Source organism: Chlorocebus sabaeus, chromosome 16 (genome assembly GCF_047675955.1).
Source record: "Chlorocebus sabaeus isolate Y175 chromosome 16, mChlSab1.0.hap1, whole genome shotgun sequence".
Lineage (NCBI taxonomy): Eukaryota > Metazoa > Chordata > Mammalia > Primates > Cercopithecidae > Chlorocebus > Chlorocebus sabaeus.
The window spans coordinates 34,923,995-35,048,605 of NC_132919.1; the positions used below are offsets into that span (position 1 = coordinate 34,923,995).

Genomic DNA, 124,611 nt, shown 5'->3' on the forward strand with positions numbered 1-124,611 from the left:
CCACCCCCCATCCTTCCTCCCTGATGTTGGAGTCCCCAGTGTCTATTGTTTCCATCACTACGTTCGTGCATACCCATTGTTTAACTCCCACTTACAAGTAAGAACATGCAGGATTTGGTTTTCTGTTTCTACATTAATTCATCTAGGATTATGGCATCTAGCTGCATCCATGTCTCTGCAAAGGATATGATTTCATAGGAAAGAAAGTATTTGAAAGAGTTTTGTTCAGGTAGTTAATTTTTTATTGGATTCGTGATGTTTATGCTATTTGTTGACTTTTCAAATGTATAATTTTTGTCAATTCTAATTATAAATAAATGCCTATTTTTTTACCTAATTTAGTGTAATTTCCCATCCTGTTTCCTTAAAGAAAGTCTCATCAAATTGTGAAAGCCTCAGGTTCTTAGGTAAAAGCCTCAGGTTGGATCCAACCCTGTAAGGTCATCTCATTTAGATATTATTAGCATAATAACTCTATGAAAGAATTACTGTTATTATCTTCATTTTACAGATGAAGAAACTAAGGTTTGGAGATGCTCATTTTGTCCAGATCCCACAAACTAGTAAGGAGCAAGTCTTGGTTTCAAACTCAGATGTGACCCACAGTCCAAGCTTTTCCTACTATGTGATTACTACAACCAACCTTTGAGGAAATTCATTTATGGTCCAGCCACTTAATGTTTTGGGAAACTGTAGTTTTAAAATATGTCCACAAATTATTTGGTACTCTTTCTTCCAAGAGGTCATCCCTAACTCCACTCCCATCATGTGCAGGCTGGACTTAATAACTTGCTTTGAACAAATAGAATATGGAGGATGATGGCAAGAGATTGGATCTTGAAAGATGCTGGGGCTTCCTTCTAGTTCTCTCTTTCTTGGACTACTCTTTCCAGGTCATGTTAGCTGTCATGTCATGAGGACACTCAGGCAGCCTATGGAGAGGTCCACATGGTGAGGAATTGAGACCTCTGGCCAACAGCTTTGTGAGTGCACCATCTTGAATCTCCAACCCTGATCCAGCCTTCAGATGATTGTAGCCCAACCAACATCATGATTGCAATCTCATGAGAGATCACCCATTGCAAACCTGCTCCTGGATTCCTGACCCTCAGATACTATGAAATAATAAATGTTTTTAGCTGCTAAGTTTGGGGGTAATTTGTTATCAGCAATAGATAATTAATACGGTAACTGCTTAATGTTGTTGTAATGGAGATACTGGCTGGGTGTTTCTGAAATGTTTACGTGGGAGATTGATTGGGAGGGTGCGATTGGCTCCCTGCAAATCCATCACTACTGGAAAACAATTTCATACACATATTTTACCAAGGGCGGACCAATATTGTATTTTATTCTGCATTTGCAAACATCCTCTCAATTAATCAGATTAGCTGTGGTGGTGCAGATATTCCAGCTGCCCACCCATCACCAAAATGATCTCTTTACATTGAGGACCCAAGCGAAGGTTAAGAGGGAAAATATCTCATTTTTTATTACGTCTCTCACTTGACAAAGGATTTGAAACTTTTTATAATATTACATCCTTTTAGTACATAAATAAGACAATGAGAAATGAAAGTCAAAAGCAGCAGAATGTTGAGCAATCTGAAGATCAAGACTAAAGCAAAGTTGGAATGTGCTATGCAAGCTCCAGGTCCTCCACAGTTATTCAAAACGAGCCATTCATTTAGGCTCTGACCTTCCCAGAGGAAACATAGGAGGCAAATTCCCACTGTCAGGGCCAGCTTCATGTGTCTGCAGCCAGTGCAGTTGCACAAGGCCCTGTACTCCAAAGGGCCCCATAGTTGGGGGTAATGCTTTGAGGTTGCCATTTTGAAATTCTTCAGTATTTTATCCTTGAATTTGTGTTTTGTAAGTGAAATCTGACATCCCAATAGAGCATATAACGGGGATTTGGAGCCTCTGCTCACAGTCTGTTCCTACTACTTGCTGCCTCTCACCTCCCTGTCCCCCAGTGGGCTATGCTTGCCCCGCCTCCTCTTCCCCTTCCTGCTCTACAACAGCCACCACCCTCCACCCAGGGAGGTATCAGCAGAGGGAGGCCAGCACCCTGCCATCACTCTCCGCCCTGCCGCAGGGACCTGGGCATAGATGTGGGTAGGGTAAGAGTCAGGTGTGTGCCCCAAGGTGTCTTGGTGCAGGACAAGAAGGAAGCTGTCCCCACCTCTGGCTGGCGGTGCCCCACGTGTCTAAAAGGAATCCTCCCTACAGCTCTCAGGAAGGGAGAGGCTGAGGGATATTCTTTGCTGCTGTGGCCAGGCAGAGGCACTGGCAACGGGGTGAGGAGTGTGGCTGAGAGGCTGCATCCTAGCCATGCAGAGTGGCAGGTCATCTTTGGCTGCAAACTTGGCAGAGGCCTCGTGTCCACCCCAGATCCTGGTACCAAGCATGCCCCAGCACAGAGCTTGCAGTCCCCGGGGGTCACCTGTCCACTGTGGGTGGGGCAGCAAGTGCATGGAAAGGGGACATTGACTTCCCAGGGCCCCACATTTTCATTTTGCACTGAGCCCACCAATTATTTGGCCAGCCTTGTCTGTTGTGCCGTAGGGAAAGAAGAAATCCATTTCTGAGAGTTAAGGAAGTTTTTCCAGCCCACGTGTCTGAAAGGAATCCTCCCTACAGCTCTCAAGAAAGGAGAGACTGAGGGATATTCTTTGCTGCTGTGGCCAGGCAGAGGCACTGGCACCGGGGTGAGGAGTGTGACTGAGAGGCTCCATTCCAGCCACTCAGAGTGGCCGGCTGCCCAGGAACCCACCCATGCAAGGAACTCTGCAACATCCAAATCCAACCCTGAAGCACCAAGCGTCTGCAGCCCCATTGAGCTCCCGCAGCAGCCCACAAGGTGCAGAACAGGCTGTGTTGCATTCTCTGTGACTGTAGACTCACTAGGCATTCAGTGAGCCAACTCCATGTGGTTTGAAAACGCCACCAAAATGTCGTATAGGCTTGGCAGCTGGTCCATATGTCCTGGGGGGAGTCTCTATGCCAGGGGCTGCTCCTTTGCCTGGGAGCAAATCACAGTGTCCCACACAGGTAGGCTGACTTGGTGAAGGAGGGGACACAGGCCCACCCTGTGCAGGCAGCAGGGGTTTGTCATGGGGGTCTAGAGTCTGACCAAAATCAAGGGACTCTATGGGAAAGATGTGAAGGCAGAGTTTACAGACTTGCCACGTGGACCTATTTGCAGCAGGCCCCTCCTCTCTGCCCTCCCATTGCCTCCTTGTCAAATGAGGCATTTCCAGGCAGGTGCATCTCACTCTGCAGGGTCTTCAGGGCCAGGCTTGCCAATCCTGAGCAGAGTACCGAATGCACTGGGAGGAATTCATGTCGTATTTTGTTCCTAGATAGTGAGCTCTTCTGATTCCAAAGGAGTACATTTCCTTTTCCATCCAAAAAAAAAAAAAAATCTCCAAACGCTCCCTTGGGCCAAAACGTCTACCGAGATGTGACCGGCATTTAGGGTTTGTCCGTGACATTTAGAGTATCTTTGTTTGTCAAGAACTGAGGGGTTTCAGTGCTAAAATGAGGCCACTCTCAGGCAAATAGGAGGGTTGGTCACCCAACTGCTCTTTAGATAAGTGAGAAGCCAGGTAAATCCAGATTATGTTTTTCAATAAAAAATTAATGATCACATTTATCACTCACCTTCAGGAGGACATATCTTAATATGAAATAAAACTCTCTGTGCTGAATTTCCTCGGGAGAGCCCAGAGGTCTTTCACGATGATACAGTAAGGGAAAGGAAGGACAGAGCTCTGTTTCCTAGGCTTGGCCTCTTTGCCTTAAAGTTGAGTTTTATCTAGTAGCACCTGCAAATGATAACTCCTCGGAGAATTGTGCTTTTCTAGAAAGGCGAGTAAGGTGAGAGGTCAGTTGTTCTCTGTGTACACACGCCTACGTGCGAGAAAACTGTTCAACTTAAAATGCTAGCAAGGGCCGCCTAGGGATACCCACTTTTCAAAGTTTTGCCCTATTCTTGAATATGAAAACTGCAAAATCAGCTGTGCAAAAAAATAACTTTTTTTTTTAAAGCTCTTAGCTTACGTTCTACCAGGAGTCTCCATTGTATTGTGGTGGTAGAAGTTTGATCTTAGCCTATTCTTAGTCCCCATCTTTTCTTCAAGGTTAATATCGAAGTTAGGAGGGGTCAGGAGAGGGAGTACTTCGTGTAATGGCAAGGTGCAAGGCAAGAAGGCGGGGGCGGTGGCGTCTCATGAGACCAGAAGCAAATATTTAGTGAGCACTTCCACGGTGCCAGACACTAAGAGCTTCATCTGTGTTCCATCTTTTGTTATCTTAGATCAGTAGTGATCTGTATGATTTTTACCCACATTTTATAGATGAGGCACAGAGAAGGTAAGGGGCTTACAAAAGGATTACGTGGCTAGGAAGAGGCAGAGCTGAGGTTGCAAACCAAAGGCCTGATCCCAGAGGTAGCCCACCTAAGGTCATTCATTTAACAGATATTGACGGATCACCTATTATCTGACCTAGGCTCACAGGATGGAGCCTAAAGAGAAAGGAATCCCTGCCTCAAGGAGCTTCCATTCCGGCCTCTTCACTGCACTGTTTCTTGCAGCAGCCGTGAGGCATCCACTCCCCATCCTGGTTCTGGGGCATTATTTCCTCCAGGCTGCTTTTTTCCTTGCTCTCATTCTAGGGGACTCTTCAAGCCCTGTGACTCTCCTTTTACTTCCACTCTTCTCCTAGGAAGGTGGACATGCATTCTGTCTGCACCGTTCTGGCTCAGACCTCTTCTACTTCCACCTGCTCACAAACTCAAAGCACTTCGAAACCCCGGGCACGTCCGCTCACTCATCATGCCCAGGGCCATTTCAGGCGGGCACATCGACCATGCACACAGGCCATTCCTGCTGTGGGGCCTGATCCCCAGAACTCTGAACGTCTAGCTTGAATGGGGAACAGGGTGGCATAACTGCATTTGTCAGGAAGATCTACGCATGCTTCATTTCTTACTCTCCTCCTTCCCTGGGGGCGAGAAAACTGGTTCTAACTCACCCAGTTTTTTCTAGGTCCTGGGTCATCTCACAGCCATGGATTTTAAGTTTCCAAACCCTGAAGCATTCTCCGCTTGCTACAGAAAATCCCTTCCCGCCCACTCGGTGTGTGTGACTGATCCTAAGTAGCAGAAGGGTCAAGCAGGGAATAAGAGAGAAGACAGGGGAACGAACGCACCAGTTAACACTGTGTAAGATCCCTTCACTTCAAACAGCTGCCTGTTATTATTTCTGCATTTCGGGCCCCACAGATAAACACGGTTCGTGCACTATTAACGTTCGCCATACCCTTTTGACAAATCCCCCTTTGTGCCTCAATTCACTCATTTGTAAAGTAGGAATAATGACAGTGCCCACCTCGTACAATGTTTGGGAAGATTAAAATCAGTTAAAGAGGCCGGGCGTGGTGGCTCAAGCCTCTAATCCCAGCACTTTGGGAGGCCGAGACGGGCAGATCACAAGGTCAGGAGATCGAGACCATCCTGGCTAACATGGTGAAACCCCGTCTCTACTAAAAAATACAAAAAACTAGCTGGGCGTGGTGGCGGGCGCCTGTAGTCCCAGCTACTCGGGAGGCTGAGGTAGAAGAATGGCGTAAATCCGGGAGGTGGAGCTTGCAGTGAGCCAAGACGGCGCCACTGCACTCCAGCCTGGGCGACAGAGTGAGACTCCGTCTCAAAAAAAAAAAAAAAAAAAAAAAAATCAGCTAAAGAGTGTGAGGTGCTCAAAACAGTTTCTGGCAAAGAGGGAGTGCCCTGTACACTGTTAGCTGTCATTATTATGATTAGTATCATTTGTTGTTGGTGTCATATTTGTCTTTCTCATTACCCATGTTTCAGGGTGAAGACAATGTTTTAAAAATTTATCTCTGTATCCGATTCAGCACATGACAGGGTCCAGCACACAGTAGGTATTCAGTACATGTTGATTTATTGTTTTTATTTTTTTTAGAGAAAGGGCCTCACTCTGTCACCCAGACTGGAGTGCAGTGATGCTATCATAGCTCACTGCAGCCTCGGACTCCTTGACTCAAGCGATCTCCCACCTCAGCCTCCTGAGTAGCTAGGAAAACAGGCACACACCACCACACCTGGCTAATTTTAAAAAGTTTTCTGTAGAGATGGGATCTCACTATGTTGCCCAGGCTTTGAATTTTAACTGAAGAAATAAACTGTTGTGTTTTGTTCTCTCTTACTAAAAATTCAGATTCAGACCTATGATGTAATGAAATCACTTGACTCCTCCCCCACCCGCCCCTACTGCTTACAAAAGATGAGCTGGAAGAGACCTGGCGGATCATCTGGTCTAACCTTAGTTTACAGAGAAGAATTACAAAACCCAGGAAGAGAAAAATGAACTGCTCATGGTTACTCAGTGGGTAAAAGAAGGATTTATAAACCAGCTGGTGGGAGTTTAATCACTTCCTTTGCAGGACTGTTCTCTGAGAAACAGAGCTCATCCCTCCTTGTGCTCATGACTCATTGACAACATTTAATGAACACTCACCCCATGCCATGCTTAGGAGTGGGAAGACTGCAGGCCATAAGGCTAGAGCAGGGTTCAAATCTCAGTTCCACCCCTCGGCAGCTAACACCCTTGAATAAACCGAGCCTCATTATCTTCACTTATAAAACAGGGACAAATAATAAAGAGATGGAAGGAGTTTTGCCGGGAGTCAATGAACTGATGTGTTCGTGTTTGTAGCAAATAGTAGCAATGTTTGTTTCCTTCCTCTCCACTCTGGTAGCAAGCCAAAGAAGTAGGAGATAGGCCCTTGTCCTTAAGGAGATTATGATGCTGTCTCTTTGCAAGATGAAGAAGTTCGAGCATGAGCTGAGCGGAAAGTCAAAGGACAGAGAGAGTTAACTGGGAATGTTTAATGGGAGAGGCAATTCTAGTTTTAAAAGAGACAAAGAAGATCGATTGGCAGGGAGCATTAGAAAGATTTCCTAATGTGCTCTTCAGAGAGGCTTCCCCTGACCACCTGTGCAAAGTAGCCCCCATCACTCTTTGTCCCCTTGCCCAACATTCTATATCACAGCATTTACAACTCTGCCACCCTTGCTTGTCTTTCTGTTTATCATCTGTACCCCCAACTAGAATGCATGCTCCAAAGAGCAGGGAATTCTTCATCTGCCATCTGCTTGGTGCTGTCACTCCTGTTCTAAACAATGTCTGGCATATCATAATTGCTTGAAAATGTTTGTCAAGTGAATATAGAGTGACAAATTACAACAGTAGCTGAGTGACCTTGGGAAGAAAGGAATGATTTGCCCGGGAAGAGTGTTTAAAATATCAAGGAATTAGTGAATGGTGCTCCAGTACTGAGGACTGGGATTTGACCATTTCCGATGGCAGAAAGGAGGCCTCTTCTGTTGAGCTGGTGGAATAGCTTCCCTCCCTGGAAGGCCCACGTTCCCAACCTTTGGTCAGCTCTTTTCACTCCCATACCAACGTGAGCCGAGAGAGATAACCACACCTCCTCAAGACCTGGGGTGCCTTTAGGTTAGCGCTTTACACGGGATCATCTGAAGTCATAAGTAATTCTCGAGTGTGTCTGACTTTGTCGAGTGTTAGTCCAGCTAAGTGTTAGAGAGATGGATGCTCACAGCCCACAAACAGCATGGTTGAATCACCAAGCATCTTGTTTGTGTTAGAGAGTGAGATAAACTCTAGGAGCCTTCACCCATAAAACTGTCTGCAGTATTGAAAACATGCTTCATAAAAACTCCCTGATGACCAGGAATGTATTCTTCTAACGTGGGATTGGCTGAAAACACTTTTGAAAACAAATTACTATGGGTGGTCCAGTTTTGCTCTTATGCAGTAGGGGGCGCTGTTGATACAAATTCCATCCGTACTACATGGACTCCATTACACTAACCACAGGTGTTCCGTGTTCGCAGCTTTACCCAGACACTATAGCCCTGGTTGTTAACACTGAAGAGTTAACAGGTGTGCCAGGAGAAGAACGTGGCTTACTCAAACTGTTTGAAGGATAGCATTTTCTTGGTTGGCATCCTATCAACTCTTAACTAGTTCTCTTCATACAGAAACGTTTTCACCTTTTTCAATTCTTACCATATAACATTGACTTTTCTCCTAAAGAGATTATTTGTTGTTCATCCTAAGGATTAATGTTTGGTGTCCTGAGAATCAGTGTATTGGAGGAATGTCAAGATGTCTGAAATGAGGAAGCCCAAGTCCTACCCACCAACTAGAAGAAAATTTAGACAAAGTCAAGTTGAACCCAACTCTCTCAAGAGATGAACTTACTAGGGCTGCAAAGGTACTTGTCTGGAAAACCACTCTTGGGTTTCCCCATAAGCAATATAGTCATTTAGGGAGGAAAGCTGCCCCTATAGAAATCCCAAAGGGGGGTGCATGAGAGTTTCCGAATGCCAAATATTGTAGGGATATTCACCCACTTAGAAACTGGGCAATAGATTTGCATTTCTGGAAGCTCTGACCTTACAGAATAAGGGATGAATAAAGGGTACCCTGGACCATGAAGAAAAGATGCCTCCAATCCTTCACCCTGTCTTAAGCAACAAGCTTCCAAGGCTGACTGACCTTCGCCAGATCCTACTTTGGCCATCTTGGGATGGCCAAATTACCACGTGGGTGAAGAAATTATGGAGAATTGGGGGGCTATGAAGATACTTTGACCTTTTCTGGAGTCTAGGACCTTCACCGTCCTTGACGGTGCTTCTATTCTAGTTCTTCTAGCAGAGGAGGGCAGTGTTCCTATGAAGTTCCTATGCTCCCTGTGGATCAAGGCCTTTGAAACTGGGGATCCCGGCTGAAGGCTGACTCAGTGTCTCAGGACCCAGCAAGCTCCTCAGCCCCTCAGCTCCTTCAGCCTCCCTCCACGTAATGCCGTGGATGGAGGTGCCAGAGAGAGGCTGCAAAACAAAGGTGGCTTTCACCCAGAGCCAGCTGAGAGGTGATGACTGTGGTGGTGGGGTCTGCAGCCCTGAAGCAGGGTGCTGTCCTGTGACTCTGAGCTCAAAAATGTGTGAAATTTCTTTTTGCTGGGTATTCTACATCAAGCGGAACCTGTTCTCAGAGAAACATTCCATTTCACAGACCCTAATGGCTTTCCTCTGTGCTGATGCATTAATGAGGCTCCGGCTCATTCTAATCAGAAGGAAGCCATGCAGATAATTGCCTGAATTTTTAATTCAGGGTTATGATAGGGGAATCAAAGTCACACTGCAGTTGCTGAGGCTGCCTCTAGTTCCAGGCCATTGACTTTTGCAATTTTCTTTGATTTCCCCCTCCCTGTCTCTTTCTCCCCACTCCCACTCTCTCTCTCTCTCTCTCTCTCTCTCTCTCTCTCTCTTTTTCTCTCTGTGTCTCTCAGACTTGGTAGAGACTGACAGTCAGTTTCAGGTTGGGGTGGAGTAGAGAAATAGGGGCAGCCCTTGGGGTCTCCCACAGACTTTCTTCCTCCTCCTCTTTTGCAATCCTTCCCCTCCCCCATGAAAGCGTGGATCCTGCCCGCACCTGTCACCCCAGGGCTGGTTCTGGGAGAGTGCCCTGCAACTGGCCTTCCCACTCAGGGTCTCCGTGCCCATAAGCAAGGACAGGAAATTTGCCCCAGGAGAGGATCTCCCTTGGCAATTTACTTCTCATTCCATCTCAGTTTTTAGGGCAGAGGAGAGAAATGATAAAGGGAAGGGAAAAAGAGATCAGGTGACCAGAGCAGCTCAGCATCTTCCAATTCCTTGCAAAGGCAATCTGTTCTCCTTTGGTGCTGAGACCAAGGGCAGGTGGAAAGTTGGAGGAACCTAAGCCTGAGGTCCTTCCTGAATTAACTTCTCCCCCGACATAATCATCACTGAGTGCTAGAACTTTAAAGAACTTACAGAACCCTGACAACTACGGGTGGTAGACAGAGGTAAATGCAAACTGGTTGTACGATAGGCCACTAACCCACAAATGAAAAAAAGGACCCAGAGGCTGGTACAGAAAGAGGCTCCCTGACATTGGCCAGTTTGCCCAGAATGTCCAGAACTTTGGGGTGACACAGAATTTGCTAGGGTGAGAGTCGGCGGCCTTTATGGCTCAATTTCAACCAATAGTCACTTTCCAGGAGAGTGACTATTCTTGCAAGGGAAGTTTTCTTCTCCCAGTATGCTCCAGTGCTGGCTATAGCAACACCATCAGCACACGTTTACACTTTAAGCCGGCATTCAGCAGAGTGATTCTTTCCCTTCCAGATTGGTCTCTGAATCACTGGGCACCACACACTTGGCATCTAAGAGCAAAATGTATCTCCACATCTCTGACTCTGTATATCGGTTCAGGATTCTTACTTTCAAGAGAGAGAAGATAATTTTCACTGGGACCGAGCATCTCCTGGGTGCCAAGGACGTTATATACCATCCTTCCATTTAACCATTACCAGTACCTTGTGAAGAAGTGATGACTGTCTCTACTTTACACTTCAGGAAACTTGGGTTCACCAAAAAGGAACAGAAATTTTATTGCCACCTGCACCTCACCTTCCAGGGAAAATTTTGTTTTGTGGAACCCAGAAATCCCTTTCAAGGTGTGTTTCCAGGGCTTAGCAATGCTACTGATAATGCAGTCTTTCCAATTGCAGGCTACAACTTTCAGAAATCAAAAGAGGCAGTTACCTTTATTATGCTGGTGGAATTTGACCTCCGCCGGGCTTTTGTTTCCTCAATAAAACACGGCCTCATATCTGAATAGCACCCCTCTCCCAAGAATGCCAAAGCAACCTCACAAACTCCAGAGTCATCCACACGCTGACTCCTCGAGAACATCCCCAACAGAACTATCATTTGACTCAGCAATTCCATCACTGGGTATCTACCCAAAGGAAAATAAATCGTTCTACCAAAAAGGCACAGGCACTTGCATGTTCATTGACATGTTATTCACAATAGCAAAGACATGGAGTCAACTAGATGCCCATCCACGCTGGATTAGATGAAGCAAATGTGGTACATATACACCATAGACTACTATGCAGCAATAAAAAAGACTGAAATCACGTCCTTTGCAGCAACATGGATGCAGCTGGAGGCCATTATCCCAAAGGAATTAATGCAGGAACAGAAAACCAAATACTACATGTTCTCACTTATAAGTGGGAGCTGACCACTGGGTACATACAGACACAAAGGTGGGAAAAATAGACACTGGGGACTCCAAAAGGAGAGAGGGAGGGAGGAAGGCAAGGGTTGAAAAACTACCCATTGGGTACTATGCTCACTACCTGGGTGATAGGACCATTCATACCCCAAACCTCAGTGTCATACAATATACCCAGATAACAAACCTGCACATGTACCCCTGAATCTAAAATAAAAGTTGAAATTATTTAAAAAAAAAAAAAAAGCAGTCCATCTCTTCTAGAACAGTGGACCTCATCATGGTGCTAGACTATTTTATGATAGCACAGAGTATCTCCGGGGATGTTTGCAAACCTCTGTTGAACTTTTAAAGCAAAATCAGTTACTATTTTTTTTTTTTCATTTTTATTTTCATAGAGACGGAGTCTCACTTTGTTGTCCAGGTTGGTCTTGAACTCCTGGGCTCAAGTGATTCTCTTGTCTCAGCTTCCAAAACTGCTGGGATTACAGGCGTGAGCCACTGTACCCAGCCAGGTATCTATGTCTTTTAATTTTTTTTTTAAAGGCATGTGCTTTGGGACGCCTTTAGGCAGAGTTAGGGTCTCATTTATTCAATCAGTGTATATTTAATGAGCACCAACTATGCACCAGATTGTTCCAGGCACTGAGTCCTGCCCTCTGAGGGAACATCACAGTTTAGTGGGATAGATGAATGCAGGCTGAGGGATACGGCAGAGGTGGAATGTTGAAAGGAAATCCCGAAATCAAGCTAACAACATGCTGTGTGAACTCCAACAAAATTGAGAGTAACAGCGAGCGCCCTTGTTCCTGAGCCCAGAGCATAGATCTATTCAGGGATGAAAAACCCCATTCTAAACTTTGGTCCCCTCCCATCTCAAAAGCCAACTTTCTCTTAGCTCTCTGGAGACCCAGTCTGCTCCCAGGTCCTGTGCATTCCAGCTCCAGCCCTGTGAACTGGGAGTTAATGATTAAACCATGCGGTAGTGCCGTGGCTGGAGGCCGAGGCTTCCTTGGGGTGAGCTGGGTGGCTCAGCCCTGGAAACTGCCAAGTTCCTGGCTCAGCTCCAGCCAGGGATAGGCCGGAGACAGAGCCAGCCCCCACACCCACATACAGCTCATTTTCAAAGTTGGCTGCAGTCTCAACAACCTCTAGTCACAGAACCTCCTGCTACAAACCTAAGGCACTGTGGTATAGTGGAAAATCGAATGTAAAAGGAAACGCAAGTCTTACGTGTAAATTCTGACCCTGCTACTAATTCACTGGGTGACCTTGGGGTAGTCTCCTCGCCTTTTCTGGGTTTCAAGTTCCTCATCCGTAACGGAAGAATGTTGGACCAGAACGTGCCATGTTCTCTTACAGTTCTGTGCATTTGCACATGCTGTTACATTTGCCTGGTACACCCTTCCTATCCCTTTTGTCTTCTTACTCATCCTCCAAAGTGCAGCTGAGGGGCCACCGTCTTCAGAAAGCTTTCCCTGACCCTCTCCCAACAGGCTAAGCTAGATGCCCCTTCTTTTAGTCCCATAGCACTCTGTATTTCCTTTATCAAAACACTTAGCCTACTGTTTTTACAGGCGTATTTTGGAGATATTGTGGGTTCAGTCCCAGACCACTGCAATAAAGCAAATATGGCAATACAGTGAGTCACACAAATGTTTTGGTTTCCCAGTGCATCTAAGAGTTATGGTCACACTGTACTATCGTCTATTAAGTGTACCATAGCATCACATCTTTTAACAAGTACATACCTTAATATTAAGATACTTTGTTGCTTAAAAAAAAAAAAAATGCTGGCAATCATCTGAGCCTTCAGTGAGTAGTAATCTTTTTGCTGGTGGAGGGTCTTGCTTCACTGTTGATGGCTGCTGACTGATTAGGGTGGTGGTTGCTGAAGATTGAGGTTGCTGCGGCAATTTAAAAAAATAATAAGACAATGAAATTTGTGACACAGATGGACTTTTCCTTTTACAAAAGATTTCTCTGTAGCATGCAGCGCTTTTTGGTAGCATTTTTTCCACAATAGAAGTTCTTTCAAAACTGGAGTCAATTCTGTCAAATCCTGCCACCACTTTATCCACTAAGTTTATGTGATATTCTCAGTCCTTTTTGTCATTTCAACAATGTTCACGGCATCTTCACCAGGAGTAGATTCCATCTTAAAAAACTACTTTCTTTGCTCATCTATAAGAACCAACTCCTCATCTGTCAAAGTTATATTATGAGCATTCGGGAGTATGACACAAAGGTGGAATAGACATTAATTTTGTGCATTCTTTGGTAATTTTTTTTTTGTAACGACAAAGCTTGGCTACAATTTTACGCATTTCATTCAAATCAGTGATCTGTGTTTGTACAATTTCTGAAACGTAATTGTGGATTATAAAAGTGTAACATCATAATTACATTTCTAACTAGAATTAGTATGTCTAGTTTTGTATCTTTGTGCCGTATTATTTTAAGTTCTGTAATATATGTGCAGGATGTGCATATTTGTTACATACATAAATGTGTGCCATGGTTGTTTGCTACACCTATCAACCCATCACCTAAGTATTAAGCCCTACGTGCATTAGCTATTTTTCCTGATACTCTCCCTCCCCCACCCCCAACAGGCCCCAGTGTGTGTTGTTCCCCTCCCTGTGTCCATGTGTTCTCATTGCTCAGCTCCCACTCATAAGTGAAAATATGCAGTGTTTGGTTTTTTGTTCCTGTGTTAGTTTGTTGAGGACAATGGCTTCCAGCCCCATCCAAGTCACTGCAAAGGGCGTGATCTCATTCCTTCTTATGGCTGCATAATATTCCATGGTGTATATGTACCACATTTTCTTTATCCAGTCTACCATTGGGTTGGTTACATGTCTTTGCTATTGTGAGTAGTGCTGCAATGGACATATGTGTGCATGTATCTTTGTCATAGAATGATTTATATTCCTTTGGGTACATACCAAGTAATGGGATTGCTGGGTCAAACGGCATTTCTGGTTCTAGGTCTTTGAGGAATTGCCATACTGTCTTCCACAATGGTTGAACTAATTTACATTTCCACCAACAGTGTAAAAGTGTTCCTACTCCTCCACAGCCTCGCCAGCATCTGCTGTTTCTTGACTTTTTAATAATCGCCATTCTGGCTGGTGTGAGATGGTATCTCATTGTGGTTTTGATTTACATTTCTCTAATGATCACTGATGTTGACCCTTTATTTTTATGTTTACAGTGTCTGTTCATGTCCTTTGCTCACTTGTTAATGGGGTTGTTTGTTTTTTTCTTGTAAACTTAAGCTCCTTGTAGATTCTGAATATTAGACCTTTGTCAGATGGATAGATTGCAAAAATTTTCTCCCATTCTACAGGTTGTCTATTCACTCTGATGATAGTTTCTTTTGCTGTGCAGAAGCTCTTTAGTTTAATTAGATTTCATTTGTCCATTTTTGCTTAGACTCCCACACAATAATAGTGGGAGACTTTAACACTCCACTACCAATATTAGACAGATCATCAAGACAGAAAATTAACAAAAACATTCAGGACTCGAACTCAGCTCTGGATCAAGTGGACCTGACAGATATCTACAGAACTCTTCACCCAAAAACAACAGAATATATATTCTTCTTGGCACCACATGGCACTTACTATAAAATCGATCACATAATTGGAAGTAAAACACTCCTCAGCAAATTCAAGAGAGCTGAAATCATAATAAACAGTCTCTCAGACCACAACACAATCTAATTAGAACTCAAGATTAAGAAGCTCCCTCAAAACCACACAACTGCATGGAAATTGAATAGCCTGCTCCTGAATGATTCCCGGGTAAATAATGAAATTAAGGCAGAAATGAAGAAGTTCTTTGAAACCAATGAGAACAAAGAGACAACATGCCAGAATCTCTGTTCAGCTAAAGCAATGTTAACAGAGAAATGTATAACACTAAACACTATAACACAAAAAGCTAGAAAGATCTCAAATTGACAATCTAACATCACAACTAAAAGAACTAGAGAGCCAAGAGCAAACAAACCCCAAAGCTGGCAGAAGACAAGAAATAACCAAGATTAGAGCAGAACTGAAGGAGACAGAGATCCAAAAACCCTTCAAAAAATCAACAAATCCAGGAACTGATTTTTTGAAGAGAAAAAAAAAAAAGACTGCTAGCTAGCCTAATAAAGAAGAAAAGAGAGAAGAATCGAATAGACACAACAACAACAACAAAAAGATAAAGAGGATAACACCACTGACCCCACAGAAATACAACCATCAGATATATTAAAAACACCGCTATGCAAATAAACTAGAAAATCTATAAGAAATGGATACGTTCCTGGACACATACACTCTCCCAAGACTGAATCAGGAAGAAGTTGAATCCCTGAATAGACCAATAACAAGTTCTGAAATTGAGGCACTAATTAATGGCCTACCAACCAAAAAAAGCCCAGGACCAGACAGATTTACACCTGAATTCTACCAGAGGTACAAAGAGGAGCTGGTATCATTTCTTCTGAAACTATTCCAAATGATTGAAAAGGAGGGACTCCTCCCTAACTTATTTTATGAGGCCAGTGTCATTCTGATACCAAAACCTGGCAGAGATATGACAAAAAAAGAAAACTTCAGGCCAATATCCCTCATAAACATTGATGCAAAACTCTTCAATAAAATACTGGCAAGCCTAATCCAGCAGCACATCAAAAAGTTTATCCACCACGATCAAGTCAGCTTCATCCCTAGGATGCAAGGCTGGTTCAACATATGCAAATCAATAAACATAATTCATCATATAAACAAAACTAAAGGCAAAAACCACATGATTATCTCAATAGGCACAGAAAAGGCCTTCCATAAAATTTAACATCTCTTCATATTAAAAACTCTCAATAAACTACGTATTGATGGAACATACATCAAGACAATAAGAGCCATTTATAACAAACCCACGCCAATATCATACTGAATGGGCAACAGTTAGAAGCATTCTCCTCGAAAACCAGTGCAAGACAAGGATGCCCTCTCTCACCACTCCTATTCGACATAGTATTGGGAGTTCTAGCCAGTGCAATCAGGCAAAAGAAAGAAAGAAAGCATACTCAAATAGGAAGAGAGGAAGTCAAACTGTCTCTGTTTGCAGACGACATGATCCTATATCTAGAAAACCCCATCATCTCAGCCCAAAAGCTCTTAAGATGATAAGCAACTTCAGCAAAGTCTTAGGATAAAAACTCAATGTGCAAAAGTCACAATCACTAGCATTCCTATACACCAACAATAAACAAGCAGACAGCCAAATCATGAATGAACTCTCATTCACAATTGCTACAAAGATAATAAAATACCTAAGAATACAGCTAACAAGGGAAGTGAAGGACCTCTTCAAGGAGAACTATAAACCACTGCTCAAGGAAATCAGAGAAGACACAAAGAAATGGAAAAACATTCCATGTTCATGGATAGGAAGAATCAATATTGTGAAAATGGCCATACTGCCCAAAGTAATTTACAGATTCAATGCTATTCCCATTAAATGACCATTGACATTCTTCACAGAATTAGAAAAAACTACTTTTTATGCTGCATTTTAACACTTGGTATTACTTAGGTTATTTTGTTTTGGTTAAAATGGCTCAGGTAGAAAAAACAATCCAATTCATATTAAGACAATGTACAAAACTGTAAATAAAATGTGTACAGAGAATTGTCTTTTAGACAACTAGATTCGTCCTTTTATTTCTCCATCTCTATGAAAGAATGTGTACTTCTTATTGCAAGGCAGTCTCTACTGTGTCTTCTTTTGTGGAGTCTTCCATGTGAACAGCATAAGCTTGGAGCACTAGTTTGATTATTATGTTTATTATAATTTGTAATAAATTGAGAAGATAGTATCATATATATGGGGAAAAAAGCTATATCATGAGATTGCAGCAATTCAATCGCATCTTCAGGCTCCACTGTTTTTTCAGAAGCAGGGAGGAGGGAACAGGCTCCGTTTCTAATTCTGGTTCTCTTGCTATTTTTACCACATCTGCAGTGACTTCCCCCCACTGAAGTCATGCGTAAGGGTTGGAATCAACTTCTTCCAAATTCTTGTTAACGTCGACATCTTGACCCTGACCCATGAATCATGAATGTTCCTAATGACATCTAGAACGATGAATCCTTTCCAGAAGGTTTTCAATTTACTTTGCCCAGATCCATCAGAGAAATCACTATCTATGGCAGCTATAGCCTTATGAAATGTATTTCTTAAATAATAAGATTTGAGAGTCAAAATTACTCCTTGATCCATGGACTACAGAACGGATGTTGTATTAGCAGGTATGAAAACAGCATTCATCTCCTCATACATCTGCATTAGAGTTACTGGGCGACAAGGTGCATTGTCAATGAGCAGTAATATTTTGAAAGGAATCTTTTTTTCTGAGCAGTAGTTTTCAACAGTGGGCTTAAAATATTCACTAAACCGTGCTGTAAATAGATGTCCTGTCATCAGGCTTTGTTATTCCATTTCTAGGGCACACACAGAGTAGGTTTAATATATTTCTTTAAAGTCCTAGGAGTTTTGAAATAGTCAATGAGTTCGAATGCTCACGCCTGTAATCTCAGCACTTTGGGAGGCTGAGGCGGGTGGATCACGAGGTCAGGAGATCGAGACCATCCTGGCTAACACGGTGAAACCCCATCTCTACTAAAAATACAAAAAAATTAGCCGGGCGTGGTGGCAGGCGCCTGTAGTCCCAGCTACTCGGGAGGCTGAGGCAGGAGAATGGCGTGAACCCAGGAGGCGGAGCTTGCAGTGAGCCGAGATAGTGCCACTGCACTCCAGCCTGGGTGACAGAGCAAGACTCCGCCTCAAAAAAAAAAAAAAAAAAAAAAAAAGGCCGGGCGCGGAGGCTCACGCCTGTAATCTCAGCACTTTGGGAGGCCGAGGCAGGCGGATCACAAGGTCAGGAGATTGAGACCATCTTGACTAACGCGGTGAAACCCCGTCTCTACTAAAAATACGAAAAATTAGCCAGGCACGGTGGCAGGCGCCTGTAGTCCCAGCTACTCGGGTGGCTGAGGCAGGAGAATGGCGTGAATCCTGGGAGGTGGAGCTTGCAGTGAGCGGAGATCGTGCCCCTGCACTCCAGCCTGGGCGAGGGTGCGAGACTCCATCGAAAGAAAGAAAGAAAAAGAAAAGAAAAGAAAGAAAAGAAAAGAAAAGAAAAGAAAAGAAAAGAAAAGAAAAGAAAAGAAAAGAAAAGAAAAGAAAAGAAAAGAAGAAAAGAAAGAGTCAATGAGCATTGGCTTCAGCTCAAAGTCACCAACTCCATTAGCCCCTAACAAGAGAGTCAACCTGTCCTTTGAAGCTTTGAGGCCAGATATTGACTTCTTTCTAGCTATGAAAGTCCTAGATAGCATCTTCTTCTAATAGAAGGCTGTTTGGTCTACACGGAAAATCTGTTGCTTAGTGTAGCTGCCTTCATCAGCGATCTTAGATAAATATCCTGGAGAACTTGCTGCAGCTTCTACATCAGCACTTGCTGCTTCTCTTTCACTTTTATGTTATAGAGATTATTTCTTTTCTTAAATCACATCAACCAATCTCTGCTAGCTTAAAAAATATATATTTTGGCCGGGCGCGGTGGCTCAAGCCTGTAATCCCAGCACTTTGGGAGGCCGAGATGGGCGGATCACGAGGTCAGGAGATCGAGACCATCCTGGCTAACACGGTGAAACCCCGTCTCTACTAAAAAAAACACAAAAAACTAGCCGGGCGAAGTGGCGGGTGCCTGTAGTCCCAGCTACTCGGGAGGCTGAGGCAGGAGAATGGCGTAAACCCGGGAGGCGGAGCTTGCAGTGAGCTGAGATCCGGCCACTGCACTCCAGCCCGGGCGACAGAGCAAGACTCCGTCTCAAAAAAAAAAAAAAAAAAAAAAAAAAAAATATATATATATATATATATATTTTGAAGCCTCCTTACGTCTCTCTGCCTTCACAAAATTGAAGAGAATAAGGGCCTTTCTCTGGCCCTGGCTAAGGCTTTGGCTTAAGGGAATATAGTGGCTGGTTTGATCTTCTATTCCCACCACTCAAGCTTTCTGCATATGAGCAATAAAGCTGTTTCCCTTTCTCATCATGCCTGTGTCCACTGGAGTAGCGCTTTCCATTTGCTTCAGGAACTTTTCTTTGCCTTCACAACTCAGCTAACTGGTGCAAGAGGCCTAGTTTTCAGTCTAGCTCAGCTTTCACATGCCTTCCTCACTAAGCTTAAGCGTTTCTAGCTTTTGATTTAAAAAGAGATGTGCGACTCTTCCTTTCACTTGAACACTTTGAGGCCACTGCAGGGATTATTAGTTGGCCTGATTTCAATATATTGTGTCCCAGGGAATAGGGAGGCCCAAGGAGTGGGAGAGAGATGGGGGGACACCTGGTCGGTGGAAAAATCAGAACACACATATTTATCGATTAAATTTGCTATCGTATATGGTGCGGTTTGTGGTACCCCAAAACAATGACAATAGTAACATCAAAGATCACTGATCACAGATCAACATGATATATATATAATAATATGAAAAAGTTAGAAATATTGCAAGCATTACCCAAATGTGACTCCGAGACAAAAAATGAGTATATGCTGTTGGAATATTGGCACCAATAGCGTTGCTCAATGCAGGGGCGCCAGAAATCATGCATTTGTAAAAAACCAAAACAAAAAAAAACTCAGTATATGAGAAGCACCATAGAATGAGGTATGCTTTGCTTAGCCTCATTCTCAGTCCTGCCCCACCCACTATTGGACTATAAGCTTTTGAAGACAGAAGCTTTTGTTTATCTATTTTTGCATCCCCAGGGCACAGCATAGTACCTGGCATTAAGTGTGTGTTCAGAAATATTAAGTTTCCTCCAATTAGAATCATTATGGTTAATGATATTTGTGAATTTACTTCTACCATTTTATTTTATGTTTTCTTTTTATTTTTACTTCTTTTCTCCTTTCTCTTATTTTTTATTTTTGCATTCTACCAATTGATCATATTATTTTTATTCGTTGGCTTAAAAGTTTTACATTCCATTTCTACTCTTTTAGTGGGAACTCTTAAATTTTTAATATAAATACTTATCCTAATTAGTCTAAAGGGAATCAATATCTCTAATGACTTTTCCTAAAATATAAAACCATAGGACACTTTAATTTGCCCTTGTCAAATACCTACTATGTCCTGGTAATTTAGTTTCATCTTATTTTTAAACCCACCAAAATTACTCTTTTAACAAAATTTTATTGGCCAGGTACAGTGGTGCATGCCTATAATCCCAGCACTTAGAGAGGCCGAGGTGGGAGGACTGCTTGAGCCCAGGATTTTGAGACCAGCCTGGGCAACATAGGGAGACCTCATCTCTACAAAAAATTTTTTAAAATTAGCTAGCCTTGATGGCCCATGCCTCTTGTCCCAGCTACTCAGGAGGCTGAAGTAGGAGCACATCTCTATATATACATCTTGGGTGCCTGGGGTTCTGTTGCCCAGGCTGGAGTGCAGTGGTGAGATCTCGGCTCACTGCAACCTCCGCCTCCTGTATTCAAGCGATTCTCCTGCCTCAACCTCCTGAGTAGCTGGGATTACAGGCACCTGCCACTACACCCAGCTAATTTTTGTATTTTTAGTAGAGATGGGATTTTGCCATGTTGGCCAGGCTGGTCTTGAACTCCTGACCTCAGGTGATCCGCCTGCTTCGGCCTCCCAAAGTGCTGGGATTATAGGCATGAGCCACCGTGCCCGGCATGTGCCCATTCTGCATTTGTAACAAGCTCCCAGATGATGCCAGTGCTGCTGGTCCATGGACCACGTTTGACCAGCAAGGGTCCAATACAACCAGACACTGTGTTATGAACATACGCGATGTGGGGGTTGGAGACAGCGAGTTTAAAAAGAACAACAGAGTTTTAGAAAGGAATACCCAGACTCTCAAAGCTCAGCTTTAGTGGCTGCAGGAAAATATGCTACAGTTATAGTGAAGGTTTGCCTGTTCACACATATTATTCCAGGTGCACAGGAAAAGGAAGAACAAATTATTTCCCTGTGCGAACCACAGAAAAGGAGTCTCGATGTATTTCTTTACATGCCAGTCACTTCCTTCTTTAGTGACTAATGCCAGCATTTTTTTTTTCCTGAGGTCTGAAGCAAAACTATGCCAAGCCCACCTCCTTAAGTCATGCCTCCTTATGGGCAGGGGGAACCCCATCTTCTTATGTACCCACTGCAGCATAACTACATCAGGTCATTTCATCAGATGACGTTGCACAGATGTCAGCCTCTCTGGTCCCTCTGAGCCCACCTGCTTTGGAGAAACCATCCCAGAAAGGTTGCGAATTCCTGAATTGTTGGTATGGTGTTGAAAGAGGGAGAAACTGCAATGATGGGGGCTGGCCATCTGCCTATAAATTTTCACACCTGTAGCTTGTGTTGTTCTAGAGAGTGCCTACACTACACTTCTCTGATGCCACCAACCTGCTGCTTTTATTTTTAAAGAGGAAAAAAAAAAACCTATTCCAGTAATAATCTCATCTACATTTAATTATATTGCCCTGAGCACTTTTCTTTCACTGGCAATGAATGTGGCCTATAAAGAGTGTCTAGGGCCCTCAGGCCATAGTCACTTCCTACAAGAGAAACTGAGATGGGATCCCCTGAGCCTTCTTAGAGCTGACTGGTGCCCAGGGTCTGCACTGCTCGCCAGTGGCATGGGCACACCAAAACTGACCCTGAACTCCCCAAAGAGTCCTTTGAAATAGACTAGGAAAGAGAGCAAAAATGAAGAAGGACATTTTCTGAAGGAGCCACTCAAATTCTGTTGACACAAAGGGCCCACCTCTCTAATTCTGTATATTCAAACTTTTCTCTTTTTTTTTTGAGACAGAGTCTTGCTCTGTCGCCCAGGCTGGAGTGCAGTGGTGCGATCTCAGCTCACTGCAACCTCTGCCTCCCAGGTTCACGCCATTCTCCTGCCTCAGCCTCCCAAGTAGCTGGAACTACAGGCACCCACCACCACACCTGGCTAATTTTGTTTTTGTATTTTTAATAGGGACGGGGTTTCACCGTGTTAGCCAGGATGGTCTCGATCTCCTGACCTCATGATCTGCCCGCCTCAGCCTCCCAAAGTGCTGGGATTACAGGCATGAGCCACCACGCCCAGCCCAATCCTTTCTTTCTTGAAGACTGAGGAGGAGAAAGCAGCTAAACTGAGTGGAGTTTTACAAAATCCACAGGCCCTAAGTGCACAGTCAGAGGCAGAACAGAGGCCTGCACAGCAGAGCTACAGCAACCCTCAACCTTAGCATGGGGTGGATGTACTTTCAGAGAAGGAGGGACCTCAAGGGTTGCCTAAATCAGCCCCTTGGTTTCCAGGGAAACCAAGATCCAGCAAGGAGAAGAAGAGAGGACTGGCCTGCAAATACCCATAGGGTATTTTTTAATGCATTTAAAATACAGCAATGGGCCAGGCATGGTGGCTCAGGCCTGTAATCCCAGCACTTTGGGTGGCCAAGGTGGGCAAATCACCTGAGGTCAGAAGTTCAAGACCAGCCTGACCAATATGGTGAAACCCTGTCTCTACTAAAAAGTACAAAAATTTGCCAGGCATGGTGGCAGGTACCTGTAATCCCAGTCACTCAGGAGGGTAAGGCAGGAGAATCTCTTGAACCAGGGAGGCAGAGGTTGCAGTGAGCCAAGATTGTGCCACGGCACCCTGGCCTGGGCAATAGAGCAAGACTCCTTATCAAAAACTAATAATTTAATTAAATACAGAAATTTTTTTAAAATTAAATCCCCTTGGCATATTGTCACAGAGAACTTCAGAACCCATGTTTGAAAGCTCAAAAGCTGTAAACCATCAGGCACCAGGAACATGGCCGCCACAGCAGTGAGTCTCCACTGTGGAAGGCATCGGAATTTGGGGAATGAGCAGCGATTTGACTCCAAATCACACTGTGAGGTAATGAGAGAATCAGTACTCAAATCCAGATCAAGCAATTCTCAACTCAGTGCTCTCTCTACCCCACTCAAGAGATGTGCTAGAAAACGTAAAATATAAATGAAAAGATCATAGCACTGAACTTCAACCCCACACAAATAGGAAAATAGGATTTGTGCACTGAGGTTTACTGTTTGACCAAGTGAGCCAGTAGTTTCAATGTATTACAAAAGTCAAGGTTAGAAAAGCTTGTTTTTAATAGTTTAATGAATTCTATTAAACTATAGATAGTGATCTATAGAGAGAGGCAGTCATCAGAGGGAGAGGGTTAACCCTAAATACCAGACTTAGGCAGAAATTCCATTTTAGGTTTTAAACCAGAAATACATTTGGGAAGATTCGTGTTTTAATATCAAATACTTGAGCCCTGCAGGAGTATATGCGCTAACAAACTCACAGATGGTAAATAGCTGTGGAAAAAAACCTCATAGATGGTAACTATGCCCAGCCTAATTTCCATTACTTCCATACTGTCTTCAAATTTCTGGCTTCCAACATCAAAATTCCACAAACTGCAGCCTCCTGGTTCCCAAAAGAACCTACTTATTACTGACCTGAGTTATTAACATCACTAGTTGCACATCTTCTTTTGCTACTAGCTTTGGATCAAATACTGACATAGCCAATGATTGTGTGAATTCGTATCAGCTTTCTAGAAGGCAAATTGGCAATACATGTCAAAAGCCACAAAAATATCTATAACTTTGGGCTAAAAAATCCCACTCCTGGAACTTTTCCTCAGAAGAAAAGTCAAAAAAAGAAGAGACATTATAAAAGATGCCCATCATGGCGTTGTCGAGAACTACCCAACAATAAGGTCAACGACAGCACATCTGTAAGAACAGCTACCATTGGCTGAAGAAATTCTCTGCCAGGCCTCTACATGTTTTACTTCTTTTTTTTTTTTTTTTTTTTTTGAGATGGAGTCTTGCTCTGTCCCCCAGGCTGGTGTTCGGTGGCGCGATCTCCGCTCACTGCAAGCTCCGCCTCCCGGGTTCACGCCATTCTCCTGCCTCAGCCTCCCGAGTAGCTGGGACTATAGGCGCCCGCCACCATGCCCGGCTAATTTTTTGTATTTTTAGTAGAGACGGGGTTTCACCGTGTTAGCCAAGATGGCCTCCATCTCCTGACCTCGTGATCCGCCCGTCTCCGCCTCCCAAAGTGCTGGGATTACAGGCGTGAGCCACGGTGCCCGGCCTCCATGTTTTACTTCTAAACCTCACAGTAACCCTGCCACGTCTGTGTGACCTCCCACTTCACAGAGGAGAAAATAGACTCAAAGCACAAGGCAGTAACTGAGCCAAGGTCATATGAGTAGTAAGTGTCAGAAGCAAGGCTTGAACCCAAGGCTTTGTGACTCTGATACCTCTGCCTGTTCCATTCACCCCTGGGATTGCTTGCAACCAAGATGCTGGAGCAGTGAGTCCCAGGAACAAGCCACGATGCAGTAGCTTCCATGATAAGCAGGAAGAAGCAGCAGTGGTGAAAAAGCCTTCCTGGGCTGGGCATGATGGCTCAGGCCTGTAATCCCAGCACTTTGGGAGGCTGAGGCAGGAGGATCACTTGAGGCCAGGAGTTTGAGACCAGACTGGTCAACATGGTGAAACTCTGTCTCTACTAAAAATACAAAAATTAGCTGAGCATGGTGGCACACACCTGTAATCCCAGCTACTCGGGAGGCTGAGGCAGGAGAATTGCTTGAAACTGGGAGGCAGAGGTTGCAGTGAGCCAAGATGGCACCACTGCACTCCAGCCTGGGCAATGGAGCAAGACTCCATCTCCAGAAACAACAACAACAACAACAACAACAACAACAAAAACCTTCCTGAAATAACATTCAGGGAAAGAGAAGGAGATTAAATTAAATTAAATTAAACCTATAGCATGATTATAATTTTTATTAAAATATGTATAACATTTAAAAGTGATCACTTTTAAAAGGAAATAATTGGGCTAGCATTTGGTGGTCGGGAATGAGTGGGTACTTTCTTCTATTTATAGTTCCTTAAATGGTGTTATGCTAATGTCTTAACAGCAAGCCTTAAAAAAATAATAATAAAGACTGACTTGACCACTGTCTTAAGCTTAACAAAAGCATGTGAATGTTTTCCTCTCTCTCCTACCTTTGGGTGACTTCTCCACCCTGCCAGTTCTCTCTCGGTTTCATGATGCTTGCACCTTGCCGAAACCACAACTTCCCCCCAGAGTGTTCCTGAGTACCCAGGAGAGAGTCACTGGTAGGTCTTTTTCAGTAGAGGTGAGAGGACACTGGAATAATGACATCACTATTCAAATGGTGAAGGAGAGAGGGAGAGCACCAAACAAACTCACACACCAAGGAGAAAACCAGTGGGCTTTTATGGCTCTGTTTATGGGAAGTGCCTCACCAACTGAAAGGTCAGGAGCTGACGTGTCCAACGGCACTGGAGCATTACATGAAATTGCAAAAGTAGAACCTTATAAAAATTCATAAGCTCGGCCGGGCGCGGTGGCTCACGCCTGTAATCCCAGCACTTTGGGAGGCCGAGGCGGGCGGATCACGAGGTCAAGAGATCGAGACCATCCTACCTAACACGGTGAAACCCCGTCTCTACTAAAAATACACAAAAATTAGCTGGGTGTGGTGGCAGGTGCCTGTAGTCCCAGCTACTTGGAAGGCTGAGGCAGGAGAATGGCATGAACCCAGGAGGCAGAGCTTGCAGTGAGCCGAGATTGCGCCACTGCACTCCAGCCTGGGAGACAGAGCAAGGCTCTGCCTCAAAAAAAAAAAAAAAAAAAAAAAAAAAAAAAAAAAAAAATTCATAAGCTCATGAAACACCCTCTTGACTATATCAGTTAGCAGTACAGTGCCTAGGATTCTGTCAGGCTCCAGAAGAAATGAAGCATTAGCAACCACATCCTGAGCACCCCAGCATTGTCCTAGAACCATGTCCTCAGCATTGTTCTAGGTCCGTCTCCTCGTAAAAAAAAAACATGCATTGGGTGCTTACTGTATGCCTGTGCTTTGTGGAGCTCCTCCCATGTTAACTGTCTTCATCCCCATGTCCAATCCTATAATAGATATTATTGACTTACAGGTGAGAAAACCAAGGCTTATTAAACCTGCAGTATAATTTTCGTTAAAAAGTGTGTAACAGCTAAAACATGATTACAGAGGGAAATAGTTGGGCTGGCATTTTTAAATGGGGTTTAAAAACAAAACTTGCCCCGCTGAGATTCAAGTCCAGGTCTGCCTGACACCAATCGCTGCACTCTGCAACCTCTCACAACACCACACCACCCAAAGTCTGTTTCAGCCACTCCTTTCAACACCCTGCGTGATTCTAAGCACTGTCTCCTTTCTATGGAGAACACGGTCCTCTACCTGCGTGATCAGAACTGAGTGAGAGTTCACCAGGCTTCCTGCCTTCTCAGTAAAAAGAAAAGTGTTCCACGATGGAAAGAACGTGGCCTTTGGCATGAGATGAATCCAGGTTTGCATCCTGACTTCCTCATTCAGTAACTTCAGTAAGTCACCAAGTGACTCTGAGTCTCCATTTTCTCATCTGCAGAATGGGAGCCCCCTTCTCAGTGAAGAGGACTGGAGTCCAGCACAGAGCCTGGTGAGAGTGGGAGTATTTTCACGTGGTTTTCCATTGATTGTGGAGGAACCGCTGAGGTCCAGCTCTCCCCATTCCGGTGAAGCTGCTGTGAGACAATCATTGGTTGTTAGAAGCGCTCTCTAAATAGTGAAGGATGAGCAAGAGGTTCAGTGGCCCCTCAGTGAAAAACCTAATTATCAGGATGTTCCTCCAGCTGCTACCTTTGCCATTTCCTTGCTCTCCTTCCAACTGATGTCACCAGACTTTGCCCAATTCATCCACCAGTGGGATGTCTCTTTCCTTTGATGAGACTATCCATTCCCCAATCTCCTAAGATGTTTATCTTTATCCTCATTGTGCCTAGTCATTGATTTTCCTGTTTTACCCCCCTTTCCAAGCTCACCAGATGCCCTGTGCCTCAACTGTTCCACACTGCTCTTTGCAATTTTCTAGTTGGCACACAGAAAATTCTAGTAGGGTGCGTGACACAAGGGCAGTGACCACATCCCCAGGCCCAAGTACCATGCCTACCATATGGGAGGTGTTCAATAAATGTGTGATATGTGGGTAAATGAATGAATGAATGAATCATTAACAAGTAGTTTGTATGGCCTGAGTGGAGAGTGAGTTATCCAACAGAAGGTTCTCGCAGAGGACCTATTGCTGGCTGTGAGCAGAGACTCACAAGACAGGTCTGCCAGGCTCCCTGGGAGGCAGGGCGGATTATGTGCAGCCTTTCTGTTACCTGTTTCATATATATCAAGCCTGTCCAACCCATGGCCCATGCGTCACATGTGGCCTGGGACAGGTTTGAATGAGGCCCAACAGAAATTTGTAAATTTTCTTAGAACAGTATGAGATTTGCTATTTTTTTTTTTTTTTTTTTTTTTTAGCTCATCAGCTATCGTTAGTGTATTTTATATGTGGCCCAAAACAATTTTTATTCCAATGTGGCCCAGGCAAGCCAAAAGATTGGACATCCCGATATATATCATCTCATTTAATTCTCAAAAGAACCCTATCCATGCAAGTGGAAACCCCATCTTACAAAGAAGACTCACTCGCCCGGTTACCAGCAAGGTGGGGATTCTAACCCAGGTCTCTCTGACTCCAAATCCAATGTCGCTTCCTCATGCTGGGGGTTAAATGCATGGGCTCTGATGCCAGACAATTTGGGTTCATATCCTAATTTGCCTCTTACTAGCAGAGGGAACTATGACAATTCGAAGGACTCCCAAGTCCTGATTATCTTTTTTTTTTCTTTTTCTTTTTTTGAGACGGAGTCTCGCTCTGTCGCCCAGGCTGGAGTGCAGTGGCATGATCTCGGCTCACTGCAACCTCCGCCTCCCAGGTTCACACCATTCTCCTGCCTCAGCCTCCTGAGAAGCTGGGACTACAGACGCCTGCCACCGCACCCGGCTAATTTTTTTGTATTTTTAGTAGAGACAGAGTTTCACCGTGCTAGCCGGGATGGTCTCGATCTCCTGACCTCGTGATCTGCCCGCCTTGGCCTTCCAAAGTGCTGGGATTACAGACGTGAGCCACTGTGCCCTGACCCAAGTCCTGATTATCTTATCTGTAAAATGAGGATAATTGTATTTCTTACTTCAAGAGTTGCTGTGAGAGTTACATGCGATAATATAAGAAAAATATCACCAGCCAAGGGCACAGTAAGTCTTCAGTAGCAGCAGCAACAGCAGCAACAATAGCAATAGTAGTAGTGATGGTAGCGGTACTAGGAATGTATGAACAGCGGTAGGAGTGATAGTGGTAGGGGTGGTATTCATAATGGCAAGAGTGTAATTAATAGTAATAGTAGTGGCCAGATGCTGTGGTTCACACCTGTAATCCCAGCACTTTGGAAGGCCAAGGCAGGAGGATTGCTTGAGGGCAGGAGTTCAAGACCCCATTTCTGGAAAAATTTTTAAAAAATCGGTCAGGTGTGGTGGCATGCACCTGTAGTCCCAGCTATTTGGGGGCTGAGACAGGAGGATTACTTGAGCCCAGGAGTTCAAGGCTGCAGTGAGCTATGATTGTACCACTGCATTCCAGCCTGGGCAACAGAGCGAGACACCAACTCTTTAAAAAAAAAAATAGTGGTATATTGGTGGTGGTGGTGGTATTAACAGTGGTAGTGGTAGTAGTAGTAGCAGCGGTATTAATAGTGGGAATAATGGTAATAGTAGTGGCATTCATGGTGGTTGTAGTGATAACACTAGTGGTGGTAGTGGCAGTAGCAGTGGTGTTAATGGTGGTAGTCGTGACAGTAGCACTAGTCATGTAGTGGTAGTAATTGTGATATTAATAGAGGTTGTAATGGTTGTGGTGGTAGTGATATTAATGGTGACAGAAGTGGTGGTAGTAGTAGTAAGAGTGGTGGTTGCAGAGTAGGGTATTAGTCGTGCTGGCAGGAATTGAGTGGTGGTAGTAAGTGGTAGTAGTACAGGGTGATTTTAATGTTGATGTACCCTGAAGGCATGGTGGTAACTTGAGGATGTCAAGTTGGCTTGTTAAGTTACTTCCACTCTGGGAGACTGGGAGAGTATAGCAGTGGGAGAGCGATGCAAAGGAAACCTATATTCTGGGGTCCCAGTTGTCCTTACGAGCAGGAGAGCTGCAATTCCCAGGCACAGCCACAAGGCGGGAGCAATGATTTGGCACTCATGACATCGGAACATGCCCAGGAAAAAATAACTGGCTCAGGAGCTGGGAGCACCCTGAGGACCCAAGGAGACTCCCGGGAAATGAAGGAGAGTCGGCTGGTGGAGCTTCAGAGACAATTCGATCCTTGGGGTTTAAGACAGACATCAGCAGAGCAGGGTCCGCCACAGGAAAGCAGGAAGGGAAAGTGCAAAATGGGATGAGAGCAACAGGGGTGACCCCAAAACTGTGGTTCTCAATTTGTTTCCACCTGAGTGACAACGTTGGAACAAGGTGTGTGTGTGGCCCTCACTTCCAGGGGTGGGTGGACGCAAATGAGCCACAGATGACGAGCAGTTCCCCTTTCTCTCTCACTCATCAGGATCCTCTATTATGTGGTGGGTATCCGAGAGTTTGAGGACCACTGATTTGGACTGGAACGTGGTGGCCAGAGGACGCAGAGAGAAAGTTTAAAAGGTACAGACATCTTTCAAGGAGCCACCTACACACAGAGGACTAGAGTGGCTGAGGATGGGCTGTGGGTGTCAATGCTAAAAACATGGCTTCATGGTTAGGGTTTGTAAAAGGGGCCCAGATTCCAATTCTGGCTCTACACTTTCAGCTACGTGACCCTGGACAAGGAGATAAGAATGGTACTGGTAGGTTTGTTGTCCAGAGTAAATAAGATGATATATTTAAAGTGCTTAGCATGTGCCTGGTAGTAACTACAGTTAACTGCAAAAAAAAGGGCAGCTATGATTATTACTATCATTATTGTTACATGGGCTTGATGATGGAGAGAGATTACTTTTAAATCCTCTCTCTATAATCCCATCAATGTTACAGTGTCTTATACAGGAACTATCTTGTATTTTGCTCAAGGTGTGTTATGTGTAATAGAACTGGCTTCCCAATGAGATTTCAAGGCCCCTAAGGGTAAAGCTATATGTCTCTTGACTTTTGGACAATTCCAATTATAACTCTGGACATAGAGTAGTTGGGTGATCAACACACTTGTCCATTGGTCTGTTGTAAAACTGGTAGCCTGTAAATTTTCCAGCATGACACCTAACAAAGCAATGCAGTAATCATTTGCTAAGCACCAGCTGTATGCTGAGAACACTGGGATAGTCTAATTTGGGGAGATTGTCCTATGCATCCCTGTCTTCTCATTGCTAGGCTATGACTCTGTGGGAGCCCATTGAATCTCTCCTCTTCCCTCCACTCTGACCAAACTGACCCCACTTCTGGGCAGAAACACTGGCATGGAACAGAAGAGACAGTACTAGAAACTAACTTGGTTCGGTGAATGTAGGCATTTGTTTCTCAAGTTCACAAGACCATTTCCTGATGGACTAGACAAAATTGATATAAAGTTGCCGTGACACTGAAGGAAAGGAAGAGAGAAAAACTGAAAGTCCTGCTTAAATAAACTCAAAGGAAGCCAACGGGGTAAAGGTCCACATTAAATATCTTCTCTGACTTCCTTGGCCTCATTGCTCTTCTGCCTTATGGGTCTGTTTCCTCATCTGGAACATAAGGGTACAAAAGTAGTGGGTTGCCAAGGTCGTTTAAGGACCCTGGACATAGCTCTATGTGGAGACTCACGGTGACAGAATTCTGGCTGCTTTTTAGTCACTAATTCCCTGTGGGGCCAGGGCCCCGGAGTCACTCATCCTCCACACCTTAGCTTCCCCAAGTGCAGGTGACCTCCAAGTTTACCCTGGCTGACCTTTAAAGGCCATCCCAGCCGGCACACCGATGCTACTTCTAACGTTCTGCCCAGTTCTGCCTGCCCTGCTCTCACCCCCGACCACTGTTTGGAGTTTCAGTGGTGGGTGAGTTTCACTTCTTTTTCTTTCTCTCGATAGCAGGTAACTTTCGTGATGACATACTCCTCCAGAGACTGTCTGGGACACAATTCTGATGGATGGAGGTGAACATGACTGTCCCTTGATACAAGGGGTAGAATTGATTTTGTTGCTGTTGTCCTTTGAGAATCATCACATGACTCTGTGTGGCTATTTCTTCAACTGCAAAATGAGAGAGCATGTTTCCTTTTTAGTCAGCAATATCACCCTGAAGGGAACCTTGAAGGGCAGTTCTATTATTAAGTATCTCAAGCACAACTTTAATAAATGGCTTCTTTTTTTGCAAATTACAAATTGAATAGCCTTCTCTTCTCCTGTACTCCTGCACTTTCTTCAACCCGGAACCACAGGGGCTCTTTCAAGGGCATTTACCCCTTTGAGATGGGGAAAGAGGTGCCATTAATATGAACTTTCTCCTCCATCCTGATTCACCCTCCATTTCATTGCTGGCTGAAGGTCTCCTGTACAACCAGATGCATTTGAATAATTAATACTCAGCAAGTTGAATGGTTGACCTTCAACAGCTGTATGGCTCCTGAAACCGAGAGTGTGGTCTGTGAAGGCAGGGTCTCATGAAGCGGTCCAGGATGGCGCCTGAGGGAGGCTTCCTCATTAAACTCAAAGAATGTGGGATGAGAGCAGAAGCTGGCATGACTGCAGCCTCACCCAAGCCTCTGTGGAGAGCATCTTAGGTAGGAACTGGGCTTAAGTGAGAGTCAGTGATAAATGAGTGGCCATACCACACCTCAGAAGAGTGAACATGTGACTGAGATAAAAATGATCCGGTCTGCAGATTAGGAAGAGATGAGGCCCTAATACCTGTCAAGGGACAGGGAATGAATGTCCTTCATTGATCCATTCAAGAAACATGTATTGGGGCCGGGCGCAGTGGCTCACGCCTGTAATCCCAGCACTTTGGGAGGCCGAGGTGGGTGAATCACCTGAGGTCAGGAGTTCAAGATCATTCTGGCCAACATGGTGAAATGCTGTCTCTACTAAAATACCAAAAAATTAGCCAGGCATGCTGGCGCACACCTGTAGTCCCAGCTACCCGGGAGGCTGAGGCAGGAGAGTCACTTGAACCTAGGAGGCAGGGGTTCCAATGAGGTGAGATGGCACCACTGCACTTCAGCCTGGGTGACAGAGTGAGACTCTGTAAAAAAAAAAATATATATATATAGAGAGAGAGAGACCTACCAAGTACCAGGCATTGTTTTAGACACTAGGGTTATATTAGCGAACGAACCAGAACTTCCCCTCCCAAAAAAGAAACCCTGCCTTTGTGGAGCTTACATCCTAGCTGGGGAGAGAGATGACGAATAAAATGCATCATTTGCCAGATGGTGATAAGTGCTTAGAAGGAGAAAGGAGGCAGAGCGTGGGGCTGGAGAACATCGGGTAGGAGATGAGCTGCAGTTTTAATAAAGATGGGCAAAGGAAGCCTCCCTGAGGAGATGGCAGATTAGCACACATTTGTGGGAGCTGAGGAGTGGGCTCTGCAGCCATCTGGGGAAGAGGGTCCCAGGGCAGGAAAACTACAAGTGCAAAGGCCCTGGGGCAGAAATGTGTCCTGATGTGTTCCAGGAAAAGCCAGGAGGCCCCATGGGGGGATTCAAGTCCATCTCATAGGGCTTTTCCTCCCAGTGAGACCGGAAACCATTTGAGCATTTATCAGCAGAGAAAGGCATGATGTGGCTCCTGACTTAACAGGATTCCTCTGGCTACTGTGTGGAGAAGAGACTGTAGAGGGCAAGGGAAGATGCAAAGGGACCAAATGAGATGACAGGAAAGATGCCTGGCATGACTGAAAGGAGCCTGATGGAGGAACCAAGAAGTGGTCAGATCCTGGGTTCATGTTGAAGGAAGGTTGGCGGATTTGCTGAAGGAGTAGATACAGGTGTAAGGGAAAAGGACTAGTCCTTGGTTCTTGTTTTGGGGCCTGAGCAGCTAGAAAGATGAAATTGCCGTGTATGGAACCGAGACAGATTGTAAGAGAGTTGAGCAGGAAAATAAGCAGCAGCGTATGAACAATGTAGGGAGGGGATGTGTGGCATGCCTGCCCCACCCAGGAGAGTTCAAGGAATCTTACCAAACCGTGTCAGCCGGGGCACCCTGCACAAGTGGTACTGCAGGGTGAGGGAACGTTTTCTTGCGTCAGAGCACCTGGCCTCATTCAGGTCCCTCGTCTGCTACTCTCTAGTGAAGGGATTTGGGACACATCATTTAAGCAAGTTGTGCTTCAGTCTACCCATCTTCAAAATCCCGGAGAGGGTGTGTGCGTGTGTGTGTGTGTGTGTGAGAGAGAGAGAGAGAGAGAGAGAGAGAGAGAATATATATATAGCTTCGTAAAATGCAAAACATTACACCCAGAGGCAGAGGTACAGTGAAATACTAGACTTTGGAACCAAAAGAGGGGCAGCCCCTTCCTAGCTACATGATGCTGGGCAAGTTTCTTTTTTTTGGAGACAGAGTCTCACTCTGTCACCCAGGCTAGAGCACAGAGGCGTGATCTCGGCTCACTGCAACCTCTGCCTCCTAGGTTCAAGCGATTCTCCTGCCTCAGCCTCCTGAGTAGCTGGGATTACAGGCATATGCCACTGTGCCCATCTTATTTTTGTTGGTGGTGGTTTTTCTTTTTTTTTTTTTTTCTTTTTTTTTAGTAGAGACAGGGTTTTGCCATGTTGCCCAGGCTGGTCTCGAACTTCTGACCTCAGGTGATCCCCCTGCTTCAGCCTCCCAAAGTGCTAGGATTGTAAGCATGAGCCACCGTGCCCAGCCAATGTTGAGCAAGTTTCTTAATCTCTCAAAGTCTTGGTTTCCTCATGTGTAAAATGGAGGTAGCACTGCCTACTTTACAAGATTGTCACGAGGTTTTCAGAGATAAGGCTTTTAAAGCATCTAGCAGAGAGCTAGGTACATAGTAGGAGCCCAATATAGCTGTTATTACACATGAAATAATGGTTATTATAGGTGTATTTATTTTTGTGTTGGCCACCTGGGTGATCCCAAAGCCCGGCAACATAGATGATATTATTTTATCTTGTGATGTATCATCAATAAATGATTTATTATGTATTTGCCTGTGGCCACATATACTCTGTGAGATTATGAACTTCCAAGAAACTCCTAGGAGCTGAGAAATAATAATAGAGACTTAAATATCCAAAATCAAACTTTCTTGAGACAAGAGATCTCATTTTATATTTTTTTCTTTGTATCTTTTACTGTAGACCTGGTTCAATGACTACACTTGAAAGTTATTTAATAGATAGATAGGATCAAAGAAAGGGAGCTTAGACATTCTTTTACTTAACCACTTTCATTTAAACCTAAGAAAACTAGAGCCCCGAGAGGGCCAGCGACTTGCCAGAGTGAACCAGCAAGTAAGAAGCTGATCTAGGGCTGGTATGAAGCTCGCCTGCCTCTTAGATCGATGGCTTTCCACTCTACTTCTCATCGCTGTGGAATGAATGAAACCAACCATGGTGAAATCAAGATCCTTTATTGACTTAGACCCTCTTTGATGGGCTCATCCAGTCTGACAAAGATTCAGAAGATTTGCTTGTAATTCCTTGTAATGACAATAGGATAAAGCAAAGGTTCTTGAATGGTTCCTTGAGCTTCTTGGATTTCTCTGGGGCCTGCAGTGTTTGCACTGGTCTAGACATTTTCCACCAAATCCCCCAGCAAATATTTGAAGGCCTTGATACAATGCCATACAAATAACCATATCTAAAGCTCTCCTTCGTAAATAGCCTGAGGTCCTTAGTCAGTCAGCGGTGATCGCAGAAAAAAACAAAACAAAACAAAACAAAACCAAAACTTGGCTCCTAGAAACAGTTTTTAAAAGGAAAACCTCAAAGACAACCTAAGAAGTAACACATTTTTGTTGTGGTTAAAGTCACAATTGTTATTTAGACCATTCACTGACAGCTGGGAGAGGGGTGTGTGTGTGTATTTTAACAGCTTTTCAAAGATACAGAAGAAATTTCCTTAGCAAATGTTAGTTTTTAAAAGTAACCTTTAAACTTTAAAAAAACCTGTGCCTCTTGTTCTGTTCCAAGTGTTGCATGTATAGCATTTAAATTTTAATAAGGGTTAGGGAAAAGACTTTGGAGTTAGATCAAATGGAGAAAAAAAAATGCTGTGGAATTTTGATGTGGTTCCTATAATAAGTTTCTTGTCATTGTCAGAGAAAAAAAGCAAGCACTCTCTCCTCACATGTTAGCAATCTGGCAATAGCACTAAAGATTTGTACAGGGAAATGCACACGAAATCTCAATAACAGTAGTTAGAGTTTATGACCAAAGCAGCCACAGCCAGACACCACAGATTAGAAAGTCCCAGGCCATCACCCAGCTGGACTACCTACTTGTCCCCACCCACTGCTTCCAACCTCCACCGTCTTCATAATTACTTCTGCACTACCTCCCAACCTTGCAAATTAACAATCTTCTACTTTATTTATCCCCAGTAATCACAGGTTAATCAGATAAACTACCCTGTGGTCATCAATCAGCAAGTCCTTTAACAAAAGCAAGTAACAAAATAACCTAAATGTATTATTATTGATAATCATAGCAACTAACATTTCTACTGCTTTATGATAATACTGTGCATTATCTAATTTAATCTTCATTCAAACTATGAATTTGCAATTACATTATCTCCATTTTTACCAAAGTAGAACCTAAATTCTAACTAGTACTCTATTCTAGTTTAAATACATAAAGGATCTTTAGCTATAATTGATAGAATTTGAGAATTATAAAAGTCTCTAAGAGATCTTTTTTTTTTGAGACAGAGTCTCACTCTGTCACCCAGGCTGGAGTGCAGTGGCACAATCTCGGCTCACTGCAAGCTCCGCCTCCTGGGTTCACACCATTCTCCTGCCTAAGCCTCCTGAGTAGCTGGGACTACAGGTGCCCGCCACCATGCCCAGTTAATTTTTTTTTTTTTTTTTTTTTTTTGTATTTTTAGCAGAAACAGGGTTTCACTGTGTTAGCCAGAATGGTCTCGATCTTCTGACCTTGTGATCCGCCCGTCTCAGCCTCCCAAAGTGCTGGGATTACAGGCGTGAGCCACGACACTCAGCCAAGATCATATAATCTTAATGGAGTGTATTGCATGTTTCTTCTTGCCACTAATATTTGATTGGCAGTAATTCCTCAGCCGTAAACAGGACCATATTACAAAAATGTTTGAAACTTTTTTCAGTTAATATATTGAGATATCATTAAATAAATAAGAATTAGAAAGTGTCAGCAACAATTGAGATTAAAGAAACTTGCACTTTCTCATTTTGCTTTAATTTTTTACAATGGCTGTACATTACCAAGAACTAAAAGAAAAAGTTATCTCCATTTTTAAAAGTTAAAAAGGATTACAGTACTTTATAGCAGAACATTGACACAAACCCATTGACATAAAAGTTCAGTCATTCACAGGGAGGGGAACATCCCACACCAGGGCCTGTCGGTGGGTGGGGGGCAAGGGGAGGGAGAGAATTAGGACAAATACCTAATGCATGCAGGGCTTAAAACCTGGAGGGCAGGCTGATGGGTGCAGCAAACCACCATGGCACATGTATACCTATGTAACAAACCTGCACGTTCTGCACGTTATATCACAGAACTTAAAGTAAATTGTTTTAAAAAGTTCAGTTATTTATACCAACCTAGAGCTTTATGGTTTGCAAAGTACTTTTAATCTTCACAATAACCCTGTAAGACATTTAATTTTCTGGGGAAGGAAACTGAGGCTGGGCATGGTGGCTGATGCCTATAATCCCAACACTTTTGGAGGCTGAAGCAAGTGGATTGCTTGACCTCAAGAGTCTGAGCCCAGTATGGGCAACATGGTGAAACCCTGACTATACAAAGAAAACACAAAAATTAGCCAGGCATGGTGGCTCCACGCCTGTAGTCCCAGCTACTTGGGGGGCTGAAGGGAGAGGATCGCTTGAGCCCAGGAGATGGAGGTTGCAGTGAGCCGAGATTGTACTACTGCACTCCAGTCTGGGTGACAGAGTAAGACTCTATCTCAAAAAAAAAAAAAAGCGTGTATAGTGTGTGTGACTCAAGGTTATATCTATCCATAAGGTAGAATTTGAACTCAGACCTCTGGACCCTGTGTGCTGCACATATTCCATGACCCTAAGACCTTCCTATAGTCACTTATCCATGTGTCCCAGGTCCTAAATGCTTTCTGGATTCTGCTCTGTCACCTGTACCTAGAAGTTTATATTATGAGTTTTCACTTCCAGGATCTACTATTTTGAAGAGGATATCCACCGTGTAACAGCAGTTTCTTATCACTGGAAAGAAGAGAATGCTGCTGCTGCTGCTGCTGCTTCTGCTGCTTTTTTCAAAGGTTCTCACTCTGTTGCCCAGGATGGAGTGAAGTGGCACTATCTCAGCTCACTGCGGCCTCAACCTCCCAGGCTCAAGCGATCCTCCTACTATAGCCTCCTGAGTAGCTGGTACTGTAAGTGAGCACCACTACAACAGGCTAATTTTTTTTTTTATTTTTTGTGGAGAAGGGGCTCTCAATTGCTGCCCAGGCTGGTCTTGAAGTCCTTGGCTCAAGTGATCCACCTGCCTTGGCCTCCCAAAGTGCTGGGATTATAGGCGTGAGCCACCTCACCTGGCCAATAACTCTTCTTAACTAGACCCTTGGGGGAAAATGATATGTGCATCCTAGGCATGAGCATAGTGCCTGCTAAGAGGTTCTCCCTTTCCCTCTCCTCTTCTTGCTACAGACTTCCTTGAGCCCTGACTGCACACAGAGCCCACGTTATGGAAGAAACTTCCAGAGGCGCATAACTAGTCAGCCCTGACTACATGTTTCCTATGTGCCAACATCTTCCATTGTTTTCCTCATTAAGTCCCAGCAATAATATTATCCCACCTTTCAGATGAGGAAACTGAGGTTTAGAGAAATTAAATCGCTAGTGAATGGTCACAGTGAGTAAGAGGAGGAATGGAAATTCCAATCAGCCATCTGTTCCCACCACCCACATTCTTAAGTGCTCCTTTTGGCTCCCTTTGAAGAGTGTACAAGGGAGAAGAAGGAATCAGGGATCTGTTTTGGCTTTTAATAGCATATATGCATGTGTGCATGCATGTGTGTGTGTGTGTGCGGGCAAGCAGGCAAAACAGTACAAAGGAAACAAATAAACTGAATAGCAATTACCTAGACAAAGAGAGGAGATTGGGAAGCAGGTGATAAACAGGGGAGAAAGCAGACTTTCTCTTTTTGCTTTAGTAAGTTTTGATTATTTGAATTTATCATAATGTCTATTCAATCTTTTTGAATTATGATAAATCCACACAGCATAACACCTGCTGTCTTGACCATTTTAAGTGTACAGTTCAATAGTATTTTAAGTACATTGTTATTATTGGGCAGCCATCAGCACCATCGGCTCCATAACCTTCATCTTGCAAAACTGAAACTCTGTATCCGTTAAATAATAACTCCCCATCCCTCGCCTCCCAGCCCATGAAAACCACCATTCTACTTTCAGTGTCTATTAATTTGGCTACTCTAGGTATCTCATATAAGTGGAATCATACAGTTTTCGTCTTTGTGTGTCTGACTTATTTCAGTAGCATAACGTTCTCAAGGTTCATCCCTGTTGAGATATGTGTCAGAATTTCCTTCCTGCTTTTTTTTTTTTTTTTTTGAGATGGAGGTGTGAGCCACCACACCTGACTAGAATTTCCTTCCTCCTCAAGGTTGAATAATTTCCCATTGTATGTATATGTATATACATGTACATACACAATGTATATATGTATGTATATATAGTATACATTGTATAGATGTATGTATATATAGTATACATTGTATAGATGTATGTATATATAGTATACATTGTATAGATGTATGTATATATAGTATACATACTATATATGTATGTGTATATATTGTATACATACTATATATGTATATATACAATGGAAAATTATTTTGTCTATTGAGAGATGAATGAACACATATATATATATATATATATAATCTCTTAATAGACACTTGAGGCTGGGAGCAGTGGCTCACGCTTGTAATCCTCACACTTTGGGAGGCAGAGGTGGGCGGATCACTTGAGGTTAGGAGTTCAAGACCAGCCTGAACAACACAGTGAAACTTTGTCTCTACTAAAAATACAAAAATTAGCCAGGCATGGTGGTGGGTGCCTGTAATTCCAGCTACTTGGGAGGCTGAAGCAGGAGAATCACTTGAACCTGGGAGGCGGAGGTTGCAGTGAGCCAAGATTGCACCATTGCACCCCAGCCTGGGCTACAAGAGTGAAACTCCGTCTCAAAAAAAAAAAAAAAAAAAAAATAGACACTTGAGTTGCTTCCACCTTTTGGCTAGTGTGAATAATTGTGCTATGAACATGGGTACACAAATATCTCTTCAAGTCCCTGCTTTCAGTTCCTTGGGGCCTATACCCAGAAATAAAATTGCTAGATTATATGGTGATATTGATTTGTTTTGTAATTCAAAAACTAAAAGCCTTTTTTAAAAAGTGAATGCTCACATAGATTACAATATTCAATAACAAGACAAGGAAGACAGTAGTGAAAATGATGGCTTAAGGGTCACTGCAGTTGTCAAGGGCTGTGAGCTTCCTGGGGGCAGGGGTCAGTTTTGCAGCTTTATACCCCACCCCACCACCCCATGCCCAACACATGCCTGTCTTCTTTAGGTGCCCAGTATGCTTACACTCAATCCCATTGCCCTAAAGCAATGACTTCACCAGAGTAGCTAGGCAAGTGACAAATCTTCCCAAAGGACACAAAAGGCCTGCGTGGAGACAGTGCCCTGGTGACAGTGGAGGACAGGTCTTGATCACCTACTCACTCACTGTATGACCTTGGGCCCTTAACTTCTGGGGCCTCAGTCTCCTTGGTTCCATGAAGATCCTGTCCAGCTTGCATTGTGACAGAATTACCATGAAAATTCACCATTTATTCCTTCACCTAAATATTGCGTGCCTCCTGGTGCAGGGCTACATCAAATTTGAAAGTAAAAAATTTCATTCAAAAAACACCGCTTGTGTTTTTATGTTTGTGTTATTTGCATAGCATTTTTTCATTATTTTATTTTGTATTCCTTGATTCGTTCTACACTGAAGCACCTTGTCTCATGCCTTTGTTTTTAACACAAGGGTCTAAGAAGAAAAAAGTGCTCGGAGTTCTTTAAGAGCTTGGAACATGACTTTCTTCTGATGGCCCCATAAACCAGATTATCTCCCATGCCCTACAGGCGAGAACTCCCGGGTCAGGAACTTCTGGGAAACGGTGCATTCTTCTGCTCTCTGAAAAACCTGTCAGCTCTTCTACTCCATAATGGTCATCTCCAGCTGCAAGGAGAAGTTAATGAGGTGTGCGGGGACAGTGATGGGAAAAGGTCAGCCTCCACATCACTCCTGACACCACTGCCAAGTGAGGGCCACGAAGGGGAACGGGCCATCGGGTAAGAGAGCTGGACCAGAAAGCAATCTCTATTGCATTAGCTGCTGGTTCTGAACGTGTGGAAAGAGGCCAAGGTCCAGCCCATGGACTGTGACGGAACATTCTTACAACACTGAGAGGTCTGAGCAAAGGCCGGCCAGACAGCAGAGGCACTGCCTCTGTCCAGTGGCCTCTTGGGGGTATTTCTTCCTTTTTGCCTTTCTCTCTCCATCTCTCCCTCCGTCTCACCCTCTCTCCTTGTCTCTCCCTCTCTCTTTGTCTCTCCCTCTCTCCCTCCCTTTTTCCCTCTCTCCTTCTCTCTCTCTCTCCCTCTCTCCTCTCTCTCCCTCCCTTTCTCCCTCTCTCTCTCCGTTTCACTCTCTCCCCCCCTTCTTACCTTCCTTCATTTCTTTTCTTTCTTCATTTCTTTCTTTTGCTTTCCTTCTCTCCTTCCCTTTTATCCTGCTTTCCCTTTTTTAAAAAAAGCTTATTTCTTTTATTTCTTTTCTTCATTATCCCCCTTTTCTTTTCTTTCTTTCTGCCTTTCTCTCTCCTCCTATACCTCCAATCAATCTCCCCTTATTATTTTCCAAATTGTAAAAAATTCCTGAGAGGTGTCTGTCTTGTGACCTCTAGGCAAGTTTATCCAAAAATAAAATAGAAATTAGTACTTTTCTATTTTATGCACAAGCCGATATATTGAGGGTACGGGATGAAAATCTTGGATCTTATTTTTTTTATTTTTGAGTCGGAGTTTCGTTCTTGTTGTCCAGGCTGGAGTGCAATGGTGCAGTCTCAGCTCACTGCAACCTCCGCCTCCTGGGTTCAAGTGATTCTCCTGCCTCAGCCACCCAAGTGGCTGGGATTACAGGCACCCGCCACCACATCCAGCTATTATTTATTTATTTATTTATTTGGTATTGTTAGCAGAGACGTGGTTTCACCATTTTGGCCAGGCTGGTCTCGAACTCCTGACCTCAGATGATCCAACCACCTCAGCCTCCCAAAGTAATGAGATTACAGGTGTGAACCACCATGCCTGGCCTTATTTTTATATGTATGTTAACTCCATACTTTTATTCTTGTGTTAGTCTTACAATGAGCATAAAATATTAGTATGGTAGCACATGTAGTAAGTTAATTCATTCATTCATACAAATAGTGGAAACGAGGTGTTCAAACTTTTTTTTTAATTGAGAGGAGTAACTTGGGAAAAATATTTTCACACAAATGCTTTAAAGAAAAGCCCTTTAAAAACTTAGCAACACTTCATTCAACTCATTCCTGTGTATAGTCAGTGTCTTTGCAACTCAGAGGGGATTTCTGGGCATGCACTGGTCCTGTATGGTCGGGTGGGTGGAGCGCACCAACATCCCAAGAAGTCCGAGTTGATTTCCAGCCACGTCACTTTTGAACCTCCTTCCCCAGGAAGATCCCTCACTTACAACAGTGTCCCGCACACTTCTTTTTCACTGTCCCCTGCCCTTTCATTTTTCTCGTTCATACATCCTCTTGTTCATACATCCTCTTGACTTGCTGTCTGCCCCTGGCTCTTGCTGGCAGGTGAGCTCTGGGAGGACAAGGGCTTTGTCTGTTTCATTCACGGCTGCATCACCAGTACCCGGAATAGGGCCTGACATAGACACAAACTTGTTGAACAAACAAACCAACTTCTGCAAAGGTCCAAGTTACAAACCCAAACAAGGCTTGAGAACTCTGTTACAAACAGAATTTTCTAATTCTGGTGGAATTAGAATTCTACTGTATTTTCTCTCTTCTTAATTATTAGTTTTCTGAAGGCTAATTTCATAGCAATTATGATGCTTAATTACATGGAGTTAAACACTTTCTGGCCAGGCGTAGTGGCTCACGCCTGTAATCCCAACACTTTGGGAGGCCAAGGTGGGCGGATCACGAGGTCAGGAGTTCGAGATCAGCCTGGCCAATGTGATAAAACCCTGTCTCTACTAAAAATACAAATATTAGCTAGGTGTGGTGGCGCTCACGTGTAGTCCAGGCTACTTGGGAGGCTGAAGCAGAAGAATCACTTGAACCCAGGAGGCAGAGGTTGCAGTGAACCGAGATCGTGCCACAGCATTCCAGCCTGGGTGACAGAGGGAGACTCTGTCTCAAAAAAACAAAACAAAACAAAACAGAAACAAAAAAACACTTTCTAACTCCCTGGCCAGATTGGACTCCTTGAGAATAGAAATTGTATTTTTAGGCCAGGCTCAGTGGCTCACACCGATAATCCCAACACTTTGGGAGGCTGAGGTGGGTGTATCACCTGAGATCAGGAGTTTGAGACCAGTCTGTCTAACATGGAGAAACCCTGTCTCTACTAAAAATACAAAATTAGCCAGGCATGAAGGCACCTGCCTGTAATCCCAGCTATTCAGGAGGCTGAGGCAGGAGAATCGCTTGAACCTGGGAGTTGGAGGTTGCGGTGAGCCGAGACCGCGCCATAGCACTCCAGTCTGGGCAACAAGAGCAAAACTCCTTCTCAAAAAAAAAAAAAAAAAAAAGAGAGAGAGAGAGAGAAATTGTGTCTTTAACATCTTTAAATCTCCAGTATTTTGCATATAGTAAATTCTGAATGGATGTTTGTTGAATGAATAAATGAATGTAACCTGGACCTTGGACATGCAGAAAGGTAGACACAGAACACAGCACAAGATGTAGTCGCTTACAGAGCACCTGCGGCATACAGTGCACTGTTCTAAGAACAACTGAGCAACACAGAAGACTTAGAAAGTTTATTTCCTGGCCAGGCATGGTGGCTCATGCCTGTAATTCCAGCACTTTGGGAGGCTGAGGCAGGTGGATCACTTGAGGTCAGGAGTGCAACACCTGCCTGGCCAATATGGTGAAACGCTGTCTCTACTAAAAATACAAAAATTAGCCGGGCATGGTGGCAGGCGCCTGTAATCCCAGCTACTCAGGAGGTTGAAGCAGAAGAATCACTTGAACCCGGGAGGCGGAGGTTGCTGTGAGCCGAGATCGTGCCACTGCACTCCTGCCTGGGCAACAAGAGCAAGACCCCGTCTCAGAAAAAAAAAAAAAAAAGCGTATTTCCTGTGCTTTAGGAATTTACAATCCACTTAGGAAAGATACAACAATCATGTAATGCCTCAAGAACAGCTGTAAATGGTTTTAGACTTCCGACACACACAAAACAATAGGTTAAAATATGGTAAAGTAAGGTAAAGTAAGTTCATCAGCTTGTCTGCCAGTACAGTCAGTGAATTACTGTGCCCTATCACCACCTTAAGTCCTGGTGCTAAGGATCTGAGATTGATAAAAATTCAAGCCTGTCCTTGCGCAACTTCTGGTCTAGACACGTGATGAGGTCATTTCCACAACCTGAGCAAAGAGCCAGGACAGAAATCAGCACAGAGGGCACTGGGAACAGAAAGGAAGAATACAAAACCACGTGTTTCTCAACCTCAGCCCCACGGACAATTTTTTTTTTTTTTTTTTTAATTTTTAAAAATAGAGAAGGCCGGGCTCGGTGGCTCAAGCCTGTAATCCCAGCAATTTGGGAGGCCGAGACGGGCGGATCACGAGGTCAAGAGATCGAGACCATCCTGGATAATACGGTGAAACCCCATCTCTACTAAAAAATACAAAAAAAAAACCTAGCCGGGCAAGGTGGCGGGCGCCTGTAGTCCCAGCTACTTGGGAGGCTGAGGCTGGAGAATGGCGTAAGCCCGGGAGGCGGAGCTTGCAGTGAGCTGAGATCCGGCCACTGCACTCCAGCCTGGGCGACAGAGCGAGACTCCGTCTCAAAAAAAAAAAAAAAAAAAAAAAAAAAATAGAGAAGGGGTCTCACTATGTTGCTCAGGCTGGTCTCGAACTCCTGGGCTCAAGAGATCTTCCTGCCTCAGCCTCTCAAAGTACTAGGATTATAGGCATGAGCCACCTCACTCTGCCCCATGGACATTTTAGACCAGATAATTATTTGTTGTGGGAGGCTGTCCCATGCACTGTGGTATGTTTAGCCATATCCCTGGCTTCTACCCACTAGATGCCAGTAGCACTGCCCCTCTCAGCCATGACAACCAAAAACGTCTCTAGACATTAGGACCAACTACCTAATTTGCAAGGCCCAGTGCAAAAAGAAAGTGTGGGACTCTTCATTCATAAAGCAGAGGGAAAGTGCCCCTGAAGATACTCAGATATAAAGCGTTTTCATTCCCTTGGGATAGGCACACTAGCAGGGTGAGTGCAAACCCTTGTAGGTGTCTGGTGACCCCCACTCCATGACTCAGCACACACACGGAACCCACCAGCTGCCATGTCCCCGCTCTGACCAGCCACTGGGCCATGCATTTGCCCTTCCAAGGGCATGGAAGTCAAACCAGGGCTCCCTTCCCACAACTTGCTGCTCCAACCCATGGCAGATGGACAACCCCCAAGGGCATTACAACCATGGCACAAGGACACCCTTGGTTCAGAGGTGGGTAAAAAGCATGCCCCCCACGTAGCCTATTGCCTAATGCTCCATGGCACTGCCAGCCTGGGTCAGGGATGGCCACTGCCAAGCTCCACCCTGAGATACCGTGCAGCAAAAACACTCTATCTCAACCTCTCTCTGCCCACATGAAGACCCTAAGGACATAGAGGGCAGCAGTGGTTGCTGAGTGGGAGTGGGAAGAGAGAGGCCTGGCCAAGCCAGAGGCATCTGTGGATGGAGAGCTGGGGCCTGAAACCCATGCCAGAAAGGTAAGGAGGCAGTGGGAAGGGGGGTCCACATGAACTGAGACTCTAAGCTCCCGGCATATGCCCTATTGTCCCATCACCTTCACCTACAAAACAGAAAGTCAAAGATAAAACTATTAAGAATTGCAAGATGGCAGCCGGGCACGGTGGCTCACGCCTGTAATCCCAGCACTTTGGGAGGCCGAGGCGGGCAGATCATGAGGTCAGGAGATCGAAACCATCCTGGCCAACACGGTGAAACCCCGTCTCTACTAAAAATACCAAAAAAATTAGCCGGGCGTGGTCGTGGGCGCCTGTAGTCCCACCTACTCGGGAGGCTGAGGCAGGAGAATGGTGTGAACCTGGGAGGCGGAGCTTGCAGTGAGTCAAGATCGCGCCACTGCACTCCAGCCTGGGTTACAGGGCTACAGAGCGAGACTCCGTCTCAAAAAAAAAAGAAAGAATTTCAAGATGGCAACTACAGGGCGTTAAACCCCAAGCACACTCATGAAGCTGGCCCTACCAGACATTACCAGAGCCCCCTAGGAGTTAAAACCATGCCCAAGTGAGAACCACTGATTGATAATTCAACCTAGGGTCAGGTGGGGCTTCTCAAAGGACTTGAGCTCTCAGCTGATCCCAGAAGGTTACAGGGTGGGGCGGGGGGGATGATTAGAAGGAACAGAGCTAGTCAGGAAAGCTTCCAGCCACTCGTGAATTTTAAACAACATTTTCAGGGAAGTTGCAAAGTCTGGTTTGGCTGGAAGGAGCTCTTCCAGGTGGAGGGAGTGGCAGGTGAACAGGTATAGGAATGGAAATTAGCAAGTCATTATAGGTTTGGCAGGGGAAGGGTGGGGAGAGGATAAATAAGAGAGGGGTCTTTCCACCTTACATAGATTGTATCTGAACTTTCCTGTTGCCGCACTGTGGCTTCTGGTGAGTTGCTGAACTTCTAGGCCTCCTCCTGCATGTGGTGTGGGCTGTGACTCACTCTTCCTAAGGCCCTGGTGCGTGAAAGCTGAGGGGCACCCATCAGTAACCTTGAAGAGGCTCCTTCCACGGAGACCCTCATCTCTGCTCTGGTTTCTTTCCCTCTGTGCTGCCCCGCAACACCTTCACTCACCTCCTGTGGGCAAAGGCTCACTGGAGGGTCTCCATCAATGAGATCAATGAGCCCACTGGGACCACTTCTCTCTAAGTGTGTCACCTTGGGCAATCATCATTGAAAGCTTATTGACAGCCTCTCTTCTAATTGCTTTATATATGCATTGACCATTTACTCTTTACAACCTCCCTGTTAGGTAAATGCTATCTCTATCCCCATTGTAAAGGTGGGAATTGTGAGCCCCACAGAGGTTTAGTGAATTGCCCATATACAGTAAGTGAGCTGTGAGTCCAAAATCCGAATCCTGGCAATTTGGCTACAGAGTCTTCATATCAAACCATTTCACTCAGTTTTGTAAAATGGAGATAATAAGAGTAACCTCAGGCCAGGCACCGTGGCTCACATCTGTAATCCCAGCAGTTTGGGAGGCAGAGGCAGGAAGATCTCTTGAGGTCAGGAGTTCAAGACCAGCCTGGCTAACATGGTGAAACCTTGTCTCTACTAAAAACACAAAAGTTAGCCAGGTATGGTGGCACGCACCTGTAATCCCAGCTACTCAGGAGGCTGAGGCATGAGAATCGCTTGAACCTGGAAGCTGGAGTTTGCAGTGCACCAAGATCATGCCACTGTACTCCAGCCTGAGCGACAGAGTGAGGTTCCATCTCAAAACAAAACAAAACAAAAAACAAACAAAAACCCCCCAGCAACCTCAGATAATTTTAAGGATCAGATGTTATTAGTGTAAATCTTCACACAGTGATACAAGTACATAATAAGTAGTCACTACTATTGTTATTGTCGTTACAAGCATTCTTTAAAAAGAATTAAATAATGGCTCATACGCCATTGCAAACTTTGAGATGCCTCATTGCCTTAGGAGAGAGGATGAGACGCCCCCAGGCCTGGCATTCAGTGTCTGCTCTTGACCAGCCCTGTCCTTACTTTTCAGTGTCATCATTAGCAAGATTCCTCCGTGGTCCAGGCAGCCCAACTTGCTCTCCTCCCCCATCGCCTTATTACCTGCTTTCATGCTTGGCTCAGCTCTTCTTTCTGCTTGAAATGTTCTCTGGCTTCTCCTTGGTGTCAACATTCTATGTGCTCTTTAAGGACCCTGAGCCACCACAGAATTTTGTTGGTTCCCCTATTATTATTGACATTTACTTCTATTTATTAATTGTGCCAAGGGGGTTTACATGTACTATCTGGCCTGCCAATTTCTACACTGTCCTCCTTTATACAGATAAGGAAACTGAAGTTCAGAGTGTCATCTTACCCAAGGTCACATCTGAAAAGCAGCAGAGACCGAGTTCAACCCAGATCAGGCTGACTCCAAGCCCCATGCTGATTCCCTATGGCACCTGCCTCTTGACTGGTACAGAAAGCCAGGGAGAGCTGCATTTGAATCTCAACCCAATCTGAGCAAGAACAAGCTCTGTGCAACTCCAACAGATTAAGCATCAGTTAGAAACACTAAAAATAATAATACTGTCTCATGGGCAGTTATGAAGAGCAAATGAGATGCTTTGTGTAAAGCAATCAGCACAGTGCTATCATGAAGCCTGCTCCACTCTGTCTAGCAATAGAGGTGTGTGTCCATGTCTGTCCCTGCCTCTGGATGACCAACTCCTTTACAGCAGGAAGTGAATCTGGTTGCTCCAGCAGTGCCAGACACTGACTGCATGCCCAGCACATAGCGGATGCTCCATAAATGTTTGCTGCATTGACTCAGCAGCCCTGCATGGCTCTTCACCCCCAGGCCTAGAAACAGGGCATAGTCATCAGAGCACAAAAGGATACCTCGGTCATCCCTTAGTGTGAGGCTGAGTGGTAACTCTCATGCCCAAGGCACAGGTCATGGACAGCACTCCCGACCAGACACAGTAGGGCAAGTGGAGGCAGAGTCCACCTCGCTCCTGCTCTGCAACCAGGACCTCTAGAATCAGAGAAGACTCGTCGGTGGGGAGAAACAGGATAACGTCAAGTGGGCAGAGGTTCTTGACTCACAGATCGAACTCTTTCCTGGAACCTTTACCAGAGAGGAAGGAAAAAGCCTTTGCCTCACTCAAGCTTGGCATCGGGGGTAGAAACTGGATGTCTTACTGTGTCTTCCTCTTAGGCCTGGTCCCTGTTCCTTGGCTGTGCTTTGTGCTGATCTTGTCATTATACAAACCCAATGTCATGGCGAAAACACTGGGTTCTAGATGCAGAAGTCTCAGGTGGTTATTCTGGCACCTTTTGGGGGTCGTTTTTCCTCTGAGCCTCAGTTTCCTCATCTGTGAAATGTGGGTAGTAATGCTTGCCTTGTCTTCTTTGCAGGACTCTTTTGAAGATCAAATAAAAGAGGAAAGCTCTTTGCACACCATAAAATACTGTACAAATAGCATAGTTCTTTACGTGCCAGGTCTCTCCTTTGACAGGAAAGACTTTGATCTCTCTCATCCTCTCCCCTCTCTGTCTCCTTTCTCCCTCCCTCTCTCCCTCTCTAAAGCAATCACAAGATTTTTCTGTGTGCTGAGACTTTTCAGGGTGCTTCTGTGTGTGCCCCCATCTGTTTTGGGGCCCAGAAGGTGTCAAAGTGCCACAAATGAGGCACATAACATGGGATCTAGAGGTCCTCTGTCCAAGTCCGGGGTTCTGCTCCTTAACCATTTGTGGGTCCTTGGGCCAATTCTTACCCTCTTGGAACCTCCATTTCCTCGTCATTAAAGCAAGGATGGAGGATATTGCCTACTTCATAGGCCTGTGAGGGAGGAAAAAGGGAAGAGTGGAGCTGGGGCACCTCAATAACACTTATTTAAATATCAATCTGAAAACAGTTTCCAGAAAATTCTAGGGAAGATTATTGCCTTTTTTCTGAAACACTGCAGCCTAGCCACGATCATTTATTCAGTAAACATTTATGGAACACCTGCTGTGTGCTGGGCCCACCATTTACTCCATAAACACTTATGGGGTACCTTCTTTGTGCTAGGCCCACTGCCAATCTCATTTTTCATGGATGTTGTGGTAAAAGAAAGAGGAGTAGATGGTTGCTCTGGAGCGAAGGCTATGGTAGGTGTAGTAGTTATTAGTTTAATATCATACTAGGTAGCCAGTTTTTAATTTAATCTTTTACAAGCTACTGGGAATACCCTGTTTCTAAAAAAATGACCCAGCAGAAGGATGTGGGTTGTTGAATCAAAATGAGAGAGAAATCTTCTTTACCTTTAGGAGTTTCCCTGGCAACGATCATCTAATAGCAGCCTGTCTGGGAAATAAAAGCTCAGAGCTGAAAGGGATTTCTAGAAAGGAAGCTGATGGTGGGGACTGGTGGGATCTGGGATCTTCCTGTATCCATTTGTTATTTCCTCAGAGTGCTCCATGCAGAGTAGACACTCGGTAGTGTGTGTTACTGAACTCACACCTGAAACTCTGTATTTCAAAGGAGGGGAGGGAGGACACGAGGGAGCCTCTGAGCTGTGTGCTGCGCTCAAGCAAGTACTCCATGTGTTCCCAGCTCGTGCCAACCCCACACAAGATGTTTTTCTGTGTTACTTCATTTAATTCTTCCAGTAACTTTATAAGGTATGAATTCCATTATTATCACTGTTTACCTTTGGTGATAATATAAGGCTGAAAGAAATTTAGTAACTTGCCCAAAGGTATGGCCACACACTCCCAGAAAGCAGGTGGCCCATCTGACTCCAGAACTGATTCGCCCAGGGTCCTGTGCTGTATCTCTTGGGAAAGTCATTTATCCTCCCTGAATTTGCCTCCTTATCCCAAAGAGGAAGACATAAAAGGGGATGATTTTAATGTCCCTTTTGGACATGTGGACTTCTAGTGGCATAAGTGCTTTATCCAGGGGTTGACAAACTGTGACACATGGGCCAAATGCAGCCAGCTAATTGTTTTTGTAAATAAGCTTTATTGGAACACAGCCACACATATTCATTTATGTATTGTCGATAAGAGCAGAGTTGAGTAGTTATAACAGAGACTGTCTGGCCCATAAAACCTAAAATATTCACTATTTTGCCCTTTATAGAAAAAGTTTGCTGACTCCTGGACTATACTAAGCTATAGACCTTAATGATGATTAACTATAATGATGAATAGGAAAAAATCTGGAGGACTGAACATCAACTGTAAACCGTTGAGGGGGATAAGAAGATTATTTACACTGTTTACCTTTTTTTTTTTTTTTTTTTTTTTTTAGATGGAGTCTTGCTCTGTGGCCCAGGCTGGAGTGCAGTGGCACGATCTCAGCTCACTGCAACTTCTGCCTCCCGAGTTCATACCAGTCTCCTGCCTCAGCCTCCCGAGTAGCTGGGACTACAGGCACCTGCCACCACACCTGGCTAATTTTGTATTTTTAGTAGAGTTGGGGGTTCACCATGTTAGCCAGGTGGTCTCAATCTCCTGACCTCGTGATCCTCCCACCTTGGCCTCCCAAAGTGCTGGGATTACAGGTGTGAGCCACCGCGCCCGGCCCTACACTGTTTACATTTTATACTTGGAGTTATTTATTTAATTTACTTTATACTAATTTATAACTTACATATGGCAACATGCACAAATCCCACACGTGTAGCCTGGTGATGGATCCACCATCCCAACCAAAATACATAACCTTTTCTAGCACCCCAGAAACCTCTAGCACCATGGATTCGTTTTTCCACTGTTTAACTTTATATAAATGGAATCACACAGTATAGATTCTTTTGTGTCTGGTAAAAGTAGTTATTTATTTATTTAGAGAATGGGGTCTCACTCTGTCACTCAGGCTGAAGTGCAGTGATACAATCATAGTTCAATGGAACCAACCTCAGACTCCTGGGTTCAAGCGTCCTCCCACCTCAGCCTCCCGAGTAGCCAGGACTATGAGCATGCACTACCATGCCTGGCTAATTTTTTTATTTTTTATTGTTTTGTAGGCACTATTTTGCCCCAGCTGATCTTGAACTCCTGGGCTCAAGCTATCTTCCCACCTTGGCCTCCCAAAGCACTGGGATCACAGGTGTGTGCCACCACACCTGGCAAGTATTTAGTTTTAATAGTATCGTCCAGAGGCAATCACATGTTCGTTTACTCAGTAAGCATCTTCTTGAGCATCTACCATGCATCGGCATCTCTCCAGGCACTGAGGAGTAAGACATGAGAAGATGCCTGCCCCTCATGGGGTTTGCTCTCTGTGGTGTATTTTTTCATGGCTAGTCAAGGCTTCATGTCCACTACTACATAGAGGTCTGGCCTGAGCTCTTGGCCCATCTGCCCAAAGGCCTGCAAGTAGACACTCTAATAATTTAAGACCTTTTAGGAATTTCAAATTATAAAAAAAAAGTCGGAGGACCTAAATGGTTATCCAAACCAACCGGCCATTTTTCAAAGGTAGAATCAGAGACCCAGAGAAGGTGCTCACCAAAACTCCTGGGGAGATGAATCTCCCAGAAAGGGGTACTGTAGCCAGAAGAAGAACCTCAGGCTCTTTCCAGACCCTGAAGTCTAGAATGTTCTCCAGGTTGCAACACTGCTCTCTAACAAGAAGGCCCCTGACCTCCTGCAGAACAGGTTAGGATGGTATTTATGTTTTACTCTAGAGATGATTTTATTTTGAGGCCTTCTAGATACTCTGTGAACCAATGAGAAAGCCTGGAAGAGTGGAGTGGCAGGGGGCGGAAATGACCAGAATCTCTTCTGTAAACAAAGAAGTGCAACCGTGAAAAGTAGGGGAAAGACTGCATGTACAAATCAGAAAAATATCACTTGCGCTGCTAAGTTCCAGGGGAGATGAGTTCACAGAAACCACACGTGCCAATCTGTGGAATGACCAGCATGGTGCCCCAGAACACCTTCATAGAGTGATGAATCAACTAGATTTCAACTTATTTTATACCAGGGATTGCACCTCCCATAAAAAAAAGAAAAAACCTTGGGATATGAACTGCAAATTCATCTAGTTTGAGTAGACGAAACTGATATGGTCTCTTCAAATTTAGTAGCTCTTAAAAACATGCTGGGACTATAAGAGCCTAAAGACATCAGTTGCCTCAGTTCTCAGCATGTTTTCAAGATGTGCCTCTTCTTTCTAAATACGTGAGAGCCCACCATATTCTAGGAACCTGTAGTTGCTAACTCACCTAATCTTCACACAGGCGCGGTAGAGTGTCATTATCATTTTGCACATAAGGAAACTAAAGATCAGAAAGATAATGTAACATGCCCGAAGTCACACAGCAGGTGTAGCAGATCTTGGATTCAAGTTTAGTTCTGTTTGACTACTCCAAAGCCTGCCCTCTATTCTCTGCTGGGTATCCTCCACCTCTTCCCGCTTAGAATCCTCCTTTCAACTTCTCATCTCTCAAAACAATGACAGCTAGAGACCTTCCCCTTTCATCCTAAAGCCCTGCTCAAAAGTTCTGAGCCCCAATCTCAACCCTTCCTTTAATTTGCTGAGGTGGCTACAAGCAACCTGAGACTCTCCCATATCTTATTTTTCCATCTTTAGAATAGGGTTATTGTATCAGTCCATCATCACTTTATTCTGTGTGAAGCATAAACAGATGTTATTTCAATCCTAGTCCATCTTCCTCTATTTGGGGGAAGTTTAACTGAAGAGTTTTATAGGATAGCTCACTTGGCATTTGTGACCTGCATTCTGAAAGACTATCTGCTGGTCTACTTTACACATCTCTTTCTAAATTTCCATATGAAGGGATTGGTGAAACTGTTTGAAGATCTACAGTACAGAACAATTACTTGATGAGCACTTATATCGCACAAAGTGGTGTATTACAAGGTAGGTCTAGGAAGGAGCATTACAGGAAGTTGCTGGATGTGAATAGCCAGATTACCTGGAAAACATACCTGACACTCATAGGAAATGTGTCCTATCCTCTGTGTGAAATTTCCTGCACTTTCACGTAGTTAGCTGGGGTATGGGGAAGAATAGGTTTGCTGACACTTGAATTCTGAGAGAGAATGAGACTTGGGAATCAGATGGGGCACACAGCAGCTGGAACTGCCAATCAAAGTTTTGTTGTTACAACAGAAATGATTGCTGTTTTTTAAATGGGTTTTTCCAGCTTAATACAGAAACTGATCTTCATTACACTTGATGCTTCTATCTTGATAGCGAGTGAGAGACAGAAAAAGAAATTGTTCTCCAGGGACATTTACTCTGAACACTTCATTATCCTTCTTGAGGCAAGCTGGACAGGTAGAGAATGTTCTTCCAGTGGGCAGAATTATGAGAGGCAAAGATTTGCCACCTATTACAACAAACTAGAGGGGAAAAAAGGTGAAATGAAAAGGCAACATTTTTATGAAGTTATTACTCCCTCTGGCAACCTGAGGAGTAACGGGTGTCTGAAGGCTGAAGGATGGAGATGTTCCTGAATTTGGGGTTTGCTTGTCTCAGGCAAAGAGGGACTGAGATCAGTGTAAACCTTCCCCAGGCTCCATGTACTTAACCATCCCTTCTTTCTGGCTCTCAGCACAAGTGGCCCAGGCACCTGTAGCAGACCCTGTATTTAAGAGGCATCCTAGCTCCTTAACAGCCTGACTTGATAAATTACACCATCAGCCCTCGCACACCTAAGAGATTAGATCCTGCCCCTAGGCAGATGAGAGCTGCTAGACTCTTCCTCCTCCTGCTGAAATTCCTCTCTATCCCTAACCTAACCTTACTTCCTCCTAGTTATCTTTCAAGGGTGGGAGAGGAAGGAAAATGTGCTTAGAAACTCTTTTGCAATGTTTTTGCTGATTCTGAAACCCTAGTCCTCCAATCCCTCCAACCCCAGCACTGTATCACCAATTCTGAAAACCCTAAGTTTCCAGAGAAACTCAATTTTACTACTGGGAACTGGCTTCCCATCTTCCCAGACCAGAAAGTGTTGAACTTTATTATTAGACCAAGAGGTTGCACAAGTGGTCTCACTCAATATACACCCCCCCAAAAAAAAGGTATCAGTGGTATCCCCTTTTTGCAGATGAGGAAACTGAGGCTCCCAGAAGGGAAGCGTTATGCTCCTCCCCAGAAGCCTTAGGTCTGTGTATGGTGGAAGCAAAGAATTCCCTTCCCCTGTTCTTCTACAGGTCAGGTCCTAGCTTGCAGGTTTGGGCGCGCCTCACGCAGCCCTCCCCTCCTGCCGGTCTCCAGGGGAGAAGCAGGTGAAACTCCAATAGTGCTGCCAGGCCTATGGCTTCCTACCTGGCCCGGGCCAGACTGGAAAAAAAAAACCTTCTTTCCCTCAATGCCTCTGTCGACACCTTCTCTACTAGGAGTGCAAGATTCCTGCCACCGCTGCAGTGACCTCGTCTGCAGAGCTCCTCCCCGGCCCAGGGAACCACAGATGTTCTGGAACTGAGAATAAACTAGAAATGAGTGAGCCGGGGGGACACTCGGCTGCCAGTGTCCATCCAGCTGCAGGTCAAGCTTTGCTTTCACTGCCTCACCATCCTAGTGCCTCACCATTCTGCCTCACCATCTTCCCCCAAGGCGAAGGCGCCTTGACATCGGGTTTAAACAGGAGAGTGAGGAGCCCCAGGGGTCCAGCTCCCCAGTGGCGTTGTCAGGCTGGGCGTCGGTGCAGCCGGGCTGCTGGGGGAGCTTCACTTTGGCTACTCCCTCTGCCCATAAAGTAGTCTCTTTCCAAGAGTCCTCCCGGACTCCTTCACCCTCGTCTACGCTCTCTGGCGGGCAGTTCTGCAAACCCAAACCGCCAGACCGGGCCAGGGAGGTTCTGGGGCCTGGAGAGCAGTAACCGAAGTGGAAATAAATGGAGTTCCTCCAGGGCGCGCTCACCCCACCTAAGGCGGCCTCACCTCCCCGCTGGCCTCGGCGCCCCTTCCTAAGTGGTCAGTTTCTCTTCCGCCCTGCGGGCTCTCCTGGCCCACCACCTGCGTCGGCTGGGACGCATCCAGGGTCTCTACTCTTCGTTTCCTCCTGCGTCCCCTTCTTCCACGAGCACCCCAGCTTCCTCCGGCTCTCACCTGAACGCCGAAGCGTAGTGTCTTCTCTCTGGACTAAAGCGGAACTGAGAAGCGGTGGAAAAGCCCCGCGCCTAGGCTGCAAGGCACTGGCTTAACAAGTCCAGAGGTTAGCTGAAGTTTGGCTGATAAGCAGAACCAGTAAAAGAAGGTCTCCAGCCCCCCAGCGTGAGTAGAATGGACCCTGGCAAAGCCCCGCTCCCGGCCCGGGTCTTCTGTTCTCCAGGTCTGCCCCTCCGGCTCTCCCTCTCTCCGGGTTTCCCCCTCCCCACCATCATTTGCATCCAGCCGAAAGCTGGGCCCTTCCCACTAATTTGCATATCTTATATGGCCTAATGGTGGCGATCATGGCAAGTTAGAAGTTTTCTGACTCCTCTCGGAGGAGACTCCGGGACCCCGGGGAGTAACAGGTGTCTGGAGGCTGAAGGGTGGAGGGGTTCCTGGATTTGGAGTTTGCTTGTGAAAATCCCCTCCACCCTCCTCTCTCGCACCCACCCACGCCCTCACCCCCTTCTTTTTCTGTCCTTGGAAAATGGTGTCCAAGCTCACGTCGCTCCAGCAAGAACTCCTGAGCGCCCTGCTGAGCTCCGGGGTCACCAAGGAGGTGCTGGTTCAGGCCTTGGAGGAGTTGCTGCCATCGCCGAACTTCGGGGTGAAGCTGGAGACGCTGCCCTTGTCCCCTGGCAGCGGGGCCGAGCCCGACACCAAGCCGGTCTTCCATACTCTCACCAACGGCCACGCCAAGGGCCGCTTGTCCGGCGACGAGGGCTCCGAGGACGGCGACGACTATGACACACCTCCCATCCTCAAGGAGCTGCAGGCGCTCAACACCGAGGAGGCGGCGGAGCAGCGGGCGGAGGTAGACCGGATGCTCAGGTAGGCGCAGAGCGAGTTCGAGAGGACCCACCCGAACCCCTGGAGCCCCTGTCCCGGGCCTGAGTGACACTGCGCCCGACCACACTCGCCAAGCCCGTTTCCCACCAGAGAAGTCCCCCGGGGGGCGCTCTGCTTCTCTCCCAACACCTGGACCCTTCCCAATCCCTTAGCCGAAAGACACTGCGGCCCATCGGGCTTCTTCTCCCCAGGCCCAGGCCAGCGTCGTGGACCCAGGGGCTTTTCCCCACGGGGCTGGAGCTCGGCCGGGGAGAACTGGAGCTGCGGAGCCCTTTGCCGGGAGGTTTGCCCACGCGACTGAAGGTGCGAGTGGGGGCAGTGAAACCGCTGCGACTTCCCAGGAGCAGAGGCTCGCGCCGCTACAAGCCCCAGGCCGCGCATTTTTCCTGTGCGCTGCCTGGGTCTGGTAAGCCGCGTGTCGGCCTCGGACACATTGACCTGCATGATGACCTGCAGTTCTTTGCCGAAGGACAGGCGGCGTCCGGGGCCGGGATCTGGGAGGCGAGTTCCCTGGTGGGCACTCTTGTTAGCCGCCCCCATGCAAGGCCCAGAATTATCCGGGATCCCCAACGCCGGTTTAGATTTGCAAAGGGCATGTTGCATGTAGGGTCGGGGTGGACCCGCGCGGGGCCCAAGAAACCAAGCGGGGTGGTGTGGGGGCGAACATGTCTCAGACCTCAGTTCGCAGAGGATCTGGTCTCAGTCTGAGAAAGAGTCTGGTCTCAGTCTGAGAAAGGAGGGCGTTTCCAGACCTCGCTGCCCACCCCCGGCCTCTCCCCAGGAGGTCAGGCCGGCTGGCAGTGTATCCCCAGGGCCGGGATCGTTTGTGGGTCCTCCCCGACCGCCCTAGGCTTTGACAGCTGGTTACTAATTATCTAAAGAGCCGAGCGGTTCCCTGGGACCGCACGTCGCTCCCGGGCCACTCCGCTTTAGGACGGAGCCCATCGCGTGGCTTCGGACACTGAAGCGCCGCGATTTCGGGGCTGAGCCTCGGCCTCACGTCCGCAGCGGCGGTTTGGGGTGGGATATGACCTTGCATTTGAATTTGCGCTCCGAGGGCCTGGCGGTTTGCCCTCTAGCCAAAACAATCAGGGATCTTGTAGATATTTTTTCCCTAAACACACTTTGGTATAATTCATAGGTTTGCGGTTCTTCCCTCGCCGCTCTTCCGCCCGGAGGTGATTTCTCCCTTATCGGGAGAGAACTCCTGCAAGAGAGTTCCGCGATGCGGCAGGTGTGAGTCATAGAGGCTTAGAGGGGTCGAGAGAGTGGCCCCTAGGGGCGGCTGGGGCGCCAGGGCTGCCGGGAGGTCGCTCAGAACCAGGCGGATGAACCAGGCTCCCACTGCCGGCCACCGGGGGCCACAGGGCCTAGGCCCTCAGGCCCGGCCGCAGGCGGCCGCTTTCTAGCGCGGCGCTGGAAAGACCCGGGGCGCCCCTCCGCACCCAGCCCCGCGCCGGGCTGGACGCAGCTGAGACGTAACATAAACTGCAGCACGTGGAGTTGGGGTGTTATTAATTTATTTCTATAAATCATCAACAGAAAGATACACAAAGAGCCGTGATTAGGTTGAAAAGAGAGGCGGGTTATTCATTGGTGAAGTTGTAAACGCGGCTTAGAAGGGAAAGGAAATCAAAACGCGGGCACGGGGCTGCTCGCCGCTCCCAGCCAGGCGCACCCAGCCAGGCGCCCCGTGCGGCCCCGTGGCCCCGCCGCCCCGGCGCCGGACGCGGGCTCTCTGAGCGCCGGAGCCGCCCGCGGAGCCCCCGGGTCGCCGACACCCGCAGGCCCGGCCAGTGGAAAGCCAGGCCCGGCCCAGGGTCCTCAGACCCCAGCACCCCTCTTCCCTCCCCAAAACCCCAGGCCCCAGTAGGGCAGGGAGAGGGACTGGGGAGCCGGAGACCCTCGCCGAGTTGGAGACGCGGGACAGACCTGGAGGCTTTTTTCTCCCGTCCCGAGCGGGTGCTGCCTTTCCTCCCCCGCTCCCGGGAGAGTAGGACTTGATTAAAGTAATTTTTCAAGAAATCGCTAGCGGTCCTTAGGTCATTGCACAGGGGGCTCCCTAGCCCCCGGGCAAACGCACTCCCTTCTTTTGCCCACTGTGTTCCCTTAAGACGAAAAGCAAAGAGAAAGAGAAGTCGCATTTTGAAGTTCCTGGAATTCTAGTAAACCTGGAAGAGAAAGGCGGGGAAGGAAGGTCCGGACTGCGCGCTTCCCGGTCCCCGGCTCCCGGCCGGAGCTGGCCTTACTCGCGGCCTCAAGGCGGGCGCGCCGGGGGCATCTAGAAAGTGGGTTGCGTTGTAAGAAGCCAAAGTTGGGCTCCTTAACGTACGCGCCGCGGATTGCGCTGGGATCCAGGCTTCTCTGTTCGTGGGCAGCAAAGTCATTGTTTGAGAAGGAGCGTGCGGGACGGACCCTGCGGGCGCCACGGCCGGCGTTTGACACCTGCGCTTGGGACACAATGGCCGCTGGCGCTCTTCGGGACCCGTGCCTTTCTTCGTGTTAGGAACCCCTGAACCTGAGCTGTGTTTTCAAATAAAAAAATAATAAACAACTCTCCCGGCTCTTGCCGGTGAACACAGGTGAATTTTGGGGTCAGAGAGCTGTAAAGGTGTAACTGCGCCATCTTACTCCTCACTCTCTTTTTAAGTCGGACTTAGAAGGTTTTGCCATCATTTATAAGGTTTTTGGGGGCTTTTTTTTTTTTTTTACCTTCCCCAGTTGGTGAACTAATTCACTATTTCCACAGAACCATTCCCACTTACAACAGTACCCTATTTTTCTAGGTTTCTTAGGCATACAAAATGAACCCAGGTAAAGGCAATTAAACTAAAGAAAAATAGCTGAAGAATTTGCTAAAGCAATATTAACTTTTAAAATGCAGTTTTCCCCCTAAGGTTCGAAGCTTCTTGTTCGTAACCATTGAAAGTGTTTTTCCACCCTAAAAATATCTGTGGAAATATTCACCGGAAATAAGCTTTTAAATGATCTGTGATGTTTACAAGGATATGTCTAAAATATTTATTACATTATTTTCCTCTTAATGTGAATTCTCCACGTTTGAAACTGTAACTCATTTTCTCATTTTTTTGTTCTTGTTGTTACTTCCTTATATTGTGTACTTGGAAAGTACCTTTGTAAATACTTGAGAAATTCGTTTTTATATATAATTAATATAAAAGTTTGCATTTCTCAAAAACATCTCTATCAAAGCCTGTGTTCTCACGAGTTTAATACCAAAATCTTGATAAAACAATCACAACTACCCAAATGCTTGCAAAATATGTTCAATTACTGGATTTTTATTCATTAAACAAAATTAATTTTATTTGACATATTAAAGGCACCATTTAGAAATAAAATTGCTTATTATATTGCAATGCTATATCTATTTCAGCCTCTACACCGGTTTTTTTTTTTGTTTGTTTCACCTGAAACTAGTTTGTTTGTTTCACCTGAAACTAGTTTTCCCTTTCGTTTTTTTTTTTTTCCATGTTCTATTGAGCTAATACATACATCAACATACAGTAATGGGGTGCTGGTTTTTGTAAGTTAAATATGTACCTGCATTAAATAAATAGTAAATGTGTATATATTGCTTCTTTAGTATTTTTGTTCTGTGCTGCACAGTATTTTCTTAATTTCTAGTTTTAAATTATGTCTCTCTTTTCAAAGCATCTGTTCAATAAGCAAGAAAAGATATTGGCAAAGTTGAAACCATTCTGGATAAATAAAATTCAAAGGTGCTAAAATTAGCAATTTATACACCCGTGTTTATGAGAAATGAAAAGTATAATCATGTTCTTACCCAGTGCTTAAAATTTATGAGAAACACGATAATACAGGAAAATGAGGCATCTAAAATTGTTAATGTCCGAAATTGAAATTATTTGTCCCCATTAGCCCAGTAGATTTTGTCTAGAAGGTGGGGCTGTGGAATTTTTTATTTTTTTAACTACTTGCCTCACCTCAGTGGTGTGATCCTCCAGTCCCAAGGAGGTACAACATTGTATTCTGGAAAACTTTTCTAAAACTCTGAAAATTATTTACTATTTGGCTAAGACACCCTCCTTGCTCCTCAGAAGGTGAACACGTACATTTCACCCCTGTTTTATAAGAAATGGAGATCCCCATTCAAAAGGAAAATAATGTAGGAGAGGTTGAAGCTAAAATTGGGCAGATTCAGAAACTGGTGCTATCCCCACTTCACTGTAGGATCAGTGAGTCCAGCCCCAAGCTAACAGCATCCCCACTTTCCAGTTGGCCTCCTGCCTTTTAAATCTCCCACATTCCAGGAAAATGAAGGAAAGCAAAATAAAACGGACAGGCGCGGTGGCTCAGCACTCTGGGGGGCCGAGGCAGATGGATCACCTAAGGTCAGGAGTGTGAGACCAGCCTGGCCAACATGGCAAAACCCTGTCTTTACTAAAAATACAAAAATTAGTTGGGTGTGGTGCCAGGCGTCTATAATCCCAGCTACTTGGGAGGCTGAGGCAGGAAAATCGCTTGAACCCAGGAGGCAGAAGTTGCAGTGAGCCAAGATGCCGTTTCACTCCAGCCTGGGTGATGAGAAAAACTCCACCTCAAAATAAATAAATAAATAAATAAATATAAATAAATAAATAAAACAAGAGCTTTTCTTTTTGCTTAGTAAGAGAGAGTGGTGGTGGTGCTTTTTTATTCCTGAAGATGGGAAGTCCTCTTTTGCCCGCTAACCTCGGAAGAAAGGGATGAGGTGTGCCATACCGACGCCGCCACCTTCTCTTCTGTTTAGCTTCCATTTTGGCCTCATGTCTATCCCAAAGTTGTAGCTTAGATGGGTGGAAAATTCAGAATTTTGCATAGAGTATAGGTAGCACCCCCTAGAAAGAGAATATTTCTCCCCAGATGTCTCCTGCTAGTACCCTAACCATCTGCTTGTCTGTCTAGCGAGGACCCTTGGAGGGCTGCTAAAATGATCAAGGGCTACATGCAGCAACACAACATCCCCCAGAGGGAGGTGGTCGATGTCACTGGCCTGAACCAATCACACCTCTCCCAGCATCTCAACAAGGGCACCCCTATGAAGACCCAGAAGCGTGCTGCCCTGTACACTTGGTACGTCAGAAAGCAACGAGAGATCCTCCGACGTAAGTGTTTTCATCCTGCCTCTGCCTCAGCCTGAAGTGACCTTTGCCCTCTCACCCCATGGGCTGCCTCAGTTTCCCTTTCATCAACAAGGCCCTGTGAGCATTTAGCAGATATAAGGAAGCTGGCAAGTAGATTTAGCCTTGGTGGTTGCTGTACAATGGATTGGCTTCTATCATGTTCTTCGGTCACAGCCCCTTGCTACCCAGCCAGTTGCTCTGAGGAGCCTGTCAGTGTATGCAGCCTAGCTTAAACTTTTTGGCCCCTCCTTCCAACGTCCTCCTCTTTGAAACCAAGTAGGTGGCAGAGTGAAATATCTTCCCCCAGAGAAAGCAAAGTATCTCCCCTTGATACATGACCAACAGTCAATTTCCAAAGAAGACATTTCTTTGCGGTCAATAATATTAATTACTATTACAATTTCCTCCTCTCTGGAAAAAGTATCAACAATAGAAGTCATTCGTATAGAGAGATATATTCAGAACTTCACCCTGTTCTTGGAGGAGGGGTTTGAATCCTGAGGCAGTTTAAGGTGTTTGCTCACATTTACCAAAATTGGTCGAGTGTGGGGACCTCGGCTGGTGGCCCTGCTCGTGAAGAAGCTACTTCTGGCTAAGGCAGGGCACAGGAAAAGTGTCTGCATTTGGAACTCTGACTCCTCAATTCTTGTCATTCCCATTCCCATCCCAAAGTTTTTTTCTGTCTCAAGATTTCTACCACCCAATTATTCTGAAAGGTTTTTGTTTTGAAGTAAGTCTAGGGAAGTTTGAACTGCATATGAATAACAAGAGTAGAATGACATACTGCCTGTATTTTAGGAAAGTATTCTTTGACATTAGACTTTCATTGCTTTGATCCCATCCTTTCCCTGGAAAATTTTGTATTGGTTTTCACTCTCCCCACACACTATCCTCTGGGTTTATCTGAGCTTCTCTGTCTTTATCAAGATGTTAGTTTCCACCACTTTCTGGGTTGGGCTTTTTCCCTCTTGCTTTTTAAAATGACTCTTGTTTTCTGTTACACACTGCTCTGAAGTGATTGTTTCAGTATTTATTGTCTCAATGTCCCTGGGCTGGTGAAAGGAAGGGTTTTAGGTGTTCATTTCATATTGTGGTGTTTGTGCTTTTGTTGGGAGCATTACATGAATACACTGGAAGAAGTAACGTGAGAGCTATTTGCTGCTTAGAGCGGGAGACCTTTCCAAGAATGGGTTGGCCCCCCATACTTGGTGACTAGCTCTTTAAGAATTTGTGTTCCTGACATGAAGCAACTCTCTGTATAGTTCCTGGAAAGCCTAAAAAAATTCTCAGGAGCCATTGTCTCCGAAGACCCAACAACCCTTGAGCCCTGCCCAATTATTTAAGCTTTATGCAGCATCTCCAGTCTGTGCTGCCTCTCTGTATTCAGTGAGAATTTCTTCAGAAATGAGAAGGAGGCAGGAAAGGCAGACGGGAAACTTCTCAAAAGACAGCGGTCCAGAAAGTTTCTCAAAAAGTTGAGGAAGGGACATTTTACAAATACAACAGTCTCTTCAAGAGAATTGTTGTTATTGTTATTTTTGTTTTATTTATTTATTTATTTATTTATTTATTTATTGAGATGGAGTATCATTCTGTCCCCCAGGCTGGAGTGCAGTGGCCGGATCTCAGCTCACTGCAAGCTCCGCCTCCCGGGTTCACGCCATTCTCCTGCCTCAGCCTCCCGAGTAGCTGGGACTACAGGCGCCCGCCACCTCGCCCGGCTAGTTTTTTTTGTATTTTTTAGTAGAGACGGGGTTTCACCGTGTTAGCCAGGATGGTCTTGATCTCCTGACCTCGTGATCCGCCCGCCTTGGCCTCCCAAAGTGCTGGGATTACAGGCGTGAGCTACCACGCCCAGCTGTTATTTTTGTTTTAAAGTCACATGAGACATAAAAGCTTAAGAAACAGTCCTTCCTTCCGTAACTATTATATAGGCACCTACTATGTGCCAAACACTATGCTAAGCTGTGGAATACATAGGTTCTTTTCTCCAGGGACTTACCTGCTATCCAGTGAAGAAGTGGAGATGTTTGAGTAAATAACGACATTCACTTTTTAAGAGCTGTTATAAAGATATACACAAGGGGCAGCAGAGGAACTGCTAAATTGCCTGGCGATATCATGGAAGGCTTCCTAGAGGAGGTGACATTCAAATCATGTCTTGAAGGATGAATATAAGACATGCAAGTATAATATAAGAATCAGGAAGTAAGAGAAATAAAAGAGGGACACAAGTGAATGGGGTGAGGAGAAGGAGGAAGAGAGGAGAGAGAATACAAAATGATACATGATTACAAATTTCCTTGAAAAACTAAAAATAACAAATGGTAATATTCATGGGCCTCTCTACACACATAGAATCTCCTTGTCCAAGCTGGCCCCCAAGCCTATAAAGAGACTACTGAAGCCAACTTCTCCAAGATAATTTTCATGGGCAATGGACATTTTGTTCCCCAAACACAATTAATCTGAAGGGAAGTGGAGAAGAGTTGGTGGTGGCTAGAGGGAGCAAATGTGGGAGTCTAGTTCTTCAAAAATTGAGAGAGGCTAGAGCCAAGCCCCTGAGGTCAGTGGAACCTGAATGGTTCTGAGCACCTACAGGCAAAGCCACCTGGCTGATTTGAGGACACACTGAGTTCTGAACACTGTTCAGGCTGCTGCCTCCTCAAAGGGCAGGTGAGAGACTGAGGCAGCCCCCACAATAGGGAGCAGAGCAGCTGCGAGAGTGTCTCACACCCACCAGACACAAAGCTCCAGGAGTCGGTTTTGTCACCTCCACACAAGTCAGATCTGAAGGGTTTGCGGGTACATTGCTTGGGTTTTGTTTTTAGTGAGAGGCGATGCACAGGGTGGTGGTTAGGAGTCTGCAAGCCTGCAGGCTGGGCTCGTGTCCGGGCTCCTGCCCCAAGTCCACATGACTTTGGACAAGTCACTTAACCAGTCTGAACCTCAGTTTCTTAATCTGTAAAATAGAGATGGCTGTACTTCTCACATGGAGAGGTTGTAAGAATTAGATGAAGGAATATATTCAGAGGATTTGGCACAATACCTCACCGTAGAAATGGTTCGATAAATGTTAACCGTTATTGTGTCTGTTCACATTAAATGAAAAAATCTCGCATTGCTCCCTTGGGATGATCCACCTTGGGATGATCCACACTGGCTTTGGCCATCGGTGACTCCACTGGTGCCACACAGGGCCTACAGGGAGGAGGGAAGGCACCGTGACAGACCTCACTGAGCAGGGGACGTCTCCTTCTCTCCCTTTGATTTCCCCTCAAGTAACTGCATTTAGAGGAGCTGCTGTGAAGCCAAATACTATACAGGGGCGAAAGCACTTTGAAAAGTATAATCAGGTGGGGCACTGTGGCTCACGCCTGTAACCCCAATGCTTTGGGAGGCTGAGGTGGCGGGAAGACTGCTTGAGGCCAGGAGTCTGAGACCAGCCTGGGCAACATAGTGAGACTCCATCTCTACAAAAATAATTTTTTTAATTAGTCTGGTGTGGTGTCTTGCACACCTGTAGTCCCAGCTACTTGGGAGGCTAAGGCGAGATGATGGCTTGAGCCCAGGAGGTCAAGGCTGCAGTGAGCTATGATCGTACTACTGCATTCCAGCCTGGGTGACAGAGCAAGACCTTGTCTGAAAAAAAGAAAAAGTCTTTTTCTTTTTTTTCTTTTCCAAAGAAAAAAATTTCTTTCTTTTCCAAAGGAATTTGGGCCAACATCATCATCATCCTGACTAGGGGTAGATATTCTGAAAGGCTAGTTAGTATCCCTAAGTTTTCAGTCTGTCTCATCCCACAGCTGGGGGGACTAAGTGATGAGGGAATTAAGCTGGGGTCCCACATGATCCCACTAGCAGTGACTTCCCACTAGCCGTTTGGCAGGGACTCTCTCAGGTCTATAGTAGCATTGTTGGGCACCACTGAAAACAGAGCCCTAAGGTGGCCTAAAAATCCTCCAGGGTTCTAAATGGGCCAAATCAAAGGCCACAGTGTCACGATCAGTCCACAGTTAAACAAAGCCCAACACCACCTCCAGTTGGGATCCCAAGTCCTGGCTGGCTAGGGGCCCTAACCATTCCTCCTGATGGACCAAAATGGACATGAGCCTTAGATAGGCGGTAAGTTCCCTGCTGCTGGAGGCATATAGACTGGAGGGCCACTCGGTGGGGGGTTGTAGAGGGGATTCAAATGTTAGGTAGTAGCCTGACTTGAACCTTGAGGACTTTTGATCCAGTTATCCAAAAGAACGAGAAGGATAGCATGTAAATGATGGCACATTCAGAGCTTATCACAAAGGGAAGTGGTAGCCTTCCACTCTCTGTGACCTGTGAGAGTAATTACAGGAACTGAGAAAGAAAGACATTAAGGCTGGGTGCAGTGGCTCACACCTGTAATCCCTGCATTTTGGGAGGCTGAGGCAGGTGGATCACCTGAGGTCAGGAGTTCGAGACCAGCCTGCCCAACACGATGAAACCCCATCTCTACTAAAAAATACAAAAAATTAGCTGGGCATGGTGCCGCACACCTATAATCCCAGCTACTCAGGAGGCTGAGGCAGGAGAATCGTTTGAACCTGGGAGGCAGAGATTGCAGTGAGCCGAGATCACACCACTGCACTCCAGCCTGGGCAACAAGAGCAAAACTCTGTCTCAAAAAAAAAGAAAGAAAAAAAAAAGACATTAAGATCTAGAACATAGGGACCCAGAGGTAGGAAATGAATGTGTTATGTGTCTTTGCTCAGCAGAGTGCTTAGTCTCTTTGTTTATTCATCTGTAAAATGGAATTAATCACCCCAGTGAGCCCTGCTGCATGCAGAAATGAAGACGAGGACAGCAAAGCTTTCTTCTTCAGTAATGTAAATATCAAATCTCATTAAACCATGTAGGCTAAGGCATCACCACTGGGCTGAGCTGCTGGCTCTCATTCATTCTAGAAAAATCTCCTGAGGGTCACAGTATTCCTGGACCCAAGGAATTGGACAGACAGGGAGCATCATTTCCAGCTAATTAAACACCACTCCCAGACGGGTCCTATGTTTGTAGTCTTTGAAATTATTTAAGATCTAAAGCACATCTTCTCTTTCCAATACAAAGCTCCAGTTATATTTATTTCAAAGCATGTTTCAAAAGGTTTGGGGTTTTTCTAAAAACCTGACTTTATAATGCAGATACCTAGGATATAGGAAGAGGGAGGAGAGGTGGGGAGTGCTATCTACAGCCTCTGAATATTTGTGCAAGTATAAATTGTACCTTTGAGCAGTTCTCCCCTGGATCTGAGACTCGATTGAGCTCACCCACTTGACATCAAATACAAGAGTTCAGGATGCAGAGTGTTGCTTCATGTCTGAGGGCCAGTGAGCCAAAGGGAAAAAAAAAATAATTTTCTTAAAACAATGGCTGGCTATGTTTGAGCTCCTTCAAAGAAAGGAAAAGGGTGGCTTTGCTGGAGCAACTGAGGTGGGAAGTAAAGGCCTGTGCTGAAGCCTCCCCGTCTCCAGCTCCACATGCAGTGAGAGCAGGTTGCAGAGCTTAGTTAGATGAGGGGAATAAATGTGTCTTCGTCCGTTGTCTGTCTGTCTGTCTGCTGAGTGAAGGCTACAGACCCTATCAAATCTACTCCTTTCTCTTTTCAGAATTCAACCAGACAGTCCAGAGTTCTGGAAATATGACAGACAAAAGCAGTCAGGATCAGCTGCTGTTTCTCTTTCCAGAGTTCAGTCAACAGAGCCAGGGGCCTGGGCAGTCCGATGATGCCTGCTCTGAGCCCACCAACAAGAAGATGCGCCGCAACCGGTTCAAATGGGGGCCCGCGTCCCAGCAAATCTTGTACCAGGCCTACGACCGGCAAAAGAACCCCAGCAAGGAAGAGAGAGAGGCCTTAGTGGAGGAATGCAACAGGTAATACCACCAGAAGCTCACCTGGGCAGGTGGGCAAGCACAGGGACCCAGGATCCCTCCCCTCGGTCCTGGGCTATTGAGACACTAGTTATACAGATAAGTGTGGCTAAATCAGGGCTTCTCAAAGTATGTTCCACAGAACCCCAATATCAATTCATTAGTCAGTAAGTCTGAGAACCAGCCTATGGATACTTCCCCTTAGAGAGTCACAACATATATTAAAGGCTCTGAGAAGCCCTGCAGTCAAGAAAACCACTTAGCTTTGTTGAATGTGGTGTTAACTCTGGAATCTTTGGTAGAGTACAAACAATCCCATGAATTATTGTTCTAGGGAAGATACTCTGGAGAATGCTGGTATAAATATGATACCTGTGAAATGAAAATTTTGTGTTCGACCTCTATACAGGCCAGGATAAAACTCTCCCTTAGCCACAGACTCTAGATCTGGCCTCTACCACTTGTCAGACATGCAGTGGTCCAAAAGGAAGCTTGGCAGGAGAGTAAGAATTGGTCAGATCTGTTCAGCCTACTCTGCCCCCACTGACTCAACAGAGTTCTTTTTACATGTTAACTACCAACCAGGCACGGTGGCTCACACTTATAATCCCAGCACTTTGGGAGGCCAAGGCGGAGGACTACTCGAGCCCAGGAGTTTGAGACCAGCCTGAGCAACATGGCGAGACCTTATCTCTATTTTAAAACAAACAAACAAACAAAGAAACAAAAACTATGTGTTATTTTATTTATTTATTTTTCATATGTGGTCTTGCTTTGTTGCCCAGCAGATCTTGAACTGGGCTTAAGCAATCCTCCTGCCTTGGCCTCCCAAATAGCTGGAATTACAGGCTGTAGCCACAGGGCTCAGCTATTTTTTTTTTTTTTAACTATTGGAAAACCTTGGGAAATCTTTTTACTTCATTCCTGCCCTGTTCTCCCTGACTCCAGTATTGACTTTTTAAAAATTCAGCTCTTTGGTCTAGCCAAGGCCTGTGTGCGCTTTCTCTGTCTCTGGGCTGGGCTGGCCTTGGCAGTGGAAAGAATGCAGCCAGGGAAGTCAGGCTGGGAAGCAGGGAGGCCTGGACTTCCACTGAGTCCTCAGGCTGTGCTCCGCACCCTAACTAATGAGATGCCTTGCAGCACCCAGTAGTGTCTAAGAATCTCTCACACCTGGGTTTGAGGTTTCACCAGCCCTGATAAAGCTAGAGACTGGCCATCTCAATGCACCCTGCTTTGGACCCCACCCTGTCTGCCTTTTGGAGGGTATAAGGCTTTTTGCTTCCTGGCACTCTTTCAGGGAGTTCAAACCCCAAAAGACCAGAAATCCTCTTGAAGTGCTTTGAAGGCACTCAAGACAGAGTCAGCGAAGGGCTTTGCCTTTGTGTGGTGGGAAGAATGGCTAAATAAGGAGGTGTCAGGAAGCCCCATCTGGACCTTCCCCTGGACTGCCTGTCCCCAGCTTGCTCTCTTCTCCCCGGGAGCCACACCAGAGCCTAAGTCCCTGACTCCCAGGGCAGCATAGCCTGCTCTGTCCCTGCGTTCAGACCCACTTCAGCCATTTTCATCATATCACTCCATGGACTGGCCTTTTCTCTGCATAGGCCTCTCCTCCTCAGCCTTCCATTCTGCCCACGGCCCATTCACACTCCCAACCAAGACTGCTGTGATTGTGTGTTTTTGGCCAAACACCAACGAGTTCCCCCGCCACCCTCACTCACCATCTCCCCTCCATCCATCCCCAGGGCAGAATGTTTGCAGCGAGGGGTGTCCCCCTCCAAAGCCCACGGCCTGGGCTCCAACTTGGTCACTGAGGTCCGTGTCTACAACTGGTTTGCAAACCGCAGGAAGGAGGAGGCATTCCGGCAGAAGCTGGCCATGGACGCCTATAGCTCCAACCAGACTCACAGCCTGAACCCTCTGCTCTCCCACGGCTCCCCCCACCACCAGCCCAGCTCCTCTCCTCCAAACAAGCTGTCAGGTAAACAAAGGTTGGGCCTCACTGCCTCAGCAACCCATCCTGGTTCTCGCCACGGATCTTATCTGGTTTAAGGGTTTTCAGAGGAGCAAATCCTTTGAGGTGATCCTAGGGCTGCTCTCTCATTGCCAGAATATTCCCCTGGAAATAATGTGTGGCTCTGATCAGTTTCCTCCAACTCCTGGCTCAGCCACTGCCCTGTGAGGCTCACTTAGCCTCCAGGGAACCCTTTACCCTATTTGTCTCCTTCCCTCTTCTTCTCCCTGTGTGGCTGCTGACTCAGCGGTCATTCTACACTGAGGAGGTTGCCTTATGGGTGGACCGGGTCCAAATCTCAGGCAGAGGGGTCGTGATGGCGTGGCATCCCATCCTCACAGTGTTGGAGGATGGCACTCTGGCCACCTCCTCCATCCCTGGCCATATCTTGCCCCTTGCTCGGTCTGGCTGCCTCAGGAGAAGCCCAGTGGCCTTTGGGGATAGTCACTCTGTTGGTGGCCTCTGCTTGTTGGCTTCCATGTGTCATCAGGATTAGTGGGGGTCAGTCACTTGAAATCTTTGCAGTGATGAGTTGGGCCAAACTGACTGAGTACCTGCTCCATCGTGCTTGATTGAGTGCTCCTTTGTGTGGGCCCTGGCCTGGATTAGAATGCCTCTGCTGTGGGCTTTGGGTTTGTCAGGATGGAATCCTACAGCCTCCTTGGGGAAAAGCACACCTATATGCTGAGCTCTGTGTTAGGCACAGGCTGGGATGGAGCACTTCTTCTGGCCCTTCATTCTTACGGCAAAACTGGCTTCCTAGAATTGACGTGTTCACTGGGGTCTGTGCGGTGCCCATAAGGACAAAGTGTAGCAGCCTCCTGGCTGCTCCAAGAAAAGGGCTTGCGAAAGGAAAGCCAAACACTGTTTCTAACTCGGGGGTGATTCTGAAACCTGTTGCTCCCCTCATCTGTTGGTTGCCCTTCTAATGAGAAAGGCCTGAGGGCTGGGAGCTAACCCAAGTGTTCAGGGGACCAAAGCCACCAAGACAGGCTCAGAGCCATCAGCTGGGTGGTACACAAGCATTTGTTCCATGCCTGCTGTGCCCTCCCATAGCACAGCCTCTTCCAGGGCCTCTGAGAGCCTGACAGTGCCCAGCATGAAGCTGGGGCCAGTGCCGGGGGTTTCTCTAGGTCCCTCTCCCACAGAGGAGAGAGGCTTAGCCATATAGGAAGATAGTCTTAGTTACTTAAGAGGCAGAGAAGCCCCCAGGCAAAGACTGGCCTGATTGCAGAGTAACTTCACCCCTTTAGGGAAATTCAAAGCAGGGTTCTGAGGGTTGTGGCAAATGGCACTTGGCTGGCACTGAGCAGGACCAGAGGGCTTGGCCGCCACAGCGATCGACGATCCACGATCCACAGAGTTGAAGCTGGGAGCTGCAGGGGGTGTGGTTGGGGCAAGGGGCATTATTGAGAAGACAATGGCCATTGTGCTGGGACCTGTGATCTCCACACCAAAGTCAGGGAGCCTGGAAGCCAAACAAAGGCCCAGCAGCCTTCTGACAAGCTGGGGCTGTGCTGAGGTCACCACGGGGTCGTTGGTTTAGGCATCCTGTGTGCTGACAGGAGACCCAGAGAGCTGGGGCTGGATGGACGGGGAGCAGGTGCTGGAAACCCAGCAGGGTGGGCAGAAAACACCGCCAGTGTACTCCTCTGACTGGAGTCTAGGAAGGGCATGTCCCACGGGAAGTGGATTCTCTGGGGTAGCCCAGAAGTCTGGATCTTTCTAAAAATCATGTAATATTAGAATTTGGAGGGAATTGGAAGAAAGGAACTGAGGCCCAGAAAGAGGCAGTGATTTGCCAAAGTGACACAGAGCAATGGTAGCAAAACAAGGACTAGGGCTCAGGCCTGCTGGTTCCCACTCCGTGCTTTCCCACAGCACAACGATGTGTTGAGTGCTTACCAAGTCCTGGGAATACGCTAGTGATGTGCGAGCTGCGCGTCCTGCCCTCTGGGAGCTTCCTGTCTGGTAGGAAAGATATCATCGGGTCATCGGGTCAGTGTCAAGTCCCCAGAACCAGCTGCGGATTGAGGTTTCGTTTGGGGGCTTTGTGGATCTTTCTGCGGTGTGATAGATCCTATTACTGTTTCTGGAGCAACAGTTATGGGACACTGAATATTCTCGGTGACTGCTTTTCTTCTGTCTTTTTTTTTTTTTTTTTTTTTTTTTTTTTTGAGAGACAGGGTCTCCCTCTGTCACCCAAACTAGAGTGCAGTGGTGCAGTCTTGCCTCACTACAGCCTCAAACTCCTGGTCTCAAGCAGTCCTCCTGCCTTAGCCTCCCAAAGTGCTGGGATTACAGTTGTGAGATTGTACCCAGCCCTTCTGCCTTAATTTTCACTCTGGGTTCCTCAACATGGTCCTTGTCCCAAGCCCAGGGACTGGCTTCTCTTTCTCTGAGTGTAGTTATGTACCTGGGTTCTAACCAGTGAGGTTATAACTGTGGCTGATTCACATAAACTTCTCTGAGTCTGAGTTTCCTGCCTACAAAATGGAGAAATAGGACCTTCCAGACAGGGTGCGTGTGAGGATGAAGGGAGTGAATGTAAAAAGACACCTTTCTCAGTAACCCATACTACCCTCATTATGACTCTTAACATTAGAGAGGGCTAAACAAGGGCAGTGGGAAGACTGACAGGCAGCAGAAATCATTTTCTTTTTGATCTCACACACCAGGGCATTCCCCCTGAGAGGCAGTGAGATGTGTCCTGGCCCTGGGACTAGAAACAGAGGTGGCTGCTGTGCTGGTGCCTGGGATGCAGGATGCTGGGGTCAAAGACTAGTGTCCCCATCTCAGGCTGCCAGGATGGCATGTGTGCCATGACAGGGCCCCTGAGTAATGCAAGCAGGCAGACAGCAGGCTGGAGCCCAGCACTCAGGGGTGGCTTCTGTCTGTAGAGCCACATGGCACTCTTCCCACCTCAGTGCCCACAGCCAAGGTATGGTCACTAACCAAGCCAGAAACATAACTGCATGCAGAATACAAAAACAAACAAACAAACAAACAAAAACCACTCTGAAAAACACTCTGTGGGCTGGGGGTGGTGGCTCACGCCTAAAATCCCAGAACTTTGGGAGGCCAAGGCGGGCAGATCACTTGAGGTCAGCAGTTTGAGACCAGTCTGACCAACATGGTGAAACCCATCTCTATTAAAAACACAAAAATCAGCCGGGTGTGGTGGCAGGCACCAGTGACTCCGGAGGCTGAGACAGGAGAATCGCTTGAACCCTTGAACCCAGGAGGCGGGAGGCGGAGGTTGCAGTGAGCCGAGATGGGCCACTCCACTCCATTCCAACCTGGGCGACAGAGCAAGACTCTGTCTGGAAAAAAAAAAAGATCTCCATGTTGCTGAGGAGACCTCAACATCCACGGTCAGCACTAGCAACCCCAAAGGCTGAGCTGGGGGAAACGAGGCCCCAGTTCCCCCACACCCACTCTCCACACTTTCCCCTCTCCAAACACCGCACCTGAGCCAGGAGGCCTGGCAGCACCTTGGAGATGAGGCTTCCCCAGAACCCTCTTCCTAGAGAGGAAGAGCACCCTTTCTCTAACAGCACCTTCCCTCCCAGCCATGCTTACCATGCTGTGGCCCACTTGCCCACGATGACCATGGTATGACCCTAGTCCTGGAATGTCCGGCACAATAGGGGTGGCAGGAGGAGCACTCTGCCTCTGTCAGCGGCTGATTGGTTACAAGATGCCCTACAAACACATTGTCAGCAGAATCAGCTGTTTCCAGCGTTGCCCCTCCTCGGCTTTACAATCACACACCAGCATGCAGCCAAGGGTTGTCATGGCTTTGTCTCCCTTATGCATGCTTAATTGACAATTAAGCTGGGGCTTTGAACCAGCCTGGCTGCCGCTGCTGGGCCTTCATCTTTCCAGGGAGTGTCACAGGGGCACCCTTTGTTTGCTCTTCTTGGGGGCCTGAAGTTACTGTAGCAGGCTGCAGGCAGCCATTTATCTTCAGCCTGGAAGGCCTTTATCTGCCCCCACCCCCTATTCCAGCTCTCGGCCAGCAGGAGCTGTCCCTGGTTATAGGCCCCATGACAGCCCATTCTGAGGCCATTGAGCAGGTCCGGAGTGATGGCCTCTACCTCTCTTCTGGAGATGAATCAAGAGAAAGGCCCCCAAAAGGTCAGAGGGCAGGGCGGCAGCAAGGAGAAGGACTGGTTGGAGCCTGGTGCTTGTATTGATTGGCTCGAGGAGGAGGAGGAGGAAGTTGGCGCGGGATGGAAACTCTGCTAGCCTTGGCCCAAGCTGTGGTATCTGCTGTGTGATCTGTGGCGACCTTGCTCCCCGTACCTTTTGCTCTAGTCAGCAGCAAGCTCACCTGGCCACCACCTTGAGGAGGCGAGGAGGGGTAAAAGGTCTTCATCAGCATCCGCTCTCCCATGCGTGATGTGCTCACTCTTGTGTCACCTTTTGAGAGGGAAGTGGGGACTTATTCTCCTGGAAAGAAAGTGAGGCACAAAGAAGAGAAGAGGCCCCTCCAGGAGGACTTTCATGGGTCCCGAACCATAGCCCCTTTACCAAAGAGGAGACATTTATTTCTGTGGCTGCTGCTCCTCCCTCTTGCTGAACTCTATTCCTCCCTCTCCAAGCCCAGTGGACTTGACTTCCCTGATGTGGCTTAGAGCTTGAAAAACAGAGAATCCTGCCTCCTGCGCCTCCCTCATCCCCCTTCACAGCCCCTCCCAGGTTACCTGTGGGAATCTAACCCTGGGTCTCAGACAGGCCAAACTCTGGGCCAGGGTACCTATGTGAAGCGCTGTTGCTTTTCCCGGCACTGAATTCTGCAGGACCCGAGGAAATCTCCAAAGTTTCCAGTGGCAAGGTAGTGACTCAACGAGAGGAATTCTAATGGCCAGTGTTGATGGAGCACTTACTTCCTTGGTCCCAGGCCCTGGGCCGAGTTCCTCCGTGCATCAGCTTATGTGACCCGCGCAACAACCCTGCAGAGTAGGAGCCCTCTATAGTGTCATCTTCATTTTACAATCAAGGGAAGTGAACTATTTAGAATGGAAGGAATGTGCCCAACTTCATATTCTTAGTAAGTGGTGGGGAGAGGTTTTGAGCTGTTGCACACTGTCCATCTCTTTTTGCTTTATGCATTTGCTAAGAACTTTTCAGGCACAAAATCCAACACACAGAGAGAGAGAGAGAGAGAGAGAAACACACACGTGCGCGCGCGCGAGCGCACACACACACACACACACACACACACACAGACAGCCCCCAGCAGTTCCTTTTCCCACATTCCTACTGTTCCCCTCTGAATGACACCGAGGCTTTGGGAGATCACGGCCAAAGAGGTGGGGTAAGGGTGTGAGTCTCCCATTCTGACTAGTTTACTGCTTCCTCCCCAACCACTGTCCCTGACCAAGGTGGATTCTGTGCCCTGCCCAGGCAAGAAATCAAAGCCCCCTGTTTCACGACCCCATCCCCATCTGTGTGGGGATTTGAACTGCCCTTGCAGTCGGCACCGGCACCGTCTGGGCTACTAAATGTCTTAACAACTTAATGGGGCTTCTGAGACAGTGCAAGCACCTCAGCTCACCTCTGGGAGCTCCGCCCACTCCCTGGGCAGCAGACAGTGGGAGGGGTTTATGAGGGCAGTTGTAAAAATATTCATCTCAGCAGCAAAGTTCCTCATGGTAAATAAGGCCCATTGTCCCTAAGTAGCAGATTATTTCAGTTCAGAAGAGAGACAAATCTTGCCTTGAAATGTCTGCTGTTGTAGGAAGCACATTCTTACTGACTTGAGGTTTAGTAAGTGGTGGACATGGGTGGCTCCAGTGTTCTCGTCTTAGGGACTTTATCTGAGTGCCATTTTATCTCTTGAATTTGAAGGTCATTTTATCTTGTGGGTACCACCCCATCGGCTGCCACTAGATTGGGGAAGACAATCAGGATATTAATGAGATTAAGAGGCCTAACCTTCAGGGTATTCTGCTGTCAGCCTGCCCCTGATAGGGAACCAGCCCTGGTCTGCATACAAAGAAACCAGGCTGCTGGGCTGGTGGGGCTCCAAGCCTTTGCACAAAGGGGCCAGGAGATACTGCAGTCCTATCACCTAAGGGTCATGCCTAATCCCCCCCTGAAGGATCCTTAGACGATTCAAGGACTCCTTGCCGCCTCCAGTCAGCTCTGAGGAGGAAGGAAGCTGCCTGCAAGCACACAGCCCTGGCCTGCAGCTCATGGTAGAAGTGCTCTTGGAAACTGTTGAAGATTTGATGGGAAGTGACAGGAACTTGGAGAGAATTAAGCACCACGGTGCAGAGAGAGGCAGAGATCTGTGCAGGGGCCTTTGAAGCTACCTGCTTAATGGAATGGAACAAGATCTGGCCTTATGCCTCTACCTGTTTTTTAGGGGGACGTACAAACGCAAATGAAGAGGAGAGAGAGAAATATACATGCATATATATGTATTTTTTATATATACACACACACACACACACACACAGAAACTACGTATATAAAAGGAATTCAGCCCACATATAAAGTCAGATCAATCAGTCAATCATGGTTACTATCCTAGCTATTCATAAATACTCTAGAATAGGGATTGACAAACTTTTTCTGTAAAGAACCAGATAGTAAACATTAAGTATTTTAAACTATTCAGTTGTAATTACTCAATGTGCCTTTGTAGCACCATAGACGTGGAAGTGAGTGAACATCGCTGTCTTCCAAGCAAACTTGATGGGGACTGAAATTTAAGTTTCATATAATTTTCACATAGCATCCTATAGTCTTTAATGGATTGTTTCTCAACTATTTAAACATGTGAAACCCATTCTTAGCTGGTGGGTCATACAAAGACAGGCTGCTTTGGTCAACAGACCAGTTTGCTGACCCCGCCGTAGGACAATAGTTCTCAAACGTGGCCGCACTTTAGAATCACCTGAGGGAGTATCTAAAAATCCCAGTATCCAAGCTACACCTTGGACCTGTCAGAATGACTGGGGAATTGGCCTACACATCAGTAGTTAGAACTTTCTTTTTTTTTTTTTTTTTTTTTTTTTTGAGACGGAGTCTCGCTCTGTCGCCCAGGCTGGAGTGCAGTGGCGCGATCTCAGCTCACTGCAAGCTCCGCCTCCCGGGTTCACGCCATTCTCCTGCCTCAGCCTCCTGAGCAGCTGGGACTACAGGCGCCCGCCACCTCGCCTGGCTAGTTTTTTTGTATTTTTTAGTAGAGACGGGGTTTCACCGGGTTAGCAAGGATGGTTTCGATCTCCTGACCTCGTGATCCGCCCGTCTCGGCCTCCCAAAGTGCTGGGATTACAGGCTTGAGCCACCGCGCCCGGCCAGAACTTTCTAAGTGATAGCAATGTGCAGCTAAATTTGAGAACCAATTCTCAGGTTCTCAAATTTAGCTTCTCAAATGTTAAAGTGCATGCTAATTCCCTGGGGCGGGGGGGTGTTAAGATACAGATTCTCATTCTGTAGGCCTGGGGTGAGGCCCGAGTTTCTGCATTTTCAACAGGTTCCCAGGTGCTGTTGAAGAGGATGGTCTGGGACACACTTTGAGTACTGGGGGTGGATTAGCAACTCACTCCCCTTTGCCTCCCCAACCTGTGTAATTTGCCTCACCATCCCCAGCCTTGACATCTAATATGGGGAAATGCTCTTTTAAATCCAGCCGGCACAGCGATAAAATTACAGGCTACGGAGCCACACCCAAATTCCAACCTTAACTTGGCCACTTACTGCTGTGTGACCCTGGGCAAGTCTCTGGAATCTCTGTGCTTGCCTCTTGAGGTGTGGAGACATCCACTCATGCAGATGCTGGAAGAATTAAATGAGATACTATATATGTAAAACACTCCACATTTAACAGGCTCTCATAAATAGTAGCTGTTGCCATTCCTTGCAGAGACTTGTGGGTTCTTTGTGTTTTGGTTTTTTAGTTTTTTCCCTCTTTCCTTGTCCTTCTTGGAGGTTTCATCCAATCTTGATTTTTAAAGAATATGGGTATCTCCAACTAGATATTCATCTTGGTGTTTGCAGCAAACTTAGGCTGGCTTCTTATAGCACATTGGGTATGAGGCAGTCTCCCGCTCTTCCTAGGACTTCTCTGTGACATCCACAAGGCATATTGAGTGTCGTAAGTCATTTAGTACAAATTCAGGAAACAGTGAGGGGAAGCTGGGAAGACCATGGATTGGTGGGGGCAGAGGGCAGGGTCATGACCGTGTAGCAGGAGGTCAAGTTCATGATGTTTATGTAGTCGAGATGACCATGAATTTCCTGTAACTAATGGCATTTTTCTTTATCTTTCCTTTTTTTTTTTTTTTTTTTGGGAGACGGAGTCTCACTCTGTTGCCCAGGCTGGAGTGCAGTGGCACGATCTCGGCACACTGCAAGCTCCGCCTCCTGGGTTCATGCCATTCTCCTGCCTCAGCCTCCCGAGTAGCTGGGACTACAGGCGCCCGCCACCACGCTAATTTTTTGTATTTTTTTTTTAAGTAGAGATGGGGTTTCACCGTGTTAGCCAGGATAGTTGCGATCTCCTGACCTCGTGATCCACCCGCCTCAGCCTCCCAAAGTGCTGGGATTACAGGCATGAGCCATCATGCCCAGCTATTTTTCTTTTTTAGTTAAAGGAGGTGTGAGTACCCCTACCCCTCTCATGTGTATTGCTTGTTAGTAATTAGCCCTGGGAACCTATCAGGTAGAGGGGGTGTGGGATGTTCCCAGTGGAGGCTGCATCTGGGAAGCTTAATGGCCTCTGTTCTTAGAAGGGAAGTTCCCCCAAACTTCAGGCGAAGGAGCATTAAGAAGGAGAGGGTGCACACAGCCCCACAGTAAGCAAAGGGAAACCTCAGAAGCTCCTAAGGGCTGATTTTCTGGAAACCACTCGCCTCAACCTGTGAGCATGCTTCTGCTTCAGGTACCTTCCCGTTACCCTACGCTCTAACTTCAACAACCTCCGCAATAGCACACTTGTGTGAGTTCAGCCACTGAGGAATCAACTGGCAAGTAGGGGGACTCGATGCCTCCAATGCTTTTGAGAAGTCAATAGTCAGTTTTCTCAGGACTTGCACTCTGCATGTTCTTCCTAAGTTGGAGAAACGTTGTGCAGATGGTCTTTAGCATATAGACTTTCCCAAGGAAAGTCTACCTGAGCCAAGGTGAGCTGGTTATGGCCAGTGCCTTCTCAGGACTGGATTCAGATGTGTGTGTCTGGGTAGCCAAGCATAGCACCCAAATCAGGCTTGGCTTGGGTTGTAGTTCTGTCACTATCTGGCAGTGTGGCCTCAAGTTATTAGCCTCTTTGTCCCAATACCTATCCCCTTAGGGGTGCTGTGAGGCTTAAATATGATCAGACACGCCCAGTGCCAAGAACAGTGCCTGGCAAGGAAGGTTAGCTGCCATTACAGTATTATTGAATTGACTCAGAAACTTGAGGGTGTTGAGAGAACGGAAGAGCTTGGGTTCTCTCTGAGTTCTTGACAAGGGTTTTGCCTTGCAGTTTCACCCTGGAAGGATTTCCCTTTCCATAAACCCTGCTTGTCATTTGAAACATCAGAAACAATGAACCTAAGTATTGGCAAGATCAGTGGTTCTCAAATCTTTCTCCAGACCACATAAAAATCATCCAGGGAGCTCACTAAAAATAGACATGGCTCCCTCCACCCACCCACACCTTTAGAATCAGAATTGAGAAATGAGGGGTTCACAGGCATAAGAGCTTTTGACAAAAGCCCTAAGAGATTTGCCTAGAGTCCCAGCTACTTGGGATGCTGAGGCAGGAGGATCACTTGAGCCCAGGAGTTTGAGGGTGGAGTGAGCTATGGCAGTTGGATTGTAGACAACAAGGAGAACAGGCTGCTTATTTCTATGTCCATTCATAAAACACCTTGAGATAAATTAAGCACTTTGTGCCCATTGGTGCCACTACACTACAGCCCAGGTGACAGAGTGAGACCCTGTCTCTAAAAAAAAAAAAGAGAGAGAGAGATTTGGATGCATAGTCAGGGTTGACATTACTAGGCCGGATGGAGCAGGAGAGTTCTGAAGGGGTTGAAGGTAATCCTCATGGCCCCTTGCAGAAATGGGAAAGGAGAAGCAGCCGGGGTGAGAGGCCTTGGACTAGGATTCAGGAGATCAGAGCCACCAATGAGCAAGGGTGACCTTGGGTGAATCATTTAACTTCCTGGGAATTCTGGCAAATGAGGGTGTGGGATGAGGGCCTTTCCACTCTGACAGGCTTTTATTTGGAGACTGCATGTTGCATCCAGTCTTGGGGCCCAGGACTCTGCAGCTTGAAGTGCAGAGGGAGGCTTGCCATTGTGGTGTTTTATTGTGAAACTCATCATCTGTCTCTCTCTCCTTCTCTCTCTCACTCCCTCGCTCCTTTCCCGTTTCAGGAACTGTGTGCTGTTAGAAGCCTTCCACCTTTATTAGGGATCATTAGAGCTTTACAACACCAGCAGATTGGGTGGGGCCAGTCACAATAAACAGATTTATAATGGGTATAAACGAGACACCTATAACTGCTGGAGGTTAACACTTTCAGGGCCTCTGAATAGCAGCTGGCATGCTCATGCCTTCTGGCCCTGTCCACTGCAGGGTGCTTCTTCCTGCTTGGCACCCATTGGACTGGGTTGGCAGTGAAGCCTAAGTGAGTTCTTGCTCAGCAAGAGTGGAAAACACTTAAACAACATCTCCTATTTGTGTAACATCAGTTTGCACGATGGGCACACAAGTGCTTAATTTCTCTCAAGGTGTTTTGTGGATAGAGACAGAAATGAGCAGCCTTTCTTCCTCGTTGTCTACAACCCTACAGCCAGGGGAACTAGAGGGTTTGCATCCCTACTTGTAAACTTCAATCTCACCATGAAGAAGAAGGTCCCTGAAGTCTCTGAACGCCTTGCTCTCTATGTGTGTATTCTGAATGGTAGCATTGTGGGCTGTACCAACATCTAAGCCTGAGTTGGATTTCTTCACCATGGTGTCTCCAGCCCATAGCCCCGTGTCTGGCACACGGTAGACACTCCATACATTTGTGAAATAAAGGTATCTATTATAGAGGACTTCCTGTCAAAGCATATGCAGGAAGCCCCTGTTTTATAAATTTGGTATTCAGTTTAAGAATTAAACTGAGCATAGGATTAGTTATGTTTTATATAGCATATATGTGCTGTATATATATATAGGCATATTTTCTCTTCTCTAGAAACAATGTCACTCAGCTTCACCCCTATTAACACTGCTTAAGTGTACAGTTCACAAATTAATGTCAACATTTAATGTTACCAGAAAGTTTTCAAAGAACATATCATGACTTTCTCCCTAATATTTTACTGGTAAACTAGTCTCGTTTAATTTAGTTCTGCTAGTTAGCTTAATGTTCTACTACTTTCATTCCTTTTAAAATCTCTTACCAGGATCCCCAGGGCAAGAAAAAAGCAAGAACTTCTCCTCTTGTGTTTCCATTGAGCAAAGTGAGGTCTAGAAAAGGGACTGGGCTACTGCACATCAATTATCTGGAGAGACAGAAGCAAAACTGCCCCGCTCTGGGCAGCCATCAGGTCTCTGGTGGTGCTCCCTGAGCATCTGCCTGGTGCTCCTAGCTCAGTGCCCAACACCTGGTGTTGCTTGGGATGAGCCTCCCTGGGCCTGCCAGTGATCAGGAGCTATCTGTCATGATGATGGTGATGATGATGATGATGATAATGATACTGATGGAGATGCCCTCTGTGACAGTGATGAAGAGGCTGGGATCTGGCCAGGCAAATCCCCTATCACAAGGCAGCTCTGACACTTGCCAGGCCTCAAAGGATCTTCTCCCTGGGTATCATCTCCCAGTAAGGTCTTTCTTATCTGTAGGCTGTGGTGGAAAACCTCTCTTTTCTAAGGCAATTTTATTAGCCCTTCAGTCACAATACAGATGTCTGTTTATAGGACCTTACTTTTGTGTGGACACCCAGTGGCTCAGTCTGCTGATGGCTTTATAGCCTTTCTCGCTTTGCCCAGACCCACTGGGAGCATCGCCATTCTCCTTGTCGGCCAGGCCTAGAGGCCTTTGTTGCAGCCATATTATCTCTGCCCGCAAAGGCAGCTGCTCAGAAAACACCAGACCCCAGGAGGCAGACTGCAGAAGAGCACTGTCTGTCCCCACAGCCTTTAAGCCTAACGATGTCCACCATTAACCCTTCTTAGTTTTTACCTTAGTTTCTTTGGAGAAAGGGGCATTTAAGTTATTCATGTTGCCACAGTAAAATCCCATTAGTTGACTCTTCTCCTTATACCCAAATCAACCCAGTGACCCCCAAACTCGGTTCTTCAAATGTGAAACTGCCCAAGTCTATTAATACTGTTTCTTCAATTTTGATTATATTTTAATCTCTCTCTCCTTTTCTCTTACTCCCCTTTCTTCCTCCTTAAAAAGAATGCTTGCCTCTCCTTGCCCACAGAAAAACAGGGAGAGGGAGGCCAAAGCAGAAGGACTACTTGAGCCCAGGAGTTTGAGACCACCCTGGGCAACATAGACCCCCCATCTCTACAAAATCATAACAATAATAATAATAAATTAGCCAAGCATGGTGGCATGCACCTGTAGTCTCAACTATTTGGGGGACTGAGGTGGGAGGATTCCTTGAGCCCAGGAGGTCAAGGCGGCAGTGAGCTGTGACTGCGCCACTGCACTCCAGCCTGAGCGACAGAGCTAGAGCTTGCCTCAAAAAAGAAAAGAAAAACGGGGAGATTTAGAGGATAAATGGATATACTCCGGTCACTTCACCATCACTCAACTCAACAGTCTAAAGGGGAAAGTGATGTGGAGTCATCAGAGTTTAAGCGTAGGTTATTCATTCATCATTTACTCCTTCAACAAATGTTTAATGAATGCCTAGCGTGACTCCGTGCCAAGAAGAAAATGGAGAATACAGACAAGGTCCTGCCCTCATGAGGCTTACATTCTAGTGAGAGATGCAGCCAAGGAACAAGTAAACAAACTTGCAAAATCATTTCAAGCTATTAGTGGGTCATGATGGGGAGGCTCTACATATCTGGAGCCCATTTAGGGCTTATGGGAAAGAGGGAGAAGGGTCAGCTTTGGAATACCACTGACTTGCTGGGAGACCCCCTAGCAAGGAGCGGTGCAAATAACCTTGTCCTCTCTGAGCCTCAGTTTTCCACTCTGTCAAATGGGTGCCTGTGACACATTGAGAAGCAGACGGGTGTAACATACTCTCAGATGTGAGGACTGCCCAAGTTCTCAAGTGCCAGGCTGGTTGCCTACAGCAGCAATCTTCAGGCTGAACTATTTGTTGCAAACCACCTGATGTTTGCCTGCAGAAACTGCCACTCTGGTAAGGATGAGGCGTGGTGGCACAGGTAGACCTTGTGGGGGAGGACACGCGGAGTTTCTATTGCTCTTCTACTTCCCCGCATGTGCAATTTTTTCAAGTGCACCATGCACGTTAGCTTCTGTTCTCAGCCAAGGTGCTTTTGATGAAAGATTTTTTTTCTTTTCTTGGTTACATTTGCTTTGATTTTTTTTAAAATAAGAAAACCAGTTTGTGGGCTTCCCTTAAGTATCACTCAACTTTTACTCCTTGAGTCAAGAATGTTTACTGTCCCCACAGGCCTGTCTGTATTTCTCCTCTTATGAATTGAGCTCCTAACTAAGCCATGTTAGGTAGAAAGGGATCTGGAATTGAAACCAGTCCAGCATTTAAATTGCTTTCATCTTGCATCAGCTTTTTCTTCCGCACTCGCAGATTTTTAATCTTCTAAACTCTTTGCAAACATGAATCTTTATCCTCGCAGAGGAGGAAGTATTAAGAAGAACTAGCAAAAGTCCTGTGCTACAAACAAGGACACTGAGGCAGCAATGCTAACTCATTTGAAAGCTTTCATTTCTGGAGTTCTCAGTTTCAAGCCAGGGAATTGTTCACATTCTTTTCTTCCAAATGGGCCTCTCAGAAGTTCGCCAGATGGAATCATTTGTCTCTCTGCCTCTGTCCTTAAGAAAAGTAACGTGTTTAGGGAGAAGGTAGAGTTATCAGGACACAATACTGGGTCCATCAAGCCTGGCCCAGTCTCTCCCTGTGCTCTCCCCAACATAATGATTTGGCTTCATAGAAGAAAAGATGGATCTGTCTACTCATAATTTATGAACAATGAACATAGTTATTTCCTTTTGGAAGAGCTTTCTCCTTCGCATGTTCTCTCCTGCCTGAGTTTAAATTCCCAGTTTCTAGACCCAACAGGGTTGGGTTGTGCTCTGCATGAGGTTAGAAACACAGGGGAAGAATGTGTGTGACAGAGCCCCAGCCAGTTGAGTAATGTTTACTCTGTTGGTGGCTGGGACGCTCACTCACGCTGGCAGAGGTCCACCAGCCAGAGGAACATTCCTGCATTATCAGGGATGGGAGGCTGGCTCTGAAATGTCAAGGGTGAACGGCATCCCACCAGATTCTGGGTGCAGCTCACAGACCTCAGCGAAAGGAACCCCCAGGCTTCAGTGCCAAAGGCCACATCAGGGGCAAGCTGAGCCCCACATTGCCCAGGAATCCCCACTTTCCTCATTTCTTCTTACTGAAAGAGCAATTCTGGTCCTGTTTTCCTGGTTGACGTTGCTCTTCTGTTCACACAGCAGAACCAGTGCATCTCTGACATTATTTTATTCATTCATGATTCTGGGTTGTGAAGAAGGAATATCTGCATGCCCCTTTCACAGACAAAAATGCCAAGGCCCAGAAGTTAACTGACCCAGAATCACCAGAGAGTTAAGGCAGAGAGAGAGAGAGAGAGAGAGGGAGAGAGATTGTTAGTTTACAGTGTCTAGACCCTGGTGCCCAGTTGATCTCTGGAATCGTGGAATTGGGGTCTCAGCTGTTTTTTGAAGCTCTTAGAGCAGAATTAAATCGCCAGGGGCTCTGTGCGCTGTAGCTCTAAGCCCCTGAAGCACAGGTTTCTGCAAAGTCTCTCTGGTGAATGGCACCCTAAGCAGTGCCTCTCTGGGGTCCTCCTGTAAGGCAGTCATGTTTGTCTTTGAACACACAGGCACAGTAGGTTCTATATAACCTGACATACGCAGCCTAAAAATCACCACAGTTTGCTAAGCCATGTGGTAAGAACCACAGGGCTTGTGGGAAAAACAGGATTAAAAGCACAACACTTGAGGCCGGGCGCGGTGGCTCATGCCTGCAATCCCAGCACTTTGGGAGACTGAGGCGGGTGGATGACTTGAGTTCAAGAGTTTGAGACCAGCCTGGCCAACACGGTGAAACCCTGTCTCTACCAAAAATACAAAAATTTAGCTGAGCATGGTGGTGGGCACCTGTAGTCCCAGCTACTTAGAAGGCTGAGGCAGGAGAATCACTTGAGCCCGGGAGGTGAAAGTTGCCATGAGCCAAGATTATGCCACTGTACCCAGATTAGGTGACAGAATGAGACTCCGTCTCTGAAATAAAATTTTTAAAAAGCACAACACTTGAAAACCTCTTCAGCGATACATTTTTTGCTTTGAGATGAAGTCTTGCTCTGGTCACCCAGGCTGGAGTGCAGTGGCGCGATCTCAGCTCACTGCAACCTCCACCTCCCAGGTTCAAGCAATTTTCCTGCCTTAACTTCCGGAGTAGCTGGGATTACACCACTGTGCCCAGCTAATGCACGTACCACCATACCCAGCTAAATTTTGTATTTTTAGTAGAGATAGGGTTTCACCATGTTGGCCAGGCTGGTCTTAAACTCCTGACCTTAAGTGATCCACCCGCCTTGGCCTCCCAAAGTGCTAGGATTACAGGTGTGAGCCACTGTGCCTGGCCAACACATTTTTAAAAGATAAGAATCCAATAAAAAGATTATCAGAGTTTTATACCCGTTAAATAGCTAAGAAATATATAAATGCTGTACAACAATAAATATGGCAAGTTTGCCTAGGGAAGCGGGCATCAGAAGGGCTGCGGGTTTGCGTTACTGTGAGTCAGTGGAGAAAGGGTTATCTGAAATGGGAAGGAAAAGATGTGACTCCATATTGCATGGATGTGTCTCACCAGCGCACACAGTGGACTGAGGTGTTTGGAGGATGTTTGAGGTGTGCATATGTACACACAGGAGCATTGTTAGTATTCTCCTATGTGGTTCCATTCGGCTGGATGCAGCTTTCTGAATTCACTAAGTGTTTTGCAAATGTGAAATTGACATTATACTCAAATTATCCCCTAATATGTCAATAGAATTGGAACAGATTTACACTTTCACTACAATAAATACAGAACTGACTGTATTTTCTCCTTCTGCTAGATGTGATGCTCTTTGTCTGGGGCATGGGTGCTCAAAGCTGCTGGGGTTTCGTTCCTTCAGTCAATAAATATTCATAGTATCAGACAGTCTGCTAGGCTGTGAGGATGTGACAAGTAAAAACTCATCTCTTTCTTTAAGAGGCAGAGAAAAGTAAACATATCATCAGCATGCATGCAGGGTGACTGACTCCTGCCGTAAGCCTCTGTCTAGTGCATGTAAAATACAAAGGATGGAGCGGCCATCTCCCAGGATGAATCAAGAAGAGCTTCATAGGGGGGCAACAAGTGACATGAGATGCTTTCCAGGCAGAGGGAACAGCAAAGGTGCAGAGGCAGGAGATGGTCAGGCCATTTGAGAAATGCGTTAAGGTCGTGGTGAGAGATAGTGCAAATAAAACAGATGAATCGCGAAGGCCCAGTTCTGCCAGTCTTAGGTGTTGGGGCTTTTCTGGAAAGCAGTGAGGAGCCATCAGACATTTCCAAACAGGGCAGAGGCATGGTGTGACTTTGTTTTAGAAAGAAATCCCAGGCTGCAGCAGTGTGAAAGGCACCTTGGAGATGGTGCTCGCACAGGAAGGCAGGGCAAGGATGCTGGCTTCTTGGAACCGTGCACCTCTGCCGTGCCTTTGGCACTTCTGACCAGTCTATTGGATAGAAACCAAATGATCTGCGTCTGTCCCATATGCTTTTGGGAATCCAGGAATAACCCGACACCCATGATGCTCATGCCTAGGAACAGGAGAAAATAGACGATCTACTCACCAGGGCCTCAGGGTTGTCTTGACTCTACCTTGGATGGCTTTTGCTGCTTGACACACTTCCTGTGGTTCACAGAGCCAACACTGGGGATGGGGCTAATTAGTGGCTTGAGCTAGGAAGTAAGTGGAAGGCGAATGGCTACCATCTGCCACTGTCATTTCTCCTGGGGGTCCTCTGTGGCTATTAACCTGGCATCTTTGGTTAATCAATATTAAACCAGAGCCCTTGTCATATGTTCACTTTAAGAACTTGCATTGGTGAAGGAAGAAGGGAAGATGCCATTCCATTTCTTAATGCTCCCTAGCACAGTGCCTGGCACATGGTAGGTGCTCAATAAAGTGGCATGACCTCAGCCTTCCTAAAAATGTCTTTTAAACAAAGACAGTCCCAAAGTAGGAGGAATTGACGTGTTTTCAGCAACTGTTATGTGCCCAGCATGGTCTGGGTACTTGGACATCCATTAACTCATTCCGTTCTCTTCCCAATGACCTGACGGATGGATATTGTTAACAGTAAGGAACTGAAGCTCAGGGAGGTTAAGTAACTTTCCAAGGTCACACAGGTCTTACAGGGTAGAGCCAAGATTTAAACCCAGGTCACCTGGCTCCAGAACCTACACACTTTGCACTTATTTTTGTTCTCACTTCAAGTGCTCTTCTGAGTTTTTGAAATATAGGAGGACTGGCCTCTCCTTCCTCTAACAAGAGCATCTATTTTTGGTGTACACCTTGTGATGCACCCCCACCCCCTCCCCCTATAGGATGGCTGGCTGATTACAGCCACCCTCTCAGGGGCCAGTGATTGCCACATTCTTGGTGAGAGGAGCATCGTGGGAACAGCTGCAGGTGGATCTGGAGCTGATGAGCAGCCTTGTGCCTGGCTCCCATCACATTGCTGTGACAATGGCCCCCTCCCCACGGTGGGCAGTCCTCTGGCTTATAGACGAGGAAGCTGGTGCTCACCCAAGAAATTGACAGCAGAACTGAGATTAAAACAGGGATCCCCCAATTCCCAACCCGACCTCTATCACTTAACCAGAGGCTTTTAAAGGAATGTTCAGAGGTCTAGGCTCATCTGTCTTTTAACAGAGCAGCTCCATCGTTATATTTCTTATATTAAAGTTTTGTTGGGGAGAAAACAAAGTGTGAAAACCACAACAGCCTTGGAATATGCTGCCTAGACTCTAACAAATGGCTCTTGAGTCTCTCCTGACATGCTCCCTTGTAAAGAAGCCTTTTGTTTCCTGCGGAAATCCTTGGTTAATTATTTTTAAATAAATAATTGCGTAGCCTTTGGTAGGGGAGAAGCCTCCCTGTGACCCATATTTGATCATCAGAGGGCTGGCCCTTTTCCGTCAGCCAAATTAAATAGGCTAAATCCAGAGACTGTTTGACTTGAGACTGAATCGATGATGGGGACAGGCTGGGAGGTGAAAACACACCTGACTCCCAGCGTTATCACCACTCTCTCAGGAGCAGAGCCTCTCGGGGAGGTAAATAGCTGGTTAGGGAGTCAGAGAAAGCAGGAGAAAAACAGGGTGAAGTCCAGTTCCTCCAAAAGAACGGAGCAAGAGGGCAGCGGCCAGACCTCCCTCCTAAGTTGCTTCCAGGGCAAAGCATCAGTGGTTCTGCCAGGGTAGGATTCTTTGGAAACTCTTCTCTACGGAAAGATAATTCCATTCAGTGTTTAGAATCTGTCCTAAGCCATCCAGAATTCTAGGACCTTAGGGCAAATATCTTGGGGTCCATTCCTATACCAGCTTCCTCCCCACAGCATCCCCACCCATAGTTGCCATTTATATGGCATTTTACAAGAAACCGTATAGATGTTACCTCTAATCCAAAAAGAGCCCTGTTGAGGATGCATTCTCTCCATTTTTCTAGAGGAAACAAAGGCACAGAGAGGGAAAGTAATTTTCCTATGATCACAGATCTATTAAGAGCAGCGTCAGAATTTGAACCCGAGTTGGTTTAGCTGCAGAGTCCATAGTCTTCCCACTGCCCCTCCTTGATAGAAATTCTTCCTTTTATTTATTTGAAATCTGCCTTCCTCTTTTCCATTGGACCTAGCTCTGCCTTCAGAGCTCATAAGGTTCAAATCTCTTTCTTCTTCTCTGTGACAACACTTTGAACTGTTGGTAGCATCCTGCTGGGAACTGGGTGGCAAATGTGAGTGAAGAAAGAAGGTCTCATTTAATCCAATGGGATGGCATCTATGGCAAACAGGAGACGTGGGGGCTGCAAATAGATGCACACGAGGACAGGATACTGGGCATGGGCTGTTGACTTGGGGAGCTGGACGCTGTTCCTCCTTTTAACGTCATGATTTCTGTTCTTCCCCAAAAATGTAGTGCCTTAAACCAATACACCAATTCCAGCGCCATCCCGCTGTCACCACCACCCCTACTAGCAGCTCCTTGATTCAAAGAATGGGGAAAATGGTCAATAGAAAAGCTCATAGAGCATGCATCAAGCCACTGCATACTCAGACAAGTTGCTCTTGAAGGTTAGAACCCAGCTTTAGCATTTGTTTTATTTTTTCCCCAGCCCTCTTAAGTTCTAGGTCATATCAGCCTTGGGCAATGTCCTTAGGAAGATCCAAGGAAAACTGGCTTGGGGCTCATCTAGTCTCATCTTGGTAAGCTTCATCATAGTGAATTAGAGGCAGATCATGACACGGATTATGGCAGTGTGCCTGGCCCCTGGGGGAACTTTGTAGCCTCCTCTGGAAGGTGGGGCTCTAGCTAGGGCAGGGGGTGGGTGGATGAAAGAGAACCAACAGAATCAGTATACAGGGATGGTTCTTCTTGGGAAACTGGGCAAAGGAAGACGTGCAGCCAAAGAGTTGGTCCACTTCTCCAGATGATTCCATGCCTAGAGTATTTGGTCTCTGCAGGACAGGGTCCTCCAAACCTTTTTGTCAAATCCAAAGCAAAAAACCAGAACACTGTCTTTCTAAGCACTGAGCTTAGGGTGAGATGTCCCACGTAACCCCAACCTTGTCCTTGACTGTTTCATGGGCACATCAAGCAGGACTTCCATCTGCAAACTGGACCCAGGTTCTTGGCGTTCTTTGGCTTCCTTCAGTTGCCTGATCTCTGTCCAGTACTTTTCTTTCCTGAGAGCAGACCTCCATTTTGGTTCCCGAGCAAGAGGGAGGGTCAGAGCAGTGAGGCTGTAAACATGTTTGGTTCTACCCTTCCCTTGCAGAGCAAACTCCAGTGGTTTACTAAGCATCCACATCTGCCTGTGTGTGCTGCCTGCCCCACCTCCCGGCAGACGCACCTTTCCCTGTGCCCTGGAAGGCAGCCAAATGGGACCCCACCAAAGGAATGTGAGTTCTACAGCCTAGCCCCTAGACACAGCCTCATCCCTGTCCTGCTCTGCCTGTGTCTGTGCCCCTGACCTCTTGGGCCTGGCCACAAAGTGATACACAGAGACTGACGCCTAAGCTACGGCTCTTTCAAGGGTCACTGGACAAGGGCTTCTTCTTTGTCACATGGGTCTACTTATACTTTGCAGCGCCACGAGAGATGCCAGGGAAACAAACATTTCTAGAAGGCATTTTAAAGAATAAAAGAAATACTCCAGCCAGTAAGAGTATCCTAAAACTACGCGGAAGCAATAACAAACAGAATCCATCCAGTCATTCATTTATTCATCAGAAGTTTACTGAGTGGCTAGTCAGTGCCAAGGCACTGGGGATACATCAGTGAACAAAACAAAAGAGATAAAAATGCCCTGCCCTCATGGAGCTTATATTCTAGAATTAAATAAAGAACATGCCATATTTACCCTGGAGAAAAACAGCCGATATTTCTTGTGGGTGGACAGGGGAGGAGAAGGCAACTTTATTTTCTTATTACCCACCCTTGAAAACAGGGGGTGCCGAGTCATTGTTCCAGGGCCCTGGTGGCACTAATGTTCCCTATTGGGTTTGTGTTGTTTTGCAGGAGTGCGCTACAGCCAGCAGGGAAGCAATGAGGTCACTTCCTCCTCAACAATCAGTCACCATGGCAACAGCGCCATGGTGACCAGCCAGTCGGTTTTACAGCAAGTCTCCCCAGCCAGCCTGGACCCAGGCCACAATCTCCTCTCACCTGATGGTAAAATGGTGAGTACACCTGGGCCATTGTAGCTCTGGAGCTGATAAGATAAGAGGCAAAACAAACACAACTTCTCACAAGGCCTGCCTCAAACAATGAAGCATTGTAGCCCCACAGGGGAAAATGAGGGCTGTCCGGAGTTGGAAAGGAGAGGTAGTGCTGGTGACCTAGCCTTTGGCGGATAGAAGAGGTGTTCGGTTTGAAGCCAGCCAATAAATCTGACAGAGTTCTGCTCTCATTTTATTGATTGAATGCCTCATAAAGGAGCAAGCCTGGTGGGACACTGTTTGTTTCGGGGCTTGCCAATGACATTTGTGTTGATAAAATGTTCATTCATCCCTCCCCCCAAGGCCTCCAAAGCCAATTTTTTAACTTAGAGAGCACCTCACTCTGACACAAGCCCCCTCTTCCTCCTTACCATCCCCTTGGTACTCACAAGGAGAGTCATTAGCAAGTCAGGATGTAGTGGATAGGAGGCGACGGGGAGAAGCTTCTTGAACTGGAATGGCGAAAGACATGGGATGCCATGACAGCGAAGATCACAGTACAAATGGTAGATGGGGTGGGGCGACGCTTAGGGAGGGAGAAACACCAGCTTTGAAGTTACAATTGCCCAGGTTCAAATCTCAGCTCCAGCTCTTAATAGCTGTGCAGCCTGAGCAGGTTACTCGATTACTTATGATCTCTTTTCCTCATCTATAAAATAGGGGCGGTAACAGTAGGCTCGGCAGGGGCATGAGCGTGATAACATATGAGAAATACTGTGCAGTGTTTCCCATAGGAAATAGTCAATCAACTGCAGTATTGTTGTTGTCGTGTTCATGTCAATATCATTCTCATCAAATGAAGTTTTCTGTATCTGTAACCACAGCCCCACATCCAGATGCAAGTTTAGCACACTTGGTGAAGAATGGACAATTTGAATTTGAATTTTCTACATCAAACTAGATTCTAGGCCAGGTGCAGTGGCTCACACCTGTAATTCCAGCACTTGGGGAGGCTGAGGCAGGTGGATCACTTGAGGCCAGAAAGTTTGAGACCAGCCTGGAAAACATGGTGAAACATCATCTCTATAAAAAAAAAATACAAAAATTAGCCGGGCATGGTGGCATGCACCTGTAATCCCAGCTACTCGGGAGGCTGAGGTGGGAAGCTCACTTGAGCCTGGGAGGCAGAGGTTGCAGTGAGCCGAGTTCACGCCACTGCACTCCAGCCTGGGCAACAGTGTGTGACTCGAGTGTCTCAAAAAACAATAATTAATAATAAAATAAATAAAACTAGGTTCTAATTAGGATTAGGTTCTGATCCTGTAGCAACACAAGTGCAGAAGAGTGGCTTATGGGAGAACAGGAGCATTACAACACGGCAAGGGTACAGAATGAAAAGCTCTATTCTTTGGGTCATGCTCTGTTTTTCAGGGGAGGGAGGAGCCGCGGGTTCCTGACTTTCATGCTGAAGGTGGAGCTGCACACATTCCCAGAGTGGGGGCCAGGATGGGTGAGGGCAACAGGGTGCAGAGGCCATTTTAGATCTTGACGTGTGTGCTGTGTAGGCAACACAGAAACGGTGGGTCACAGGTGATTGAGTCCCTGGCTCCCTGGAGGAAAAACAAAGTGTGGTTTCTGAGGGGAACACTGACCCGGCCAATTCTGGTTTCGGAGGACCTGAGCTGCTCGCCCTGGTCGTGGTCTCTGAAAACAAAAATGAAAGGGCACTCCTGGGGGTTGCATTTTGCAGCCCCCTTCTCCTACTCCCACCTATCCCTTAAGAAAGATTCTTCTCCACATGAAGAACCACTTGTGTCAGTTACCTGTGAGAGGTACAGACAAGTCTTTCTGTCTTCTCAAGAGTGTCCCGAACAAGTTAGGGTTAAGGGTTACCCAGGCTTCAATGGAGAAGGGGGCCTTCTGGAAGAGGTCTTGACTTCTCAGTGTGGAAAAACCTTCCAGGTCTCAGCTCTTATTGCTTGAAGGTCCTTGGGGTTTCCTGTTGAGCTCTGCCACTCCTTCTAAGAGGCAGGCTGCCTCACCCAGGCCAGGGCCGCTCTCAATGCAGCCTGCGGACACGCTTTTTGCTTCCTGTTCTGCTCGGCGGTGCTTTAACTGGGCAGTGTGTTACTGGATTGATGATTGACCAAGACTGCACACCTCAACGTTAGCAAACACCTGGAAGCTTGTTTGCAGGGACTGGCTTTTCTCTTGTCTCCAAACACCCTAGTGCATGTGCTGTGTCACTACCATCAGAGGCCCAAATTCAAGAGTTTGTTTTCTTGTTAATATAATAACATGTCCATCACGGATCTTGGTCCACCAAGGCAAGAGTGGAGTATGGCTAAAAAGGAATGCAGGCAAGGGAACCAGTATGTGCAAGTCTTGGCTTGGTCATTCACCAGCAGTAGGGTGGACAAATTGCTTAACCTCCGTTTCTTCATCTGTAAAATGGGGGATAATGATGCCTACGTCATAGGGTTGGTGTGAAGATTGCTTGCAGCACTGTTGTTCTTTGGGTCAGCCCTGTTCTAGGAGTGACAGTCTCTGCATGCTAACTTTCAGTAGGACATGCCTTGAAATCTTTCCCCAAGGACTGGTTTTGGAAATCAAGTCAATCCATTTGAACTCTCTGTTGTACTGTCTGCCCCTACCCACCCCCATGCCCAAATGTCATGCGTTGACAAAAAACTGGCCAGGTTTAGGGTTATAGTCTGTGCATGTCGAACCTTTTAAAAAAAAAGAAAGAAAGAAAGAAAAAAGAAAAGCACATACTGGATACTTTCACAGTATCAAGCAGTATGTCCTGATGGTGAAAAGCTCAGGCAGGCCATGGTGGCAGATAGCCTGCTTTCAACCCCAATTCTACCACTTGGGCACACTTCTTAACTTCTCTAAATTTCAGTATCCTTACTTATGAAATAGGGATAATAATACCAACATTATAGACTATAGGTATGTAAAGAACCTAGCATAGTGAACAGACCATAAGTGACAGCATTAATATAATTCAGGCTCTCCAAATTACCACGTAAGGATCACCACTGATATCCTTAGCAGTGCCCTAGCTTCCATCAGTCCAGGAGCCAAATAGAAAGTAATGGTTGTAGCTGGGCACAGTGGTTCACACGTGTAATTCCACTACTTTGGGAGGTGAGGAAAGATCATTGCTTGAGCCCAGGAGTTCACGACCAGCTTGGGTAACACAGCAAAACCCTGTCTCTACAAAAAATTTAAAAATTAGCCGGGCATGGCGGTGCATGCCTGTTGTCCCAGCTACTCCAGAGGTTGAGGTGACAAGATCGCTTAATTCCAGGAGTTCGAAGCTGCAGTGAGCTGTGATCGTGCCACTGCACTCCAGCCTTGGCAACAGAGTAAGACCCTGTCTCAAAAAAAAACAAAAATTAAAAAATTAAAAAATAATGGTTGCATTTTAGAATGGGAAGTAACTTGATCAAGGTTGCCCAAACTTAGTATGTGGATAAGATTTAAGCTCCAGCAAAACTGGATTTTAACTCTGGCTTTTTCACTTATGAGTCAAGTGACACAGAAATAGCCTCAACTCTTCTAAAGATCAGTTTCTTAATCTGCAGTATAGGGACTGATAGTAATAATGCCTGCCCTACTTGTGTCATTATCTATTAAGGACAATCAGTGAAAGCACTTTACAAATCCTAAAGCCACACACATTTAAATTATCTTTATCACCGGCTTCCACATTTCTCTTATACCATTAACCAAATGCTGAAATGGCAGAGAAATTACGGTCACTTGGTTGACTTTCTCCAAAGGAACTACATTACCCAAGAGATTCAGTCTGAAGGCAGGTTACGGAATTTTTTTTTTTTTTAAATGACTCTGACATTTTGAAAAACAAGTCCAGCAAACAGGCTGGTTCTCTCTTGTTTGATGTGGTCAGAATTCCTTCTTGGTCATGTGACCCCCTAACTCGTTTCTTGATGCTTATTTTAAAAACACAAACAAACCTGTTTGGTTTTTTCTTTCTTTCTTTTTCAAATTAACCTTGGACGCTGTGGGGTTGACCAGAAGGGCAGGGTGGGAGATACCATCTTACCTGGGTGCTGGTGTGAGACCTATGGTCTGAAGAGCTCTGGGAAGTGAAAGATGGAAGAAGGAAAGTTGAGTTACTCAGACATCTGGTGTATCCTAAACCTAGAGCACCTCTCATGGTTCCTGATGCTCTCAAGCATGCCTGGGTTCAGAATAAGAGGGGCCAGCCGTTTCTTAATAATAACTTTAACAATTATTTTGGCCGGGCGCAGTGGCTCAAGCCTGTAATCCCAGCACTTTGGGAGGCCGAGACAGGCGGATCACAAGGTCAGGAGATCGAGACCATCCTGGCTAACATGGTGAAATCCCGTCTCTACTAAAAAATACAAAAAACTAGCCAGGCGAGGTGGCGGGCATCTGTGGTCCCAGCTACTCAGGAGGCTGAGGCAGGAGAATGGCGTAAACACAGGAGGCAGAGCTTGCAGTGAGCTGAGATCCGGCCACTGCACTCCAGCCTGGGCGATAGAGCGAGACTCTGTCTGGAAAAAAAAAAAAAAAAAAATTATTTTGAGGCTGGGCACAGTGTCTCCCACCTGTAATCCCAGCACTTTGGGAGGCCGAGGTGGGCACATAACCTGAGGTCAGGAGTTCAAGACCAGCCTGGCCAACATAGTGAAATCCCGTCTCTACTAAAAATACGAAAATTAGCCAGGTGTGGTGGTGGGTGCCTGTAGTTCCAGCCACTCGGGAGACTGAGGCAGGAGAATTGCTTGAACCCGGGAGGCAGAGGTTGCAGTGAGCCAAGATCACGCCACTGCACTCCAGACTGGGCAACAGAGCTGGGCTCCACCTCAAAAAAAGAAAAAAATTATTTTGAAACTATAAGTAGTAAACTGATTTATCATGGAAAAAGTGTAGGGGTGTATAAAACTGATGGTGCCCTTATCATTACAACTAGAGTTAATGGGAAAACATTGGAAACATTTCTGATAACATCAGAAACAAGCACATCTGTTACAGCTGTTATTGTTTAATACTATAAGTTCTAAGCAATGCAATAGGACATGTAGACCTATCTGTACTAGCAAGGAAAAGACTCTGTTACCATCAGATGCTTGTATTACAATTACATACTTGGAAAAAAATCAATGAGGAAAAGACACTAGTAAGTTTCAATGAAGTGGTCATGTACAAAGTAAGTACACAAAAATCAGTAGCTTTTTCATACTAATCTGTCATTAAAATATAATGGCGATTACAATATAGGATCCTTGACCAAAAAAGAAATAAAAAATTTTGTAATGTGTACTGGAGATATGGAAAAAGTTGAGAAACTTTATAATGGCTAATCTCCCTCAACCCTTAGTAATTTCTGAAGCTGGCTAGTAACTCAGACAGTCAACAACAAATGCACCATGAGGGCAGGGATCATTGTCTGTTTTACTTACTGCTCTATCCCCAGCACCTAGAATAGTGTCTGTCCCACAGTAGACACTTAATAATTGTGTTTTATTCTTTTTTTGTAGAGATGGGATTTCACCATGTTGCCCAGGCTGGTCTTGAACTCCTGAGCTCAGCCAGTCCTCCTGCCTTGGCCTCCCAAAGTGCTGGGATCACAGGCGTGAACTACCGCACCCACCCAATAATTGTTATTGAGTGAATGAAGGAATGAATTTGAGAACTAGCCACGCCAAGGAATCGCTAAGTCACATCATATTGGAAACTGCTCTTTGTGGTCCAAGGCCACCCATGTTTCTCTTGTTTTTTTCTCTCCATCAGATCTCAGTCTCGGGAGGAGGTTTGCCCCCAGTCAGCACCTTGACGAATATCCACAGCCTCTCCCACCATAACCCCCAGCAATCTCAAAACCTCATCATGACACCCCTCTCTGGAGTCATGGCAATTGCACAAAGTAAGTTCTATTCTTGGTCAGAAAACTTGGGGGCAGGGAGAAGAATGGGAAGCAAATTAGTGTGGTGAAAAATAACTGTAGGTCTCCTTCAAACTCACCCACACTTGTAGATTTGGTTTAACTTCTTTAGCTTCTGATCGGTCTCCTTAAATCCAGTATTTGGATTGTTTAGCCTAAAACAAGAGAAAAGTATGGAATGGATTTGTATCCTGGTCACAGTTCAGCAGCTGTGCATTCTTGGTCAAATCATTGAACCTTTAGGAGATTCAATGTCCTCATCTACAAAATAGGTTGTTGAAGTGATCAAATGACAGTGAATATGAACATGCTTGTAAATCTCTAAAGCATGAATATGTATAACATGGTAGCTTACACTTTGTCTTGAGTTCATTCCTGTCACTAAGTAGGTGGTAGATTTTTCAGGAGGTTCTTTATGTTTGGTGATGATGAAGTGAGAATGACAGGTTTCCTTTTAAATGGGGAATTTTGTGTGGTATATGAAATCTCCTTGACCAGCAGTGAAAATACACTGAGGGAGGACCCAGAAGGAAACTGCCATTGTATCTGAGAGCTTTGAAAACTTTAAGGAGAAATAGATTGCTTTGGGACATCACACGCCTGAAGACACAGAGATAGATCAGGTCTCTCCAGCTCCAGGAGGCTCATATTCAACAGCAAGCCTGTGCCCTCCCATACATAGGCCATCTCGAGGCATGAGAAGGCTGAAGGGAACTGTGGTTGTGGATGTCTCTGAGAGTTTTAATGTTGATGAGTATTCAGCATATTTTCAGCTTCACCATGACAGCTCAGGCCAAGTCATTGTTTCTCAAAACCATCCTTGTGACCCTTGGATGTATTACTGGATGTCTTGGGAGAGATGTAAGGACAGCACATTGGTCATCTTTCTTTCAACCTTGTATCGCTCCATTGTCCTCTTGACCTTCCTTGTGTCTAGGGCCCGTGTTGGCCATCTCTTTGTTTCTGCCTTTTTCTTCCTTCCCTCTTCTCTCCCTAAATCAGCTCTAGCTAGGGTCGGAACTTGGATTCTCACTTCTGAAGAGAATGACTTATGCATCCTTTGAGGTCAGAACAGGGCTAGGCCCATTGGAGCACACAAATTTATTGAATATGTGTGGCTCTCACTCTATCCTTAGCTGCTTGGAAATTGACACACAGTGCATTTATTTTGGCAGAAGGAAAATGGGACTGGGGAAGCATTTGGAGAACTCATAATATAAATGATCATTTTAAATGTACTGCCTTTTGACTGGGCCCTCTGGTATGTGGAATATGGTAATTATACTAACACCAGAGTTTGGAATGAGATAAGATACCTAAAACCAGCCTGTTTGCCATTTAGAAGATTTGATTAAAAGACCCGTGGAGAAGATATTCCACTTATTTCTGCAATCAAAATAATAAACAAACTGTCCCACTTAACTTATTTCTTCCATTCTAAGCTTTCACTGCCATACAGTTATATATATATATATATGTACACACTATCTGAATTAAAATTTTCCCTGGGGCTAGTCTTTATCTTTCCATTTTACACTTTCTAATTTCCTCTACTCATATTTCTCTATCATCTCACAATGCTCCTTAATTTCCTATTCAGATAGGCTACACCAGAGTGCACACTGACCTTAGAAGGATAGCTGTGTGTGTACATATCTGTGTACACTGGGGTAGACAGAGCATGAGGAATGGTGAGAATCACCAGAAAACTGCTGAGACACAGAGGTCCTACACTACGGAGTGTCAGGACGAGGAACTGGTTGCAGGCATCCTTATTTAACTGACTGATGTGTTGAGTACCACAGGCCCTGCCTCGGAATTGCAGAAGCCCGTGGAGAAGGTGGTAACAAATTACGTGGCAGGGCCAATTCCTCACTCTCTACTCATTCTCACCTCTTCATCCTATTCTCTTCCTCCTCTCTGCCATGGACTGGATAGCAGACTTCCCAAGCAAGAACCAGTGCCCAGAAACAGAAACAGATGAAAAGGTCAACACTTACCCAGTAAGGGAGCTGGAATGACATCAGAGGCTCTCAATCCTGGAATTGAGGCACATTAGGATCACAGACTGCATCGAAAATAAGGTTCCTGGGCCCCACCTCTGAAGGTTCTGACTCATTAGGTCTTGGGTGGGGCCCAGGAATGTATATTTGTTAAAGAGCTCCCCCAGATGATTTCTGAAGCACACGCAGGTTTCAGAACTATGCCTTCAAATGTCATCCACCCTAGACAGGATCATTTGCTTTTCTGGGCAGCAGTTTCCTAAAAAGAGCAGCAGCAGTGCTCCCAGAGATTTCTCACAAACAGCAAATCCACGGGGCCTCCTGGGAGACTGAGACCGTAAGCAGGAGGTAGGAAAGGGAAACACGGTAATCAGGGTATCTGGTGAGATGCTGGCTTGAGGAGACGTTGAGCCCCCTGGGGAACTGGAGACAGTGCTGTTCTGAGGGTGATCAGAGCGTCGCACCCCCCAGCCCCCACCCAGGAGAGCCAGAAGTAGGATTATCCCCCTGTCCTTTCTGCTCAGGGACCTCACCTTTTAGGTTTCTGATAACAGTATCAGCGAAAGCTCTGAGGAGGCAATTGTTGAGGACTCTGTGTTATCTCCATTGATGACTTCCCACAAACCTGCTTATGAAACCGCCTCCATTTCAGGAAAGCCTCTCTAGGTGTCCCTTCCACATCCACCTAAAACAGACCTTTTTCTGGATTCCTTCTTCATCCCATTCTTTCCCCAATTTCCCGGAAAGCAAGAACACACGAACACAGTCGGCCCCAGGAAGTAGGTCCAGGTGTCTTCTCTCCTGATCGTCCTGTCCCCACTCCGATCCTACCTTAGGTGTCTTCCTCTGGGTCGCTCTTAGGGAGGAGATAGACCGTGGGTACCAGGGGATCCAGTCCTCCCAGTTCTGGCCCGGGTTCTAAAGAGGCCTCAGGATACAGACACAGTTCCAAGTCACAGAGGCCCTGACATCCCCAGAGCAGAAAGATGGGAAGACCCGCTATAACTGCCACGAGACAACCTTTAATGTACTACTTCCTCTTTCTAAAACCTGGTCCTTTTAGTGCCACAAGCACTATGCTGCCAGATAAGATATGCCCACTTCATAGACTGGCTGAGTTCCAGTGTTTTCTCCCGTCTCTGTTACAATCAAGGGAGTTGGCACCTGACATCTCTCAGGGTCTTTGCACAGTCTACTAAATAAGGGTCTCCAGACTTCACACTCCCGGGACTATGGAAGTTGTTTTTGATCAAAATTTGGGTCCCTGCACACTCCTGCCCTCTACTGGACAGACAGATCTGGGCAATAACCTGTGCGTCAGTGTAGACATCTTTAACTCTGCCCTGCAGGCACCAGGGCAAGCCGCTCTCACAGCCTGGCATGGATGGAGTGGGCAAGCAGAGCCAGCTTTTCCAAAGCCCTGCTAACCTCAAGAAAGCTAAGTTTGGGAGGTCACAGGATGACTTCAGGAGACTCTCAGGCTTTAGTCAGATCTGTTTAATGCTGGTCTCCAACCCACAACTCACTGTGGAATTTGAGCAAGTAAATTAATCTCTCTAAGTCTCCATTTCTTTAAACTCGCCTCCCATGCAATCTCCTATGTAATAGGCTCAGCCCAGTGACTGGGACATTGAGCAGGGGCTCAAATGATGACATCCATTCACCTCTTCTCATCCCAGGAGCTGTCTCTGATGTTTTCCTCTTGCTCCCACAGGCCTCAACACCTCCCAAGCACAGAGTGTCCCTGTCATCAACAGTGTGGCCGGCAGCCTGGCAGCCCTGCAGCCCGTCCAGTTCTCCCAGCAGCTGCACAGCCCTCACCAGCAGCCCCTCATGCAGCAGAGCCCAGGCAGTCACATGGCCCAGCAGCCCTTTATGGCAGCTGTGACTCAACTGCAGAACTCACACAGTAAGGACACGGGCATGTGGAGGGAGGGAGCACTGAGGACCCTCAGTGGCCAACCACTTTCCCTCTCTGGGTCTGAACTTTCTCAGAAGTTTATTGGCTTGGTCGCTTTTCCCTGCCTATGATCAACCGACCAAGACAGTTTCTCAAGCGTAATTCGTGTGTGTTGCTATACCTTTTCTAGTCCTCTCCTCTACCCTTGAGATTCCCAGGGAAAGGTTTGAAGAGGACAGTGTAGGCCTACAGATGAAGGGGAGTTGGAGCCAGACAGCATGTGGAACACGCACCGCCAATTTCCCATTCCAACACCTCTGGAAAAGATCACACCCAGAAACCACCAGCACCTTTTCCCAGTGAACCTCAACTTAGCCTTTGCAATCCAAACTTCCAAGCAGCCATTATCAGATGATCAGAGTTGGCATCTAATTTGCATCCCATTTGCCTTCCCTAAAATAGAAGAATCTTCTAGAGTCCTGTGTCCTCCTATTTATACACCACAAACACCTCTAATCAAGAACCAGTAACACAAGTGAAAAATACCAGTGGCATGCCATCCTGGGCATTAGAATTTCTTCCTCCCTGCCACCCTTGCATCCCTGCACACAGGCTTTTTCTCATATCCAATTTCTATACCTACCCCAAACCTACCTTTCGACCACTTATTTCCCGTCCAATCCCAGCCTCTGTTTCTCTGCCTTTCGTCCTGAGTCCCAGGCTTCCAATCTTCTGGCCAGGTCTGGCTATAGCCCCTGACGCAGGAGTTTAGGGAGGAATCATGGCTTCTCTGCTTCAGAAACCCCAAGGAAGTGTTCAGTATAAAGCACTAGTCTTAGATCAGACAGACCTGGATTTAAATCCTGGCTGTGATACTTACCAGCTATGTAGCCTAATGCAAGTTACTTAGCCACTCTAAGCCCAATCTCTTCATCCACGAAATGGAAGTAGTATGCATTTAGGGTCATTATGAGCATGAAATAAACACGGGTGAACTGCGTTTGGTAAGCATAAAGAATTATCAAGATTATTTATAAAGGGACTCCTAGAAGGCAATGATGGTGGAAGAGATTTGTGTTTCTTCCCTAGCTGCATCGGATAAGCTGTGAGTCTGGGGGAGAACAGCCAAGTCCAGCCTTCTATCTTCAGGGCTCAATCCCCACTCAGGCCTGTGGAGCTGGTTTCTGAGCACCATCTCACATTCCAATCACATTTTAGTGGCTTCTGAAAATCTGCCACAGCCTGTAGCAGAGTCTGAGACCACATGTGCCCCACTTCCCATCCTCCCAGAGCATGGCAATGTGCTCCCCACTTACCCCTCTCCCTTCACCTGGCCAGGCTTCCTCAGTGGCCAGGCCTGGGTGGCACAGTCAGAGAGTGGTCACCAGTGACCCGTGGACTGCTGAGGCCCAGCAGGCCTGGTCACCCATGAAGAGAGAGCCCATGGTGCCCCGGACCAGGAAATAACCTGCCTCCCTGCATGAGAAGGGCAAGCTGAGGCAACGGCCAGTGACCTTCACCCCCGTTCCGTATCGGAGGCCTCCCCGTTAGGCCCCATGTTCTGAAAACAGGCTGGTCTCTCCCTCAGAGCCAAGCATCCGCATGCTTTCGGGAGTTGGTCATGTGACTTGGAATTTACATGAATCTTATGGATAACTCATAAAAGAAATCCCCACTATAACCACCACCCCTTTTATCTGCCTGGGGAGATGGGAGCTGTGGTGTGGGATGGGGGCTCTGTAGCTGTGTATGTGCCTGTGCATGCACCTTGATTCTGTCTTTACTTTGTCTCTCCAGTGTATGCACACAAGCAGGAACCCCCCCAGTATTCCCACACCTCCCGGTTTCCATCTGCAATGGTGGTCACAGATACCAGCAGCATCAGTACACTCACCAACATGTCTTCAAGTAAACAGGTAATGCCAGCAGGATTTGCGGGGGTTGGGGTGTGGGCAGGGTGTGACTAAGGCTATTGATGTGCAGAGGGTGTGGCAAGCATGGACTTGGCCAGAAGTTAGGTCCTTCTGAGGCCCCCTGCTACTTGCAAAGGGGATCCTTAAGGTCCCAGGGTGAAAAACGGGCCACAGGCTGAAAGGGCTTATTGCTCCCCTAGATTCCCCAGTAAGAGCACTAAACAAGGACAGAAGTTTGATAGGTTGCTGGAGCCTGGATGACATAGAGTGCTTAGACATTGAGATTGAGTGTTCCCTAATAGAATGATCAGGGAAAAGGTATTTCCAAGGAGGGCTCAGGAGGACAGATCCCCTGCTGAGGTTCGTGCTTTGCAAGAGGGATCCCTGAGGATCCAAAAAGTCGTCAGTGGGGAAAGTAACCAAGAAGTCAGAGGTCCTGAGGCTGATTGCCTTTGACCCAGAATGCCATAAGCTCTGGGAGTGACCCAGTTATGTCAACCCATGGGGACTCCCCAGTAGACAGCCTGACTTTTCCGGGGGTATGCATCCACTTGCGGTTTTTTCAAGAAATTTAGAATCAACTTCCTGGTGCACTGAAAGTGGGGAATCCAGAGGCTTAGTCACTGTTTCAGTTGATGACTAAGCCCCACCTCCGAATAGAGGTGATGGAATAATAAAGACAGGCAGCTGATGGCGAGGCTTGTTGCTGCAGCTTGGACAGCTGGACCGCAAGAAGACACCGAGAGTTAGAAAACAGGACAAGCTGTCTGAACACAGGCGATGATTCCAGAGTAACACAATGAAACCTTTTAGTAGCTGGGGTCCGTGCAGCGTGGGAACTGTTTGGCCTCTATCGATTACTAGATAAGTAGGTGACAACCTTGAACTTCATGTTAGAGGCTCTCAGCAGAATTTGGTCTTGTTGATGGTCTTTTTTTCATCTGAACCCTGCAAATCACACTTCATCCGCCGCCGTGGGCTTCCCAGGAGGTTCCTTCATGGGATCAGGGTTCTCTATCCTTTCCTTTGCCCCACTCTCCTCCCAGCCCTAGAGTGTAGGTGGAGTAGGTGGGTTCTACTCCTAGTTCTGCCATTTGCTTGGTGACCTTGACCTCCCTGAGCCTTCGTTTCTTGATCTTTAAAGTGAGAGTTGTAACATCTGCTTTTTCTGAGGATTCAGCAAGGTTGCACAGATTAAGTAACTGGTGTCTTGGGCACTGAAACACACACACGGCCAGGGCAGCTGGGCTCCCGAGCTGGGCGTAGAGGGAGAGGTGTGTGGGACCTGCTTTGTCACTCTTCTCTCACCCAATAGAAGATGAAAGGACAACTCCTCGCTACCCTGCCCTTCGACTCCCGTGCGAGTTCCCAGTCTTTGTAGTGAGCAGGGAAAACATTTATCTGTGCTCACAAATCTCAATCGGGGGGCAGCCAGGCGCAGCGGCCCTCCTTGGGAATACCTTCCCCTTTGAAAGGTTTATCAATCCATCTGCCGCTTGGTCAGCCCCAGACAGGACCATGATTAATTATTCCTGTCTTTCCCAAGTTGACTTTGATGGTTGCTTGTTGAAACAAGTCCTCTGAATTCAGGAAATGGTCTCCTAATCAAAATACTTTAAGATGCTCCCTGAGACGCTGCACCAGCCCCCTACTGGCTTCTCCTCTCCATTGGACAGAGTGGCCAGCCGACCTTGAAGCTGCATGAGTGGCCTCCCAGAACTGCTGTGACATTGTCTCCATGTCCCCAGGCATTTCAGGAGTCTGGCAATAGACTCATTTCTGTGATGATGAGGATGATTATTACACTTAGGATGAAAAATACTCATGTGGCATGTTACAGTTTATACTTCTCATGAACGTTGTCTCATCGTGTTCTTTTTACTGCAACCTCCTAAGCACAAAGAAATGAACTAAAGCCCAGAGATGAAGAGTGACCTGCCCAAGGTCACACAGATGATAAATTCTAGAGCTGGACCTTCAGGCTTTAGTCTTTGACTCCAAATACTTGCCTTCCACTACCCATCTTTAAAATTCTATGGTAACTGCTGCCACTCTTGTTGTCTTTGTGGTCAGGAACAAGAGTAAAAAATAAGTTCATGGCCGGGCGCGGTGGCTCAAGCCTGTAATCCAGCACTTTGGGAGGCCGAGACAGGCGGATCACGAGGTCAGGAGATCAAGACCATCCTGGCTAACACGGTGAAACCCCGTCTCTACTAAAAAATACAAAAACCTAGCCGGGTGAGGTGGCGGGCGTCTGTAGTCCCAGCTACTCGGGAGGCTGAGGCAGGAGAATGGCCTGAACCCAGGAGGCGGAGCTTGCAGTGAGCTGAGATCCGGCCACTGCACTCCAGCCTGGGCGACAGAGCGAGACTCCGTCTCAAAAAAAAAAAAAAAAGTTCACTTACTATATTCCACTCAGGAAACATTCTTCCAACAAGTTGAAAGAGAAGGAGGAATGGGAAGGGCACAGTGAGGTAAAATGAGGGTAAAGGTGCTGCCTTCTGACAGCAGAAGGTACCCAAGGTGAAGACAGTTTGTACAAACTCTGTTCCTAAGGCAAAGGGTCAGAAGTGAGTTCTGAAAGAGACCTGATGGCAATTCTGCTTTTTTGTTTTTGTTTTAAGGTCTTCTATTCCAACAGGAATTGCAAATTCACAGCTGGCGTGTTCCAATTTATTGCTTATAGCGATGTCTGTTTGCATCGCTATAAAGAAATATCTGAGGCTGGGTAAAAGAGGTTAAAAGGCTTATGGTTCTACAGGCTTTACATGAAGCACAATGCCAGCATCTGCCTCTGCTGAAGGCCTCAGAAGGTTTACAATCATGGCGGAAGGTGCAGGCAGGGCAGGTGCATCACATGGCGAGAGTGGGAGCAGGAGAGAGAAGGGGGAGGCCTTGGGCTTATTTATTTATTTATTTATTTATTTATATTTTTATGTTTTGAGACAGGGTCCCGTTCTGTCACCCAGGCTGGAGTGCAGTGGCACTATCATAGCTCACTGCAGCTTTAACCGCCTGGGCTCAATCAATCCTCCCGTCTCAGCCTCCAGAGTAACTGAGACTACAGGCACACACCACCATGCCAGGCTAATTTTTGCATTTTTTTTTTGTTTTGCCATGTTGCCCAGGCTGTTCTCAAACTCCTGCGCTCAAGTGAACCACCTGCCTTGGCCTCCCAAAGTGCTGGGATTACAGGTGTGAGCCACCATGCCTAGCCCTAGACTCTTTTAAACAGCCAGATCTCACGTGAACTAACTCAAGCATGAATTCACTGACTCATCACCAAGGGGATGATGCTAAGCCATTTATGAGCGATCTGCTCCCATGATCCAGTACCTCTCACTACGCCCCACCTGCAATATGGAGAATCACATTTCAACATGAGATTTGGAGGGGACACGCATCCAAACCATATCATTCCACCCGTGGCCTCCCAAATCTCATGTCCTTCTCACATTGCAAAATACAATCATCCCTTCCCACTAGTCCCTGAAAGTCTTAACTCATTCCAGTATTAACTCAAAGTCCAAAGTTTCATCTGAGACTCAAGAGCAAGTCCTTCCACCTATGAGTTGTAAAATAAAAAACTATATACTTACTTCCAAAATACAATGGTGATACAGGCATTGTGTAGATGTTTCCATCCCAAAAGAAATACATTGGCCAAAAGAAAGGGGTAACACCCCATTAAGTCTGAAACCCAACAGGGCAGGCATTAAATCTTAAAGCTCCAAAATAATCCTTGATTCCATGTCCCATATCCTGGGCACATTGGTGTGCCAGATGGGCTCCCAAGGTCTTGGGCAGATCTGCCCTATGGCTTTTACATTCTGAGGTTGCAAGCTGCTAGTGGCTTTACCATTCTGAGGTCTAGAGGGTAGCAGGCCCATTCCCACAGCTCCATTAGGCAGTATCCTGCTGGGGACTCTGTGGGGGTGGGGGGACTCCAATCCCACATTTCCCCTCAGCACTCCCCTAGTGGAGGTTCTCTGTGGGGGCTCTGCCCCTGCAGCAGGCTTCTGCCTGGACACCCAGGCTTTCTGATACATCCTCTGAAATCTAGGAGGAAGCTGCCAAGCCTTCTTCACTCTTGCATTCTGTGCATCTGCAGGCTTAACACCACTTGGAACCCACCAAGGCTTACAGACTGCGCCCTCTAGAGTGGTGGTCTGAGCTGTATTTGGGGCCCTTTGAGCCAGAGCTGAAGCTAGAGTAGCAGGTATGCAGGGATCAGTGTCCAAAGGCTGTGCAAGGCAGCAGGGCCTTTGGGCAACCCCCCAAAACCATATTTTCTTCCTAGGCCTCTGGGCCTCTAATGGGAGGGGCTGCCTACAAGATTTCTGAAATACTTCAATGCCTTTTTTCCATTGTCTTGGCTATTAGCACATGGCCCTCTTTAGTCAAGCTAATCTGTCTAGCAAGTTGTTGCTCCACAAGCCACTTGAATTCCTTCTCTACCATAGGGTTAGGCTGCAAATTTTCCAAACTTTTATGCTCCGCTTCCCTTTTTAAATGTAAATTCCAACATTCCAAATGTAGGTTATTCCTTTGCTTCCATAGCTGACTGTGGGTTGTTAGAAGCAGCCAGGCCACACTTGAATGTTTTACTGCTTAGAAATGTCTTCCCTTAGATACCCTAGGCTATCATTCTGAAATTCAAACTTCCACAGGTCCCTAGAATATGGACACAATGCAGCCAAGTTCTCCACCTGGGTGTAAGGAGGGTGACCTTTGCTCTAGTTCCCGATCAGTTCCTCATTTCCATCTGAGACCTCATCAGCCTGGCCTTTGCTTTCTATATTTCTATCAGAATTTTGGTCACAATCACTTAACAGGTCTCTAAGAAATTCCAAACTTTCCTTCATCTTCCTGTCTTCTTCTGGCCCTCCAAACTCCCAATCTCTGCCTGTTGCCCATTGCCAAAGCTGCTTCCACATCTTCAAGTATTTTTGTTGTTGTTGTTGTTGGGCAGGGGCGGGATGGAGTTTTGCTCTTGTTGTCCAGCCTGGAGCGCAATAGTGTGATCTCGGCTCACTGCAACCTACACCTCCCGGGTTCAAGCAATTCTGCCTCAGCCTCCCAAGTAGCTAGGATTACAGGTGCAGGCCACCACGCCTGGCTAATTTTTTGTATTTTTAGTAGAAACAGGGTTTCACCATGTTGGCCAGTCTGGTCTCAAACTCCTGACCTCAGGTGATCCAACCGCCTCAGCCTCCCAAAGTGCTGGGATTACAGGCGTAAGCCGCTGTGCCTGGCCATCTTCAAGTATCTTTATAGCAATGCCCCACTCCCAGTACCAGTTTTTTGTGTTAGTCCATTTGCATCACTATAAAGGAATACCTGAGGCTGGGTAACTTATAAAGAAAATACGTCTAATTGGCTCATGGCTCTGCAGGTTGTACAGGAAGTGTGGTGCCAGCATCTGCTTCTGGTGAAGGCCTTAGGAAGCTTATAGTCAGGGCAGAAGGTAAAAGGGGAATAGGCATGTCACATGGTGAGATAAAGAACAAGAGAGAGAAAGGAGCGATCCCAGACTCTTAACCAGATCCTGTGTGGATTAACTCGAGTGAGAGCTCACTTATCACCAAGGGGATGGTGCTGAGCCATTCATAAGGGATCTGCCCCCTTGATCCAGTATCTCCCACTAGGCCTTACCTCCAACACTGGGGATCATATTTCAACATGAAATTTGGAAGGGACACACATCTAAACCATATCACTAAGTATCAAGGACATACGAGTGAGGGGAGAGAAGGATTTCTTGGTCAAATATGTTGGGGGAACTCCTGGATTCCATAAAGTTAAATGCCACTGGGCAGGGCTGCTCAGAGCATTTCACTTGCTGATGTGTGCACTGACCCAGGCAGTTAGCATGCACCCTGCTGGGGTCAAAGGGACACATCCTGAGCAGTACTATTTTAGAGGCATTGTACAGTGGTAGGAAACGCCAGCAGACCTGAGCTACTTTCAGCTCCATCACCCCCTGGTATGTGACCTTGGGCAGTTAATTCCCTGTTGGGAGACTCAGTTTCTTCATCTATAAATGGGGAAAATCCCACCCCCATCTCACAAAATATTCAACGTGCCTAACAGAATGCCTAGTACATAATCAAGTACTCAGAATGATAGCACCCTCGCTGTTTTCTCTCCCATCTGTGATCCTTTAGGAGATAGTTGTCTCCCCTTCCAGTGGCTTTTTCTTTTCTTTCTTTTTTTTTTTTTTTTTTTTGAGACGGAGTCTCACTCTGTTACCTGGGCTGGAGTGAAATGGCGTGGTCTCAGCTCACTGTAACCTCCTCCTACTAGGTTCAAGCGATTATCCCGCCTCAGCCTCCCAAGTAGCTGGGACTATAGGCACATGCCACCACACCTAGCTATTTTTTTGTATTTTTGGTAGAGACAGGGTTTCACTATGTTGGCCAGGCTGGTCTCGAACTCCTGGCCTCTTGATCCGCCCGCCTCCGCCTCCCAAAGTGCTGGAATTACAGGCGTGAGCCACTGAGCCCAGCCTGGTGACTCTTCCAATATCCAACTCAGTGCTTGGTCTACATGCAGTCAAAGGAGGCTGGGATAAGAAAATGTCTCAGGATTACTACCATCTCTCAAGCACATCCTACCTCTTGGGCCTGGGCTCCAGATCCCTGTTTCCCATTCTCCTGCTGATACACAGACTCCCCATTCACCCACTTCCCAGGAAAAAAGCAAATAGTTCAGGGCCTCTCAAAGCACCCACACCCTTTGGGCTTAGCCGAATGCCTGGGCTATATTAGATGTTCAGTAAATAACAACAAATGAATGAATGAATGAATGCGGAACAACAAATGAATGAATGAATGAATGCGGAATTTTTTGATGCCTCCATATTCCAAGCAGCACCCCAGATGCTTTTCTAGCTTACATTTCTTGGAGAACCCTCTTACCCATTCTGCAAGGTCATTATTTTTATACCTGATTTACAAAGCAGAAAACTGAGGTTCAAAGACAGGTGTGGATCTGGTCAAGTTCAAACAGATCATAAATTCCAGAGCTGGACTTCCAGACTGGTTTTCTCACTCCAAACTCATTAAACAACGTTCATCTTCCAATATCCACTTTTAAGCACCCATAATAACAACCTAAGGCTATGCAGGTATAAAGCTAAAGCCAGGATTTATACTTGTATCTGTCCGATCCCAGTACTTCCTGTTGTCAAGGCAGACATGCCCCAAGGGCCTTGGGGATTACAGGTCAGGAACCCCAGGCTGGGACTTCTCGCTGCCAAGAATCCTGCATCTACTGCCATCTGTCCCCTCCAGAGCACATACCTCTCCCTCTTCAACTCTTGGGTGCTGGCAAGTTATCTCTGAGTGGGTTTGTGCCTGAGTTCAACAATGGCCCGCTAGCCTGGAAACAAGACCACAGCAAGCACTGACCTCAGTTAGAACAAGTGTAGGCAGGTTGTGAGCCAACTCCTGTTTCCACAACGTTCTCTCCCCGCTGCTTGACTTCCTAGTTTATGGGAAGGTCAAGAGAGGGTCCCCAGAGCAGTAACTAGTGAGGGCGCTGACACAGGGAGGAGGGAGGGAGGCGGCCTCAACATCTATCCGCTTCAGCTGTTCCCGCTCTCCCAGCTTCTTCACTGGGTGGGGAAGCAGAGTGTTCTGATGGTTGGGAGCATCGACTTGGGAGTTAGGCAGATCTGGGCTCAAGATTCTACTACTTTCTACCTGTGTGACCTCAGAGAAGTGTCTAAGCCTCTCTGAGCCTCTGTTTGTGCACCTGTAAAATGAAGATAATGATACCTCTTTCATGGGATCACTGAAAGGACTAACTGATTAAGACTTGTAAAATACTTACTCAGCGCATGTCCCAAAGGAAACACCCAGCCCATGGAAGCTGGGTCACTCTTGACTTCCTCTGCTGGCATCCCTGAGTGGCTCTGAGTTTGGGAAAAGGGCTTTAAGTGGCAAAAGGCATTTATTTCCCCCTGTTCAGGGGATTGAAAGAAGTGCTCTTACATAGGGGTGCACAGCACAAGCCTTGCTGTTATGAGACCCTGGCCAACTTACTTATCACTTCTCCAGGCCACACTTCCCTCATCTGTAAAACCGGAATTATAATCATGACTTTTTTTTATATATACTTTAAGTTCTAGGCTTCAGCCAGGCGTGGTGTCTCACACCTGTAATCCCAGCACTTTGGGAGGCCGAGGCGGGCAGATCACGAGGTCAGGAGATCGAGACCATCCTGGCGAACACGGTGAAAAATTAGCCGGGCATGGTGGCGGGCGCCTGTAGTCCCAGCTACTCAGGAGGCTGAGGCAGGAGAATGGCGTGAACCCGGGAGGCTGAGGTTGCAGCGAGCCGAGATCGCGCCACTGCACTCCAGCCTGGGCGACAGAGCGAGACTCCGTCTCAAAAGAAAAAAAAAAAAGAGTTCTAGGGTACATGTGCACAACGAGCAGGTTTGTTACATATGTATACCTGTGCCATGTTGGTGTGCTGCACCCATTAACTCGTCATTTACATTAGGTATATCTCCTAATGCTATCCCTCACCCCTCCCCGCACCCCACAACAGGCCCCCGTGTGTGATGTTCCCCTTCCTGTGTCCAAGTGATCTCATTGTTCAATTCCCACCTATGAGTGAGAACATGCGGTGTTTGGTTTTCTGTTCTTGCGATAGTTTGCTGAGAATGATGGTTTCCAGCTGCATCCGTGTCCCTACAAAGGACATGAACTCATCCTTTTTTTATGGCTGCCTGGTATTCCATGGGGTATATGGGCCACATTTTCTTAATCCAGTCTGTTATTGATGGACATTTGGGTTGGTTCCAAGTCTTTGTGTGAATAGTGCCACAATAAACATACATGTGCATGTGTCTTTATAGCAGCATGATTTATAATCCTTTGGGTATATACCCAGTAATGGGATGGCTGGGTCAAATGGTATTTCTAGTTCTAGATCCTTAAGGAATCGCCACACTGTCTTCCACAATGGTTGAACTGGTTTACACTCCCACCAACAGTGTAAAAGTGTTCCTATTTCTCTACATCTTCTCCAGCACCTGTTGTTTCCTGACTTCTTAATGATCGCCATTCTAACTGGTGTGAGATGGTGTCTCATTGTGGTTTTAATTTGCATTTCTCTGATGGCCAGTGATGATGCGCATTTTTTCATGACTTTTAATTAATGGAGCTACGATGAATCTCACATAAGTTCATGGTCATAGAAGTGACTTATGTGTCCTCACTGTCTCCATTTCCTCACCCTCAATTCTCTCTTGAGATCGCTGCAGACTGGCTTTTGTCCTCACACCTCACTGTGTCCAGCTCACGAACACCTCCCTGCTGCTGAATCCAATGGTTACTTTTCAACTCTGTCTTTGACACAACTGATCGCTCTCTCCTTTTTTCCATGTGAGTTTAGGATACTACCATTCCTGATTCTTCTACGGCACTGGCCATTTCTCATCTCCTCAGCTGACAACTCATCTTCCCAGCATTTATGTGTTGGAGGGCCCTAGGCCTCATTCTTTGGCCTCCTCTCATCTATGCTCACTCCTGGGTGGTCTCCTCCAGTCCATGGCTTTAGGTCAAGTGTACACGCCGATGGCTCCTATAATTCTGTCTGCAGTCCAGTCTTCCCTGAGCGCTTACTCACAAATCCAGTGCTTCTTTGGCGGGGACAGATGCATGTCTAAAATATCTAATAAGCCTCTTGAATTCAATGTGCCTAAAATAGGAACTCTTCATTTTGCCCTAATTTCATCCTATCAAAATTGCTTCCTCCATGGGCTTCTCCATTTCCAAAACTGGTACCAGTTATTCAAGTGAGCGAGCTGAGAGTGTCCCTGATTCTTCTCTCCACATTACATCGGTCCATCAATAAGTTCTACTAGGGGGCCCTCAGGATACATCCTAAATCTGGCCTCTTCTCACACTCCCATCAGGACTGTCCTAGTCCCAGCCCAGGCCCCCTTGTCTCTCCCTGATCTCCTTAGGTGGCCCCTGCCTGTCTCCCACTTCCACCCTTGCCCCACTAGGGTCTGTTCACCAGAGTGATCTCTTACAAAGAGACATCAAGTATGTCAGTCCCCTGTCAAAACTCTCCAATAGCTTTCCATGACAACCTAACTAAAACAGAGACATACAGGATCCTATGTGATTATGCCACTGCCAGTGTCACCGTTCTCACCTCCTTCCTCCCTCCATCGCCCGCTCAGCTTCAGCTGTGCCAGGGCTGAAGCGATCCACTCCAGGACTCCTGCATTTGTGGTGTCTGCCCAGAGCTCTTTTTTTTCCGTGCATTTTTACATGCTTGCCCATTCACTTCATTCAGCTCAAATGTTACCACTTCAAAGAGGCCTCGCCTGATTCCCCTATCTAAGGTAATTTCTTTTTCCTCAAGCTGCCCTAACCTGTATGCTTATTTTTCTGTGGAGTGCTCATCTCCACCTAAAGTTGTATTATGTGTATGCGTGTATATGTGTGCATTTGTTTACTTGTTTATTATTCAAAGCCTTCACTAGGAGGTAAAGTCTGTGAAGACGTGGGCAGGGTCTTGTTTACAGTTGCATCTCCAGTGTCTAAAAAAGTGCTAAGTACGCAGTAGGCACTCAAACATGTGTTAAATGAATTCACGATAATCACCTACTTCAAAGGGTCCATGTAAGAATTTGAGGCAGTGATGGTTCTGAAACCCTTAGTATGGTGCCTAGCACACAGTAGGACATCGATAAATGTTAGCTCTTACCATTATATAACAAATCCTCTTAGCGTGAGGATGCCCTTCACATTGCCACAGCTACCACACCTTTCAGATGGAGGGCCCCGCGGTCTCTCAGAGATCTTCTGGGCCAGGCCCCCGTGGGGCTGCGTGTGCTGGGCCTCCAGTTCTAAAAGACCACGGTGCACCCCTTATCAGATGTTTGTGTTTAGACTCTGAAGGGGGCAAATAACTCTAGTTCCTTTGACAACATTTTGGGCTCTGCCACCATTTTATTATGTGAGCAAACATTTGATAGCTGGGAAGCCCATCCCTAATGACAGGTCATAGAATCTCACTGGCGTCTCCTTATCTGCCCTTCTTGTTTGCTCTTCTATTGAAACCTGCAAGGTCACAAGCCGTTTTCTCTCTCCTCCACCTGAAATCTGAAAATTGGAAAAAGGCTGATAGTGGGAAGTAAAGAGACTTGAGAATGGGGGTGGGCCAGGGGAGGAAGAGGAGGCAAAGGGTATCAGAGGACCCTGACCAACGTCTCAAGAATGTAGAAGGATCAGAAGCCTGTCTCCTCACATGGACACACTGCTCAGCTCCTCTCTTTTTTTTTTTTTTTTTTTTTTTTTTTTTGTGAGACCGAGTCTTGCCCTGTTGCCCAGGCTGGAGTGCAGGAGCGTAATATCGGCTCACCACAACCTCCACCTCCCAGGTTCAAGCAATTCTCCTGCCTCAGCCTCCCAAGTAGCTGGGACTACAGGTGTGCACCACCATGCCCGGCTAATTTTTGTATTTTTAGTAGGGATGGGGTTTCACTATATTAGCCAGTCTGGTCTCGATCTCCTGACCTCATGATTCATCCGCCTTGGCCTCTCACAGTGCTGGGATTATAGGTGTGCGCCAACGCGCCCGGCCTTCAGCCCCACTCTTAAGAGCACTGAGGAGCAGCACGGGCTTGGGCTGAAGAACCCCATGTTAATAATAACAGTTGTGCCAAGGACCACTCTCAGGACTCCGCAGGTGTTGACTCGTCGAATCACACAACAACTCCCATTTTATAGGGGAAGAAACTGAGGCACACAGAGAGTAACTTGTCCAAGAGCACAAAACTTCGTAGAAGGCTCCCCACCTCCAAGCATGATTGAAAGAGCACACTCTGAGTGGTCACCTACACAGCTAGTTTGAGGCTGTGGCTCCACAGTCTTCTAGTTCTCAAACCTTGGATAATTCACTGACTCTTTTAGCCTTGTTTTCCTAATCTGTCAAATAGACATAATGGTATCCTCATATAGGATTATGGTTGGAGCACTGATCAATGTGGTAACAGTGGCCTTTAGTAGTATTTGTAGGCGTAAGTGTGTGTGTGTGTGTGTGTGTGTGTGTGTTTGGGGGGGATCTTGAGAGAATAAGCCACTAAGTCAAAGGCAGAACCTTAGATGCCAACAAAAGCAAAAGGGAAAGAGGAGACACAGAGAGACATAAAGATTCCCCAGAAATGAAAAGGAGAGCAGGGACGCTCCATGACGGTTCAAATGAATAAAGCCCAGGCACTGGAGGGCGAGGCTGCCCTGAGTTGGGTGAGGTGGCTTCTCTTGAGGGCTTCTCTAGCCATTCTGGGGTCTCCTGCCCTGGCCCAGCCACAAGGATGGCATCAGAGGCCTTCAGCCTTTGGATCCTTTCCCTGGTCCTCTGAGTTTCTTATGCCAAAGTAAGAAACCTGTAGAAAGCACTTTGCAATTTGCAAAGCTCCTTCCTGATGAGTAGTTTGAGTGGTCATTTTCTCATGTGCTTTCTGGCCTTGCGGCCCTAGGTGAGCAGCACTGGCACACCCTGGGAACTTGTTAGAAATGCAGACTCTTAGGCCCACCACAGGCCTACAAGTCAGAATTAAATCAGAATCCACATTTTCACAGGCTCTCTGGTACTTGTGGGTCCATTAAAGTTTGAGAAGCATTAGTATAGGAGACCTCAGCTCTTACAGGTCTTAGGAAGAGACCCTTGCTTCCACGAGAGGCAAGACTCACCATCCAGCTGCCTTTTCAAGCACACTGAGCACTCTATAAATGCCACTGTCACAGAAAGAGGGGCCCAACTTCAGGATTAAGGTCAGCAAGTTAGGACTATTTTAAGGTCCTCAGCAATTCACTTCTCTCTTCTGAAGTGGCCGGGAAAGCCAGCTCCCAGGTTTTCCTGCAGGAAGTGTGCCTCAGCATGAAAACTGCAGAACTGAGCAGACACGAGGCCCCCAGCCCTCCACCTGCTGCCCTTTGCTGGTTGAGTTGGGCATCAGCTCCCTTAGAGAAGCCAAACTAATGGCCCATGTCCCTGCCAAATGACACAGCTGAGCACTCTCCCTCCTCTCTCTCTGCAGTGTCCTCTGCAAGCCTGGTGATGCCTACACATCACTTACTTTGTGCGCAGCAACAAGGACCGTGTTTTCCACACCATCAGCCTCTGGGCAGCTGTCGTGGAAAAGCCCAGTGACCTGACAAGCACCTGCGAGAGGTCCCTGCTTACCCGATGGACGTCCTGCTGGCACCTCAGACAATCCACTCTCAGGAGGCGCATCCTGAAGCCCAGCTTCCCTTCTATGCAGTATTGCCACGATGCCTCTCCCACGATGTCAAGGACTCCTGTCTGTCCTGGAGGTGGGAGACAAGGAACCGCCAAAGAGGAAGCAAGAAAGCCGTACTGTCTACGTTGTGATCCTTCATCGAACAAACTGATGCGAAAACTTGAATCTGTTACTGAAACGAGGAGAGGAGGACACGTGCTAGTGAACTGAGCCAAACACACTGTAAATATCTGCAGACTCCCTCCCCCGCCCCCATCCCAAATGATCTTGAGATTTCTTTTAAAGAAGTAAATTTGTCCAATGGCTGTAAACTATAAACTACTGTAATTAAGTGCAATTTCCCCTGTGTGTCCTCTCCCCTCTGCCCTGTATATAATACTAAAGTGTCTAATAGTTTTCTTTGTAAAGGTCAGAGTCAAAATTTCAAAAGTGATCTGTCCCCTCTCTCTTCCTTCATGGAGAAACACCCTAAGTGGGAAGTGAAGCCGCTTGTCCCCTCCCTCAGGTCTGGACACTCATGGGGATGGCATACCTTGGACTGACTACCAGCTAACTCCAGTCTCCTGACATTAAGACACACCTCTGGATCCCTGGAGGGGCTGAACGTAGTGTGTCAGAGTAACATGCCAGCTTCCTGTGGGCCAGGAGTTCAGCCGTGCACTCCCTAAGAAACCCCAGGGCAGGGAAACTGGCTGTTTGATAGCAGAAGAAAAAGTTGCAGTCTCAGAAAGCATTCCATTAAAACAATTTATTTTATCACTACCCAGAGCCTCATATTTCTGTCTCTGATACTTTCCCTGCCATGGTTCCACCAAGGACCCCTGGCCTCTGGTCTCCTTGGAATTTTCTGTGTACTCTGCTGGGATCATGTAGTGTGTCATCTAGGGGTGTAGAGAGGCGGGTGGCCTTCTCTTGCCGTCATGTTCCCGGTGTCTTTGTGTAGGCTTCACTGCTAATTGAGGTAAAGGAGAGTTGATTTCCCCAGTAAGACTCCACAAGTCACTCAGAGGGAATCTGGCTGGAGCAGGAGCTAGCACCCTTTTCTTCCCTGCAACTCACAGGGGTAAAGTCATAGAGTCAACTCCTGGTGGGTGACCTGTGTGATAGAAACAGACAAAAAGTAGGATGAATGAAAACCCTGCAGGTAAATTGTTTAGCCTCATTTAAAGCATTAATTCCAGCCTTTCTTCCTGCCCTCCTTTTCCTTCCCTTAGAGCTCTCAGTCACTAAGTGAATGGGCTCTTGTGGACATCACCTCTTGCCCAAGATTCTCTCTCTGGTGGGGATGCTAAGGAATACAAATAGTCCAAACAGTAAAAAGCCAAAGGCCCAGAGACTCCACCATCGGGGACTTTACCACAAATAATTCAGTGCTGACTCCAGGAGAAAGGAAGATGGACCTGTCTTCTTTGCCGTTTTCTTTTTTGCCAAGTGGCATAGGCCTACTGGCCTGTGGTTCTTCACTTTTAGGCAGAGCATGTCCCAACAGAAGTGGAAGCAGAGATTGTGCTAACCAGGCCATGAGTGATGGATTTTTTTCAAAATCCCATTGTAGTGGGAGATTCAATTTTCAGTGAGCTGGGCAAATTTACTGAGTACCTACTCTGTGGCCAGAGCAGGAATGGATGGATATGGAAATACTGACTTTAATTGATTCCTAGCTCTCCCTAATAGTATAATTTGGATTGAAACAGTCAAGAGAAAAATTCATGACTGGGTTGAGGAGGGCTGAGGACAAGGCCAAGCACTACATATGGAGAGAGGCCAAGATCCCCTTTCATTAGTTGAGCTGTCCTGTTGGATGGCTCCTGTGAGCTCCGGGAAGAGGAAAGGAACACAGGCCTCAAGCTCCAGCCCCAGTTGAAGCCCTATATCTGGACTCGTGTTGTTTCTGGAAAAGCAAGCATCTGCTTTTGGTAGATTTTAGAGCTTGCATTTAGACCCTGAAAACCCAGAAGGTCGTATTTATCTAACAGGTCATCTGGGCAGAGGTGTAGATGGAAGAGAGGGAGGAGGGCTGGGTTGGGGACAGTCTCTAGAGAGTTTTCCTAACCAAATCCTGTTTGAACCAAGATATGTAGACAGCTGACCCTGGCAACTGAGAGCCCCAAGGATGGTTAGCTTCACCTTTCTAAATCAAACAGGGACCTCCCTCCACTGGCTATACAAGGGCCAAGGGGAATCACACACTTTGAAGATTCATTGGCAAGCTTCAACCCCCACACCTTCCTCCCACCACCCGATGGACCAACCATCTCCAGGGTCTTTTCATACCCTGACCCCAGGCTCACAGACAGACGTTTCCATTTTTATCAGAGCCAGCTGTCACTTTCTAGGGTGAGCCTGGGGAAGGCAAATTTCATTTTAACGTCCATGGATAGGAAATAAAATCAGTACTGAAAACCTGCCTTAAACTGTATTAAACTTCTCCATGCTAACCAGTTACGGGGTATTCTGCCTAGGCAGAGATACTGCAGTGTAAGCTGCTGAATTCAGGTAGATAAGAAAGAATACAATGCAGACAGTCAGGGAATCTGAGCTCTTGGCCCACAGTTGGGGGCAAGTCTTTGAATTATCTTTGGAGCCAGAATTCCTTGATTAGAATCTCCAACTCCACCATTTAACCTCCCTGGTCCTCAGTGTCCTGCTATGTGAAGCTGGAATGATAATGGTAGTACCTACTTTATAAGGTTGTTTGAGAATTAAGAGGGTTAATATATGTTAAGCACATAGAACTGTATATACAATGGGTATTGTGTGTTAGTATCATCTCATCCCAGAGTGCCTTCTCCTGTAGTCTTGTGTAGTCTTCTGGGTTTGGTTGACATTTCCAGATAACTTCATCACCAACTTGACGTTTGGTTAAAAAAAAAAAACCTGCCAATAATTGGTAACATGGTTTTGTTCATTTGTATGGTATATGGCAAATCTCAGTGGTAAACCAAGGCTGAGTCAGGAAGGAGGGGCCTGAGGAGAAGAGAAAGGCTTCACTGGGGAGAGTCTTTGTCCTCCTTAGGAAAAGAAGATAGAACGTGATGATCTTACATGAGTGGGAGGGCCAGAGAGAGCACTGGGAAGATAGAACTAAAAGTGGCTTCGTGTTCTAAAAAGTGGGTTGGGGATCATGGAGGAGTCCAGTGAGCAAGGAAGAGTGAGGGTCAGGAAGAGGTGGCAGCTAACTTCTGTCCCAGGAAAATCAGGGTCAGTGTGTCCCCTTTGACTTAGGAATTAATTCAAACACGCCATCCAAAGCTGCTCTAGAAAATGAGATATGACATATCCATATCTTCACACTTCAAACACATCCCAACAGCATCACACAGGCTGAATATTTATGAGAAATTGCCATCAGCTGAACCAAGTGCCTGTTAGGTCCCTCCTCCCCACCCCGCTCCCTCCTCCTCTTCTCCTGGGTGCAGAGGTCATTCTAACTGGACAAATACTGGATTGTCTGCTGAGATTTATAACATGACTATTTTACAAATGAATCTTTAGAGTGGGCAGGACTTTGCACGTGCCTGGATGAACATTCCTTTTTCCTGGATGCATGCCTATAGAGAAAACACTTTCGAAGGGAGAACCCACAAAGCAAATATGAGGGGGACATCAAAAGCAGGAAACACTAAAACAGGCTTCGCTCAATCTGCATATGTACGTTTATGCCAACAGATCACGCAACACAAAAACAAGATGTTTCTTTCTGCCGTCTTTCATTTTTTCACCAGATACACACTGTTATATTCCCCAAAGACAGATTTCTTTCCTGTGCTATATTGTCTTGACATCATTAATGAACTGATATATTAAATTATCCCCAATTAATTATGAAGGTTGAAGGTAATAAATGGATAAAACTAATTTTTAAAAAAGACCAAAAAATACCAGTATAAGGAAAACATGTCAGATTTCCTGAGCCATTACAAGATCTTCTGTATATATCTTTGCTTTTGGAAACACATAATCCAAAATAATATTTCCCCTTCATTTATTCAGGAAATACTTACTGGCACTTGCTGCATGTCAGGCACTATCGTTCTAGACACTGGAGATACATCAGTAGACCAAATACATAAAAATCCTTACCTTCATGAACCCTATATTCTAGTCACGGAGATAGCAAATAAGTATGTGAATATGTGTATGTGTATGTGTGTGTGTCAGATGATTTTAAAAATCAATGCAAATTATAGCAGGTAAAGGAGATACCGGGGATAGCCATCTATTTTTATTTATTTAGTTTTAATTTCTTTTGAGACAGAGTCTCACTCTGTGGCCCAGACTGGAGTACAGTGACATGATATCAGCTCACTGCAACCTCCGCCTCCCGGGTCCAAGCAATTCTCCTGCCTCAGCCTCCTGAGTAGCTGGAACTACAGGCACACGTCACCATGCCAGCTAATTTTTGTATTTTTCAGTAGAGACAAGGTTTCGCCATGTTGGCCAGGCTGGTCTGGAGCTCCTGACCTCAGGTGATCTGCCCGCCTTGGCCTCCCTAAGTGCTGGGATTACAGGCGTGAGCCACTGTGCGCAGCCTGGTAGCCATTTTAAACAGGATGGACAAGGAAGAAGAGAGTGGCCACAGAGAACGTGACATCTGAGAGCCCCAAGGTTGCTGAGTGAGCCACGTGGACACCTGGGAGGAGAACATTCCAGGCAGAGGTAACAGCAAGTGCAAAGGCCCTGAGGCAGGAAAGAAACGTATATCAGAGCAGCTAGAGCAGAGAGAGGGGGAAAGTTCTGGTTCACAGAGGTAAGCAGGTGCAGGGGCACGATGACAAACAGCCTTGTGGCCATTTGTAAGGACTTCTGTTAACTGCTGTAAGAACTTTGGTTTTTACTTTGTGTGAGCTGGGAGCCAGCAGACAATTTTGAATACAGCAAGGATAAGATATGACTTATGTTTTAAAAGGATCCCTCTGACTGCTGAGCTTCTGGGGAAGGGCGTGCCAAGAGTGCCAGCAAAGACACTATCAGGAAGTTGTTGCCATAATCTAAGCATGGGTGATGAGAGGTGATCTGATTGTGTATTTTGAAGGTAGAGGATTTGAAGATACCAGGATTTCCTGATGGTTTAGGTGTGGAATGTGAGAAACAGAGTGATCAAAAATAATTCCAAGATTTGGGCCCTAAACAAAGTAGGAAATAGAAATTAGTGTTGTCGGCCAATTGTGGTGGCTCACACCCATAATCTCAGCACCTTGGGAGGCCAAGGCAAGAGGATCTTTTGAATCTTGGAGTTTGTGACCAGCCTGGGCAACATAGCAAGACTTTGTCTCTACTAAAAATTTTAAAAATCCAGGTATGGTGGCGTGCACCTGTGGTCCCAGCTACTCAGGAAGCTAAGGCAAGAGGATTGCTTGAGGAGGTCAAGGCTGCAGTGAGCCAAGACTGCACCACTGCACTCCAGCCTGGGCAACAGAGCAAGACCCTGTCTCAAAAAAAAAATAAATAAATAATAAAAAATGAAAATTTAAAAATCCCTGCTGCTGTAGAAAACGAAAAACAATGTTACACAAACATATGCTCTATCTTGGTTATTCTTTAAAGTGGTACCTTAGGAAGCATCTTAGTAGCATGTTATGCTGTGATGTGATATTATCATATCCCTAATATGATGTCAGGCTCTTCATATCCCTAATATGATCCCTAAATGATGTCAACCAAATGACATTCATTTGGTTGATGTATTAGTCTGCTCTCACACTGCTATAAAGACACACCTGAGACTGGATAATTTATAAAGAAAAGAGGTTTAATCAGCTCACGGTTATGTGGGCTGTACAGGTTTCTGCTTCTGGGAGGCCTCAGGAAACTTACTATGATGATGGAAGGTGAAGCAGAAGCAAGCACGTCTTACATGGCAGGCAGGAGGAAGAGAGAGAAGGGGGAGGTGCCACACACTTTCAACTGACTAGATCTCCTGAGAACTCTAGCATGAGATGGCACTGGGGGATGGTGCTAAAACCATTAGAAATCACCCCCATGATCCAATCACCTCCCACCAGGCCCCACCTCCAACATTGGGATTTACAATTTGACATGAGATTTGGTCGGGGACACAGAGCCAAATCACATTAGTCAACAAGTGTTTATTGAGTGCTTACTATATGCTACATACTCCTTCCTCTAGGCGTGGGAAGAAAAGCAGTTTAAAAAAGGTCACTTCCCTATGGGGTTTACATTCAACTGGGAGGGAGCCAACAAGAACTAAACAATATACTAAATGTATACTAAATAAACAAATATATGGGTGTTGATACATACTAGAAAGAAAAACAAAGCAGAGAAAGGTGAAAGGGGAGGGTGGCAAAGGAGGTGGATTCATATTTGCATGGGTATCTTTACTTTGCTTTCCAAGATAGGATTTCTTTTGGGCATCCTGACCAAAAAGATAACTGAGTGAATATTTCTGAATCACCTGCACTGCCTGCTGAAGACTTCGTTTCCCCACTGCTTCCTCCTTTAGGAGATTCTATCAGTAACTGTAACAAATTACCAAAAATGTGGTGATTTTAAATAACAGAAATTTATTATCTTACAGTTCTGGAGGCCAGAAGTCCAAAATCAGTATCACTGGACCAAAATCAGGCTGTCAACAGGCTGTCACTCACTCCAGAAGCTTGAAATTTAGGAGAATCTTACCTTGATTCTTCCAGCCTCTATTGGCTGTCAGCAGTTCTTGGCTTGTGGCCACATCACTCCTATCTCTGCCTCCGTGGTCACATTGCCCTCTACTCTGTGTCAAATCTCCCTCTTCCTCCCTCTTATAAGGATACATGTGATTGTATTCACAGCCCACTGTGTTGCTTAGGATAATGTTCCTTAATCACATCAGCAAAAACCCTTTTTCCTTTTCATGTATCATTTACAGGATAGAGGGATTAGGATCTGATATCTTTGGGGGTCATTATTCAGCCTAATACAGAGACTTTATCACAAACCCACACATTCAAAGCTAGAAAAGAGAACTTAAGGTGATATTTTCTTTTGTACAACTTTTCCATTATAATTCAGCATTATTTTCAAAAAATAGGTTGTCTTGCCCAGGAAACATGGATGGTAAAAAGAAAGACACCTGTTTCTTAATCATTACAAAATCTACTTTCAGCAACCACACTTTGGGGCACTTGAATCAATAAGTCAATGAAAAACTTAAGCATGTTGCTCATGTTTGTATCATGGAGACAAAACAATAGTTTGCCACTGTAGTTAGGGTTAACCATTTATCTACTCATTTGTTCATCTAGTAAATATTTACTGCTGCCGTATAGAGTTATGGTTAAGAGCTCAGAGTAAGGAGTCATTCAAATCTGATTTCAAACCCTGACTCTACCACTTACTAGCTGTGAGATCTTTGGAAGGCAACTTAACCTGTCTGAATGTTTCCTTACCTGAAAATGGGGTTGTCTGGGGATTAAATGAGATAGAAGATGCATCAAGTCCTTTGCCTGGTACAAAGAAGGTGCTCAATAAATGTTCGTCATTAGCATCCAATTCAGGAATACAACATGAGATAGCACAATGGGCCTCTCCCCTACTGTCACTGTCTTCCTCCCACCAGAATATAGGTTTTGTGAGAACAGGGATGTGGTGTTTTGTTCACTGGTTTGTCCCCAGCTTCCGGTACCTGACACCCATTGGCACTTGGTAAATATTCTCTGAATAAATGAATGTGTGTATGTGTATTATGGAGTTTACTAGTTTTGTGTTTGGAAAATGACCTCAATACACACCTCCCACCACCACTATCACCATCACTCTCTGGGGCCTCCCAAGATTCAAAGGAAGAAGCAAGTCATTGGTATGACTTCTATCACTGGGGTTAAGGAGAAAGAAGAGATGAAAATGGCAGTCCTAGGTGGTGTTTTATGACTAGTGTATTACTATGGATAGTTGGAAGTGTAACTTGTTTAGTACTAAACTAAAAGTGAAAGTTAAAATAATTGAAAGAGCTAAAGAAAAACAGGCCACCTCTCAAACTCATTTCAGCTTCGAGCTGGCATTAAAAGGGGGGGGGGGAACCCAATACTTACGCCTGCCCATGGATCCAATTTCTGTATACCATCTGCAAATACTCCTACTATTCACAGAAGGAAAATCAGATTGCAAACTTCTTAAGGACAAAGACCTTATGTTATGCCTACCAGCCTAACCCAGGTTCTTCATTCCTTTGACTATATCCTTTGTACATTTTCTATATGCAAAACACGTAAGTGTGGTAGGGAGACACCGCACTTGAGTGTGAGTGCTCATTCATTCAACAAACCTCTTTTGCACACTGACTTTGAGTCAGGCATGGTAGTGGGTGGTGGGGATTCTAAAATGCCCTGAAGGAGTTCCCAGCCTGGCTGGGGAGACAGACAACTTAGCAAGTGATTTCAATTACAGGGTGTAGGTGTTAGAAGGCATACTGATAGGACAATAGAGGAAGTTCTGCTTGGATGGCAATCAGAGAAGGTTCCTTGGTAGATATGTAAACTGTGTTGTGAAGAATGAGTGACAGTTCACCAGGTGAATGGGGAGCAGAGGATAGTGGAGGAGGCATTCCAGGCTAAAGACCCACAATGCAAAGCGAATGTCTAAATCTATGAGTTCATGGTGTTTCAGTCCAAATCTTCTGTCCTCACTGATTCCCCCAACCCAGCTCTGCATGCCTGAGACCCCTGCCTGAACTTCTCTTGCCCTGGCTCTGTAAATCATGATCTGACAGAGTGAAATGTGCTCTCCAGGCTGCAGGGTGTCAGGTCAAGGTAATGGGTCACTGGTCAGCCGGTGCCCCAGCAGAGTGAACCACAGCCTGAGAATCAAATATGTAGCCCCCACATCTCAGATGAGCAGAGGTGGGGCATAGGGTAAAGCATGTGATGTTTACGTTCAGAAACTGCAAAGCCACTAGCTTGCGAAGTGTCATTACAACTGCAGGTGGAGGGTAATTTTCCTGTTACTCAAGGTCTTCTAATCGGGCTCTGATTGGTTTCTGGGGAATTGTTTTATGACCCAGAGCCAGG

At 46.2% G+C, this 124,611-nt stretch overlaps 1 protein-coding gene and 2 long non-coding RNA genes across 6 annotated transcripts in view; 2 read left to right on the forward strand and 1 right to left on the reverse strand.

The window, feature by feature from the left end:
- Window positions 1-1,146, forward strand: part of LOC119622962 (uncharacterized) — a 4,391-nt gene extending 3,245 nt beyond the window's left edge. Inside the window, exon 3 of the long non-coding RNA XR_005239485.2 lies at window positions 894-1,146. This is a non-coding gene — a long non-coding RNA (uncharacterized lncRNA). The remainder of the gene's footprint in view (window positions 1-893) is intronic.
- Window positions 1,147-55,834: 54,688 nt separating this feature from the next.
- On the forward strand, window positions 55,835-119,700 carry HNF1B (HNF1 homeobox B). 4 transcript variants are annotated; one of them, XM_008011122.3, is made up of 9 exons: window positions 55,840-56,381; window positions 61,329-61,528; window positions 67,186-67,450; window positions 69,190-69,425; window positions 90,435-90,595; window positions 96,365-96,497; window positions 100,233-100,427; window positions 102,216-102,334; window positions 115,400-116,365. In XM_008011122.3, exons 1-9 carry the CDS (start codon window positions 56,038-56,040, stop codon window positions 115,418-115,420), a joined length of 1,674 nt encoding a protein of 557 aa, XP_008009313.2. In that variant the 5' UTR covers window positions 55,840-56,037; the 3' UTR covers window positions 115,421-116,365. The 4 variants fall into 4 exon arrangements, with proteins under 4 accessions (XP_037849469.1, XP_072860971.1, XP_008009313.2 ...); XM_008011123.3 differs by having other exon boundaries at window positions 67,264-67,450; XM_073004870.1 differs by lacking the exon at window positions 102,216-102,334 and having other exon boundaries at window positions 55,837-56,381; window positions 115,400-119,700.
- On the reverse strand, window positions 93,367-98,607 carry LOC140708642 (uncharacterized). Its single transcript, XR_012088794.1, has 4 exons — window positions 98,516-98,607; window positions 96,596-96,670; window positions 94,650-95,124; window positions 93,367-93,956 (listed from the first exon to the last, which is right to left on the reverse strand). It is a non-coding gene; the product is annotated as an uncharacterized lncRNA (long non-coding RNA).
- Window positions 119,701-124,611: the final 4,911 nt, after the last annotated feature.

Bases quoted from the DNA above. Each gene is read 5' to 3' on its own strand.
- HNF1B (XM_008011122.3), top strand. From the start codon at position 56,038: ATGGTGTCCAAGCTCACGTCGCTCCAGCAAGAACTCCTGAGCGCCCTG. The intron at 67,451-69,189 runs GTAATACCACCA...ATCCATCCCCAG, and splicing joins TTAGTGGAGGAATGCAACAG to GGCAGAATGTTTGCAGCGAG. The intron at 96,498-100,232 runs GTAAGTTCTATT...TTGCTCCCACAG, and splicing joins AGTCATGGCAATTGCACAAA to GCCTCAACACCTCCCAAGCA.